Source organism: Triturus cristatus, chromosome 6 (genome assembly GCF_964204655.1).
Source record: "Triturus cristatus chromosome 6, aTriCri1.1, whole genome shotgun sequence".
Classification (NCBI taxonomy): domain Eukaryota; kingdom Metazoa; phylum Chordata; class Amphibia; order Caudata; family Salamandridae; genus Triturus; species Triturus cristatus.
In genome coordinates, this window is record NC_140589.1 from 1,895,846,281 (window position 1) to 1,895,990,459 (window position 144,179).

The 144,179-nt window shown below is 47.7% G+C and overlaps 1 protein-coding gene across 1 annotated transcript; it reads left to right on the forward strand.

Annotated features, from left to right (window-relative positions):
- The first annotated feature begins 15,823 nt into the window (after nucleotides 1–15,823).
- LOC146822344 (uncharacterized) lies at nucleotides 15,824–116,290 on the forward strand. The gene is made up of 2 exons (XM_085613423.1): nucleotides 15,824–15,952; nucleotides 112,086–116,290. The coding sequence occupies exon 2, from the start codon at nucleotides 112,496–112,498 to the stop codon at nucleotides 114,353–114,355; it is 1,860 nt and encodes a 619-aa protein (XP_085469549.1). The 5' UTR covers nucleotides 15,824–15,952; nucleotides 112,086–112,495; the 3' UTR covers nucleotides 114,356–116,290.
- The last annotated feature ends 27,889 nt before the right edge of the window (nucleotides 116,291–144,179 follow it).

The window sequence follows — 144,179 nt, forward strand, 5'->3', positions numbered from 1 at the left end:
TCACTGTAGGAAACATTAGTATATTAAGACATTGGAGAACACCACAATGCCCTACACATGATGAATGGCTTATTGAAATGTATAAAATAGCATTCTATGGAAAACTCATAATTAGATTGCCGGACCATGTTGGAACTTTCATCCAAATTTGGAACCCCTTTCTAGCTAATAAATTTTCTATTTCAGGTAATATTTCAGATGTTCCTTCTAATTAGAAACTACAATAAGGGAATCACTTCTTTTTTAATTTCCTTATTAATTCATTACCATCATTATTTATATTTCTGCTGTTGATTTTATCATTAGGACTGTTGATGCTTTAGCCAGTAACAATGTCATTTGAATTAGGACTTACTGTTCACCTATTTGAAATTGTTGAGTTATTTGGAATATCTTCACTTTAAATATTATATTTGTATGATATTATCGCTAATATCTTCCAACTATCTATAATACATGGTTTGCTACATACTTTACACTATCTTTATCATCTCCTCCCTAGTCCACCTTTCCTATTTCTTCCTTTCCAGGTTTTATGAGTACCTCAACTATTGTATCCTTTGATATCTTTTGAAAACTGTATTTTCTTTTTTATATTTAAAAATCTGAGAAGGTAACATTTCATAATAATTTACTGTGTGGCCATAATTTGATTTGTTTATACTCCTTTTTTTAATGTATTGTTTATAAACTGACATGTACTTCTCAATAAACATATACCCAAAAAAAAAGAAACCTAGGGACAGCACTGCAGGTGTCTGATGTAGATGTGTAAGTATATTAGAACCATAAGGAAAACACTGCATGTGTCTGACTTAGAGATGTAGGTATATCAGAACGCTATGGTCAGCACTGTGGGTGCCTGATGGAGATATGTAAGAATATCAGAACCCTATGGAAAGCACTGTGGTTGTCTGACGTAGACATGTAAGTATATCAAAACCAAGATGCAAATCTCCTGTGGGGGGTTTTTAGGTTGTTAAACTCAACCATAGATTATACTCCCCTGCAATGAGGTTTGTCCAAAAAATTCAAAAACCATAAGTCAATGTGTTTGATCATTATTTCTGCATCATACAAAGATAGCGCCTGTTTGAAAGACATTAGGTACAGCAGGACGCAAACCATGTGGTATACGCTTTTGCGGAACGTAGTACAACCTAACATTAAAAACGGGTTGGCGGTCGACAAAAGTTCACTTTAATAAACCGGACAACTGCGTACATGTGTGAGGATATCCAAGAGAAGAGCCGCTTCCCCTTGCCGACGGTAGGTGTTATGCGCATATACGGAGGGTGCTAACATGATGCCGAAGGACGACATGATTAGTTTAGCAAATATCTTGTTGCTTTCCCTGTAGAATGAAAAGTTCTCATTGAATGCAATACAACCGAGGGAAGTTTTTTTTAACTCCCTATGTGAGGTTACGCTGGTCCACATCGGCAGCAGGTATTAAATGCAGAAATGCAGTACATTAAATAATGACATTATCTTGAAGTAGAACTGCTCGTTCTTGTAGTAATATAAATTCTCACAATGGGCAATATAATATAGTTGTTATATATTTATTTCAGGGTCCTTGATTACAGATAGTTGAGGAGTGTGAGATAAGGGGCAGAATATAGCCAGCCTATCTATGAATCGCATTAAGGATTAGATGCACGTTAGAAATATCGGCATATACTTACTGAACAGGTATGCACATACACAATGAGCAATCTAGGGGAATGGGCCAACATTTACATCCACCTCCACTTCTGTTGATTATGTTATATTGTATTTTTGATATGCAGGTTATCGTTTGCCTCGCTTCTATTTCATTTTTATCAGAAACGGTGCCTCAGTGAGTGTTATTCACCGGTGAGTCAATAATTAATCCTTATTAATTTTGAGTGGGGTGGTTGACTGTTAGTTGATGAAATGAGGATGAGCGAGACGTAATTTTGAGAAATCTGAGTAGATGGTGATTCATTGGATATGTTGGTAGCATGAATGCTGAATTGTTGCCCCTAATTTAGGAAAGCACCTGGACGTATGGCTACAGGAACACTCATAGTTATCATCACGCTATTTCAGATTACATAATGTATTGTCTTGATATATTTATGCTATGTGGACTTTATGAAAAAACAGATTATAGATATTTTTAATCTTAATTAGGTCTTATGAAAAACACGTAGGAGAGAAGATATATGTTTTAGCCCTGAAGAAGGTGGTTCCATTCGTTCTAATCCACCGGACCGCGTCTGCGCCTTGTTTGTTGTTAAATTTGTACTATACAGAACCACACTCTGACAAAGAACTGGTTTCTTGCTGCATGTTGGTTTTATGTACTTTTACGAATTAACATCTCGATGACAAATGTGATTGTCTTTTTAGCGTCCTTTTCGATTTTTACATCATTAAGTGTGTCTGATTTATTTTTTTAGAATCTGTAACACTTAATATGATGTATATGTGATTGAAGGCTTTTATTAAATTGAGTTTATAAGTGTTTCGATATCCTGCGAATTTTGTGCTCCCGTTGGGTTTGGCTCTATGTATGTGAGTGGATGTGGAGTGTTTGTTAGATAAAACGCATCCAAAGGGAAATATACATTTGACAAGTATATCAAAACCCTACTGAAAGCACTGCAGGTGTCTGATGTAGATATGTAAGTATATCAGAACCCTACGTAAAGCACTGCAGGTGTCTGACATAGATATGTCAGTATATAAGAAGCCTACAGAAAGCACCGCAGGTGTCTGACATAGATATGTCAGTGTATCAAGTCAAGTCAAGTCAAAAAATACTTTATTTCGGCTGTACAGCCATAAAAGCACAATTAAATATAACAATCGTTCATAGATTACAAAAATTATAAAACACAGCAATTTATGGAAGTAATAATAATACAGAATATCATTCAAAACCGGCAAGAAATGATGTACCACAATTTCATAAAATGTTTACTGGCGCCACTACTACTCGTCACCCTATAAATTACGGCCTTAGGTATCAATCGCGATCAGGAGATCTATTAACACAATTTAAAAGATTAAAAAACATTCAAAAACAACTAGTACAAATAGGATTAAAAATAAAAATAAAAATGATAAAGTAGCTGAAGGGGGAGATTTCAAGACAGTTTTGATGGCAGGGAGGTGTGCAAATTTAAATTAGCAAGATAATTAACAAATGGGCACAGTTGGTTAATTTCCGAGCTCTTTTTCTTTATAATGCCTCTACGTATATTCCACCTCGCAAATAAAAATCTGGAGGTAGCAAAGACAAAAAAAGGGTGTATCTCGTATTTTAGTAACCTAAAGGCCTCAGTGTGGTCTCTGATTCCCACATTTCTGCAGAGCTGGAGCACCCACTTAGACCTTGACCTTCTGTAGGCAGGGCAGAAGAGAAGAACATGGAATTCTGTTTCTTCGGTCTCAGTACACCCAGGACAGTCTAATTTTGTAGCTCCTTTCCATTTGTTAGTAAGTGCACGGAGTGGAAGCACCCCGTGTCTAAATTGTATAAATAATCTATTTGCGAGAAAGGGTTGAATATTATCCAGAGCCAACTCTAATTTGTATTGCTGTTTGACTTCCTGAAACCTGGAAATCAGACTTGATGAGTTGATGCTCTGCGATAATTGGGCAAATTTATGTTCTTTGTAGGCGAGGAACAAGGACTTATTGGGAATAGAGGGGCAAGTCTCTTCGGGTGTTAACCATATGTTTGCCCTCCCCAATGCTTGGCAAGTATTCCTAATATGGGACAGCCATGGTATATTCCCTGCTCCCAAAATGGTCATAACATCCTTCAGTTCCTCCCTATCATTTACTATCTCAGGCGTGCTCCATAGACGGCGCTAGAACAAAAGTGGTCGGGAGGCAATTATATCAGCAATTGGGCCAACGCCAAGGTCCATCCTTAGTGGTGTAAGAGGTGAGCTTTTGGGAAGACCCAAGAGCTGCCTAAGGAAAGTGTTCTCTATAATGGATAAGGTGTTAGATGGGCAGTGGCCCCAAAGCTCTGCTCCATATAATGACGCTCCCCTTGCCTGAATTTTACATATTTCTACGGGTGGGCGTACCACTTTTTGAGTACTATTTTTATATACTTTTAAAATGCCCCCTATGGACTGTGTCAGTTTTAGATTAGCTTTTTTTACTTGGGTTCCCCAATCCATCTTATCATTAAGAGTGAGACCCAAGTAGTCAAAAAACGACACCCTTTCAAGGGGCCTGCCATCCATTTGACGGTGTGGGCAATTGCTAGTGTTAGCGTGGAAAACCATATACTTTTTTTTCTGGAGGTTTATCTCCAGTTTCCTATTCCTGCAAAATGTGCAGAACTCCTCCAGTACCTGCTGCATACCCATAGGAGTCTTAGACAGTATCGTCCGCAAACATTAAAGCCGGTGAGTCTATATCTTTCACTGCCAATAAGGTTTCAATTAGACCTTTAAAAAGAGGGAGAACAGGGTCGGGGCTAAGACACATCCCTGTCTCACCCCTTTCTCTACAGGGAAAGGAGCTGTCAATTCCCCTTTCTTGCCATATCTTACTCTCGCGTACGTATCCTGGTGTAAGCGCTTCAGCTGGTGGCATAAATAAGTTGGTACTCCCATGTCATGGAGTAAGCCCTATAGCTGATCGCGCTGCACCGTATCGAAAGCGGATTTAAGGTCCACGAAGGTTAGATATAGGCTACCACCCTCCAAAATTACTGTGTTCCAATGGATCAGTTGCAATCTGAAAATCTGGTCAATTGTTGAAATTTTAGCCCTAAAACCAGCTTGTAAAGGTGTTAAGACTTTCTTTTCATCCATCCATGATTGCAATCGGCCCAGGAGAACACGGCCAAATATCTTTTGGGTAACATCAATAAGACTTTTTGGGCGGTAATTCACCGGGTTGAGCGGGGAGCCTTTTTTATAGATGGGAATGATTTCTGCTCCTGCCCAAGTCGGAGGCAGAATCATACCTTGGAGGATAGCGTTAAAACATAACCATGGATAAGGTGCCCACACTAATTGTTCATTCCTAAATAGGTTACAGGAATTCTATCCAGACCCGGTGCCTTTTCTGGAAGCAATTTGCCCAATGCCGCAGTGACCTCTATCATCGTACAGGGGGGTGCACTAGTATTTAAGGAGGTTTTATTTATTGCAGATTCCCTAGCGACTACGTCTCCATCTAAGGACCTTGAATATAACATTTTAAAATGGGATCTCCAAACTTCTTCCCCTAAGTTTGGCTCAATTGCTGAGTTGCCTTCAGTTTTTCCAGTTTTGACTAGATTCCAAAAGCCTCTCATATCTCTATTGTCTAAAGCTTTTTTAATTGCTTCCCATTTATCTATCGCCCACGATGATTTAGCTTCAGCTAGCATTTTTTTATATTGAGCCCTGATTTCTTTAATACGTGGGGTGTCATTATTTTTTATCCCCAGTAATAGGGCGTGTTTAGCTTCCCTGCACGCTTTGTTGCACCAGGGATGTTTGGGTTTAGTGTCTACACCATTATTATTATCACCATTATAGAAAAATTCTGCCAGTTTTGAAAACATGTCCTCATGATTTTTGCCTAATACCAACAGAGATTCAGAACCTTGACTATTTACAGACACTCGAAATGCAGATTCTAAGAAGGGAGTCATTTGTTCGTACAGCGAGGCCACTTTTTCCTTTGACTGTCTAAATGTTCCCCAGCGTACTCTTCTACCACCTTCAGTTGCTATTAAATTTGGGACACGTTGGGTGGGTAAATTCTGGTGGTTGTTGGGCTGTTGGAAAACAATTTCTAGCACCAGCGGGTTATGGTCGCTTTCGCAGCGAGGTTGGACAGAAAAATCACTAATTCTATGCCATAACTCAACGTCTACCAAAACGTAATCAATTATAGATGCATAACCCTGCTTATTAAACTTAAAATTACCCGGACCATCAGAAGAGAACCGACCATTACATGCCCTAAGTGAGTGGCTAAAAGTGAGTGAGCTCATCTGCAGAACTAATGGAGTCCAGCCCCTTACTTGGTAAGCGTTACATTCGGGAATTGACCAAACCGAATCTCCCTCACTAGTGATGGCGGTGGTTAGACCATTTAATGGTTCAAAATGACAATTGAAGTCCCCGCCAATAATTACATATGTGAGCTCGGGCAAAGTATGAAGAAAGGTAGACAGACAATCTACAGTCTGTGAAGTTTGCCCCTGCCTCACTGGACGTGAATATATGTTGATATTAGACATTTTCAAAATATAATGGAAGGTGAGAAGGATACACAAAATATCAGGAGAAGGGGTATCTATCATTTTGATGATAAAACCCAGATGTATACCGACCCAGGTACAAAGACCCCCTGATGGTCTCCCCCTTGGCCCCTGAACAGCTGGAATACAATATGCCACATAACCCACTCTGTGCATATCTAGCCGTGACCAGGCTTCCTGGAAGAGGCATAGCTCATGGGTATCTATATACTCTCCCCAATCTGGGAGATCCATTTATGAGCTAAGATCTGCTATATTCCAGGATAGGATCTTCGTGTTCTGTATAGAACACCCGTCCTGTTGTACACCTTGGTACAAAATTTTAGCCTGATCATGAGTCCCAGACTCATCCCGAGGGTTGCAGTCTGGGTCCCCTGGTATCTTAACATAGACACTAGGAGTACTTGGTGCTGGAATAGCCTCATAGATATTCTCAGAGAGTTGAACACCCTTCTCAGTTCTTCCACAATTTTGGGGCGCGGGTTGCTGATTGTTAGTGGGGATCAAATATTTACAAGTAGGATTTAGTCAATCGACCAGGTCAAGGGAACTAAATCTATTGCTGACAGGTATGTTAAATGTCATAATGTTTTCACAACTCTGGCCCATATTTGACAAATTGCTACTCTGTGCTCTCGATTCCCATTTTTTATACACGTTTCCTACTCTATCTAGCAAGGGACTAGAGGGATAGAAGTAACCCAGGGGAGGTGTCTGGATACCTCCTATCTCCCTGGGGGATCCCCATTCGAGGATGTGATTAACCGCCCTTCTATCCCTAAAGTTGATCAAGACACAATCCCCCAAAATGTCTTTTTGCCTCTACCCCAACCAACTAACCCTACAGGTGAATAGAATTTCACTGTAGATTGAGTGGGGGAGTGGTCTGTTTTTATTTAACCAATGAGTAACTTTGTTTTTGAGTTCAAGATATGTCTCCCCTCGACCTGATGACAACTCTGGTACTCCTGCTAGTAAAACGACATAAGGTATGGAGGCTGGAGGCAAATTTATACAGGGAAGTATAGAATTGGTTTCCTTTTGCTTAGAATAGGGAATATTCCTAATGTCTGCCTCACAAGTTCTTTCTACCTGTTTTTTAGTTGTCAGACCGGGGGTAGTTGCCGTAACCCTAGAATCTTGGTCGTTATTAAAAAGATGAGGCACTCTATGTTCAAGAATATTTGGGCCCTGATTTTGTTGGGCTGAAAAATCAGACCTGGTGGACGAGTTGGTTTGAACAGTCAATGCTTGCTCTTCAGGGAGGGGATGCTGGGAAGGGACAACTGGAGATGCCATTAATTGTTGGGGAGCAGTTAACCAATTTGGGGGTTTACCAGATTCAATGGTATGGACAACAGTATTGATTTTAGTCCCCCATGATTCCATCAGTGTGTTCAACTTATCAATACGTCTCAATGCATCCTCGAATTCAGATTTTATAAACTGTTCGAGATATGCTTTGAGCTCCGTGGCCAAATGCGATTCCCATACTGCAGGCACCGAAGATTTGATACTACTTTCATCAGCAATATAACTCCCTTGCTGTTGGTTTGTCGCCACCCCAGTAATGTGTTTCACATATTTCCCTCCCTTTCGATCATTTTGCTTCCGAGGTGCTACTTTACTTTTTGCCCCCCCACCCGTACCAGTCTTACTAGTGTTACCTGCTGCTATGGTTTCTTGTGTAGACGACAAGTCTAGAATGGTAGGAACAACTATTGGTTGGGGTGAATGGAAAGCTTCTGGATCCGTAGATTGTGAGATACTTGGGATCATTGGTGTTGAGAGACGTCTCTCAGTGCGTTCTATTTCACTGGCGACTGCTTCAATAGCCTGCTGCATTATTCTGTCGATGGCAGTTGGTTGGGCAATGGGTTGAGCAATAGGGGTTCAAATTGGGGCTTTCTGCCTCGTAGTCGGCCTTGTGTGTGGGGGGGAACTTTTTCCCATAATTATTAGATATTAAGGCCTCCTCAAACCCCAACGGAACCAGCTGATGTTAATCAATAAAATAGGGCAAACAGTCTCCCCACAAATCTACAAATAGTTTTGTATCTGGGGTTATACTCTATACAAAAAAAAAACAAGTCTATCCCAAGTTTAACAATGCTCCGTGGGGACTAATACACAGACATTAGGCTCACAAGAGGGAGATAAAAGGGGGGTGTCCCAGCCCAGCATCGATCAGTCTCAGGCCCTTGGCCCGGCACGTCCCGCGCAGTGGGGTGTGTGACAGCGCTTTATATCGCGATGGTGACGCCTCAGCAGCTGTGGGTGGTTTCGTAACTGGCGGAGTTGGTGTGTTGGTGTGTTCCACTCTGGGACACCGAGTTCCACCAGAATGTGGCCGCTGCAGGGACCAGCAAAGGGAGACCGCGGTGATGGTGCCAAGTTCTCCAGAAGATGCGGAGTACTACCGGTCTCTCAGGCGTCCCTACCGACAGCAAACCGGCGTGGCAAGCAAGAACAAACAACCCCCCTGGGGGTATCAGTTCTGATCGCTGCTAGGTGTAGTGACCAATTGCTGGGCTTGTAATGGCACACTTCAGTGACTATCACCCTGCATGCACTACAGGCTTCAGGCGAAATCTGTGCACCTTAGTATGCTCAATTCTTCCCAGCAGGGACACCCAAGTTCGCACTTCGCCAGTAGACGAGGCCAGTAAGCAATACAAAGTCTTATGCAGGGCAACTGTGCGTCCCACGTGCTCAGGGGGGCTCTATCCCGTGATGCTCCAGAGAATACAAAGGCGCTCGCTGCTCACCGTGACTGTAGGCTGGCAATCAGGTCGCCGAATGAACAGAGTGACGCAGGGTGTTCCCCGGTAGCTGCGTCTCTCGCTACTGCTCCAGCCTAGGCCTTGGGTCCTCAGCCACTGTCCTCATCAACACCCTCAATCAGGCCCACTAGGCAGACCGTCGATCTCGGGTGCCAGGGCAGAGCTTCTTCACTAGCTCGGCGGTCGGGCACTTTCCTTTCTTTTGAAGCTCTGCTCGGCCACCAGCCGGCGTCTGCAGCTGTACCCGGGAACTCGTCAGCAAGCAGCACCTGGGTCCCCGGAAAACCTGGTGTGGATTCAACCAGCCCAGCTCTTCCTGGTTCTTCAGAGCGCGGTTCTTGACCCCCGCGACTTTGCTGCCGCTGGTTCAGCTCCCACTGGGGCTCACTGGGGCTCACCGCGACTCGCCGGAGCTTCTTGCAGCCTCCCGCGGTTTCGCGGTTCAACTTCCAATTTGCGGTTCTTGGCTCCCGCGATTCTCGGCTTCAAATGTGCCCATCAGCATATGTTTATCGCTGTAGTAGCGGGCCGCTCAATTGGGCCTGGCCTTCAAGCCCGTCCAGGATGCTTGCTTTATGGACTGTGACTCCCCCGCCTCTCAGCAATTCCTCAGGCGGTCTCTCCGAAGCCGCTCCAGTTCCCAATGCGCCAGCAGCAAAGGCGGGCCTGACAGTCCAGCGCTAAATCCTTCCTTCCCTCAGGTCGACCTCACCGCTGTTGTGTTGCGGTCTAGTCGACGGCACGCTAGGCGTGACGTCACCGGACTTCCGGCGGCGGCCATCTTAGGGCGCATTAGCGCGCCGATTCAAATAGCATAAGGAGCTCCGTGCCGGCGCTCCTGCTGGATTGTGTAATTCATGAATAAACCCCTCAAACCTTGCCAGCTGTCCTAGTCATCTGTGGTGGGGGCATTGTGCAGGAAGAAAGGGGCAACATTACAATGGCGACGAGGAGGTGAAACGGCCCAGCGCTGCCTCCAGGGTGAGTGTTTTGTGGTCTACCATCCATCGACGCCCACAGGCACCACCCCTGACCAGCAGGAGCGCGGCAGTGTCGCGGAGAGGGAAGGCGAGAGTGCTACATTCCTGACGGGCCCTCCTGAGCCGATTCCTGACCGCGGAAACCCCACAGGCACCGCCCCAGGTAGAGTCCACGTGGAGAGGCGGTTGCACGCATCGTGGCGGGGGTCACAGGACGTACCGCGAGCGGCGGCGCCACAGACCGCGACGACGACCCGGACGCAGGGAGCCCCGACAGCACCCAGGGGTCGAGAAGCTCGAGTCCACGACCGCGGCGAACGGAGGCACGGAGGAGGATGAGTGCCACTTCGACGGGACTGCCGAACCCGATACCCTTCCTCACGAAAGCTGGGGTCCCAGATATGCCATGGGAGGATTGGAAGCCGTACTTCTTGAATTTCCTGTTCGCCTTGGAAGAGGAAAGTGGCGCTGAGTTCTCGAGCTCGCGCAGGAAGAGGATGCTGCTACACCATTTGGGCCCTGCAGGCCAGAGGGTTTACGACGATCTAGTGAAGGTGGTCCGGCCCGCGGCGGATGACGATGTGTTTCAACACGCGATCGACGACATGGATGCTCATTACCGCCCGACAGTGTGTGTAGCCGTCGACAGGTACAACTTCTACCACAGGGCGCAACAGAAAGGAGAGACGATTGACCAGTACGTAGCGGCGTTACAGAAGCTGGCCCTAACGTGCAAGTTCGGAGCCTTCCAGGAAGAGTTGATTAGGGACCAAATAGTAATGCACGCAGCGAATACGTCCATTCAAGATAAGCTGTGGGCCAACGGTGACGAACCCCTCAATACGGTGATAGCCATGGTGAAGAAGGCAGAAATGTCCAAGAGATGTGCAGAGACAGCGAAGAAGGACCGCTACCCTGAACAAACTGTGTGCAAGATAGAAGACCGTAAAGGCCACGAGAGACAGACACCGACGGAGCAGCACAGCACGCGACAACACAGGAAGCCCATGACCCGGGGCGCGAAACAGCAGACGCAGGGACAAGGGAGCACCAACGGGTGCTACAGATGCGGCAGCGAAAGGCACGCCGCCAACGACAAAGGGTGCCCAGCGTTCCGGGCCAAATGCACGTACTGCGGGCTGATGGGGCACTATGAGAGAGTATGCCGAAGGAAGACGTCAAGGCAGCAGGTGAAGTATGTGGCGCAGGAGATGACCAAGGAGGAAGAGCAAGAAGGGCAGGAGGACGAAGAAGAGATCCTGATGATAGATGACCAGGTTTTGGGGATCGACGGCGCAGTCGACAAGAAACCGAGGTGCGCCATGACCATAGGGGGTGTAGGAGTCACCATGGTCGCAGATTCAGGGTCCCCCTACACGATCATAAAGAGGAAGATATGGGAGGATGACTTTGCACCTGTCACAACACACCGACTACGCCCCATGGACATCCACCCGGTGACGTTCACAGGGGAACCCATACCCATGGTAGGGTATTGCCCTCTCACGTTCGAGTTCCAGGGCAGGACGTGCGAAGGAAAACTGTACGTGGCAGAAAAGGGACCATCAGTATTGGGATGGAAAGATCAGGGGAAACTGAAAATAAAGCTGAATCCCGGAGGCCGCATACAAGTACTCATGATGGAGGACGACCCCAAAGTGGGAGCAAGGCAGTGGAAGGAAGAGTTCCCCGAAGTCTTCAGAGACGACATAGGGAGGCTAACAAAGTTCACGCACAAAATAAATCTCAAAGAAGGAGCCCGACCTGTGTCCCACAAAGTGCGAAACATCCCGTTCCGCACCAGGGAGGCAGTACAAGAGGAACTGCAGAGGTTGGAGGACAACGGGATCATCGAAGCCATCGATAATGCGGAATGGTTGGCCCCCTTAGTCGTGGCGCAGAAGCCGAACGGGAAGGTGAGACTATGTGTGGACCTCAGGGAACTCAACAAGAACATTGTAGTGGACAAGTTCCCCCTTCCCCGCATCAATGAGATGTTAGCTAGGACCAAGGGTGCCAAGTGGTTCTCCACTGTGGATTTAACATCTGCGTATCACCAGATCGCACTCCACAAATCGTGCAACCACCTCACATCATTCATTACACCTTTCGGGTGCTACAAGTTCCTACGGATGCCGTTCGGGCTCGCCTCGGCAGCGGCGGTCTTCCAAAAATTGATGTACCGTCTGTTCCACAAGATGGAAGGTATTCAGTTCTTCCAGGACGATATCTTGGTGATGGGCGCCTCCACAGAAGAACATGACCGGAGGCTAGCGAATGTATTGACAGTGCTGGAACAAAACGGGCTCACGGCCCAGTGGGACAAGTGCAAGTTCGGACTGGGGAAAGTCACATACCTGGGGCACGAAATCAGTCAGGAAGGCATAAAACCCAAGGCATCCAACGTAGCTGCCATCAGAGATGCACCCACGCCCACTAGCAAGGAGGAGGTACGGACATTCTTAGGGATGGCTGAGTTCTACAGCAAGTTCGTCTCCCACTTTGCATCTAAGACGCACCACCTGAGGTCGGTCCTGAAGGAGAAAACGGCGTTCGCATGGAAGGAGGAACAAGAGAGAGAGTTCGAGGAAGTGAAGAGAGAAATCTGTGGAGCCATACCCATCCAAGGGTTTGACCCGACGGCTCCCACGACCCTGACCACAGACGCTAGCGACCGAGGCCTTGGGGCAGTGCTCACGCAACAGTCGGCGCGAGGAGTGACCGCGACAATCAGCTTCGCGTCCCGCACGCTGGCTGACAATGAACGCAAATTCAGCGTGATTGAAAAGGAAATGCTGGCGGTCGTGTGGGCAGTGGAAAGATTCCGGCAGTTCCTGTGGGGAGGACGGTTCCTCTTACGAACGGACCACAAACCCCTGATTAAAGTGCTCACGTCCAACGGCCACGAACACGCTACCCCAAGAATTGCGAAGATGACACTGCGACTCCTCGACTACGTGTACGACGTAGAGTACATCCCAGGCACCAAGAACCGCGTGGCGGACTACCTGAGCAGGGCGGCGGCAAAGGAACCGGCAGAGGCGCAAGACACAGAGACTTGGGCCGAGTACGCAGTGGCGTTCATGAGCGATCACGAAAGAGCAATCAGCAAGCAGGAGTGGGAAGAAGAGTATGGGTCCGATGAGAAGGTGAAGGCGGTCAAAACGTACGTGACGCAGGGGTGGCCGGAGAAGAGGTTGCTGGGAGAAGAACTAAAACAGTACTGGGAAGTCAGGGAAGAATTGTCGCTGGGGGACAACCCGTGTTTTCTGTTCCGGGGCAACAAGGTAGTACCCCCGACGGCGCTGAGGCCCAGAGTGGTAGCTCTTGCTCACGAAGGACATTTGGGCATCGTGAAAACGAAGGGAAGAGTGAAGGAGGACTATTGGTGGCCAGGGTTGGACCTCGCGGTGGAAAGACACGTCAGAACGTGTGAGCAATGCAACAATGCAGACAAGACGCAAAAAGTGCTGCGCCCACCGCTGGGACGCTTCGACTTCCCGGAAAATCCGTGGGAAGAGATCTCCATTGATGTTCTAGGTCCCATACAAGACGCCAGTGGCAACCAGAAGTACCTCACCGTGGTCGTGGACAGGTACTCGAAGTGGCCAGAAGTCCATGTGGATGACAACGCAGAGACAGATACCATCCTGGGATTCCTCACGGAGGTGTTCATCAGAGAAGGGATCCCCAAGGGAATCCTCAGTGACAACGGCCCACAGTTCACATCCACGAAGTGGGAGGCCTTCATGGACAGGAACGGGATAACTGTCAGGCGCACGCCGGTCTACCACCCTGCTGGGAACGGAGCAGTGGAGAGATTCAACAGGGTAATAATGGGGTCAGTGCAAGCGGCAATCGGCCAGGGAGCAAGCTGGGAGAAAGAACTCAAGCGTATGCTATGGGCGTACCGGATAACTCCCTCGTCCACAGGCTACAGCCCATTCCGCATTCTGAGAGGAAGAGAACCGTTCACCAGAGACAATGTAGCTTGGAAGAGGCTCACGGTGCAGAGTCATTGGTCACCGGCAGTGGTGCGCAGAAACTTGGAGAAAGCACAAGCAGTATACACGAACTACTACGACGCAAGGCACAACACCAAGGAAGCCGCCTTGGAGAGAGGAGAGTGGGTGAGGGTGAAACTGCCTACACAGGGAAGGAAAGGGGACAGCAAGTTCACGCCCCCCTTCCAAGTGGTAGAGCCCTATTCCACATCGGCCTTACTAAGTGACGGGAAGATCTGGGCACAAGATCGGATGGCAAGATGCACCAGAAACAATGAGACTGAACAGAACGTGGAGCTGGATGGCGAGGCAGGTGCTGGGGCCACACTGGCGGGGAAAGGCGAGTGTAGGAGACTAGAGGGGGAAGCAGGCAGCGTTCCCAAGGGATCCTGGAGTCCAAGAGGAGGAGAAGTCGAGACTCTGGGGCTTGGTGACCGAGGGACTGAGTTAGGTGGAGCTGTGCCCCAAGAAGCGTGTGGGGAAGCGGACCCGAGTGGGGGGGGCAATACCCCGACCGCAGGCGCAGGAAGCAGGAGGACACGCTGCGGAAGAAGAATACTGCTCCCACGAAGGTTCGAGGAGTTCAACCTGGACCACAAGTAAGACTGTTCTATTGTGGAGAGGGACATTGCTTATTGGGTTGTAAAAGGGGGAGATGTGGTGTTGCGGTCTAGTCGACGGCACGCTAGGTGTGACGTCACCGGACTTCCGGCGGCGGCCATCTTAGGGCGCATTAGCGCGCCGATTCAAATAGCATAAGGAGCTCCGTGCCGGCGCTCCTGCTGGGTTGTGTAATTCATGAATAAACCCCTCAAACCTTGCCAGCTGTCCTAGTCATCTGTGGTGGGGGCATTGTGCAGGAAGAAAGGGGCAACATTACAACCGCGCTGCGATGTTTCAGCAGCTATGACCTCCACAGGGAGGCCCCCCCCAGTGTTCCCCAGGCAGCTGAAGTTCACGCTGGGGCTTAAAGTAGAAACAACTTGCCGTTTGACCGTGCGGGGGTCCCTTCTTATGAGCAATCCAGCTCGGCAGGGCAACTCCGTTCCCAACTCCACTAATTACCAGGCTTCCTCCTCGGTACTCACCGGGGATGGGGCTGCTGCTGCATGGCTCGGGGACCTAAAGGGGGAGGCAAAGCTGGATGTCTGTCTGGGCTTGGGTGTCCGGCTTCCTCCTTCCCGCGCCCTCGGAGCCTGCTGTCAGTATATCAGAACCCTACGGAAAGCACTGCGGGTGTCTGACGTAGATATGTAAGTATATCTTAACCATATTGACAGCACTGCGGGCGTCTGACGTTGATACGTAAGTATATCAGAAGCCTATGGAAAGCACTGCAGGTGGATGGCTTAGATATGTAAGTATATCAGAGCCCTATGGAAACCACTGCAGGTGGATGGCTTAGATATGTAAGTATATCAGAGCCCTATGGAAACCACTGCAGGTGTCTGATATATAGATATGCAAGCATATCAGAACCCTATGGAAAGCTCTGCAGGTGTCTGACGTAGATATGTCAGTATAGCAGAACCCTATGGACATCACTGGGGGTGTCTGATATAGATCTGTAAGTGTATCAGAGTCCGATGGAAAGCACTGCAGGTGTCTGCTATATAGATATGCAAGCATTTCGGAACCCACATCTGTTTCCTACTGTAGCTAGTTTCAGCTTCGTGTCTTGTAACAGGAAGCAGAGACTGACAAGCAGAGAGTGACACCCCCTCGTGACTTGTAAGAGGAAGCAGAGACTGAGCCCCCCCCCCCCCCTTCCCCTTCGTGTCTTGTAACAGGAAGCAGAGAGTAAGTGGCAGAGTTCTCATTCTCCACTTCAAGAGCAGCCTGGGAGGGACCCGGACACTACAACACACACATCGGAGCAGAAAGGAGCAGGAGACGCCGCAGCAAATGAAGAGGCAGCGTCCCTTGAAGGTCAGTCACTTTTCACTCTTATAATAGGCTCGCGCATTGAATACACGTTGAATTTTGTTTTTAGCAGTTCCCTTTCAAATGACGCACTGCTTTGCTTTCACTGGAAACTGTCACTGTTTCCAGACAGTGTGAAATCTTTATTTTAGATTGAACACTGGGGACATTGCCGTCATCTGTTTTAACTTCTCCGCGCACTGCATGCGTGAAGTTTGCAATACTTTGAAATAGCAGGAAAATGAGCCGAAGAAACAGGACCTCGGACACGGGGTTTATTGCGTACATGGAGGTGACAACGAGGCGGGAAATACACAACCCGTCACATCAAACGCATCTCTTTTGTGCATGTGTGTACAGAAGGCTGCAGGATTCGCCATAAGGGGGATTATCTGAAAGTCTAAATAAATACAAGTGTTTGCGGCAGAATACTATTGTTATAATACGTCACTCCTGCGCCATCTGGGAGATGTGCAGTGTCACAACGTCACTTCCTGTATCTCATGCTAATGCTGTGCGTTCTTCAGAGCGGACCAAGTACCCTGTTTCTCACATACATAATTTATTGATTTGCTAGTGTGTCTTGCTCATTATAGAACACCTGCTAGTGTGGCTTGCTCATTATATGGCACCTGCTAGTGTGGCTTGCTCATTATATGGCACCTGCTAGTGTGGCTTGCGCATTATAGAACACCTGCTAGTGTGGCATTCTCATTATATGGCACCTGCTAGTGTGGCTTGCTCATTATATGGCACCTGCTAGTGTGGCTTGCTCATTATAGAACACCTGCTCGTGTGGCTTGCTCATTATATGACTCCTGCTAGTGTGACTTACTTATGAAATGGCACCTGCTAGTGTGGCTTGCTCATTATATGACACCGCTAGTGTGGCTTGCTCATTATAGAACACCTGCTAGTGTGACTTGCTCATTATATAGCACATGCTAGTGTGGCTTGCTCATTATAGAACACCTGCTAGTGTGGCTTGCTCATTATAGAACACCTGCTAGTGTGGCTTGCTCATTATATGACACCTCGCAGGCGAGGTCAACGCTTCTCTTTTTAAACGTGCTGCTGTTTTAATCTAATCGCCCACGGAGCTGCTGGCTGTTACAACTTGGAGGCGCTGAGGTGCATTTGGGGATCACTGTGCTGCCGGGACTGCGAGGACCAGCGTGCCCTGTCTGACTTTGTGCTTCACGCACCTGGTTCCTCTTCTCGGCCCCTCCCCTATTTCTCCATCTCCTATATTAAGCCTCGCGGCCCCCGCTTCGCGGGTGCCGCTCGCAGGCGAGGTCAACGCTTCTCTTTTTAAACGTGCTGCTGTTTTAATCTAATCGCCCACGGAGCTGCTGGCTGTTACAACTTGGAGGCGCTGAGGTGCATTTGGGGATCACTGTGCTGCCGGGACTGCGAGGACCAGCGTGCCCTGTCTGACTTTGTGCTTCACGCACCTGGTTCCTCTTCTCGGCCCCTCCCCTATTTCTCCATCTCCTATATTAAGCCTCGCGGCCCCCGCTTCGCGGGTGCCGCTCGCAGGCGAGGTCAACGCTTCTCTTTTTAAACGTGCTGCTGTTTTAATCTAATCGCCCACGGAGCTGCTGGCTGTTACAACTTGGAGGCGCTGAGGTGCATTTGGGGATCACTGTGCTGCCGGGACTGCGAGGACCAGCGTGCCCTGTCTGACTTTGTGCTTCACGCACCTGGTTCCTCTTCTCGGCCCCTCCCCTATTTCTCCATCTCCTATATTAAGCCTCGCGGCCCCCGCTTCGCGGGTGCCGCTCGCAGGCGAGGTCAACGCTTCTCTTTTTAAACGTGCTGCTGTTTTAATCTAATCGCCCACGGAGCTGCTGGCTGTTACAACTTGGAGGCGCTGAGGTGCATTTGGGGATCACTGTGCTGCCGGGACTGCGAGGACCAGCGTGCCCTGTCTGACTTTGTGCTTCACGCACCTGGTTCCTCTTCTCGGCCCCTCCCCTATTTCTCCATCTCCTATATTAAGCCTCGCGGCCCCCGCTTCGCGGGTGCCGCTCGCAGGCGAGGTCAACGCTTCTCTTTTTAAACGTGCTGCTGTTTTAATCTAATCGCCCACGGAGCTGCTGGCTGTTACAACTTGGAGGCGCTGAGGTGCATTTGGGGATCACTGTGCTGCCGGGACTGCGAGGACCAGCGTGCCCTGTCTGACTTTGTGCTTCACGCACCTGGTTCCTCTTCTCGGCCCCTCCCCTATTTCTCCATCTCCTATATTAAGCCTGGCGGCCCCCGCTTCGCGGGTGCCGCTCGCAGGCGAGGTCAACGCTTCTCTTTTTAAACGTGCTGCTGTTTTAATCTAATCGCCCACGGAGCTGCTGGCTGTTACAACTTGGAGGCGCTGAGGTGCATTTGGGGATCACTGTGCTGCCGGGACTGCGAGGACCAGCGTGCCCTGTCTGACTTTGTGCTTCACGCACCTGGTTCCTCTTCTCGGCCCCTCCCCTATTTCTCCATCTCCTATATTAAGCCTGGCGGCCCCCGCTTCGCGGGTGCCGCTCGCAGGCGAGGTCAACGCTTCTCTTTTTAAACGTGCTGCTGTTTTAATCTAATCGCCCACGGAGCTGCTGGCTGTTACAACTTGGAGGCGCTGAGGTGCATTTGGGGATCACTGTGCTGCCGGGACTGCGAGGACCAGCGTGCCCTGTCTGACTTTGTGCTTCACGCACCTGGTTCCTCTTCTCGGCCCCTCCCCTCCACTTCAAATAAGACTAGAACTCCTCACGCGTTAGCGGGACGCGAGCGGGGCTAAGGCTGGGGCTAAGCCTGGGCAAAGGGTGGGCCGTCTGAGGCCGTCCGAGGACGATCGTGGACGGGGCGGGCCACCCCTCTAACCTCCTCAGCTTGGTGAGACAATTGCTTACGTATTGCCCAAAGTTTCTTATTTCGACGCCTATTTTCCTCTATAGTTTATAAGATGCCTCTTGATGCTGATAATCCCCGTACCTTAACAGTTAACACCTCTAAAGGCCTAGTGTCAGGAACTATCGATCAGTTCTTCAAACGCGTAACCACTGTTTTGGAGAAAGAAATAGCGGATACTGAAAAGCGCTTATCATTAGATCTCCTAACAGGCAAACGTTCCTCATTGGGTCTGATTGGTACCGCTCTCTCTCCAGATGCGTTAAACGAGGGAGCAGGTACCTCCAAAACCCATCCGATGCACGGAAGGACAAAAAAAGTTCCACATATTGATTCTTTAGGCGCGGTTCCTCTATCTGTTGACATAACTAGCCTAACACTTTCAGGGCTATCAGATTCTCCGAACCTAGTTATCACCCCCTCTCTTATTGTGGAACCAGAGGCTAATAGAAAACTAGCAAGAAAGAGACGACGCACTTCAATGAAGTCATCTGTGGCTAAAAAGAAGAAGGCTAAACCTTCAGCCCAAAACCCGAATGTACTAGGCTCTGTACCGAAAAAAAATTCCCATTCAACTATTAATGCTTTGGGAGTATCTACTAATGACCTACTTACAAAAATAGAGATTCTGTTTAAATCTCTTTTACTTCCTCTTTTGGAAAGGTCTAGATTGATAAATGCACACTTGGAAGATTTAAGCAAACAAGTGGAAAGAAACAATTCAGTTACTACTGAATTGCTCAACACCTACACCAAAAGCAGTTGTAATGATCAGTATCCCTCTACACCTTTTGTGGCAACGCAACCCCCACCTACTGATAATTTGCCAATATCGACTATTGCACGGGGGGAAAACTCTGCGGCAATATCATCTAATAAAACCACAGAGTCTGGTAAATCCCACCATGCAATAAAGGGCAAAGAATTGGATGGGGAGGAAAAGGCAGTTAATAGTTCCAAAATTGGCCTCCCAGAAGTAAGCGATGAGATAAAAAGCAAAAATGTTAATATTTCCCCGGGAACAACTAACGTGAGGAAGAGGCCCATAAGAGAACAAGAGAATAGTGATTGGTTACCCCAGCCCCAATATGTCCCAGCAAGTAGAAGAGTGGACTTACCCCCAGAATCAGCCCCATACACAATTATCCTGACAGGGGTTCCTGAACTACCAGAAGGCGTAAGGGAGGACTTTTATGCGTTAAAAAACAAAACCATTTATTGGTTGACCCATAACAGACCCCTCCCTGCACATATAAATGGAGAAATTCTCATGGTGAGACGCACATGCTGGGTAGGAACAAGACCAAAGGAAAAAAAGGGGGACGTTATCATTATAAACTTTAGAGACCACAGGGCGGTTAGATGTATAGGGGATTGGTACGAAGCTAGAGGGGAGGAAGCAATCTCTACACATCTCGTCAACTACTTCTACCCAAGAGAATTGATTTCCTATCCTAAACCCTACGCTAGAAAAGAACCCTCATCTAATCGGAGGGCAGTAGAGCGCTATTCTTCCTATCAAGCCCCTCGTAATCACTTTTCTAATCCCCAGTTAAATGATGGGTTTCTGAACAGTAACCACCAATTCTGTCAGGATTTAAATCCATCTTCTTGGAATAATTATCCTTACATACATCAGAGGTTCAATATACCTACTGCTAATCCTTATGCAGTTTTGTATAATTTGGAAGATGTAGACTGACTCAATGATGGAGATACCCAACTTTGGAAACCCATAGAATTTTGTCAATCCCCTTCTAATGTTAAGGACCCTGCAGCTGAAAACGTGGAAATTCAAATAACAGAAAACACTGCTTCTCAAATGGTTCAAAATCCTATACAAACGGGTGGCATAGTCACTTCCCCAATGAGGAATAATTGTAGTGACTCTTTTGGACAGTTGGGGCCTGTAGAACTAAGAGCTTCAGAGAACTCCATTGCAGTGGGAGCTACTAATATAAACAAAAGCTGTAACATAACGGAATCTGACATTATACTACAAATTATGTCATGGAACATCGCTGGCATACGCCCCAAAATAATGGATGGGTCCTTAATGGATTTTGTTGAAGACCACCATGTAATCTCTTTACAAGAGACATGGTCCACTGATGAACAACATTTGATGGGCTATAAAACATATTTTTCACCGGCAGTTGCGGGCCCTCATGGTAGGGCAAAGGGGGGCTTGACGATATTTATAAAAAATACCATACCTGGGTTAAAAGTAACCCCCCTTAGACTTCATACTAATTATCAAGTCCTGAAACTCACATTTATAAGGAAGGGGGTAGTATTTCTAGTGAACTTTTATGATAACCTCCCCGAATGTGAGAGATTAGAACTGTTTGGGGCACTTCGTAATAATCTCCTTACTTTGACAAGAAAAACACAAGGGTCAGAAGTCCCTAGCATCGTTTGGGGTGGTGACTTTAATCACCACCCCTGCAGCGTGAAAAACAGTAACATTTGTGGGGTGGGGGACGAAACTGACAATCATGTGACTCACTTCAGTCACACAAAGATAGGAGATTTCCTTAATGAAACGATGGCAGAATTAGGCCTAGTGATCCTAAATAAGTTAAACACTCTTTCAGGACAGTTACAGCCCACCTATCTGGGTAGGGGTTGGGAGACAACAATTGATTATTTCTTGGTCTCAGCTACATTGGAAAACAAAGCCCAGGGTTTTAGAGTAATAAATAACATATTAAGTGATCATGCAGCCCTGGTTTTTTCCTTGACCATCGATGAGGGGAAATTTACCCCTTATACGATGATGAATGCCCTTGCTCAGAATAATATCCATCTTACAAAATTAAATGGCTTCACCATAGGTTGGGGCAAGATAGAACCAGAAGCGCTAACCAAGAAGGTGGTTCAGGCGGTATACCCTGAAATTGGGAAATGTTTAGACAGTCAAACTAATCAATTAGAATTACTGCACAATTTTAAAATAATATTAGAGAAAGTAAAAGATCTCCTAACCCGCACTAACAAAGGGGAGAAGGGCGAGAAAAAAGGGTGGTTTAGTCATGAATGCACCCTAGCTCATAAACTTTTAAAAAAAGCCTTGACCAAACCTGTACGAGACCAAGAGGAAATTAGCGATTTAAGGAGATCCTATCGCCTAGCTTGTAAAAAAAGAAAACAGGAATTAAAAAAATCTTTATGGGACCAATTATACGAGAGTTCTCAGGCAAAAAATGGTGAAATGTTTTAGAAGGTGGTAAAGACCCCCTTCCTGACCGATAGCTGTGATCAACCAAGAGTTGAAGTGGCGATTGATGGCGTAACATGGGTGAACCACTTTTCTAAAGTTTTTAGCAAAACACAAGTAGTGGACCCATTAGAAAATACGAATGTTAGCCCCCAAGAAATCCTATTTCCAATTCCTTTAACCTTTGAACCACACGAAGTTATAAATGCCGTTAAAGCAAGTAAATCAGGTAAAGCCCCCGGACCAGATGGTGTACCCGTCGATTTTTTTAAATTTAAACTTGACCTCTGGGCGCCAATTTTGAAGGGGGTGTTCGATGCGGCAATGAATCACGGGTTAATTGAAACTTAGACTCAATCAATTATGATTCCGATTTTCAAGAAAGGAAATAGAGAGGAGGCCTCCTGTTATCGACCAATATCGTTACTAGATTCTCTTGGTAAAGTTTTAGGTAGGGTGGTACTACAGCGACTACAGGAGTGGGCAGAAGACCATAATATATTATCTGTTTTTCAGTTTGGTTTCCGAGAGGGTTTTGGCACAATTGAACAGGCACTGAATTTAAGCCTATTGATGGGAAAATACGTCACAGCCAAGGAGGGAAGACTATACATGGTCTATGTCGACCTTACTGCGGCATTTGACTGTGTTTCCCATTCAAAGCTCTGGTCCGTCCTCATTGAGATGGGCATAGACCCAGCCCTGGTAAACCTCCTTCGTGCATTGTATTCTAACGCATCATCCAGGGTTCGTTTTGGAACAAAGGGTGAAGTCTCTGAGTCCTTTAGGGTGGAACGCGGCGTGAGGCAGGGCTGCGTCTTGGCCCCCTTTCTCTTCTCACTCTACACTAACGGTTTGGAAGTAGAGATGTTGAAAGGGGCCCTCGACCTCCCCCAAACAAAAGAGCACCTCATTCCAGCACTTCTGTACGCGGATGACGCTGTCATTTTAGCGCGTACTCCGCGAGAATTGCAGAAATCCCTAGATAGGTACTCGAGGTTCATGGGCACCCTGGATCTGAAAATAAATATAAAAAAAACCTATGTGATGGTGGCAGGAAGGGACACAAAAAGAGGAAATTCTATTTTCCTAGATAAAGAGAGGTTGGATTTCACAACCCAATACCCGTATCTTGGAGTTATGATTGATGAAAAACTTAATTGGAAAGCGGCTATTGAAGCTCGCAAACACCACCTTATGCGAGCAATAGCGGCACTCATAAAATTCTCCCAGAAATTAGGAAAGAGACCACCCGTAGAATTGCTTCGCATCTATGTAGCGAAGTGCCATTCCATCGCACTCTACGGGGCAGGCCTGTGGGGGCACAAAAATACGACTGCGCTGCAAGTAGCAGAGAATACCTTTATGAGATATCTTTTGATGACTACCAAAAGCGCATCCACTTTTTCTTGTCATGCTGAACTTGGCATGGCCCACATTGAGGATCTGGCCAAAATTCAACCCCTCCTCTTGTGGCGCCGCATCTGGACATCATCAAAGAACTTTCTTACTAAGGAGATTGCAGCAGACTGCATGTCTCTGGAGAATGCAAGGAAAATTGAGTGGCTGCTTTATGTAAAGAAGTTTTTCATTGATTTGGGCTTGTCTAAATATTATGTTAACCCTGAACTAATGTCTGAGATCTCTAAGAAAGAGCTAAAAACAATAGCCCTCTCTTTTTTGGAAGAGATACGGTTAACCAAAGAGATAAGTAAGCCATCGGTTCAACACTCCATAATAGTCGCAACCACAATGTACATTGAACCATATTTGACCTATGTTGATTCCCAATTTGAGCGTTTCTTGTTAACACGCTTTAGACTGAATGTTTTTCACAGGCTCGTAGCATTCCCTAAATGTAACTCATGGAAAGAAGTTTTAGGGGCGTGTCCCTGTGATGAAACTTCGGTTCAAACAACAATGCACACGGTCCTGTTTTGCAAGTTTTACGCTGAGCACCGTAATACATGGCTAATTCCACTATTAAGAACTCTTGGTTTCAGACGATGTCGTCCTGCTATGTTGCACCTACAATTTTTGAATACTGTACTTATCACAAAAACTGTTGTGACTTTTTTAAAGTGTATCTACCATCACAGAACAAATCTTGGTTAAATTAATTGTTGTTATCCTATATGATGCTATATACTAAGTTTACTGTGAATGTTATGTTCTTTGTATGTACTTTTATGGTTATAATTGATTTTATATAACCGAATAAAGATTTATATATATATATATATATGACACCTGCTAGTGTGGCTTGCTCATTATAGAACACCTGCTAGTGTGGCTTGCTCATTATAGAACACCTGCTAGTGTGGCTTGCTCATTATATGACACCTGCTAGTGTGGCTTGCTCATTATAGAACACCTGCTAGTGTGGCTTGCTCATTATATGACACCTGCTAGTGTGGCTTGCTCATTATAGAACACCTGCTAGTGTGGCTTGCTCATTAGATGACACCTGCTAGTGTGGCTTGCTCATTATATGACTCCTGGTAGGCTCCGCAGGAGTGTTTGGTAGCAGCCCTATGATGAAGTATGTTACACAATTGTGTGAGTGAGGTCAGTATAAAGACTCACAGCACATGCCACCACAAATTTTAGACACTTCTATCACTCCCTACTCCTTCACGTTTTTTAAAGTATTGTCTGGGGCCTGGAGTAGGTGAGTCCGTTACCCTCACCCCTCCTCTTTTCTGTAAATTATGGGTATAAACCATACCTAAAAACAATAAAGACTAAAAGCAAAGGAAAATAACACAGAAACAAAGCACTTATTGTGGATACCATGAGAACGGGCAATGCCACCAATGTTTGGTTGAATCTAGTGATCCATGACACACTTACCACAGAGCCTAAGGGGACATAGTCAGTGTAGACTCATAAGGAGAGCAGCAGCAGGATCCCTAAAGCTGCAGGCTGAGATCATAACAGTACTCAAGAAACGACTTGGAACGTCAATCGGCTAGGGAGCCAGGTAAAGCAGGGTCTGGTGGCACAATACACGCGTAGCCTACGGACTGACATCGCTTGTCTTCGGGAAACCTACTTGAGGGGGGCACGGTGTTGCTTCCGGGGTAGGGGAGCATAGGGTTCATAGGGGAGCATACACCACCCTGGCACATGCGGGGTTCACCTTTGGCTCCAGGGGAGTGGCCATACTGATAAAAAATAACCCTCCCTTTCGGGTGACTCTGACTTGGGTGGACCAGAGTGGGAGGTATGGTGGAGTTCAGGGGATATAGGGAAGAACATCACCATGGTAAGTATATATATATATGCCCCCCCTGGCTACAGGTGCCCACACTTGAGGAAGTAGCCGGTATACTCATTGAATCTGACTCCTCTTTCCACATCATAGTTGGGGACTTCAATGACGTTATGGCCCCTTACTGGGACCACCCTGGGACCACCCTGGGTCTGCAACGGTTCCTATGAGAGACACTCCCCTGGCACAGTTTGCTGAGACAATGGGTCATTCGGGCCTCCAGAGGCGCTCCCTCTTAAAGGGTAGGGGTTTCGCCTACTTTTCAGGAATACATTGAGTTTTCTCTAGGATTGATTATGACTTTTCCCCAGCGGGTGAGACAGCAGTGATAGAGAGATAAGAATATCTGGCGAGGGGACTGTCGGATCTCCCCCACTCTGGAGCTCAGTTGGCGAGAGGTGGCCACCAGGAAGCACAGGATGGAAACTCATTGCCTGTGACCTACGGGACATGGAAGTGGCCGGGGAGCTCCAGATAGATTCAGAACTTTACTTTACTGAAAACAAGGACCCAGTGGACTCAGTAATTGTACTCTCGGAGGCGTATAAAGTGGTTCCTAGAGACAGGGCACAATATGTAGTTGCAGGAAAATATGGCACAAGACAGAGGAGATAGAGTGCCGGCTCCTAGAACTGGAGGGGTCACCCGGGGCTGTTGCGGACCCGCAGGTCCTTAGAAGGGTTGAGGTTCTACACACAGAATATCACAACCTGGCAGCAATAGAGGCCCAAAACCACGTTAGCCATACACCACTGCCTCTATGACTCTGGGGATACAGCGTGCACGTTGCTGGCATGGCTAAGCAGGAGAGAAGTGGAGGCTTGCTGGGTGAGGTGCATCATTGATCAATCTGGGATGACACATACCACAGATAGGAACATAGCAGTGGAATTTGCCCTGTATCATGGGGTGTTCTATAAGACGCACCCATTGTCTGATGCCCAGCGCATCCTGAAGTACCTGGATACTGTGGCTGAGCGACACTGGAGTAAGACATCACCCTTCTGTGGTTCAGGCGAAAATAGTCAAATGAAAGTCAGCTATGGTCTCCCGGATGAGTTCTTTAAGCACTACGCTGTAATTCTGGGGCCACATTTATTGACCCTATTCCGAAAGGTCTGCAATGTGCTACGATTGTAGTGATACATAAAAAAGGCAAGCCTGAGACCAACTTTCCATCTTCTCATCTGATCTAACTATTGAACATTGAGACCCAGATAGTGTCCCCAATACTAGCCACGAGACTACTTACGGTTGTGACGCCATTGATGCTAACATTTTTCTGGCTTGGCCCATATTTTGTTATCAGATGTAAGAGCTGCAGTGCGGTTATCATTGTACTTGTGAGCACTGGCACTCATGAGCTTGGGCACTTGTGACCAGTAACATTTGTGAGCAGTTGCGCCTGTCAATGCCGTCTGCAGTAGTTTTACGCTTTGTGAGTTGAATGTTCTATTGTATTACAACATTTACATAGCACTTATTATCCTTGTGTGGGGCGCTGAAGCGCTTTCCTACATGCGTAGCATGCTACCCCAGGTAGGGTTTGTTCTCAGAAGTGTTTTGTGTTTGTTTTGATCCTATGTGCGTAGAGTTTCCATGTTGTGCATGATGACCACTGAGGTGCGGTTATCGTTTTATAGGACGCAGCACTTAGCAGTGTGATGGATGAAGAAGAGTGAGGGAAAGGCGCACAGTTTATGGTTTTCATTCAGCTGGAAGCTTTGAGCAGCTCTGCAGGTCCCTTTAATGTGTTCCTTCTGATCGTTGTTGACTTAGATGGTTACTTCTGGGTTCTACATTGTGAACTATTGTGTTTAACGTTTATGGTCCAGAGCAGGCTTAAGTTGGAAAGAGAAATAATGGGATAATCTTTGTTAATATAAACCCAATATCTGATTGTCATTGTGAGATGTCATGAAGTGGTCGTATTATGTAGCTGGTCCGGACCTGCAGCGTTGAACTAAATTAAACTCTTCCCTTGGTCAGCGGCAGGTGAAAGATCTCTATCAGTTACTCCATGCCTGTTCGGATGGTCATGGGTGGACATGACCTGTAGCAGTTTTGTCTTGTGGGTGTAAGAGTGTCAAGCAGTACATGGGAATTATTATGCAGCCTGTATGGCCTACCATCAACTACCCACCCGCTGCATGTAATGCTATTAGTATTAGTGTGGAAGAAGAGGGCTATTGTATTGTCATTACATTTATATAGCAGTTACTAACCTTGACAAGGCGTTACAGCACTTTACGCCAGGCAGCATGCTGCTCTGGAATCCTAGGTTAGTGGACGGTTTTCCCTGTGGTTATTTGGATTTGTCTTGTGCTCTTAAGGAAAACATTGCATGTATTTAGTCTGGTTTCCATGTGGTAGATTAAAGTAATAGAAGTCAGGTGTGATCTTTAGTGGGAAGGGGGTATGTCAACTCATGCACATGGCTGAAGGTTGTTAGACCTGCTACCTTTTGCGTAGTTTCCCCTTAAACTTTCTGCCGATGCTCCAGCTGGTTTGCTGAATTATTGTTTGTTGGCCATAGGACCCTGTAGACTTTACCACTGCTAACCACTAGTAACATGTTTATGCTGTCTCCCATAAACATGGTAAAATTGGTTTACATCCAATTGTCACATTTAATTTACTTGTAAGTCCCTAATATAGTGTACCACAGGTATCCAGGGTCTGTAATTTAAATGTTACTTTTGGGCCTACAGCACTTATCGTGCCCTCCACTGAAGTAGCACTCTAAACATGTCCCATGCCTGCCACTGTAGCCTATAGTGCAATTTCAAACTGCCCTCTGAACCGCTCAAAATAAACATTTTGCCTGGCCAAAACCTGACTTTTCAGAACATGTAAATTACCCCTAGTGTAGACCCTAAACAGCCCAAGGGGGAGGGTGCATTGTAGGACATGTGGTTGTACATTATATATGTCCTGGTAGTGACAAGCTCCTAATTTCATTTTTGACTACAGTAAAGCCTATCTCTCACATTCAATAACATTAAGTAACCTTAATAAATGTAATTGGCGAGAACCTTTGATTTAGAACAGGTAAGACTGTCATGTTTACACTTTGGAGAATTGTAATTAAAACCCCTCCATCTCCTATGCTTGTGACCTTATATTATGCCCCTGTTCCCCCATCGCCTGTCCTAGTGTCCCCATCTCAGGTTCTTGTGAATCCATCTCCAAACCCTGTGCTCCCATCTCCTGGCCCTCGGCCTCCATATATTTGACTTTGAAATCTTGGCTGCAGCAGACAGAGCCACTTGTTCCTGTGCCCACATCTACTGCCTCTGTGGCCCTATCTTATGTCCCTGTTAACCAGTCTTTTGTCCCTGTGTCCCCATCTCCAGTCCCTGTTTCCCCATCTACTATCCTGTGTCCCCATCTTTTGCCACCTACGCCTTGTCCCTGCGTCCCCATCTCCTATCCCTGTGTCCACGTCACATGCCACTGTGTCCTTATCTACTTTCTCTGTGCTACCATCTCCTGTCCATGTGCCCCATCACCTGCCTCCAGGACCTAGTTCATGTCCCCATCACCTGTTTCTGTGTCCCCATTTCCTGTCCCAGTGCTCTCATCACCTGTTTCTGTGTCTCCACATCTCTGTCTTTGCATTAATGGGTGCAGTAGACAGAGCCATGTGTTCCTCTGTTCCAATCTCCTGTCTCTTGTCATTGTCTCATTTGTCCGTAATCTCCTAACTCCTGCTCCTGTGCACACTTTCATGCCCCATTATACCTGTTGCTTCCATTCTCCATCACAGCTTTCTCCATTACCTGCTCCTGTGTCCACTGCCTCCTGTGTCCCTGTTATCATGTGCCCCTGTGCCCATGTTTCCCATGCTCTTACTCCTGTGTCCACATCTCTTGTCCCTCTGCCCTCTTTTCCTGTCCCCCCACTCTTCCTTCCTTTTGCCGTTCCCTTGCCTTATCTGTCCCTGCCATCTATGTCCCTCTCTGGTGCCCCCTTCTCCTATGCCCCCTCTCATGTGCAACTGTGCCCTGCCTCCTGAATCCTCCTCCTGTGTGCTTGTCTGTAGTATCATCCCTGCTATGCCCTTGCCTCCTCTGTCTGCCTCCTCCGCCCTCTTCTCCTGTCTCCATTGCCCATCCCATCTGTGCCCTCCTCATGTACCCTCTTCTGTAATGCACCCCCTGTGTATTTGAGTTCTATCTCCTACACCTTTGTCCAGTATGCATCTCATGGGCCCTCTATTGCTGGGTCCTATGCCCATGAATCCAGTCTGTTCCCATCCTCATGTTCCAGCAATGCCACGTACCAAGTATCAGGTGTTAAAGTTACACATTTTAGTGCTGGTGTCCGCACACCACAATAAAATGCTAATGTCACACATTTAGTACCGATTTGGTTAGTCGAGTATAGTAAACAAAGAAGCCAAAGTGCTTTGTGTTGCTACCTCAGGCAATTTAGTCAATATGAACCAGGCCAGGTCGCAGAGAGGTCACTGATTGGTGAGTGATATCTGACTATGTGGTTTACTTTGCAATTACTTGTTTCACTTTCATATTGAAGGTGCACCCTCCATGCTCAGCCCTGACTTCCCACTTGGATCCAGTTCCACATAAAAATATTAATAAAAGAAGCTCTGGGCCCAATCCTCAGCAACATGCACAGAGGAAGGTAAACTCTCTCATGAGAGCAGCACTGTGATAAGCAGAGTGGTGTTGTGGCTCAGGCCCTGGAGCTCTGCACAGAACACATGTAGACTCGGTATATGCTGTAACTGGCTCTGCCCATGTGCAGGACTACAGTGCACTTTTATTAATTAAGTGGTGTCCCTGTGAAGAGTACTATCACTCCACCCTGTGGGTTCATCCTCACGAAACACTCTTCACTCCACGTGTGGAAAACGTTCACCACCACATTCATCCTCAAATAAGAAAAACTATATGAACCAACAAAAACTCCAAAACTCAAAACAGAACTGTTACTAAATCAAAAAAGTCTTTGGTCTTTGTGCTTCTTGGATGGGATTGGATAAGTTCTCAAATTATATTGATGGGTTCCCTCTCTCAAATTCAGAGATCCCATTGCAATGGTGAAGTTATGGGGTTTGGACTTATTCACCCCTCTACAACACTATCAGTTGGGCAACCTGCCTGAATTCCGTCCTGCTGTCCTGCCAGCGATGATCCTTTTCCAGCCGTCATGCTTCTATCGACCTCTTCCGCAAAGCTATCATCCATCAAATTATCTTCTATCTAGGTTCTTGATGGATTTTTGGGATCCAATACTTCATGAAGAAGCAGATCTTTTGGCTGACAGTTTTCGTTCCCCTTTCGGCAAATATCATAGTACCACTTGTTCTGGTGATTCTCTACATTATAGGCTTAAAAGGGAGCTGGAATTTGCTCCTTGGGTACCTATCTTTTATCAGAATCAAATCTCCTACTGTAGTTCTTTGTGCCAAGCCTTTCGCCATTCGCTGACTTGCACATTTTGATCCTGGCGACATTCTAACCATCCATCCTCAGTCGGGACTGTCGCTGCCCACAAGGTGCTGAATCATGTTAGCCATATTGCAGTCTAGATTCTCACAGTGGGAGTTGTAGCTGTGACCACATGAGGGGTTAGTCTATAGTTCCTCAGAAAGTGAGAGATCCCACTGTACACTTTGGCCAGTAGCTTGAGCAATTTGGATTGCTTTCACCAGGGTTCCCATTAAGCATTTACTTTCCCATTTGCTTGCAGGCATAGGGTGTAATCTTGCATTGTTTGATGTCCCGGAATTGCAGGTACTTAGCCCCCTCTTTCCCATTGAGTGGGGGAACGTTGTCTTCCCATAACCTTTCCCAGCTTTAGTACTATTTTGCTAGCCACTGTTGACATTACCACCTCTAAATCTGGGAATTTTGAATGGACTTTAGTGACGACCAACATGTACCATCCATCAGGCTGACAGATCATATCCGTACTAGCTCAATGCCAGGGAGTCTGCGGGATCTCTTCTGTTCTGATTGGTGCCGGTGGTTTAGAGCTTCTAGCACTTGACATAATTCACATCTCTGGACTGTATGTTCAACAAGTTCATCATGCCGTGGGAACCAGACCTTGCCCCCAATTTGGCTTTTGCTCTTGACCATCCACTGGTGTGACTTCTGAGCCATGCTACCCACCCATTGGATCAAACTGGGCAATGACCAGGCTTGAGCCTCTCAGGGGGCAGCCCTCTGCTGATACAGCCAGGTAGTGTCTTGCGTTGTGGAGCGAGGTCAGCCGTGTAGGTTATTCCAGGGAATCTTCATGTCCCCTGACTTGGCAGCTTCCACTGTCACCTTTCTGCAAGCATCTGTTTTGGTGGGTTCAATTATTTCCCCTGCTGACATTGGTAGTGGTCTGGATTGTTACACCATAAACCCACATATTCTTCACCGTGCAAAGTGATCTCTTCTTCTTCCGCTGTAGCGGCCTGACATAGCACGAAAGAAAAACCACCGAATTCTGAGTTTTCGGCTTGTACTTGAAAGTGAATTGGTACTCTTGGAGTTGCAGAATCTATTTCTGTATCCAAGGTCAACTTTTGGGATCAAGTGGTGTTCTGACTTGATGGGCTAGGTTCAGAATTTACTTGTCCATGCATTTCCTTATGGCACCTGGCTGCTTCGGCTTCCTGGTTACCACAATTGGGGATACCCAAGTGGTAGGGCCTTTCACTGTTTCAATGATGTCTGCTACCTCCAACATCTTCAACTGTTTCTCCACTTCAGACTAAAGAGGAAAAGCTGCCGACTGTGGTGCCATGCAACTGGCAGATTGGATTGGTTGATGTTGAGCTGCACCATTTTCTGCTTCAAGCACCCTATTAAAGGGACTAGGGTCAGGAATTCTTCCAGCAACTAATCCAAAGTGTTGAAGTCTTTCAGGAGTCTGACAGCAGAGCAGCATGCCATTGGCATCTCTAGTGATATATTTCTTGACGTGAGTGGAACGCCCTTCATAGCTTCTATGGGTTGCAAACATTCTGGCCAGCAGGAGGTATTTGGCACTGCTGTATGCGTTTTATTTTACACAGATGACTGTAGTTTGGGCTTCTTGTATACAGTCTCATAAACTTGATGTTTATAGACACCCCAGTGTCAATGATGGCCCTCAGGCTCTGTCCCTCTTCTAGCGCTGTGCAATTTGGATTGGTCCTCGCCTGAGCATAGAGTGGCTTCACCATCCGAACGACATTTAGAGCAGCTTCCTTCTCATTATCGCCCATGTCTTCATCTTTCAGAGCGCTCGGGGAGGCCCTATGGTTGATTTTTGGCACTGGGGTTGACCAGCACACCTTGACGTAGTCATTCAATTTGCCACATGTTGAGCGCATCTCGCCCATGGCGGGCATTCTCCTGTGGGCGGGAATGGGCCACCACACCATTGGCTTCCCGGGTCTTATAGGATTTGCTCTTTCAGTTTCACCAATGCACAGCCTTGTATCAACTGGGTGCTGGTTTCGTCCATCTCATCTGAGAGAGTAGAAGTGCTGGCCAACTCATGGAGTTTTGTGCAAAAAGCATCTACCGACTCATTCAATTCTTGCTTGGCTTGGCACGTTAAGAATCCTTCATAATGAGGATTGGCCATTGCAGGAAAGTAGTTGCTGAGTGCAGTCTTTAGCAATGCATACGCAAAGGGTGGTCCGACCTCAACAACGTTGCTAGAAATTTTGTAGATTTCTTCCCCTACCAGGTGGAGGAACAAGGGCCCTTTCCAGTCATTCACGAGTGCCATGGTAGCATGGTACATCTCTAATCGCTCGACCCACAGCTTCCATTTTAGGGTCTGTTGTGGGTGGAGGCCAGGTTTTGACAAAGGGCTCAGTTGCTGGGAGCAATGTCAAGGTGACTGGAGAGCTCAGCCCTGGGTGTGGGGCGTGCTAAGTCGCCACCACAAAGACAGTCAGTATTGGACTAGAGTATTAGGTACCATCCCCTATTCTGGAGCTGCACCAGCCGACTGGAGATGAGAACGTGAACTGATAGAGTGACGCTTGCGGTGGCAGGGAAAATGTGACACGGCAGAGTGTATATCGTGAGAGTATCTCCCCCACGCATCCACAAAGCAGCATTGGCGAGCGCGAGCTGCCCTCCTCATCGGTATTCTCTTTTCTCTGGTGTCATGGCGCAGTTCTTGAAGCATTGCAAACAACACATGCTGACTTGGTAGATGCTGTAACCGGCTCCACTCCCGCACTGGACAACAGCGCCCTTTTATTATTTAAGTTACGTCATCGCAGAGCGCACTATCCCTCTTCGCTCCACGGGAGCGTTCCCATTAAACACCCTTCACTCCACGTGTGTTGGCAGCGTCCGGCACCTCAAGCAGCACTAGAAGCTGCAGCCCTAAAAGCGCCGTCTGAGGCCGGTCCTGGCAGGCCCCTCCTGTATCAACAGTCAATGATGTTGTTTGCAAGCTAATGTAGTGCATGCTTGTAATTCACTGGCCCCCAAAGCAAAAGCAGGATCCTCTTTCAACAAGAGGCAGGAGTCCTCCAGTTCGGGAACATCAAGCCTGTGTCAGGAGATTTGGCAAGTATGCAGCTGCAGTCTAAGGGGTAGATTTACAATCATTTTGTGCTGGGTTAGAGTCACAAAAGTGACATTAACCAGCACAAAATGTTTTTTTTACTATTTACTTTCACTGGAAAGCACCCTCAAAGTAGCGCAAAGCACTTCTTTGCGTTACTTAGCGCCAAGGGGGCGTTACATGGGCTTTTCCATGCAACCACCCATGCCTTTTGATGCAAAACCATATTTACAGAGATTTGTAGACATGGTTTTGTGCCTAAAGTTAACGCCCTTTCTGAGGAGGCGCTAACAGGAGAAATGCTTTCATTTTTCCGTGCTTTTCCGGCTTTGCATGCGTGCTGCACTGTGCAGCACACATACAAAGTGGGCAAAGCTTTGCATCGTGTCTAGGCATAGTATTTTGTTTAGGAAGGCTACACTTCTTGTACAAAACCTATTCTACACTCATGCACACAGGCTAGCGTTCTAGTGCTAAGGTGTGGGCGACACGCACAGCAGCTGAAATCAGCGCCGGCGCAAAGGAAAGGGGAGGACAGAGCCATATCTGAAGATATGGCACTCTCCTGCACCCTCTCTGTCGCCCAACGCAACGCAGCCTCGTTGGGGCTGCTCTGCATTGCATGGATTTTTTTTAAAATCTCCCCCTGAGTCTCATGTTTAATGATTTTTTTACAAAGAGAAATTGAATCTGTGTCATCCCAGCACAGTGTCCTAAACCACAGAACCCCTAGAGTTGGATTAGTAACTTAAGAAGGACCGGGGACCCCCCAAAAAGTTACCCACTTATGGATCGCATCTTTGCTTGGTTAGTATCGGGGTAATTTTGAGAGAACATTGTGGTATATAAAGCCTGTTATAGCATCAAAGGCCATTAACGTTGGATAGGAATTGAAATTCAATTTTTAAAATGCATCTTATCCACTGGTCAACTGAAGCTCATCTTTCGGTCCATGGACCTCCCTTCGCCCTTGCTAAACCTCATATTACAATAAAAATGAAAACCGTAGATCCTTCCAGGGTGCTTCATTCAATAATAAGAAATACTGGCATAGCTCGAGGATAGACTATTTTTTATCCGAGTGGAGCCTTAGAGAGGAAAATCTGGATACTGGATATATGATGGCCCATCTGTCAGACCATTCAGCAGTAACTATAACAGTCAGGACCACTAGCCGGCTTACAGGAAGGAGGTGGACACTAGAACGGGGTTTGAAACTCTCATATGAGAGTGGGCTCTGGTCTTTTGCAGTTTATGAACACCCATTGAAAGATGGGGGTCAGCAATTTCACTTTAATTCGATCATGGTGCTTGTACTTTGATTAGTAACGATACAGCAGTATTCACCCCACCCTTGTGAAACAAGCGCGCGCCTCGTGCTAAAAGTGGGAGGGTTGAGAGGAGTGCGGCCGAGAGCACACAAAGCGTTTCCCTTTGGAGAGCGAGCCAGGGGCACCATGTGTTTGCAAGTTAATTACAAACATATGGTGTCTAAGCTCGCTCCCGCAAGGGAATCGCCAGACGTGAACGCGTTGCCATTGAAAGCGATGCAACGCGTGCAAGTTTTTGGGACACAAACTGAATCGATGGCTAAAGGTCTTTTTCCTTATCAACGCATGCGTGCTGCGTAGGTGAGACCTAATAAAAATCACATCTGTATAAAATGTTGTATTGAATGTTTATACAAACGACAAATTCGTTTGAGGTCTTTAAATAAAGACAAAATGTACAATTATGACTACGTCTCCCGGAGATTGCATTTAAATGCAATACATGCCTGAAATACATCAAACAGCTGCTAATAATGTTGAAACTCTGTTTAAAAAAACTATTTAAGACTATTTTGTTTGAAAGCCTTTGGCCAGTGCAGTTCGATACGCCTGGCGGCAACATTAAGCCCTCTTTGCTGTCATTAATTAGTTTATGTAACTATACACTCTGACCCGCCCTGTGTTATAAATATCGTGCTTGCATACAAGACTATTGTGTATGTACAAAAAACAAAGATGCATGTGCAAATAAAGGAAAAGGCTGTATTACTGCCAAGTACAATTCAAGCCTGACTTCATGCACTCGCAAAATACGCCTAATGTTTAAAAAACGGCAAATAAAATCGGAGAGCATGTGAAGTGTGAACCCAGTTTAAAACCCATGAAGTTTGTCCTCAATGGAACCCGTCTTTCATTGTGCACAAACGTGCTGCTAGTTTAACTCATCAGTAGTCGCAACAAAACAATAGATGTCTTCTGTAAAGAATCCCAGCTCCCAGTGGGCACACAACCGTGATTGTCAACAAGTCAACACGCGTTAAACAAACAGTTCATGTGTTTGTCTTAAAAAAACACAAAAGACGCATTCTGAAAGATTGGAGAAGTCCGTGTACAATGTGACGGAAGGGATATCGTGCGAAAAAGCCACAGCTGCAGAGTGGAGGGACAGGCTTGATTAGTAGCAACTGCCAACAAGCATTGGCAGGGAAACGGCCACTACAACGCGGCCGTTTCCACGCATAACAGTAACCACGCATGCATTACAACGCATGCGTGGTTACCACGATTGCCTTTACCATGCATTCCTTTACTACGAGATACGTAGTAAAGGCATGTGTGCTAAAGGTAATGTTAAACAAGCATTTGCAATGCAATAGGTCTCGCATTTACTAGAGTTTGAGCTATTGGCATTCTAAATCACAAAGTCTTTTATTTATGTGTTTTGAAAACGTACAAGCAGTGCGTAAACACCCACTTTGTACTCCTAGTACTTGCTTACGAAAAGCAAGGCTGGCAGCAACTGCGCCTCTTTTGCTGCCAGCCTTGCTTCTCGTAAGCAAGGACTAGAAGTACAAAGTGGGTGTTTACACACCGCTTGAAGGTTTTTTTAACACAAATAAAAGGCATTGTCATTTAGAATACCAATAGCTCAAACTCTCGCAAATGCGAGAATCTGGGAGCGAGAGGCTATACTTCACCAAGGAAGAGGTGAGAGAAAGATGGATGAATTGAGAAAGCACTAGATGGCCTTTCAGCGCTAGAGGAAGCTAGATGGTTGGAATGGTGCTGGTGATTTGAGCTACAAGGCTGAACCGTCAGGTTAAACAATAATCGGAAAGTGTGAGAGACAGAGGCAGGGAGGCGTCAATTATTGGGCCCCTGAGCAGCGACTGGTCCCCGTTCCCCCATTTCAAGGCTTGCAGTGAGAGGAGAAGTGTCATTCTACAGCTTTATCAAGAGACATGAAGTAGATTATAGAAGATTAGAGGGTGCTGGAAAGCTTTTGAGGGCGGTGGAGAGAGCAAACCTCCAGCCGGGGAGACAGTGCGAAGGAAGAGAAGACACGCAAGGACCTGGAATCTGGGGAAGAGAACCAAAGGGAAGAGAAATTGAAAAATGACAGAAAAAAGACGACATTCTCAGCAAGTGTGTTTTTTCGGATCCATTTCACAAGGGAACGAATGAAATAAAGGAGAGGAAAGAGAGGGTAAGAACCGTGTCTAGCAGTCAAGGTTTTCAGCAAGTTAGGAGGAGCAAGACAGACCGAAGGAACAAGAGAAATAAAGAAAGAGGGAGGAGGAGGGGGAGGCTGACAGAGGCAGAGCAGGAGAAATAAACACTGTCCTTGTCTGGCTAGGCAAGAAGGAAGAGACCGAGTACTTTTGCTTCTCTGTCCTCCCCGCCGCCCGCCGAGCCTTATCTATAGGCACTGGCTATTTCTGACACTCTGGGATGCATGTTTGAAAATGTAACAGTAGGAGAATGGTTTCTATTAAATTAAAGTAGGCGCACGCTGTGCCCTGCCGATCTCACCCAGTTCATTCTATTTAAATAATAATGTTAGAACAGATAGGTGGTATGGAGTCGGTTTCTGGACAAAGAAAATAAATAAATATGCCGCAAGCAATCTTCAGACAGAAATGCCTACTGGCACGTAGTATGTAACATACAGCCAAAAAAACATTTTGTACAGAGAGCAGTGGAGTCGAACCATTCCTCTCTTCCACGCACTTCTCAGACACACACTCCTACTGCGCAATCGCAGGGGAATAAATGCCACATGGAAAGTAAATAAAACTCACCAGATGACATCTCCTGCTCTGCTCACCTGTGCATTGCAAACAGCATTGGCTTAACTCATTCAATGCTGGGGCCAGCATGGGCTGCCTAGTTGTAAACGCGCCTATTTCAATGCGGAGCGCGGGTTGGGAAGTGTTGTGGGAAGCTAGAGAGATTCATTAAAGTGCAGCCTGCTGTGACGAGAGGCCAGAAAGGAACTGGGGCGTGGCGCGCTGACCCTTTGTCAAAGGGGAAAGAAATGATCTGATTAGGCGCACAGGCGCATTGTTAAACTGAATTCAGAGCACATTGTTAAAGTGAATACAGGGTGCATTGCTAAAGTGAATGCACAGCGTGGCGCACAATTGACCAACAGAAATAATGCCCGGATTACTTACCGGTAATCTTCATTACTCCGAGTCCTAGTCTTCCTCGCCACAGTATTTACCAATGAGCCTCCGGCTCCACACAGAACTCCAAGTAACTTAAAAGAGCAGCGCTCTAGTCTCCCCTCCCTCCTCCAACATGGCCCCCAGTGGCTTCAGCCAATCCCATAAAGGGATACAAACCAGCCAGCCCGATCTGATAATCAAAGCCGCAGACATGAAGCCACCACCAGGGCCGGGAGGGAAGGGAAACTATACTGTGGCGAGGAAGACTAGGACTCGGAGTAATGAAGATTACCGGTAAGTAATCCGGGCATTACCTCCTCTTCCAGTCTTCCTCGCCACAGTATTCACCAATGAGCCGATACCAAAGCAATCAGCTTCATGTAAGGAAAAGACCACAGCAACGTGCAGTGAAACTAGATTTAATATACAGAGGTACAGCAATCAAATACAACCCCTCAAGGCATCCCCGCAGTCAACACAGAAGATGCAAATGAAACAGAACCCCCACCCCCAACCTGGAGGCGGTAATGGGACATGAATGTATGAGGTGAAGACCAAGTAGCAGCCCGGCAAACATCCTCCATGGACACCCCTTTGAAGGAGGCCCAAGACACAGCAACAGAGCGGGTGGAACGCCCCTGAACAGGAAGGGAGGGAACTTCAGCAACCGAAGCATACGCCAACAAAATGGCCTCCTTAATCCAGCGACTGATCGTCGAGAGGGAGGGTTTCAGACCCTGACGTGACAAACCATAATTGACAAACAAGTTGTCCACTTTGCAAAACGAAGACGTGCGCGATAAATATATCAATAAAGCACGCCGAACATCCAAGAGGTGCAACAGGGATTCCTCATCCGAGGAAGGATCAGGACAAAGACATGGAAGCACCACCTCAGAAGACCTATGAAAATAAGAACCCACTTTAGGAATGAACGTAGGATGAGGGCGCAACACCACCCTGTCCGGCAAAACCAACAAAAAGGGAGCAGAACGAAGGAATGCACCCAGCTCCCCCATACGTCTGGCAGAAGCAATCGCCACAAGAAACACCACCTTGAGTGTCAAAAACTTCAACTCCACCGACTCCAAAGGCTCGAACGGAGCCAACTGCAAGGAGCGCAAAACCAAAGGCAGGTCCCAAGGTGGAGGACACATAATAGGACGGGGGCGTTGGAAAGATAGAGACTTAAAAAGTCTAGCAACCAAAGGTGAAACAGAAATCAAAGGAAGGACGTGGAACGCCTGAATCGCAGCCCACTGAGCCCTAAGAGTCGAAATGGCCAAGCCTAGCACAAACCCATCATTCAAAAAATCCAAAATGCGAGCCGGATCCAAAGAAGCCACCGACAGATCGCGACCCAGACACCAAGAAACAAAATTATCCCAGTGTTTAGCATAGGACTTAAGGGTAGAAGGTCTCCTGGACAGCTGAATGACCCCAGCTACAGCCAAGGAACAGCCAGTTCGCATCAACGAATCCCTCTCAAGAGCCAGGCCCGCAGACCCAAGGACCGGAACACAGGCAGAGGAAGAGGAGGGCCCAACAGAGGGTAAGGACTGAATGGCAAGGCCCACCCCGGAGACACAGCCAATTCCAACATCAGGGGATACCAAGGGCGACGCACCCAACCCGGAGCAATGAGAAGCACAAAGGATCCCTCCCTCTTGATCTTCTGCAAGACCGCCGGAATCAGGGGAACAGGAGGAAAGGCATACAAGAGACCCTTCGGCCAAGGGAACGACAGGGCATCCACCCTCCAAGCATCCCGGCAAGGCATAATTGTGCAATAGCAACGGATCTTGAAATTGTCCCGGGAAGCAAAGAGGTCGACAATCGGACAACCAAACATCCGTCGCAACCTCCTGAAAATCACAGGCGTCAGGGACAAAGAGCCCATGGAGGGAAACACCCGGCTCAGACAATCCGCCACAGTGTTCTCCGTGCCAGGAAGATAAATGGCAGACAGGGACTCCAGATTCAACTCCGCCCAACCACAAATCTGACGGCCGAGGCAACTGAGGGATCGAACTCTGCACCCTCCCTGATGGTTTATATAGGACATCACAACCTGATTGTCCGTTCGAACCTGCACATGGTGACCCTGAACCAGACTCGAGAAATCCAACAAACCCAGAAGGACGGCTTTCAGCTCCTTGTAGTTGGAGGAACATGACACCACCGACTGAGGCCAAACCCCCTGAGTCGTTGAATCCCCCAGAGTAGCACCCCACCCCAGCAGGCTGGCATCGGTAGTGACCACGCGGGTGGGAACAATCAGAAAAGGGCGGCCCCTGGACAGATGACCGTCGACCAACCACCAACCCAGGACCACCCGAACCTCTTCCGACATAGGAATCAAAACAGTCATATCTAGGGAACAGGGGTCCCAATGCGACAAAATGTGCGATACCACCGGGTACATGTGAAGGCGAGCCCACGGCACCGTCAACAATGACGCCGACATCAGACCCTGAACCCTCAGCCATAGGCTCACAGGATGAGACAGTCCCACCAACAGGGCATGAACAGCAGACATCAGGGACAGAATCCTGGGAGGAGGAAGGAACACCATACCCAACTGAGTCCTGAACAGAGCCCCAATGAAAGTCAATTCCTGTGCAGGAACCAGGGAGGACTTCGGTACATTCACGAGGAACCCATGACGTTCCAGGACATGGCACACCCTCTTGACATGCAACTCCGCCTTGGGAAGAGAAGAAGCAGAAATTAAAATGTCGTCCAGATAAGGAAACACACTAATGCCCTCCCCATGCAATAGGCCAATAAGAGGAGCCAGAACCTTAGTAAAGACCCTGGGAGCAGAGCAGAGTCCAAATGGCAGTACCTGGAATTGGTAATGCCGACCCATCACGCAAAATCGGAGAAACTTCTGGGAATCCGGATGAACCGGGACATGGAGATAAGCATCCCTCAAGTCTATCGATGCAAGGAAGTCGCCCCGAGAAATCAGAGGAAGGATCAACGGAAGGGAAACCATCTTGAACTTCTCGTGAGGGATGTAAGTATTCACCCACTTCAGGTCCATCACAGGGCGAAGATCTCCAGTGCGCTTCGACACCAGGAACAGGATGGAATACACGCCCAGCCCCAACTGATCGATGGGAACAGGAACCACCGCACCCTTGACCACCAGTGAGTCGACGCCGTCCAAAAGCGCCAATCTCCTTACAGGATCTCTGGGACAAGGAGTAGCCCTGAAACAGTCTGGGGGAGTCAGGATAAACCCAATCCGCAAACCCTCTGAAACCACCTGCAGCACCCATTTGTCCGAAACAGACCGTCTCCAAGACTCCAGGAAGAAACGGAGGCGACCCCCAACCGGACCCATACCAGGAGCGATCCAGTCACGACTTAGGTGCAGGAGTGGAGGAGGAAGAGGAACCGGAGAACCGGGTCTTACCAAAGGAAGGAGCACCCCGGCCACGCCCCCTCCCACGAAAGGGCTGACCAGCACGACCCCTCCGAGAAGGGCCAAAAGCTCTCTGAGAACCAAAGGAACGGAAGTGACCCGCTCGCTCAGGAGCCAGTAGCTTACGGTCCTCCGCCGTTTTCTTAACCATGTCATCCATCAGTGACCCAAAAAGTTTAACCCCAGAAAAAGGAATCTTCATCAGGAGATTTTTCTGCGCAGCATCAGCCTTCCACGAACGAAGCCACAACTGACGCCTCGCAGCCACCGAAGACCCAGCTGCGGAAGCCGCAGCCCCTAAAGAGTCAAAGGAGACATCCGAAAGCAACCGAACCTGTTGCTCCATCATCGCCAGGGTAGAAGAAACATCCTCCCCTTGGTCCATCAATTCAGACAGGGACTGAAAATCCTTCAGCAAGGATTGTATAGTGTAAGATGCATAGGCAGCCGCCCTGATAGAGAAATTAGCAGCCGCAAAAGTGCGTTTCACCGCACCATCCACTTTACGGTCAACCGGGTCAGCAGGAGAAGAATCCTCAGACACCACAGTACCATGAGACACCATGCTGGCCAACAATGAATCAACCTTCACCGAAGAAGGGAATTTCACATCAAAGTCCTGCAGCGGGTATCGCTTACTCAAAAAGCGTGGAAAGGAGCCTCTGTCCACATCTTTCCATTCATTCTCCAGGACCTTCAAGACCGAAGAGTGTAAAGGCAAAGAATCAGGCGCAGGACGCTGGTATTGCGCAAAGAGATCGTCATCCAGAGGAACCACAGAAGTAGGAAACACCAAGTTCTCTCTAATGTGACCCAGCACCTCCTTCAGGTCGGCACCCTGCACAAAACGACCTCTGACATCAACATCCTCCTCAACGTCAGAATCAGCAGCCGCAGCTACCTCCACCTTAGCCCGCTTAGCAGGAGGAACAGGCGTCTGACTTTGCAGAGCAGCAGCAACAGCAGAATTGATCAGCTGCTGTAACACAGCCATAGACGGTATCTGGACACCAGAACCAGAAGCCTCAGGAGCAGAATCAGGAACATCACCACACTCCATGACAGCAACACACCAGTGAACGCACGAAGAGAACACAGGCAGAGGAGAAGACAACACGCCTGGCTTAAAAGGCCCCGGGGTTGCTAGGTAACCAAACCAGCCAGAACCCGTAACCAGACCAACCAACCATAAAGGGAGGAGAAACAGCCTCGCGCATGGACACATACCCAGCCAGCGAGGACCGAGGCAGAGGTGAACAAGGAACACACCACGAAGAAGCCGTGAAAGAAACGCCCACGGGAGCCACCCGCCCCCACAGCACGCACACGCTCCAGGAACAGCAGGTAAGCAATGAGACCGGGAGCCTCGGGCCCCCAGATCAAAGGCATCCGGCCGCGCTACGTCCGCTGAGCAGGACGCGCGGCCGGGAAATGAAGCAGACCACGAGGGATCGTCAGTTTCACCGAACGACACAGGCCAACAAACAAACAAGACGAACGCCGCTGAAAGTCCGCTAGAGCAGGACCAGCGGCGTCAAAGGCAGTAGCAGGAGGTACAACACAACCATTTAATCGAACTACTACCCCCAAACTAAATACCCAAGGGCATAACGGGACCGCTGAAGCAGGAACCCAGCCCCACTCACCTGAGGACACCACCGGTCAACACAGGCAACGCAGCACTCGGAGAAGTGCAGAAAAAAAGAACAGATCGGGCTGGCTGGTTTGTATCCCTTTATGGGATTGGCTGAAGCCACTGGGGGCCATGTTGGAGGAGGGAGGGGAGACTAGAGCGCTGCTCTTTTAAGTTACTTGGAGTTCTGTGTGGAGCCGGAGGCTCATTGGTGAATACTGTGGCGAGGAAGACTGGAAGAGGAGGTAATGTGCAGAGTAAGTGCACGGGCGCCATTGCCGGTGGAAGCTACTTTTCGGTGCAGGGTTCATAGGTAGGTGAGCATTGCAATGATAACACTTTTCCTTCCTGCAGCGTGTCCCGACTCCCGTCCAGACTGGTTGGGAGAGGATGTGGTCCGTCGGCTGCGCTGCCTCCTCTGGTGTAGGAAACCAGGGTTCGAGCTTCGAGGTCGCGTCCACATCCTGTGATTCTGGGCAAATCACTTAATCTCCCCGTGCCTGAATGTGTATTGTAAATACGGTGCTATGTACAGCGCTCCAATACCTTCGGGTCGAGTTCGCGCTATATAAATATGCTACAAAAAAAATAAAAGAGGACTCGGATCAAGCCATGCCTGCGGATCCAGTACCAGATGCAGACGAACTAGCCATTCTTAAAGAAAGGGGCGTGGCCACCGTTTTCAAAGTGAAAGCGCTCATGAGGCGCTGGAAATAACAAGTAACAGCAACTGGGTGCCATGCCAGAGCCCGGGACCAACCCTGATTGGAGGCTCACAATAAACGGTGTGGTGCCAAAAAAACACATAAAAAAGTCTTGATTACGGGAGAAAGAAGCGGCGCCGGCAGTGCTGCTTACAATGTGTGTGTGCGCACAATGTGCTGGGAGAACTGGAGCGCAAAATAAAATAAGACTGGGAACTGCAACGTGGTGCTGGCGCCAAGAGAGAGAGCGGGCAGCCTACCAGAGCGGTGTGTGCACATCCCTCCTGTTTTTCTTAGTGGGATACTTTTGGCGCATGCATACAACCTACGTTAGCGCGTGCATTTTAATGCGGACTATTTCTTTTAAAAAAACTATTTGTGTAACGAGATTGTAGTTAGACGATGCTGCTTCCGTTTTTAAACGGAAGTTACGTATCGGATCAAGACCCAATAGTAAGCACGCTAACAAAAAAAAGGAAAAGTTAACTAATGGCAAGCAGGGAGAAATTGTCCGGCAATAGGCGGAGTTTCACCCCTCGCTATACTGATTACTAGAAGTCTCAGAGAGCAGCGCATGCGCGCTGCTACGCGAGACCTAAAAAGGGGGGTTGGGAGGGTCTCCCCCCCACAAAAAAAATCCTGAATCCATCGATGTGGAGGCAATCGGCGTCGTACCGTCGTTAGAGGAAACGGAAAGACAGTTCCGCTTCCTCTACGACGTGTGACGCAGATCGGAAGAGCTTCCAGAGGAGAGGACCTACCGAGGTAAGGGGGAATTTAGTTTAATGAATTTATTAGAAGAAAAAAGGGCGGGGGGGGTCGCACAGGGGTATTATTAAAAAAAAAAGAACATTTACCACGAAAATGCATTTACCGATATGCGTGGTAAATGCATTTTCGTGGAAAATGTTATTCGTGGTAACGGCATTCGCGTTGTAACGCATGCGTAGTAAAGGCATGCGTTGTAACAGAATGCGTTGTAATAACATACAACCGCATTGGCATAGCCAATAGGTCTCGCTTTTGGACCTTATAGGTGTATAGCCATGCAGCACATTATGCTGGGGGTGCTGTGCCGTCAGGGATTGAAAGGTTGGCACTAGCGAACCAGCATATATTTTGTTTCTGCATACAAATGTGTATTAACTATTAAACTTTTGAAGAAAATATACCATTTTGGTATCTAAGGGTTCTGCTGCCATTCAAATGCCACAAAATCACTAGGAGCTTAAAAGGTGAAGCTGTTGGAACACAGGCTTGAATTTTATACCTACTGAGCTCCTCAGCCAGTGAAAGATGATTACTTTTCCATGACAGAAGCCCCTTTGCATCATGACTGGCAGAGCCAGGGGGACGCAATCATTACTTTAGGAAAACAGTTCAAAGAGGCTGCAACAACTCATAAACTGCAGCTTTTACATGTTGACATCCTGGTAGACATATAATACTACTGCTTCCCTCAGTATGGTGAGAGAGAACTACCGTTGGAGGTACAGACCCACCACTGTAGAAACCCATTATATGCACGCCAAGCATAGGAGGTACAGACCCACCACTGTAGAAACCCATTATATGCGCGCCAACCATTGGAGGTACAGAGCCACCACTGTAGAAACCCATTATATGCACGCCAACCATAGGAGGTACAGACCCACCACTGTAGAAACCCATTATATGCACGCCAACCATAGGAGGTACAGACCCACCACTGTAGAAACCCGTTATATGCACACCAACCATTGGAGGTACAGACCCACCACTGTAGAAACCCATTATATGCGCGTCAACCATTGGAGGTACAGACCCACCACTGTAGAAATCCATTATATGCACGCCAAGCATAGGAGGTACAGACCCACCACTGTAGAAACCCATTATATGCACGCCAACCATAGGAGGTACAGACCCACCACTGTAGAAACCCGTTATATGCACGCCAACCATTGGAGGTACAGACCCACCACTGTAGAAACCCGTTATATGCACGCCAACCATTGGAGGTACAGACTCACCACTGTAGAAACCCATTATATGCACGCCAAGCATAGGAGGTACAGACCCACCACTGTAGAAACCCATTATATGCGCGCCAACCATTGGAGGTACAGAGCCACCACTGTAGAAACCCATTATATGCACGCCAACCATAGGAGGTACAGACCCACCACTGTAGAAACCCATTATATGCACGCCAACCATAGGAGGTACAGACCCACCACTGTAGAAACCCGTTATATGCACGCCAACCATTGGAGGTACAGACCCACCACTGTAGAAACCCATTATATGCGCGCCAACCATTGGAGGTACAGACCCACCACTGTAGAAATCCATTATATGCACGCCAACCATAGGAGGTACAGACCCACCACTGTAGAAACCCATTATATGCACGCCAACCATAGGAGGTACAGACCCACCACTGTAGAAACCCGTTATATGCACGCCAACCATTGGAGGTACAGACCCACCACTGTAGAAACCCGTTATATGCACGCCAACCATTGGAGGTACAGACCCACCACTGTAGAAACCTGTTATATGCACGCCAAGCATAGGAGGTACAGACCCACCACTGTAGAAACCCGTTATATGCACGCCAAGCATAGGAGGAACAGACCCACCACTGTAGAAACCCATTATATGCGTGCCAACCATTGGAGGTACAGACCCACCACTGTAGAAATCCATTATAGGCACGCCAACCATAGGAGGTACAGACCCACCACTGTAGAAACCCATTATATGCACGCCAACCATAGGAGGTACAGACCCACCACTGTAGAAACCCGTTATATGCACGCCAACCATTGGAGGTACAGACCCACCACTGTAGAAACCCGTTATATGCACGCCAACCATTGGAGGTACAGACCCACCACTGTAGAAACCCGTTATATGCACGTCAAGCATAGGAGGTACAGACCCACCACTGTAGAAACCCGTTATACGCACGCCAACCATTGGAGGTACAGACCCACCACTGTAGAAACCCGTTATATGCACGCCAACCATTGGAGGTACAGACCCACCACTGTAGAAACCCGTTATATGGATGCTAACCATAGAAGGTACAGACCCACCACTGTAGAAACCCGTTATATGCACGCCAACCATAGGAGGTACAGACCCACCACTGTAGAAACCCGTTATATGCACGCCAATCATTGGAGGTACAGACCCACCACTGTAGAAACCCGTTAAATGCACGCCAAGCATAGGAGGTACAGACCCACCACTGTAGAAACCCATGATATGCACGCCAACCATTGGAGGTACAGACCCACCACTGTATAGGAGGTACAGACCCACCACTGTAGAAACCCATTATATGCACGCCAAGCATAGGAGGTACAGACCCACCACTGTAGAAACCCATTATATGCACGCCAACCATTGGAGGTACAGACCCACCACTGTAGAAACTCATTATATGCATGCCAACCATAGGAGGTACAGACCCACCACTGTAGAACCCATTATATGCACGCCAAGCATAGGAGGTACAGACCCACCACTGTAGAAACCCATTATATGCACGCCAACCATAGGAGGTACAGACCCACCACTGTAGAAACCCGTTATATGCACGCCAACCATTGGAGGTACAGACCCACCACTGTAGAAACCCGTTATATGCACGCCAACCATTGGAGGTACAGACCCACCACTGTAGAAACCCGTTATATGCACGCCAAGCATAGGAGGTACAGACCCACCACTGTAGAAACCCATTATATGCACGCCAACCATTGGAGGTACAGACCCACCACTGTAGAAACCTGTTATATGCACACCAACCATAGGAGGTACAGACCCACCACTGTAGAACCCATTATATGCACGCCAAGCATAGGAGGTACAGACCCACCACTGTAGAAACCCATTATATGCACGCCAACCATTGGAGGTACAGACCCACCACTGTAGAAACCCATTATATGCACGCCAACCATAGGAGGTACAGACCCACCACTGTAGAAACCCATTATATGCACGCCAACCATTGGAGGTACAGACCCACCACTGTAGAAACCCATTATATGCACGCCAAGCATAGGAGGTACAGACCCACCACTGTAGAAACCCATTATATGCACGCCAACCATAGGAGGTACAGACCCACCACTGTAGAAACCCATTATATGCACACCAACCATTGGAGGTACAGACCCACCACTGTAGAAACCCATTATATGCACGCCAACCATAGGAGGTACAGACCCACCACTGTAGAAACCCATTATATGCATGCGAAGCATAGGAGGTACAGACCCACCACTGTAGAACCCATTATATGCACGCCAAGCATAGGAGGTACAGACCCACCACTGTAGAAACCCATTATATGCACGCCAAGCATAGGAGGTACAGACCCACCACTGTAGAAACCCATTATATGCACGCCAACCATAGGAGGTACAGACCCACCACTGTAGAAACCCGTTATATGCACGCCAACCATTGGAGGTACAGACCCACCACTGTAGAAACCCGTTATATGCACGCTAACCATTGGAGGTACAGACCCACCACTGTAGAAACCCATTATATGCACGCCAAGCATAGGAGGTACAGACCCACCACTGTAGAAACCCATTATATGCACGCCAACCATTGGAGGTACAGACCCACCACTGTAGAAACCCGTGATATGCACGCCAACCATAGGAGGTACAGACCCACCACTGTAGAACCCATTATATGCACGCCAAGCATAGGAGGTACAGACCCACCACTGTAGAAACCCATTATATGCACGCCAACCATTGGAGGTACAGAGCCACCACTGTAGAAACCCATTATATGCACGCCAACCATTGGAGGTACAGACCCACCACTGTAGAAACCCATTTTATGCACGCCAACCATTGGAGGTACTGACCCACCACTGTAGAAACCCATTATATGCATGCCAACCATAGGAGGTACAGACCCACCACTGTAGAAACCCATTATATGCTCGCCAACCATAGGAGGTACAGACCCACCACTGTAGAAACCCATTATATGCACGCCAACCATTGGAGGTACAGACCCACCACTGTAGAAACCCATTATATGCACGCCAACCATTGGAGGTACAGACCCACCACTGTAGAAACCCATTATATGCTCGCCAACCATAGGAGGTACAGACCCACCACTGTAGAAACCCATTATATGCACACCAACCATTGGAGGTACAGACCCACCACTGTAGAAACCCATTATATGCACGCCAACCATAGGAGGTACAGACCCACCACTGTAGAAACCCATTATATGCATGCGAAGCATAGGAGGTACAGACCCACCACTGTAGAACCCATTATATGCACGCCAAGCATAGGAGGTACAGACCCACCACTGTAGAAACCCATTATATGCACGCCAAGCATAGGAGGTACAGACCCACCACTGTAGAAACCCATTATATGCACGCCAACCATAGGAGGTACAGACCCACCACTGTAGAAACCCGTTATATGCACGCCAACCATTGGAGGTACAGACCCACCACTGTAGAAACCTGTTATATGCACGCTAACCATTGGAGGTACAGACCCACCACTGTAGAAACCCATTATATGCACGCCAACCATTGGAGGTACAGACCCACCACTGTAGAAACCCGTGATATGCACGCCAACCATAGGAGGTACAGACCCACCACTGTAGAACCCATTATATGCACGCCAAGCATAGGAGGTACAGACCCACCACTGTAGAAACCCATTATATGCACGCCAACCATTGGAGGTACAGAGCCACCACTGTAGAAACCCATTATATGCACGCCAACCATTGGAGGTACAGACCCACCACTGTAGAAACCCATTTTATGCACGCCAACCATTGGAGGTACTGACCCACCACTGTAGAAACCCATTATATGCATGCCAACCATAGGAGGTACAGACCCACCACTGTAGAAACCCATTATATGCTCGCCAACCATAGGAGGTACAGACCCACCACTGTAGAAACCCATTATATGCACGCCAACCATTGGAGGTGCAGACCCACCACTGTAGAAACCCATTATATGCACGCCAACCATTGGAGGTACAGACCCACCACTGTAGAAACCCATTATATGCTCGCCAACCATAGGAGGTACAGACCCACCGCTGTAGAAACCCATTATATGCACGCCAACCATAGGAGGTATAATGCAGTCCCATGAGGCAAGCAGCCAGCCCCCCAGAGAGCAGCCCCTGAAGCGCAGACCCTATGCTACTCTGAGCAGTGAGACGAGGCACAATGCAGTTAGGAGATGGTGACCCCCTATCTACAAAGGCCAGTCACAGGAGGTACGTAGAGTTCTGTGACAGATGATCCTTCAAGTACGAAAAAGGAGAGTGCTTTTTCAAGGCCTGAGTGATGTACAGTTTCCCCCATTGTCTCCAGTGAGAGTCTGGCTGCTTGGAAAAACATGCTGAATGCAATAGAATTTCTGGTTAAAAAATGCACAGGGCACGTTGTTCCAAGAAACCAACCAGAATTGCTAAAGAAGAAGAAACAAGGGCGTATTTCTCAATATAAAAATGGTACAAAAAAGTAAAATGAACTGCTGGAAAGCAGTAATGTGCGTGTGTGAAAGGGAGCTCTGAGGCGCTTGTTCGACATCCCTTCATTCAGCTCTAGCCGCGAGCTGGGCTGGCGCGTGCAGCTCCTGGTCCTTTATGACACTGGCCATGCAGATATAGATCTGGGCAGCACGTGCAGTGAGCCCCTTGCCTCCTGGTTCCAGTGGTGAGGGAGGGCTACCAGTGGCTGGGGAATAGGGCAATTCACTAGGCAGTGACTGGAGCCCGCCGCCCCCTTTTAAAACAGTTGCAAAAACAAAATGGTTTTAAAGTGTGTGCACTCACAGTGCCTTCCCATAGGCAGTTCTATACCTCAATCACATTTAAATGCGGTGGGATGCACTGACACTGTCAGAAACAACTCCAACACAAAAGCAACGTGGGTAGCTTTTCAAAGACACGCATGGGAGCAAGCACACACAAAACAACAAAAAAGGTGAATTAAAGAAAAAAAATGAGCACAACAGCAGGCAATTGCCAGAATTAGACTTAGAGGGCCATATTTTCAAGGAGCTATCGCTGAGTTAACGGCGCCTTATCGCAGCCAAAGTCGCAATAAACTTATCACCCCATTCACAAGTTGTTGCTAACAGCCCATAACACTGCTGGTGTATGGAGTGTTGTGGACATTGGACGCAACCATGTCACCCCAGCCGGTGGGGGAGTTCGCGCAAATGCTGCCTGTCACGTCCACCCCGTAAGCGTAGTGAGATGCCCCGGCGTACGCCAGGCCAGCGTAGGGGTGTGAATAAAAAGCGCGTAGTCCTGGCCGTGGTCCTCTTCTGCAATGCCCTACGTCTCTGCCAGGGTGGAGCCTCTCACCCCGCCACAAGGCCGACGCCGTCCTCATGAGCGGAGTTGCCTGCGATCCTGTGCACCTGCCGTATCCCGGCCTGCTGGACCCCAAAGCCATTAGGCCCGCCCCTGCGCTGCCAGGCCACACTGATCACCTGCTGACACCGGCGTGTGTCATGAAGGGCCCACCAAATGCTGGCACAAGCTCCAAGCCCCGCGACCTTGGCAGCCTCCTCAGACCATCACGGCCTCCACGACACAGGCCCACTTTACTCCTTTCTCGTAGACGTACTCTACTGCTGCATCCGGCCTACACTACGGTCTAGTAGGTCACACATTTGGACCTGAGTCTTGATTACATCATGGCAGTGAACATTATTTAAGGCAGAGTTTATGTCACTATATTCCCTTCGATGTGGTGCCACCAAGTCTGTGCATAGCATTACAACCACATGTGTCTGTGGGCCTACGCGGACTACTGCCCTCGGCCTACGCTGTGCACGACTAGGTCACATAATTGGAACTGACCATTGATTATTCAAAGGCAGAATATATATCATTGCACGCAAGGAGTGGCGTAAGAGGATGACGCGTTGCAGTCCGGAGGGAATAGGGTAATCGTTACGGAGGTGATCGAACACTACCGACAACTGCATCGCGAGCCAACGACACTTGGCTGTGGGCCACTGCTGACCGCTGCCTCCGGCCTACACTGCGGTCCAGTAGATCACAGAGTCTTGATTTAGCAATGGCGGAGTTCATATCAGTGTACCGGCAATCGCAGACTGCACCCCCTCCCAGCCCCGGTGCAACTAAGTCTGTTCCCTGACATTCATGGACACTCTCTTGTCGTACATTGGTGCAGTCTGAGTCTATGGGCTTGGGGGTCATTTTCAGCCTCACGTGGCTGTCACCGAATTGGTGGTGGCAATGAGGCTGTCGCTTTCCACTCCTCCATTTGCTGCTTCCGGATAACACCAGACCTCTCCATCATGCCCTGGAGGACACCTTCCACTGTCCCCCGCAACCCTCTGCCACATTCACCTCGGACATCGATGAGGACCCGCCCAGTCCGCGTGGCCCTACCTCTGTGCACCGCAGGTCACCGTCCCTTGGCGGAGTGCCTGTGCCGACAGCTGTGCATTTGGGGCCACTAACACTGTGCAGCTCACGTCAGGGACCCTGTCTGAATGCATATTGGATGACCTCTGTGACGGTGGTCCTGGGGTCATTGATGCCATGTGCATGTGGCCCTGCACTTTCCGCTGCCTCCGGCCTCAACTGCGGACCACCAGGGCTCACACATCAAATTGAGTCCTGACCGGCCTGGACGTCTCATCACCGCAGGAGGCACACGTCACCATCACAAGGGCCAACTCCAGCCACCATCTGCCAGAGTCAAAACAGTGGTACTGGCATGCTGACGGAGTTGCTCAGACCTGTCATGGAAGCCATCGTCTGCCTGATCCCCTGCTCAGCACTGCAGGTGCCGCTGACTCAGTGCCCCACAACCCATGGACTGTTACTGATTGAGTTTTGTGCTGTGCAGATGTTGCGCAGCAATGTCACCTCAGGTAGAGTGGGAGACCTGGGCTGTTGATGAGGAAGTTGATGCAGGTGTAACACACCCCACTGCATCTGCATCAAGACTAGCAGTTTCTTCACATGAGCGTGCTCATCTCTGGTGCCCCAACCTCAGAGCACTACAACTCACGGACACTTCTGTTTGAATGTTGGGTGACCGCTGTCCTTGCTCCGGCTCCCTCCATGTTGCTCAGCAGTTGACTCTGTAATGCTGGTGTTTTCTGTTTCCATTGCACTGGTGTCCACTGATCAAGTTGTTGCCAGCACCAAGCACTCCGTGCGGGCTGGCTTATACTCACCCCACACCCATTCAGCACAGGCATCAATGTCCATGTGGCCCTGCCAATACAGGGGCCGGGCGCACGTGCCTGTAGCCAGTTTGACATGATATATGCGTGTGTCCCTTTGGTCTTGTTATATGCATGAGGGCCCTGGGCCCTAGGACATTACATTGTGCTGTGTACAGTGGATGCAGACATGTCACCGCAGGCAGCGGGTACGACCTTGGACATGTAGCTTTGCCGTCAGCCACTCAATATGTAAGAGGAGTGGACTGGGCCGTTGTACTGAGGACCAGCGTTGGGGTGTGAATGATGATTCCATGGCTCTGGGCGTGGTTCATTGCAGGACATTTGCACATGCATGTGTATCTGTCGCGGTGTGGGACTCCTTTGTGGGGTGTAGGTGGTCCCTGATGTGACTTGAACACCCACGTATGTTATCTAGTTTGGCTTCCATGAGCTCTGACCCCACACGCACCTGTTTGGCCACCTCCTTTTGGCATTCTGACACCTGGCATTGGAATGCGATGTGTGCCTCGGTGAAGTGTTGGGAGCCAGCCGTGGTGGCGGGTGCTTCCTGCTGTGTGGTCTGTGCAGGGGCTGGGGACTTCTCTATGTGGCTTGGCTGCCCTGCTCCTGGGGGTGGGTTGTCTGAGAAGTCCATGAGCTGTTGTAGGGCGTCGGTGTCAGAGGTGTGGTGGTCGTCTCCGGCATCACTGATAGTTTGTCTGGTCTGACCTGCTGGAGGTGTTTTTTGTCCCTCTGCAATGTGAAGGGGAGATGCATGTTGACATTCTGTTGACATTTATGTTTGAGCATTGTTCTTGTTTACATGCAGACTGTGTGACAATGTACTTTGTAACTGTTTGGGCAGTGCTGGCAATTTGGGGGGGAGATTGGACATTGGGACTACATGACGGATGTGAAGTTGTACCCGTGCATATGCATGTCACAGTTCCCTGCTCTGTCCAATGTGATTGACCTGTTTCTGCACATGAGCGGACCCAGTTGTGTCCCTTGTTCTGCAGTTTGGGTGTTGCACTTTGTGCCACATTGTCATGGGATGTGCTGTGATTCCTATGTGTGTGTGCTGCAGTGTGCCACGGGGACAAGGGACATGATCCTGGGTCATTGTGGGTGTGCAGTGTGCTATACTTGATTGTGCATGTGTGCCAGTGTGCCCATCGCCCCCCGTCCCCCATCCCCCAAGTCCCTGGTAGTTACTCACCCTGTTGTTGTTGTGTCAGGTCAATCAATCAATCAATCAATTTGTAAAGCGCACAACATACCTGTGAGGGTTTCAAGGCGCTGGGGGGTGGAGGTGGGGTTCTGCTGCTATTGGTCGAAGAGCCAGGTCTTGAGTTGTCTCCTGAAGGTCAGCAGGTCTTCGGTTTGTCGTAGGTAGAGGGGGAGTGTGTTCCAAGTTCTGGCGGCGCGGTGGGAGAAGGATCTGCCTCCGGAAGTTGTTCTACGGATGCGCGGGACCGTGGCCAGGGCGTGGTCAGCGGAGCGGAGTTTCCTGTTGGGTGCGTAGAAGGAGAGTCGATTGTTGAGATAGGCTGGTCCTGTCTTGTGGAGTGCCTTGTGTGCGTGGATCAGGAGCTTGAAGGAGATTCTCCTGTCGACGGGGAGCCAGTGCAGGTTCCTCAGGTGGGGGGCGATGTGGTCGCGGCGCGGGACGTCAAGGATCAGGCGTGCAGAGGCGTTCTGGATTCTCTGCAGTCTGTTGATGAGTTTGGACGGTGCTCCGGCGTAGAGGGCGTTTCCGTAGTCGAGTCTGCTGCTGACTAGGGCCTGGGTGACTGTTTTCCTTGTGTTTGTCGGGATCCATCTGTAGATCTTGCGGCGCATGCGGAGGGTGTTAAAGCAGGTGGAGGAGACTGCGTTGACTTGTTTGGTCATGGTGAGTTTCGAGTCGAGGATGACTCCCAGGTTGCGTGCGTGGTCGGGGGGGGGGCGGGAGGTTCCCCAGTGATGTGGGCCACCAGGAGTCGTCCCATGCAGAGGGGTTGGGCCCGAGGATGAGGATCTCCATCTTGTCTGTGTTCAGTTTAAGGCGGCTATCCTCCATCCAGTTGGCAACGGCCTTCATTCCCTGGTGGAGGTTGGATTTGGCGGTGAGAGGGTCCTTGGTGAGGGAGAGGATCAGCTGAGTATCGTCGGCGTAGGAGATTATGTTGAGGTTGTGCTGTCTGGCGATGCGTGCTAGTGGTGCCATGTAGACGTTGAACAGCGTCGGGCTGAGGGAGGATCCTTAAGGGACGCCGCAGATGATCTTGGAGGCATCGGACCGGAACGGGAGGAGATGGACTCTCTGAGTTCTGCCGGAGAAAAGGAGGTGGTCCAGTCCAAGGCTTTCTCCCATATCCCTGCATCTTGGAGTCGCGTGCGAAGTGTGCGGTGCCAGACGGTGTCGAAGGCGGCGGAGAGATCCAGGAGGATGAGGGCCGCCGTCTCGCTGTTGTCTAGTAGGATCCTGATGTCGTCTGTGGCGGCGATGAGGGCGGTCTCGGTGCTGTGGTTGCTGCGGAATCCTGATTGGGACGGGTCCAGTATGTTGTCTTCGAGGTGACGGGTGAGCTGGGTGTTAACTATCTTCTCGATGACCTTTGCTGGGAACGGAAGCAGGGAGATGGGTCGGAAGTTCTTGAGGTCGCTCGGGTCCGCCTTGGGTTTCTTCAGTAGTGCGTTAATCTTGGCGTGCTTCCAGTTCTCAGGGAAGGTGGCGGTCTCGAAGGAGAGGTTGATGATTTTGTGCAGGTGGGGTGCAATGGAGTTGCTGGCTTTGTTGAAGATGTGGTGTGGGAGAGGGTCGGACGGGGATCCAAAGTGGATTGTGCCCATGGTCTTGATTGTGTCCTCGATGCTCACGTTGGCCCAGGTTGTCAGGGTGTCGTGGGCGGTGGGGTGCGGTGGGTCCGGTGCGGTGAGTCCGGTGCGGTGAGGTCTGCAGGACCTTGAGCTGTGTCCGTACTCCCCCTTCCTTGCACCATCTACACACTGATGACTAGCCTCCATTTCCTCCTGCTTCTCCTGTGGCGCAGGACTCCCACCTTCTGTCACCGTTGCTGCCTTCCTGTTGGCAGCGAGTTTGTGCCTGGTTTAGGTTTCCAGGTCATGCCAGTGCCTCTTGGCCTCATCCATTGACCTCCTCGACACTCAGGCTGCATTCCAGGTAGTCTGATTGTAGGACAGTTGCTGGTAGTGTTCTGTAACCTCCGTGACGCTGGTCTTGTGTTGCTGCGGACTGCACCCCGTCTTCCTCTCCCTCTTCTCCCTGGCCTTCCCTGACCCCGTTGTACCTTGCTGGTGGTCTGTGGGGCTTGTGGAGTTTGCGTTGACCTCTGTGCTTGGTCAGGTTGCATCCACGGTCCTGCGCACTATGGATTGTTTCTAGTGTGTTTTTCTTGTTCTGCTTTTATAGTGAATTTTCCCGCCAGACGCGTGGGATTTGCAGGCCTGTGGCTGACAGGGGTGTGGAATTGTTTCAAAAATCTACTTGTCTAAGGGACAAAATTTTACAGAAATCTGCTTTTCCTGCAAAGAAATCTACTTGCCTTACCTCTCCACTAATCAATGAGATGAACAGGCAAGAGTGTATATTAGGTTTTAGACAATGCATTTTAGACATGTAAGCACTTGATACATTGAAGCTGCCATTTGGGAGAACAGTTTCAACAAAGAGCTTGCATTTTCGAATTAGAAATTATGAGTATGATGTTCACTGTGGTAATGTGTAAGTCAGTATTACATATTTACCGAATAACATTTTTGCATAAGGTATTTACAAAGAATTTAAAACGCAGTCACATATCGGCTAGAACCAAGCTGCTTCCCGCAAAGCATTTGAGATTTAGGCAATAGTCAGGGGTGGATATGAATGCGATCTGTGATTGTGTCTAGATTGGAGTGTCCTGCGCAGGAAAGCATGACTTTTCTAGCTGTCCTGGGAAGGGTAGGAGACAATTCCTGTTTTACTAAGGGACGGGTCTTCAGATTTCAGTCCCACTTGGATCAAAGCATCATCTCTGAAAGTGTGTAAGGTTTTCATTTGGAAGACTCAATCTGTGACATTGTGATACACAACGGCAAGATTGAGGTGGGTGGGTGGGGGGGGGGTCACACTTAGACCTATCCTGTAGAAGTCTTGCCAACATTACACAGGCAGTCCTAGAAGCGTTATTAGGGAATGAAGTGCCCTTCGGAGCCTGTGGAAAACTCAATAATCCTGAATCCTTACTGCACCAGAGACTTCTATCTAAACATCCTACAGAAATAGTCTGCGGCAGCTTGAAAGGAACACCCTGTAGTCGGCATTTTGTGATTTCCAATATAAAGCACACAGCATAAGAACAATTTCACTTGTTCTGCTGCATCTCCGGAGAGGTTTGTAACATTAGCTCTTTCTGAGTTTCTTAGCTTCTATAGGACTTTCTACATTTAGTGTATTCACTTGCTTTACACAGGATTACTTATTTTTTTTCTGCAGAGTTTTATATAGCGCGAACTTGACCCGAATCCAATCAGGTATCAGAGCGCTTTACATAGCACCAGTTAAGTTACATGAGGACACACATTCAATTTTTGTTGTTGTTGTTAGGCACGGGGAGATTAAGTGATTTGCCCAGAATCACAGGATGTTCAGCGTCGTTACCGAGACTCAAAACCAGTTCCCCAGGTCCGGGGCACAGACCATATCTCTGTAGTGCCATTTCAAGCACCGCTCCCTTGCAAGATGTAGCTGTAATATAGAATCCAGGGCACAGGGTAGAGAAGACCAGCACAAGACAAAGGACAGACTTCTAGGCCCAGAGAGGAATTTACAGCCTGACAGCCACAAGTCCTGCTGTTGTGAAGCAACAGAGGGCCTCACCAACCTATCTACTCTAAGCAGGATTTATTTGGACACATTTACATTACTATGATTGCTTAACTCTGTGCACTTTTAAAAAGCCCATTTCAATGCACCGCATAAACACACTCTCCAGCCATACCTGCACCTTTATTTATTTACCCCTTCCGGTACATTTGAGGTAACCATTCCACAAACCTGCCTTATCTTAGTGTGCAGTGCACCAGGCTCTTGTAGGAATGTGGCTTATCAGCTTCAAATGAGGGCACTGAGCCTCTAACCCAGACTCACCACCACTTAGCCACATTGTGTGATCCTGGCAAGAGTTTTATTTTTCTGGTCCTCCATTTCCTAATCTTGCAAGATTAGTAGTGCTGACTTAAAGGTTAACTCATTTTAATAAGAGCTACCTAAAACAACAGTAAGTTTCTAAACAGCACAGGAGCACTGTTAGTAACTCTAACTTTAATAGTGTTTACAGGGGGTAGTAGGGACAAGAAAAGCTTTCAGAGACTTCCCTGTTATTGTTGTAAATTAGGTAAAATGTGGGATATTGAAATGGCTGCAGGCACGCCTGTTGTCAGTCACACCAGAGCTATAGCCAGGGTCACTGGAATTATGTGGCAAGAGAGGACAAAATGATGTGGCAAGGTTGAGTAAATTATGCAGCAAGAAAAAGCAAATATAATGCAGCACGTTTTGTAATAGTATTAGTTCATTATTTCATCATTTTTAAGCTTGGTAACACCCTGTGGGCATTGGTTGCAACACATTAGTATAGGTTGAACACCCAAATACAGCAATAAGCAACAGAAAGGTGACCAGTCCAGCTTTGCAAAGAGGCTTCCACTGCGCAGCAAAACGCATCGTCGCATTTTTAGTAACTTTTTTAACCATTTGAGCTAGAAACAAATGTTGTTTTTGTTAAAATCTGGGTATTATGAAGCAGATGATGAATTATGTGGCAGATGCGGCAAATATATAATTATGTGAAAATCGCCGCAGATGTTCAATCACATAATTCCAGTGGCCCTGGCTATTGTCTCTGTGACGGCGTGAGGTCGCATCACGTAGCAGATGTTAATGGATGGCTTTTGTCCTGACTTAAAGAAACACCCTCAGTCTAGCGCCCCAGTGCTGCTTTTAATTCATGCTTGGCGCTTCACAGAACAGTATATAAAGCCTCTCATAGTTTTATTTTTTTTTTATTAATTAATTTTTATTGTTTGCAGTTTGAATACATCAATAGAAAAGGCATCAGCATATATACGTGAAAAAAAATACATGAAGGAATCAGCACAGAGTACAAAAGGATAAAATACCAACCAGTAAGACTTATAAAAACAGATTTTTTTTTTATTTTTTTTTTTTATGAGTCTAATTCGAAGAGCTACCCGTCACCTCCCTCCATGTTGTAATCGGGGCCCACAATTTCCTACCAAAATCTCTCTTTCTCTTGCCTTTCTGCTCATATAAACGACTCTCTATATTATGGATACTCAGCAGTCTAGCGAGCCACATTTGGAAGGAGGGGGCCAGAGTATCTTTCCAGCCTGACGAAATTAAAATCCGTAAGACCGCCACCGACATAAAAACCAGCGCTTCCTCACTTTGAACCAATTTCTGCTTGTGATCACAGCCCAATAACATCAAGGTAGGAGATAGATCGATCTTATGACCTAGCAGCCCCTCCCAAAATTTACAGATTTCTCTCTGTATTAGAGACAGTGAGCTGCAATAGAAAAACATATGCAGAAGGTCAGCTTGCCCAGCATTACATCTGGGGCATCTGTCGTCCCCCCTAACCCCCCATGCGAATAGTTTTGCAGGGGAATAATAAAGATTGAATACTGTTTTATAATGTTGGGCCCTCAAATTGGTGGATCTAAAAACTTCTTTATTCAGGGATAAGGCTAAGTCTAGATCAACATCCGGATCTCCCAATTTCCGAGCTAAGCTTACCTCCATTTTTTCTAGATCGTCTTGTAGTTCCAATACGAATTGCTTATAAACCCCTTTAATTTTTTTACACCCGACCAATAGCAGTTCTAATAATGGGGCCTCCTCCATTAACAAAGGCTTTGGTCTCAATGCCTTTAAGCACCGAGCAACTTGGCCATACAAAAACCAATGCGTGACCGGGATGCCAAACCTTTGTCGGATTTCTTCAAAACTCAATGGTTCTTGAACACCCCATATATCCCCGAGGGTCCTAATGCCATAATTCTTCCAGAGCAATAAATTCCTATCGGCTCCGACATACGGGAGTAAACTTGAGTTATACAGGTGGAGATAACGGTTGACTTTTGGAATTTTGCAAAATTTGGAGGCAGCCTTCCAGACCTCCCAGACCCCTTCCAGAATCTTCAAGCGGGGCCTTTTATAATACCTACGGTCCACTTCCCGCCACATCAACCCCCTTGCCTTTTCCCCAATTAACACCTCAAAAATGGACGGTAAATCCTGAGCTGGTGAAGTGATGACGCCAGAATCACTCTCTTGTTGAAACAAAATAGACATTTGTGTCATGAGACATGACCAATGATATAATCTCAAATTAGGGAGAGCCAAACCTCCCCTTTCCCTAGGCAGTGACATAAGGTTAGTAGATCGTCTAATCCTACCATATTGCCAGATAAATTTTATAAAGATAGATTCCAATCCTTTAATTGTAGATTCATCCAAGAATAATGGTATAGCTCTAAACAGGTAAAGGACTCGAGGAAAAAAAGACATTTTTAAAACGTTTACCCTCCCAATCAAGGAGAGGTGCAGGACATCTATCCTTTTTAACTCTTTCACTATAGATTTCAAAAGGGGAGGGTAATTTTCGACTATTATTTCCTTAACTGATGCATTGATCTTGATCCCCAGATAAATTGCGGAATCAACGTATCTCGAGTCACTTTTAACTATATTCCTAGTACAAATTATTTGAGTTTTGGACTCATTTAAAAGATAGCCCGACCGCTTACCACATTCTTCTGCTATTTCGATCAGGACCATGAGTGCTTGCTGGGGATTAACTGTAATAATTGCCAGATCATCGGCATAGGCCAAAATTTTACTGGTATGGCCATTACAAACCACTGGACTGATCCTGGAAGACCCCAAAATTTTTTGGATTAGAGGGTCGATGTATAAGGCAAAGAGAATCGGGGAGCAGGGGCAGCCTTGCCGAGTACCTCTCCTGATATCTATCCTCTCCGAGCTCTCACCCATAACTACCACCCTTGCAACCGGATTCACATACATTGCTTTGAGAGCTCTAATAACTATCTCCCCAAATCCTCTACCTTCCAAAAGACCCCAAAGGAAGTTCCATACAACCCTATCAAAGGCTTTTTCCGCATCTAGCAGGATCATGGCCATCTCCCCTCCCCCTGCAACCTGAGCGTCAAATAACGCTATAGCTCTTCTAATATGATCGGTAGTACTACGACCCGGAATAAATCCATGTTGCCAGGGGGAGACGAGACCGCCAATGATCCTGCCGAGCCTCTTAGCCCAAACCTTCGAATAGAGCTTGGCGTCCGCGTTGATAAGCGATATTGGGCGATAGGAGCCAAGTTTCTCCAGGGGTTTCCCCTTCTTATGAAAAACCACAATATTGGTTTCCTGCCATGAGGCTGGGACCACTCCAGTAAGCATTATTCCATTGAACAAATCGACTAATAATGGTATAACCACTGATTCCAGACATTTATAAGCCTCCAGGGGGATCCCATCAGGGCCAGCGGCTTTACCGGAGGCTAGCTCATGCAAAGCCTCTATAATCTCTCCCCCACTGATATCTCTGTCCAGTTCCTCCTTTTCTAGGGAATTAAGACGAGGGCCAATATCAACAACCTCACCCCTCTGATTACCATCCCGTGTTTCCTCATCATACAGGTGTTGGTAAAAATTTTTAAAAGCCTGTAGGATCTCCTCCGTCTGCGTGAGTTCCTGACCATTTACTTCAATCCTAGAGATGATATTCCTAGCCCTCCCCTGCCTTATTTGTAGGGCCAGAACTCTGCCAGCTAGCTCACCTGTCTCATAGCGCTTGGCCTTGGTAGTCAAGTACTCTCCTGAGGCTTTCTGGGAGATCAGCTTGTGTATTTCTGCTCTATTTTTTAACAGTTCACACTGGCTCTTCCTACTGTCCCCTCCCCCAGCTATCTCTCTCATATGCTGTTCTTCTGTGTCAAACAAAATACCCACTAATCTTTCTTCTTCCTTCTTATCCTCCTTCCTTATCCTTGCTCCAAAACTTATAGTTTCCCCCCTTAGGGCCGCTTTAAATGACTCCCAGACAATATTCCTGGATGCGCTAAATCTATTGGCAGCGAAAAACCCATCTGCCCAATTCAAAATGTGCTCTGTATATCTCAAGTCACCCAGTAATTGTCTCTCAAAGGTCCACCTGGTCCTGACCCGTTCAAAGCCGGGCATTTCATATGACAGTATCAGCGGGTTATGATCTGACAATATTTTCGGTAATTTTATTATTCCAACCCTACTAATTTCACTAGCTGAGATGAAGAAATAATCTAACTTGGTGTACTTCTGATAAGGATTTGAAAAGTAGGTGTAGCCCGGGTTTAGAGGTTCCTTTGTATCCCAGACATCTATCAAGCCATGGGAATTAATAAGGGCTTTTATTGACCTATAAACTTTTGGTTTTCGACCCTGGTACAACCCCGAATCACTCCAATCAGCTGATATATTAAAATCACCACACATGATTATGGGGGTAGGCCAGGAGGCTAGTTCTAATTCCATTGAGTCAAAGAGATCCGGATCATCTTCATTTGGCCCATAGACTACACAGAAGGTTGGACCACATACTAATTCGACCAAAACCCATCTACCACAGCCATCCGACTTGGCCCTTCTAACCCCTCCCAAATGTCTTTTGGTTAAGATCGCGACCCCCCTATTATTTGATGTTTGAGAAGAGCAGGCTGCTAACTCGAATCCACTGAGAAACAGCAAGTTCCTCTTTGACCATGGAAGGTGGGTCTCCTGGAGACAGAGGATATCAATTCTATTACTCTTTACAAAATGAGCCAGCCTTGTACGCTTCCTCCAGTCATTCAGCCCACCTATATTTAGAGAGCAAACTCTAACGCAAACCATCTTGACCCAATATTAGAACAACATAATTATCCTGCCTTTCATACTGCTTGTGCTTCCAAATCGTTGATGCCAGAATCTGTCCACAAAAAAAAACATGATGAAACAAACTGCATTTTAAACCCTTATTCTCCCCCTCATTACCCACCGTACCCCCAACACCCTTCAACCCTCCCAAATCTCCCTCCCTTCCAAAGAAGATCCCACCCCTTCTGCCGACCCTCCCCAGAACCCTCCTAAGTGAAGCGCTCAGAATAAGTCTGAGCATGTGATGGTGCTGCAGTATGGGTATGTGAGGACGTTCACTTAAGAAACAAAATCAATAAGCCCCTTTTATGTCCTTACTTTGATAGTAACTTCCCATTTTGTTAAATCAAGATACACTATAACCCAAGCCTCCGCCTAAGTATTTCTCCGACATGCTCAGTCCAGCACCTAATCGACTTTCTTATCCAAGGAGAGCAGAAACTCCTTTGCTTTAACTTCTGATGAGAAGAAGAAGGTTCTCCCATCAGATATCACCTTTAACTGAGCCGGATTGATAAGATAGGCTTGAATCTTCTTCTCCTGAAATGGTTTAATCATTTCCCTCAAGCGCCACCGCCTTTCCACAGTCGAGTGGCAATAATCAGGGCGAACAAAGAAGGAGAATCCATTGCCACTCCGTCTAGCATCCGGTCTGGCTTTTTCTGCAATAGATTGCCTCAATATAAAGTTTCCGAAAAAAATCAATACTGCTCTGGGTTTGTCGCCTTCTTTAGCATTAGTCCGGGGCTTGAAAGGGGTACGATGAACCCTTTGAATCTCGTTAGCCCAGTTCCAGCTTGAAAGTTCTGGGAATGCTTGTTCAAAGAGTTTGATGATAAAAGTCTTTATATCCGACCCTTCCAAACCCTCAGGAACCCCCAGGACCCTCAGGTTATTCCTACGGAGCCTGTTCTCCATCTCCTCGACTTTCCACTGCAGATCCGTTACCTGAGAACATTGGGCATTGACTTTACACGTTGCCTCAGCTGCCTCGGCCTCCGTAGATACCACCCTCTCCTCCAGATTCGAGACTCTGTCCGCCGTATTTGTACATGTCTTTGATAGTTTCCTTACTACACCCTGAATTTTCCTCATGGCGGCCTGTGCCTTACGATTATCCTGGCGTGTTTCCTCCCTGTGAGCAAGAATCTCCTGGTGGATAGTTTCCAAGAGAGAGCGTTCAGAGCTATTCCCGGCAGGTCCTCCCTGTAAGGCTAAGTCAGGCGTATGATCCCAGGTCAATTCTCTAGAAGAGTGACCTATTTTCAAGGGCTGGCCCTTAGCCAAAGGTGGCCGCACACTGGTTGACGGGATGCCGCCCTCGAGTTCAGATTCTGATTCTGAGCCTAAATAAGAGCTGGGTTCTTCTTCTTCTTCGGACCACTCGGCCCCATCTGAGACAGAGAAATAATATTCGCTTGGCACTTTTTCTCTATCAGAGGAGGAACCAATTGGCGGGGGCGGAGGCTCGGTGCTATCCGTTATTCCTGAACCTGGTTGACTATGGATAACACCAGTGCATTCTCCCCCTAAATCCGGGGGGGCTGAGGTGGCCTCCAGAGATGCAGAGGCCTCGAGAGTAACTTCGATATCAAGAGGAGGTTTGCTTAAAGTGTTTACTTCCGGTGGACCAGTAGAGGTGGGGGGGGTAGAATGCTCCTCTGAGATGGGACCATGAGGCGTATCAGCCAATGGGCTTACACCTACCCCCGCTGCCTTAGGCCCCCTCTCCTTTTCCTTCCCCACCTTAGGAAAAATATCTGCAATTGATGCTGCTGCAAGCCTGGTCCTTCCTGCCACTTGTTGTTTCTTTTTCCCCTGACCGGTAGAAACTTGGGATCCTTGTATATCATCGCCCACCTCTGGCTCCTCTCTTTGTGATTTTTTCCCTTGAGGCACTGATTTAGCACCAGCCGCTTTAGGCATGATCCTACTGTGTGTGTCCCACCACTGACTCGCCTGACAGCTACCGTAGGATCTCTCCGGCCAAAAGCTGCACGCCGGCGTGATCCTGCTGCGTGCGTCCCGCCACTGACAGCTGCCGTGGAATCTCTCTGACCAGAAGCTGCGCGCTGTCTCTCCTCGGAGCCCCAGCAGCCTCGGCAGCCGACTCCGCCCCCTCACAACACCGCGGAGCCGGTGGATCCCGCAGGCGGAGGAGAAGGCAGCGAGCGCGGCCAGAGCAAAGCGAAGGACTCGCCCAGAGAGCCGACAACCGGTGAGTGCAGTCGGCATTTACAAAAATCGGTGAATACTGCACTGATGAAACCGGGCCGCCGCCACCACCACCGCAGGTTTAAACTCCTCGGGGCCAGAACATAGCCCTCACTACCCTGCTGCGTCGGCCTCCGTTACGGGGCCGCCATCTTGCTCCCAGCACAACCTCTCATAGTTTTAAGTGCAATATTTTGGTGATATCGTATCGCAGACAGTAAGGCTCAGGTTTTTAGTTTGTGGTAAATATATCCCTGCAATCCTGCCTTCTAGCAAACTCTGCCTCGCCCCTTCTGTTTTCTTTTTCTGGCCTTCGATTCCTGGGTGCTGGTGAAGGAATAAATGCAGAGCCAGGGGGGGGTGGGGGGGGGGGGGGGAGAAAAGAGAGTAGTGCAGGCACTGGTTTAGAAATTAGAGGCGCGTGAAAATGAAAGCAATAGGGGTGGGCCTGTGGGATGCACGACAGCCCCACAGGGAAAGTAAGGGCTTTGATGTAGACTTGGTTGAGACAGTAGAGATGGAGCCATCAAGCACAGACGGCAAGCAGTGTGTGAAGGGAGGGGCCCAAGAATTGCATGACAAGAAATCCGAGTACTTTACTGCAAGGGTGGGGGAGGGGAGGAGAGCGACCTGGGTTCAGCACGAGAGGCCCATGGGTGGAGGGCAGGATCAGAGGGGTGAATAGAGTTAAAGTCTGATAAAAGCAAGAAGGAGAGAAGCCAGTCTCCTACCTGCCATTGCTGGGAGTGTTCAAAGGTCCATTTCCGCCCCGTGATCTAAGGGAATACTACAGACCATTCGCTCTTGAATGTGCTGGTTTTGAAAATTCCGAGCTGCTCAAACTTCAAGCTGTGCTTTCACATTGTGAACACACTGCACTTAATTGAAAAAGGTCTCAGATCTTTTGTGTAGTTACGTGGTTTACCCCGCACGCACTAGAGACGGAGCTCGAATTTTTAAACTTCATGTGCACTCTCGTCACTGTGATTTCCTGAGTATTAGACCCACAAGCTGTGTCCAATGTACTATAAGCGGTAAAGAATCCCCGCCTGCATCACACCTCACAATTTACTACAGTCGGTACCTGTGGTGAGCAGAGACATTTATCACTCATTTCACCTGATTTCGCTCGATAGCCCAGGCGGGCTCCATAATCGAAAACAGGCTCTCTGCACCCCGCTGTAAATTGTGTCATGTGTGCGTGGGTTACATGATTACAATCAATCAATCAATCAATGCACTTATATAGCGCACTACTCACCCGGAGGGTCTCAAGGTGCTTGGGGAGGGGGGGGGGGGGTCCGCTACTGCTCGAACAGCCAGGTCTTGAGCTGCTTCCTGAAGGCGAGGTGGTCTTGGGTCAGGCGGAGGTGGGTTGGGAGGGAGTTCCAAGTCTTGGCGGCCAGGTAGGAGAAGGACCTTCCTCCTGTGGTGGCTCTTCGGATGCGGGGGACGGCGGCGAGGGCGTGGCTGGTTGATTGGAGCTGGCGTGTGGGAGGGCGACCGGGGGAAGGGGGCGGGGCCGCAGGGGGGCAGCGGCGGGGAGCGGGGACGTGGCGGGAATGCGGCAGGGGCTGGCACAACAAGGGGCACAGAGGGAGAAAAACAATTAAGGCAGAGCAAGACCGGGAAATTACACACACAGTACAGCTAAGGCAGAGCACAAAACGGGAAAAAATACACACACAGTGCAACAGGGCAAGTCCAGCAGCAGCGCAGGACCAGGAGCACAGCTGCAGGCAGCGGCGGCACTCGGCGGGAAAGGGGCAGCCTGGACTCACACACGGAGGAGTGAGCGAGGTGCGTGGGGTGACCGGCCCAGAGGGTTACACTGTGGACGACACACACTGCCAATTTGAAGAGGTCTCAGTTGAGCATAATTTACTGCCTACTTGTCCTTCGGACAAAACAGTAATTAAAACTTCTTGCCCTTGCAATAAATCTTAATATCTCGGCGTCGGGCGATACGAATAACCCACCCCTGCACCTGCTAGTGTTGCATGCTCATTATAGAACACCTGCTAGTGTGGCTTGCTCATTATTTGACACCTGCTAGTGTGGCTTTCTCATTATAAGACACCTGCTAGTGTGGCTTGCTCATTATATGGCACCTGCTTGTGTGCCTTGCTCATTATAAGACACCTGCTAGTGTGGCTTGCTCATTGTATGACACCTGCTAGTGTGGCTCGCTCATTATATGGCACCTGCTAGTGTGGCTTGCTCATTATAAGACACCTGCTAGTGTGGCTCGCTCATTGTATGACACCTGCTAGTGTGGCTCGCTTATTATATGGCACCTGCTAGGGTGGCTTGCTCATCATATGATACCTGCTAGTGTGGCTTGCTCATTATGACACCTGCTAGTGTGGCTTGCTCATTATATGGCACCTGCTAGTGTGACTTGCTCTTTATATGACACCTGCTTGTGTGGCTTGCTCATTATAAGACACCTGCTAGTGTGGCTTGCTCATTATATGACACCTGCTAGTGTGGCTCGCTCATTATATGGCACCTGCTAGTGTGGCTTGCTCATTATAAGACACCTGCTAGTGTGGCTTGCTCATTATAGAACACCTGCTAGTGTGGCTCGCTCATTATATGGCACCTGCTAGTGCGGCTCGCTCATTGTATGACACCTGCTAGTGTGGCTCGCTCATTGTATGACACCTGCTAGTGTGGCTCGCTTTTTATATGGCACCTGCTAGTGTGGCTTGCTCATTATATGATACCGGGTGATTCCGGTTGCGAGAGTGCAAGAGAGAGAGCAAGCAGGCTGATGGCGTAGCGGGTTGCGGAGCCGCAGGACCTACAGACCTACAGAGCAAGCTGAATGGGGCGAACGGGACAGAACTGAACAGTGAGAGGCGGAGAGAGGCTGAAGTGCCCTGGTGGGCGCAAGCGAGGAAAACCTGCAGAGCATGCTGCCCCTCCCCCTCTCCTTGCGGCCAGACTCTGCTCCACTCCGCCAAGCCCCCACCTAACCCCACCAAACCACAACTGTCCAGCTTGGTGAGAGAAAGACCCTGTTGCGAGTCTACTGGAGACAGAGGGTGCTTGCAGTGAATGTTGGAGACAAGCGCGGCTGCCCTTTAGCGAGCAGCCGCAGCAAGTGTGTGCCCTTGGTGTCTTGCAGAGGCGGCCTGACCAGCTCAGGTGCAGCCTGCAACAAAGACTTGTGAGCCGCGCTTGTCCAAGTCCTTGCTCCTGCTCCAGCCCCTCACCGTCTCACCATAATCATCGCCATTCATCATTAGCCCAGCTGTATTTCCATACTGCCACTGCCACTGACCTACTTCAGTTTCAACCCCGCTGTCCTACAGCCCACAGCCTAGGATCGCCAGCACTAATTCATCTTGAGCCACGCTGCTCGAGCCTGTGAGCCTGCGAGCGGAGCGGAGTTGTGCGTTGGAGCTGTGCGTTGGCGCGTGGGAGCTCGGCGCTCGGTGTTGCATTAGCAGCGCAACGGCGCATTGGAGCTGGGCCTCTCTGGTTGTGTCGGCCGGCCGGCTAAGGGATTCTCCGCCTAAGTGTCCTCACTCCCTCCCCAAGTCTATTTCCAGTTGGGAGGTGTGCTTTGCGCCGACTGGCATCCTGCCACCAACTACCTGGGGACAGAGAGTCCAGTCCAGGTTTTCAGTCGCACCTGAACACAAAGTTTGTCAGTCCACCGGAGCAGCAGTGGCGGGACGCGATTGGCAGCGGCGGCAGCAGGAGGGGGTCCCGCACTACATTGTATCACCCATGTGAGCTGCGAGCCGGGAGTAGGAACCAGAGCTGTGGGGCTGCAGAGCAGCTAGGCAGTAGCTGAGGAGCTAAGGAGTTCCGAAGGAGTCTGCCTGGCCCTCATCACGGTCCAGCAGCTCCCGCGGCTCCGGCGGTCCACCTCAAGAGCATCCAGTCACCCTGCTAGGACCCAGGGCATCGATATTTGCCTTGCTCAAACTCCAAGGAGGAAGGTCAAGCCTACCGTGGCACCATATAGCCACTGGCAACCGGGCACCCCAATCGAGCGATGACAAAATAAAAAGAAAAAGCATCCCAGCGCCAAGCAAACGCCCTCATAAAGACTATCCCCCGATTCAAGTATCGCCTAGAATCCTAAGCAGTGCACGGAATGCAGTCCCTGACAAAATGTCCTTTCTAAAGACTCCAACAGCAGATCTTATATCTCAATTTTTATACAAACATCTCCCAAATGACGAGAGCTCCCCCACCTTGATAGACCCATCAGGAATGGCGAAGGCCAGTAATGGAACGATCCACCTGCTAGGGAGCCCTTCCAACACCAATCTCCTTGTAACACAAGAACAAAGTATAAACATCGGGCGGCGCCGGTCTCAATCTTGCCCCTGCCCGTGTCGCCCCCTAGGAAACAAACATAGAAATGCAAGTGATCCACCCGCTGACACCACTGCTCCAACCCTAGGAAACCACAAGCAGGTTGTCACAGCCCAAACACACTGCTATCAACAACTCACTCTGCAGACTATTCAGCCACCTCCCATAGAGCCCACAGGACCTGGACCAACTAAGACAGAAGTGTCAGAGTGGCAACAAAACTTTGGATACTTATCACCGATATTTCGTCAAAACTTGGAATCAAAGATTCAAAGAACTCTGGAGCTCACCCCAAAGCTCTTCCGAATGGCTAATGTAACCCGATTCCCCCCCCCCCCATCCAGAGTTCTCAAAGCCAAAGTCCTCTTAACAGCAGTTTCATCAACAACTCAGGGCCAACTTCAACCAGTGAAATAGACCACTCTACGGCAAGGGCATTTCTCTGGCAATCCAATAAAATGGAGTTGCAAATTGACCTCCTATCCACCATTGCACAACATCTAGTGGAACTGAGCAACAAGGTGGACTTTATAGAGAACAAGCTTAGTGATAAACAGAATAACTAGTGCTAGTGTGGCTTGCTCATTATATGACACCTGCTTGTGTGGCTTGCTCATTATAAGACACCTGCTAGTGTGGCTTGCTCATTGTATGACACCTGCTAGTGTGGCTCGCTCATTATATGGCACCTGCTAGTGTGGCTTGCTCATTATAAGACACCTGCTAGTGTGGCTAGCTCATTGTATGACACCTGCTAGTGTGGCTCGCTTATTATATGGCACCTGCTAGGGTGGCTTGCTCATTATATGATACCTGCTAGTGTGGCTTGCTCATTATGACACCTGCTAGTGTGGCTTGCTCATTATAAGGCACCTGCTAGTGTGGCTTGCTCATTGTATGACACCTGCTAGCGTGGCTTGCGCATTACATGACACCTGCTAGTGTGGCTTGCTTATTATAACACACCTGCTGATGTGGATTGCTCCTTATATGTCACCTGCTATTGTGGCTTGCTCATTACATGACACCTGCTAGTGAAGCTTCCTCATTATATGGCACCTGTTAGTGTGGCTTGCTCATTATATGAAACCTGCTAGTGTGGCTTGTTCATCATATGGCACCTGCTAGTATGGTTTTCTCATTACATGACGCCTACTAGTGTGGCTTGCTCGCTATATGACACCTACTAGTTTGGCTTGCTTATTATAAAACACCTGCTGATGTGGCTTGCTCATTATATGGGACCTACTAGTGTGGCTTGCTCATTAAATGACACCTGCTAGTGTGGCTTGCTCATTATGACACCTGCTAGTGTGGCTTGCTCATTATATGACACCTGCTAGTGTGGCTTGCTCATTATATGGCACCCGCTATTGTGGCTTGCTCATTAAATCACACCTGCTAGTGTGGCTCATTCATTATATGGCACCTGCTAGTGTGGCTTGCTCCTTATATGGCACCTGCTAGTGTGGCTTGCTCATTGTAGAACACCTGCTACCGTGGTTTGCTCATTATATGACACCTGCTACTGTGGCTTGCTTATTAAATGGAACCTGCTAGTGTGTCTTGCTCATTATATGACATCTATTAGTGTGGCTTGCTCATTATAAGACACCTGCAAGTTTGTCTAGCTCATTATATGACACCTGCTAATGTGTCTTGCTCATTATAAAACACCTGCTAGTGTGGCATACTCATTATATGGCACCTGCTAATGTGGCTTGGTTACTATAGAACACCTGCTAGTGTTGCTTGGTCATTATAGAACACCTGCTAGTGTGGCTTGCTCATTATATGGCACCTCCTAGTGTGGATTGCTTATTATATGGCACATGCTAGTGTGGCTTGCTCATCATATAACACCTGCTAGTGTGGCTTGCGCATTATAGAACACCTGCTAGTGTGGATTCCTCATTATAGAACACCTGCTAGTGTGGCTTGCTCATTATATGACACTTGCTAGTGTGTCTTGTTCATTATATGGCACCTGCTAGTGTGGCCTGCTCATTATATCGCAATTGCTAGTGTGGCTTGCTCATTATATAACACCTGCTAGTGTGGCTTGCTATTTATATTGCACTTGCTAGTGTGGCGTGCTCATTATTTATCACTTTCTAGTGTGGTTTGCTCAATATATGGCACCTGCTAGTGTGGCTTCTTCATTATATGGCACCTGCTAGTGTGGCTTTCTCATTATATGGCACCTGCAAGTGTGGCTTGCTCGTTATAAAACACCTGCTAGTGTGGCTCGCTCATTATATGACTCCTGCTAGTGTGACTTACTCATTATGTGGCACCTGCTAGTGTAACTTGCTCATTATATGGCACCTGCTAGTGTGGCTTGCTCATTATATGACACCTGCTAGTGTGGCTCGCTCATTATATGGCACCTGATAGTGTGGCTTGCTCATTATAAGACACCTGCTGGTGTGGCATGCTCATTTTATGGCACCTGCTAGAATGGCTTGCTCACTACGGAACACCTGCTAATGTGGTTTGCTCATTATCTGGCACTTGCTAGTGTGGCTTGCTCATTATATGGCACCTGCTAGTGTGGCTTGCTCATTATATGGCACCTGCTAGTGTGGCTTGCTCATTATAGAACACCTGCTAGTGTGGCTCGCTCATTATATGGCACCTGATAGTGTGGCTTGCTCATTATAAGACACCTGCTGGTGTGGCATGCTCATTTTATGGCACCTGCTAGAATGGCTTGCTCACTACGGAACACCTGCTAATGTGGCTTGCTCATTATCTGGCACCTGCTAGTGTGGCTCGCTCATTATATGGCACCTGATAGTGTGGCTTGCTCATTATATGGCACCTGCTAGTGTGGCCTGCTCATTTTATGGCACCTGCTAGTGTGGCTTGCTCATTATATGGCACCTGCTAGTGTCTTGCTCACTGTATGCATCCAGGGCCATTGCATGGTATGTTGTCACCCTGCCAGACTCTGAACCAGCCAGTTGGACCCACTGGGGCATACACACATGGAGCACTGCTCAACTTCATACCTGCTTTTAGTGACAGCATGTATAGTAACGTGGATTATAGTAAGACCTGTCACGGAAAATAAATAACACGCACTGCTGCTTTTCAATGAAGCTGGCCTCAGTGAGACATCCTAGGAAAGTTTGTTTTAGAAACATGTGCATTCGTAGTGACTCCTTGTTTCAACGTAGAAAGAAAACTGGGTCCTGGGAGAGACGCCGCCATCAGTAACACATGTAGGCTGCAGGTCACACATTTAGGGAGAGGACTCTTTGAAACTAGGTTCTTGAAAACAACAACTTTCTGGGTTGCTGATGCTTCGGGTACCAGCGGCTTATTTATTATGCAAGCTGTGCCCTTGCTGGAAAGAGTTGTGCGAGATATCTGCAAAGTAGGCACCCCTTCCCACAAATGTTTCAGAAGTAGCTGACAGAAAGGGAAAGGCTTGCATAAATCACAGTGTTTACAAACTATCAGTTGAAGCAGGGGAACATAAAAGATACTCTTATAGTGGTTAACAGACAATTTTTTCCTCGGTCAGGTTTAGACTTTTACAAAGCCAGTTGACATCCCCATAATTAATTTGTTAAACTTATAGACCTGGCTATGTAAGCTGGCCATCACTTTTTAAATTAATATATTTGTGCAACCATGCGAATGCAAGGAACTTTGGCACAAATATAAGAAATATTAAAATAAATGAGTGGTCAAGCGCTACAGGCACACGATCCTTGGATCTTCGTACATGTGTAAGTGCTAGGCTTAGGTCCAAAGATGTGCTCTGACAGTGGTGCCCTCTGCTAAAAGCAACTCAAAGTAGCAGACACATATATTGGTATACACTGGGTAGGTCTGTGGTAACCCAGTGGTGGTTCACACCTCCAAAAATTCCAAACCACACCACATAATTCAGCACAAACCACATAATTCAACTCAACAACAAAATTACACAACACACCACATACATCCAATCCACACCACACAATTCCACATCATGCCACAAAAGTGAGCAGCACAACACAAAATTTAACTCCACTACATACCACTCCACAACACAAAATACATTCCACATAATTATCCTCTATAACTCACAATCCCACTCCACATAATTCCAGAGCACACAATGCCACATAAATTCACTGCACACCATTTCACATAATTCCACTACACAAATACACTCAACACAATTCCACAACTAACAATTCAAATCCAACCCACATAATTCCACTACACACCATATACATACACTCCATAACATGTGGGTAAAAGACATTGGGCTCGATTCACAGAACTAACTTAAGACAAAATCCTAAACTTACTACTTTTGGTATTCACAGAAGTTAGGATTTTGTCTTAAGTTTGTCTTAAGACAAACTTAGGACAGACTTAAGACAGACTTAAGACAGACTTAAGACAAACTTAAGACAGACTTAAGACAGACTTAAGACAGATTTAAGACAGACTTAATACAGTTTTAAGTTAGGATTTTGTCTCAAGTTTGTCTTAAGTCTGTCTTAAGTCTGTCTTAAGTCTGTCTTAAGTCTGTCTTAAGTCTGTCTTAAGTTTGTCTTAAGTTTGTCTTAAGTCTGTCTTAACTCAGTCTTAAGTCTGTCATAAGTTTGTCTTAAGACAAACTTAAGACAAAATCCTAACTTCTGTGAATACCAAAAGTAGTAAGTTTAGGATTTTGTCTTAAGTTAGATCTGTGAATCGGCCCCATTGTCATTTACAACACCAATAACTCTAACTCAAATAATTGTGAGACCTATTGCATTTTTAATGGAGGGGGCTTGGGGTGGGGTGGGGGCAAAAGTGCCTGTTAGTTACTTCTCAGCACGAGGCCCCGCCCCCTCATCAAGCCACGCCTCCTCTCACAGTGAGATTTTGGCTCCGGTTCGCAGGTCTGTAACTGGCGCTCATGAAAACCGCTCCAATACCTTCGGGCTGAGTTCACGCTGGATAAAACAAATTAAAACAGGGGATTTTAAATGTGGCGGGTGCACGTTTTTAAACGGTGTCTCATAAGCGGTGCAAAGTCTGCTGGAACAAAAGACTGAATAAGTTTATCCCGGTATTTATAGGTGCACCCTGTTGTATTCTTCCCCTCATTGGTAGTGGGTGGGGGCCTGCAGCGCCTACCAGCACATGTCTAGGGCCTAGCGCGCGCCGCGCGATAAACAGACACCCACACCGGTATTATAGTTGGGCGCGAACTGCCGATCTGTTCGCCCGCCCCTTTATTATATATTGACGCGCTCACGTCTGCCGACGTGAGCGCAACTTGCGTGTCCCCCCTCGCGCTCTAACTGTAACATCCCTCTCCAACTTTAGTCCTTGACGGCAGTTCAGCTTCTAATTCGCGGCGTCACTTACTTGGCACGCAAAGTCTCTCAACCGGTTGCTGGGCCTGGGGTTCTCTCTCAGTTCATACCTTGAGGCCCCCCGAGGGGCGGGGCTTGGGTTGCTGGTGCAGCCTCTTGTCCTGGTTCGGCGCCTGGGTGCTCGGTGTTGTCCAGATCAGTCCCTGGGCTGCCCCGTGGGACGGAGCTGGGTACACTTGCTGGGAGGGCCCCGGAGTCATGGTCTTCGTCGACTCCCATAGCCTCCCGGTCGTCAGCGGGCCTCCTCACCACCTTGAACCATGATATGTGTAACGCCCTGAACGTCTCAGGATCGTTTAACAGACACGACAATGAGGACGCAACCACTTGTGAAGGGTTAGTTCTTTTAATGAAGGCAAATAAAATACAAAGAACAAACAAAAGTTATAGTCACTGGAATCCTCCAGGCTAAGTACGTTACCAGCCCACAGCACGGATGGTCCTAACCGTCCTCTGCATATACGCCGATCCCGGCGTATGCCAACAGAGGGCAGAAATGAAATGGCCGACAATGCCAATCGGTAGGCTGTGAGGGGCACGAAGAGTGTTGGGGAGAATCGAGGAGTCAGGGAAACACCCAGCCGGGGTCTCTACCTGAAGGGAGCAGCCGCTCAACCTCTTCCTCAGACTGCACCGGGACGCGGAGTCACCTCCTGGTGATGCGTCACCGATACCCCAATCACAAGCAAGAAGATTGAACCGAGAGCAGCCGCTCGATCGATCCTGTGGACTTCCGAGTCTGTAACGCGGTAAACACCTCCTGGTGTGCGTTACAGCTGGCAGTCCCTGTGTCTCTGGTCGGGCTGGGAGTTACGACTCCAACCAGCAAAAGCGCCACTGCGCTTGGACTCAGCCGAGTCAAAAAGCGAAGCTCAATGGTTGACCGGTAGAGCTTCCGGGTCCTTCACAGGTGACGATGGGGCAAGACACGGCCCAGGGAGTAACGACTCGACCTACCTCCGTTCTTGCCTTACTGGAGCACCACTCCGGAACACTGCTCTTCACGAAGCAGGTACGTCGGTGTAAACACAATATCCGACAGCCTTGTACCTCCCGGTTCCTCCCTTTATAGGGCGTGTTTTCCTTGAGTTATGTAACAGCTCTCCTGTTTACATAAGGGCGTGTTTCCCTTGAGTTATGTAACAGCTCTCCTGTTTACATAAGGGCGTGTTTCCCTTGAGTTATGTAACAGCTCTCCTGTTTACATAAGGGCGTGTTTCCCTTGAGTTATGTAACAGCTCTCCTGTTTACATAAGGGCGTGTTTCCCTTGTATGACAGGAATTCTTGACAGTACATCCTCCCTCTCAGCGGCTCCCCAAGGGTCCAGCGCTGGCAGGAAAACGCCGATGGAACAAGGAGACTAAGCGCGGAGCATGAACCCCTTCAGCCGGTTCCCATGAATGCTCCTCCGGGCCATAGCCTTTCCACGCAACCAGGTACCACAGCTTCCCCCTGCGCCATTTGGACGCCCGTATGCCCGACACTTCATACTCCACCTCCGACTCCACGCATACCGGCCTAGGTGTCCCAGACGGCTTGGAGGGTGCTGGTTTGAGCAATGATACATGAAAGACAGGGTGTATCCGCAATGACTGGGGCAAGCACACCTTCACGTTCACGGGACCCATACACTTGGTAATTCGATAGGGGCCCATGTACTTGGGATGGAACACACTGTTCTTTCGAAACCTCATGTTTCTTGTGGATATCCAGACGTAGTCTCCAGTGCGGTACAGTGGCCCGGGCCTTCTCTTCCTATCTGCCGCAGCCTTGTATCTTCTCTTGGCCTCTATTAGGACAGCCCTTGAGCGCATCAACGTGTCTTTTATGTGTGCCACCCTGTCCGCTGTGGCGGGAATCCTGTCCTCTCTGAACGGATGTAGAAATGGCAAGAACCTGGGATGTTGGCCATAGTTGCTATAGAACGGAGATGACTGTGTGGAGCTGTGAGTGGCGTTGTTATAGGCTATCTCTGCAACCCATAGCAAGTCGACCCATTCTTCCCTGCCCTGGTCCACAAAACATCGCAGATACTGTTTGAGCGTTTGGTTCAGGCGCTCGGTTTGGCCGTCCGTTTGAGGGTGGTAGCTGGTGGACAGGGCGGTCTTAACATGCAGCGCAGTGCACCAAGTCTTCCAGAATTGCGCAGTAAACTGCGACCCCCGGTCCGACACGATCACCCCAGGTAATCCATGCAGTCGTACCACATTCTTTAGGAGTAGTGACGCCAATTCCCCGGCCGTAGGGACTCTCTTGCAGGGGATGAAGTGCCCCATTTTCGTCAAGTAATCCACCACCACCAGTATTGCCGTCATCCCCTGGTCTACCGGTAGGCCCACCACGAAGTCCAGTGATATGCTATCCCATGGTCTATCCGGGGTCGGAAGTGGATGTAAGAGCCCTTGGGTTCGGCCATGGTCGGCCTTCATGGTAGCACATGTAGGACACTCCTGTCCCCACCTCCTGACATCCACTCTCATGGTTGGCCACCAGAAATGCCGTCCCATGCTAGCCACCGTTTTTTCAAAGCCCAAATGACCTGCGCATGGAGAATCATGGCACCAGATGAATGCTTGTTTCCTTAGCCTAGGCGTGGGTATCAATAGGCACCTGCCCTTCAGGGGTATCCCGTCCTTCAGCTGCCATTCTCTGTGACTGAGGAGCCACCTCCGCCATGCGAATGACCTGATCCCTCTCTTTATTCCCCTCAGGAAAGTATCCGGTTGGATAACCCCCAATACCATCCTCGGGGAAATGATGGAACGCTCGGTTGCAGGCAATGGTTCCTTAACTGCAGATTGACGGGACAGGGCGTCCGCCTTCCGGTTTTCCGTCCCCGGCCGATATGTGATGCGGAAGTTGAACCCCGCAAAGAAGATCATCCACCGCAGCTGCCTGGGAGAAAGGTGTCTAGTGGCCGTCATGAACTGTAGGTTCCGATGGTCCGTGTACACCGATACCACATGTCTTGCCCCCATCAACCAATGCCTCCATTCGGTGAAGGCGTCCTTGATTGCGAGAAGCTCCTTCTCCGCAATATGGTAGTTGCGTTCGGCGTCGTTGAGTTTGCGGGACATGTACGCAACGGGATGAAGCACCCCTGTGTCGTGGTTGCGTTGGGACAAGATAGCCCCCAGCGCCACATCCGACGCGTCCGCTTCCACCACGTAGGGGAGATCCGGATCGGGGTGAGCCAACACCGGCGCCTTACCAAAGGCGCTTTTCAGGGCCTCAAAGGCTTTGTTCGCTTCAGGGGACCAGACAAACTCCTTGGACTTCCTCAGTAGCTGTGTGATTGGGGCCACCACTCCTGAAAATCCATCTATAAACCGCCTGTAAAAGTTGGCGAAGCCAATGAAACTTTGGACGTCCTTCACGCTTTGGGGCACCGGCCATTCTTTCACCGCCTTGATCTTTCGTTCTGCCATCTCCTGTCCCTCTGGACTCAGCATCACTCCGAGGAATTCCACGGATGTGACGTGGAAATCACACTTGCTGAGTTTACAAAACAGCATGTTTTCCCTCAGCTTTTGGAGCACAGCTTTGACGTGGTGTACGTGCTCCTCCACACTGGACGAATAGATGAGGATGTCGTCGATATATACGACCACGTAGATATCCAACTCCTCTCTGAATACCTCATTCAAAAAGTACTGAAAGGCTGCCGGGGCGTTGCACAGACCGAACGGCATGACGAGGTACTCAAAAAGGCCGAACCTGGTCTTAAAGGCGGTCTTCCACTCGTCTCCGTCCCTCATGCGCACCAGATGGTATGCCCCTTTCAAATCCAACTTGGTGTAGATACGAGCTTTCTTGACCTGTTCCAGAAGTACACTGATGAGAGGCAAGGGGTACCGATTTTTTATGGTTATCGCATTCAATGCCCTAAAGTCCACACAGGCTCTCAGCTCCCCATTAGCCTTCGGGATGAAGAAGAGTGGCGAGGCGGCCGGAGACTTGGACGGGCGGATGAATCCTAGCTTGAGGAGTTTATCCAGGTACCCCCGGAGATGCACGTTTTCAGGCTCCGTCAGGGCATACAGCCTGCCGCTGGGAACGCTGGCCCCTGGCACCAGGTCGATCTGGCAGTCAAACTGTCTATGTGGTGGTAGCACTTCCGCCTTCACCTCATCAAATACATCCTCAAAACTGTGATAAGCCTGGGGGAGAGCCACATCTTTTTCTGCCGCTGTAGCCACCGTCTGACTCCCGCTCTCATCTGCGTCAAGGGATTCCTTTCTTATTCCACAATGCAGGATGCAATACGGTGACGTCATATCGATGCGATGTGTTGGCCAATCCACAAAGGGGTTGTGTTTCTGTAGCCACGGCAATCCCAATATGACGCCATATTGGGGCGCTCGGATGATGTTAAAATCGATTTGTTCCAAATGGTTCCTCCCATATTTCATCGGAAGGACCCCCGTGTGCTGTCCGATGGGCCCCGTCACCAATCGCCTTCCGTCTACCGCATAGACGTCTTCGGGTACTGCTTTGGGAAGAAGCACTAGCCCTAGCCTGCATGCCTCGTTGTGGTCCATAAACATGCCAGTGGCCCCTGAATCCACCATGGCCACAACGGGTATCCACTGGTCATGCACTCCCACGTGCACCGTGATAAACAGGTGTCGTTGTCCCTTAGTGACCGAGTTGGAAAGTGAAGGGATGGATGAGTGACTCCGAGATGCCCCTTCTCTGGTCTTGGAGTCCTCTAGTTTTCCGCCGGTATGTCCACCACGGCTGTTACCGACCGGTTGGCCCGATAACGTGACGTCTTCGGTTTGGCAGGGCATTCACGTACGTAGTGGCCTTTTTTGCCACAATATAGGCACAATCCTTGTTTACGGCGTGACTCTTTCTCCGTGGCTGTGAGGCTCGCTCGTATTGCGCTGATGTCCATGGGTTCTCCCTTGGATGCGGTGGAAGTTTCAGGACTTCCCACCGTCACATGGGATGGAAGGGATTTTCCTTTTCTCCCATGATCCCCCTTTCTTTCACTTAGCCTATGTTCCAGCCGTAATACCAGGTTGATAAGGCCCTCACATGTCTTGGGTTGAGGGTCAATATGAGCCACGGCGTCCTTGAGCTCATCGCACAGCCCTTGATGGAAGAGCGCCGTCTGTTTAGCAACAGGCCACTTGGTTTCCGCAACCAGCCTTCGGAACGCGTTGAGATACTGCACCAGGTCGTTGGATCCCTGTCTCAACTCAAGCATTTCACGGTCCGCCGTGTACGAGTCAGCCCTTCTGTTGAATACCTTCAGGAATTCCTCGCGAAAAGCACCCCAATCACATAAGAGGGGGTCGTCCCTGCTCACCAGAGGTACGGCCCATTGTGCCGCGTTTCCAGCCAAATAGGATATAAGGAAAGCCACACGAGCCTGACTCGTGGGGAACGCCTTTGGTTTGCACGATAAATGTAGCGCCACTTGTGTGAGGAATACCTGCACTGTGTTAGGATCCCCACTGTACCTCTCTGGTGTTGCCAAGGGGATGGCTACCGGCATTTCCACTACTACCGCAGGGGTCTGGTTCGTGAGGGAGGTGCTGGGCGTGAGCGGGTCCAATTGGATAGCATCCAGTCTGGCTTTTACATCGGCTGTTTCTTGCCTAGAGGCAGCCACTTCAACTTGCATGGCCGCTAAAGCAGCCAGCACATCATCAAGTGTTGCCATGTCTGTTATCGACCGGGAGACAGTTAGTGTTATTAAGGTCGGATATTTTGTAACGCCCTGAACGTCTCAGGATCGTTTAACAGACACGACAATGAGGACGCAACCACTTGTGAAGGGTTAGTTCTTTTAATGAAGGCAAATAAAATACAAAGAACAAACAAAAGTTATAGTCACTGGAATCCTCCAGGCTAAGTACGTTACCAGCCCACAGCACGGATGGTCCTAACCGTCCTCTGCATATACGCCGATCCCGGCGTATGCCAACAGAGGGCAGAAATGAAATGGCCGACAATGCCAATCGGTAGGCTGTGAGGGGCACGAAGAGTGTTGGGGAGAATCGAGGAGTCAGGGAAACACCCAGCCGGGGTCTCTACCTGAAGGGAGCAGCCGCTCAACCTCTTCCTCAGACTGCACCGGGACGCGGAGTCACCTCCTGGTGATGCGTCACCGATACCCCAATCACAAGCAAGAAGACTGAACCGAGAGCAGCCGCTCGATCGATCCTGTGGACTTCCGAGTCTGTAACGCGGCAAACACCTCCTGGTGTGCGTTACAGCTGGCAGTCCCTGTGTCTCTGGTCGGGCTGGGAGTTACGACTCCAACCAGCAAAAGCGCCACTGCGCTTGGACTCAGCCGAGTCAAAAAGCGAAGCTCAATGGTTGACCGGTAGAGCTTCCGGGTCCTTCACAGGTGATGATGGGGCAAGACACGGCCCAGGGAGTAACGACTCGACCTACCTCCGTTCTTGCCTTACTGGAGCACCACTCCGGAACACTGCTCTTCACGAAGCAGGTACGTCGGTGTAAACACAATATCCGACAGCCTTGTACCTCCCGGTTCCTCCCTTTATAGGGCGTGTTTTCCTTGAGTTATGTAACAGCTCTCCTGTTTACATAAGGGCGTGTTTCCCTTGAGTTATGTAACAGCTCTCCTGTTTACATAAGGGCGTGTTTCCCTTGAGTTATGTAACAGCTCTCCTGTTTACATAAGGGCGTGTTTCCCTTGAGTTATGTAACAGCTCTCCTGTTTACATAAGGGCGTGTTTCCCTTGTATGACAGGAATTCTTGACAATATGTTCCGGGTGACCAGATCTCTGCTCCAAGCACTCTGAACATGCAGGAAATGGGAGAATAGCCGAGGACGCGGAAGCAACGACGCAGTCTCCAACAAGTCCAGAAAAAATCAACACTAACAAAGAGAGAAACCAGTCGGACTTAAAATACAAGCTAACCTCGTGAGCCGGCAGCCCACAAACAGAACGGCAAGAAAAAGAAGAAAAGTCTCCATACCCGTTAATGAGCAGATAGACGTCCGATCCCAACCACACACCAGCCCTGAAGACGACCTTACAAATATGATATAGGTCCAATGTCAAAGGTCGAAACGCGTTGGCAAACAAGCAGAGATCATTAATATTGGTGGGGGAGACGAATGCAAAACAACGCCCACCCAAGCACACACATTAAAACAACTAAGTTTGCTCGTTTAAAATCACAAAGCTTTGAACTTGACTCTGCCTAGGACCGTAATTACAGCAAGAACTATAGGAGCCAACCAGCTAAAGTTCTTAAAGATAACCCAATATCGGACAAATGATTTAATTGATTTTTTGATTGTTTGACACTAAAAATTGACTTTTCGATTATTTTCAAATTCATTGCAATGTTATGTTTGATATGCCAAAAAGTCACTGTACAAATGTAAATATCTATCACTGTATTTTGTATTTATAATGTGCAACTTGAGATGAAGTAGTGTTCGTCCAGTACAAATTGATGAAGTAAGTAAAAAAATTGTTTCTAATCGCAGTCATTAAATAGACTAGCAGATAAAACAACGTGTGATCAATGGTGTCAGAGGTAAACCGATTGTCGTAAAATTTATTCCAGATTCCAGCCTCTGTTACACCTTATTGAAACTTCCCCTTCTTTTCATATCTACAGATCTCTGCCCCGGCGCGCCGTCACCATGGTCCCATGCCGGTCGACTACTCTCCAGTAGCCTCTTTGGTACCGTGTCTTGAACTTTCCTCCGGGCCGTCGCTCTCTTAGAACCACTGTCTCTCCTATGTAGATCTCTCGCGGCATTGCTCTTCGCGCTTTGCTGACTCGGTCATTGCGTTCTTGGCGCCTCCGGAACGCACTCTCCTCACTGAATGGTGGTGCTGTCCAGCCTGGGGCGATTGGTAGTCCATCCCTGCGAGTTCCGTTGAACATTAGGGCCCAGGGCACCTGGCGGGTGGAACAATGGGGAGTGCTGCGGTATTCCCCCCAAGAATCGCTGCAGTTCTTGTTCCGGGTCTACCTGTTCGGACACGGCGATGCGCAGTATTTTGTTAATGGTACGCATGAACCGCTCTACCTCCCCATTGGCCTGGGGCCACTGCGGGGTGATGCGTCGATGTCGGATGCCATGCGATCTTAGGAACTCTTCAAACTCGTGTCCTTGATATGGGGGCCCATTGTCACTCCGCAGCTCTTCGGGGCATCCGAACATCCCAAACACCTTTTCCAGGTCTGGTCCCACGTGCACGAAAGCGGTGGCCGGCAACGCCTCCGCTATCGGGTACTTCGAGTAGCTGTCGATGATTACTAACGTGACTCGCCCGTTGGGCAGGCTCCCGAAGTCCACACTGATTTTCTCCCACGGGCTTTGTCCATGCTCTTCGGTTATGATGGGAGCCGGTGGTTGGGCTCCACTGGTTAACTGGCATGATTGGCAGTTGCGAACGGTGTCGTCTACATACTCGTCCATGCTCGGGAACCAGACTTTCCCTCTCATCCGGGCCTTCATTCTCTCCGTCCCCTAGTGTCCTTTGTGGGCTAGCTGTGTAGCTCTTGTCCTGAGTGCAGCTGGGACGACAATTCTGGAGCCTCTTAGGATGAGTCCTCCTCTGGTAATGCTCAGCTCGTGGCGCACTCTCCACATGTGTTGGAGGTCGTCCCTGTTCTCGTTGGACCATGAATTTGCTGTCTGTAGGAAGTGCTGCCATGAGCCTTCGAGGATGGTGCTTTTGACTTTGACCATTACTGGGTCTTGGGTGGCCGCCTCTTGAATCTCCTCTAGAGTTAAGGCACGGGGAAACGTCAGCGCAGCCACCATGTCGAGGTGACCTTCCGCCTCCTCTTCACTGTCCATTGGCGTGGGCCTGCTACAGCTCTCCGGGTGTCGGGACAGGAAGTCAGCTGGGTTCTTAGCCCCTGGCCGATAGACTACGCTTAGGTGATACTGTTGAAGGCCAATGGCCCATCGCTCTATCCGTGGGGGCGGGTGCGGCGCTGTCCCTCGGAATAGTGGCACTAGCGGCTGATGGTCTGTCACCACTGTGAACGGGTGTCCGCATACGTACAAATGGAAATGACGGCAGCTCCATCGGATCGCCAGAGCTTCACGCTCGATTTGGGAGTATCGTTTTTCTGTGTCCGTGAGGGCCTTGCTAGCATATGCTAGAGCTGCCCACTGGCCTGGTTCTTGTTCTTGTGTCAGGACTGCCCCTAGCCCCACAGGACTCGCATCCACCAGGATTTCGGTCTTTTTGCTCGGGTCAAAGTAGACCAGTGTGGTTTGGTCCAGTGGTGCCCCCTTGATCGCCTCAAACGCTGTCTCCTCGGTGTTTGTCCACTGCCACATTACGTCTGTCTTGGTGAGGTGCCTGAGAGGTTCGGCCAGGGTGGCCAGATTTGGGATGAACCTCGCACAATAAGTGGCCATCCCCAGGAAGCTGCGGACTTCTGCCACTGACGCAGGGGCGGCCGCTACCTTGATGGCGTGTGACTTCCGGGGATCCACTTGGATGCCTTCTTTAGTAAACACGTACCCGAAGAATTCGATCGTTTGTTGAAACAATTGGCACTTGTCCCGGTGTAAGGTGACACCGTGCTCCTGTAGACATGCTAGGGTGGCACGGACATGTCTGTAGTGCTCTTCCACTGTCTTGGAGTAGATGAGGATATCATCGCTCACGTTTAGGACGCCAGGTAGGCCGATCAAGATGTCTTTAATGGTATTTTGGAAAATTTCGGCGGCCGACGAGATCCCAAAGTTTAGGCGTTTGTACCGTCTCAGTCCTAGGTGCGTGCTGAATGTGGTAATGTACCGGCTCTCTTTCGCTAAGGTGAGTTGGAGGTAGTTTCGAGAACCATCGGGCACCGTTTAGATCCGACACGATGTCATCCATGATCGGAGTGATATGCCTCTCCCGTTTGATGGCTTTGTTAGGGAGGCGCATATCGATGCACAGCCGGATCTTCTCAGGTTGTCGTGGTTTCTCAGCTATCACCATTGGGGATACCCACGGTGTGGGTCCTGTGACTTTCTCAATCACTCCTTGTTCCTCCAGCCTTTGGAGCTCCTCCTCTACCAGCGGGCGTAAGTGGAATGGAATTCGCCTGTGCCTGAGGGCTGTCGGTTGTACCGCGGGGTCGATGTGGAGGCGTATCGGTGGCCTCTTGATCTTCCCTAGTCCTGAGAATAGGCCTTGGAATGTCTCCAACAGGTCTTCGACTTGCCTGTCCTGGACCATCCAGAGGAACGTGATGAGCCCTAGATCCTCCGCGGCGTGCCCGCTGAGCAATGTGTCCACTTCTTGATCGATTACGTGAATGTCAATGACAATTTCTGATTGTCCCGACTGCACCGCTACCGTCATCTTGCCTTTTAGCGGAAGCGGCGTGTCACTACCGTAGGCGTATATCTTGGCTTTGGATCGTCGGAGCTCAGGCCTTGGTCTGAGGCGGTTATACTGTTGTATACCCATCACTGTTACGGACACGCCTGTGTCGATCACTTTATTCACTTCTGATCTGGCTATGAGTATGTCGCACCGTGGCTGCGGTCGTCTGGTATTCTTTAGGGCCTTGGTGAACGACACGAGGTACGTTTCGTCTTCATCGTCGGACTCAGTGCTTGAGTCTTGATAGCCCTTGGTCTGCTCCCTCCTAGGCTTCAGCTGTGATGACAGCGACGTGTTTGATAGCTGTCTCACCAGTTTCCTCAGCGGCCTGTCCCGCTTGAGTCCGCTTCTCTGCGCTTTCCTCCGGCAGACCGACGCAAAATGGTTGTCGATGCCACAGTTGGTGCACGTTTTGGGCATGCTTTGAGTGGGTGGTCGTCATACCCGCAGTATCCACACTGCCGGGCTTGAGCCGGGGGCCGCCGGTCCCAGGGCTTCTGTGGCCTTTCTTTCGCTTGCACCGCGTCCGTCTTTTCTACCTTCACTTCTACGCCTTTGTCTGCACCCTTGACTAAGGCTTGGTCCATCTCCTCCGCTCGCGCCGCTGACAAATCATGTGTTCTGGCCAGGACCAGGATCTCGTTCATTGTGATGTTGGGTTGGCGAAGTATCAGCCATCGAAGCGTCTTACTCCTGATTCCTAGTATCAGTTGCGCCCGGATCGCTTCTTTGGCCCTGTCCCCTACGAGGTGCGTGTCTGCAAGGGCTCTCAGCCTTGTGTGGAAAGCATCCACAGATTCCCCTTTGCGCTGCTTTGCTTGGCGTAGTTTAAAATGCTCATAATCTGGGTTGACCTGGGGGTCGAAGTGCGCATTCAGAGCCGCCACTGCTGCCGGGTAGTCATCTGGGTTCCCCGTGTTAGGCAGGTGTTTAAACAGGAGGTACACCTCTTCCCCCGCGTAGTGTAAAAGGAGGGATCGTTTCACCGCTCCATCCGTCTCCCTTGACCCAATAAAATAGTTCTCCAGCCTGCCCAGCCAGTTTGACCCAATAAAATAGTTCTCCAGCCTGCCCAGCCAGGTCTGCCATCGCGGGGCAGCTGTTGTGGGGCCAGCGGCTTCGCTGAAATGAGGCAAGACCCCTGACGCGGGGTGATGGGGCAGCGCCCTTGCAGGGCCGGCTTGTTCAGTGTCGCTCATTATGGCGTCAAAAAACCACCCACGTCCTTGGTGTGACTACAGTGTCCTCCACTCACTTGATTCGACGGCGGCTCTTCACAGGCAGGGTCAGTGTGCTGCACTGCCAGGCGAGGCCTTCCCAGGCTCGAGGGGTGTGTCTGCTGCTCAGAGGCCGGTGGCGTGGGTTAACAAGGCTGCTCAGATCCCTGAAATGGATGCAGGGGCCCACCTCTTCGCCAGTGTTGTATTCTTCCCCTCATTGGTAGTGGGTGGGGGCCTGCAGCGCCTACCAGCACATGTCTAGGGCCTAGCGCGTGCCGCGCGATAAACAGACACCCACACCGGTATTATAGTTGGGCGCGAACTGCCGATCTGTTCGCCCGCCCCTTTATTATATATTGACGCGCTCACGTCCGCCGACGTGAGCGAACTTGCATGTTCCCCCTCGCGCTCTAGCCGGAGGCTAGAGCGCTAACTGTAACACACCCGATGTGTGTGGATTGGTAAAATGATTATGTATTTGTAAGGTTAAGTCGCGCTCGAATTTCTCTTCCTGGTCCGGTAAAGCCTACAACTTCGGCTTTACTGAGTGTATTATAATACTTTAAGAACGTGCACCCGCCACATTTAAAATTCTGTAAGTTTGTTTGACATTTTTATTGTTTTTACCACCTGTTTCCACTAGCCGTTCTCACAAACCAGTGACAGGCATGCATCTATTCACAACGTTGTTATACACAAAGCTATTTCTTCGATATTCACCTATTTTTGCGGCACTCATGAAAGGCACCGCATGTTTTTAAATGCCTGCATCACTTAAAGGCCACCTTCAAGAAGTTTTACAAGAGCGAATGTATAAGATCAACGCCCCGTTTTCTGTATGAGCCTCACACGTTCCCAACACCCTGCACTTTGCGCATTCTTGCAGGTCACTGCTACTGTTCATTTACACGATGTCGTTCACTACATGATCACCACGCAACGACTTCTGTTGTTAACCATTAACCACCTAAAAAAAAAAAATGGGAACACCTTCTGTCTGTATAGTCACCCGTTTAGGGCATTATATGAAGCATGGTAATATTTCACAGTATACTCAAAAATCACCGAATTCTATTTTGTGACTATTATATACCTGTTATTTTAGGCTGGATGTTAACTTTGTGTTTTCAGAAAAAGTCCCCTGATGAAGGACAAAGCCTGAAATGCATTGGGCAGAATATAAGAATCGTGCATAAAACATGGATATTACTGAAGGAAGTAGTAATTCATGAACAAGTTTAAAAAAAAGTATCAGTACAAAGAAGCATAAAAACACTTGAAGAATCTTTTGAGTCAAAATGTATTGAATTCTACAGTGAGTGCGACTTAGAGACGCTCCCCTATTCAGGGACAGCGCTAGCTAATTAATTGACCTTATCCTCATACTCAGGAGGATTCACCAACCAGCACCAAACGAACATATCAAATTCAGGTTTACTTGTGTGACACACTTAACAGCCTAGGAGTGCGAGGGTCCTTTTTCCATTTGGATGAGACATCTTTATCTTTGCCATAAATATTGCACCTAAAAGGGGCCCCTCAGGATCAGGCCCTCAGCCTTAGAACACAGCAGGGCTGTCTCAGCCTTTCATCCTTGTGAAGTGGATGTTAGTAGCTGTCATGAAGAGGTATTGGGTGCAATGTCATCTTACAGTGAATTTGATGTAATGTGATGTTTGATTAACACATTTTTAACAATTATGTGTTGTCTTCGTGCTCTGGTATTAGCTTGTATGCGGTTGTGGGTTCGCCCATGTGGCAAAGTGTTAGAAATCGGGTCTCTAGTTGGCCGAGGTATGCACTCTGTCCAAGTAGGGACCACAATCATAGTCAGGGTAAGTCACAATACAATCCCAAATTATCCTGTGCTCACCCCCCCTTTCCGCTCCCCCGGTAGCTTGGCATAGAGTGGGCAGGCTTAACTTAGAATGCAATGTGTAAAGTGTTTCTGTAATAGCTCATACAACACACAGTAAATACACCACAAAAAGACTACACAACAGCTTAGAAAAATAGAGAATATTCATCTGAGCAAAACAAGACCAAAACGTTCAAACTCCATCAAAGTCGAGATACTGAATGTTGAAGAAATAAATTCAATAAAGTGCTTGGAAGCAGGTAGCACTAAAAAGTTTACTGCAGCTCGCAAGGTAACTGCAAACCCAAAGTACAGGCTGACCGCGATGGAGTGTGGGCCTGCTACAGGGCCCACCTTGGGCCCGTTGAACACAGTACCTTGGATCTTGGGAGGTAGTCTGCGGGGTGAGGCTTTGCGTCGTCGGTTCCGAGAGGCCGCGCAGCGAGGCTTTGCGAGCTTCTGTGTTGTTCGGCATGCCATTGGCATTTTTCTCAAAATCTGTTCTGATCCAACCTTGTTGTTCTGCCTCTGAAACATTTTCTTGTACCCCTTCAACTCTTCCCAAGTGTACGCTATTGACATCAACATTGCATAGACAGTGTCCTTTCCAGATTCAAATGTGAAATGTCCCTTAAATGTGTAGGATAGCAGGACACAAATTTGGGAAACCACATTACCATCTATCTTTTTTTTTTTTTTTTTAAAGTTCCAAAACCTTTATTATAGTATTGCACAGTCGTACAATCTCGCGCCTACAACCTCATGGGCCGGCTATAAATGATACATCCCCAAAGGCACCATCCACCCAGTACACAGCCAAATAACCGACAACCCGGAGGTCTGGTGGCAACTACCAGCATGCCCCACGTGATAACAATCCCACTGAATGCTCTACAATTCAGGACTACGAGCTGATTATCCCGTACCAGAGGCCCATCAGTCCCGGGCGCCAGCGTCAGCCATGGGGTGCAGATGTCCAGGAACACCCCGTCACACCACAGTCCATAAGTTCCACACTCCCCACATCCCAACCAGAATATCTCAGCGCCTCACAATCCATTACCACCCACCTTGTCCGCACCATCGCCTGCCTCCATTACGTCACCTCTAGGCGGATACTGTGTCCGGCTGTACCGTTCCCGCAAGGACCTGTCCCTCCCCGTCAGCGGAGCCGGGCTGTGCCGCCAAGTACGCCCTGAATGGGTCCCATATGTCCTTAGCCCTACTATTCAACGGTTGTGTGTCAGCGTAGATGGCATTCTGCTCCTGGCAGTACAGTAAGTCCTCTATCCATTCCTTAAATTTCGGTGCTCGACCCCTACCCCACCGACAAGCAACTCGCCGCTTCGCCATCAAGATTGCTATATTCCCAAACTTCCGATGCACTTTAGGTATCGACTCAGTATAGCCTAGCAACATCATGAACGGATCCCTCTCAACCGCGTCGCCCACCATAGATGCTAGCGCCGTGTGTACCTGCGACCAGTAATCAGCCACCCCGGGGCAAAGCCAAGCCAAGTGCAAAAAATCAGCTTCCTCCACGTGGCACCTCTCACATTTATCATTGTCCGATAGTCGGAATCTGAACTTTCTAGCGGGCGTGTAATACATTCTCTGCAGGAATTTATAATGAATAATACGCAATCTGCAACTGGACGATATCTGGGATGTTAGTTCACAACAATATGTCCATTGCGCCTCAGTTATGTCCCTGCCCAATTCGGCACTCCACCGCTTGAGCGCTGCACACTCCACTCCCCCACTGTGCTCCCGAATACTGCTGTATAGTTGGGAGATCAAATGCCTGCCATCCGTAGATGTAAGCAGAGCTTGTAGGAGCCTAACTATCTCAGGTTCCTGTGGAAAGTGCGGTAAGACCGCCCACAGCCCCTGACGCAGTCGAACATAGTAGAAAACATCCAGCGGAGTTGGCTGATATCCACGGAACAGCTGCTCTCGTGTTTTAAACCGTCCGTTAGCAAAGAGATCACCCCAGTGAGGGATCTTTATCCTAGCACAAAGCCCCTGGAACCCTCCTTCCTGCAACAGTGACAGTTCTGGATGATACACTAGCGGCAACGTAGGAGCGTACAGAAAGCTGAGTGCCACCCTGCGCAGCACTCACCGCCACGCATCTACCGTGCATGTCACTGTATTGAGTGGCGCATCAATCACCCGTATGGGGCCATGTATAATGCCCTTCAGCGGCAGGGGTCGAGCTATCCAGTCCTCCACCGCTAGCTGTGGTAAAAATGGCTCAGGTGAAAACCAGTGATAAGCAAAGTGGGCCTGCACACTCAAGTAATACACTAGGAAGTCTGGAACATCAAATCCACCTCTATCATACGGCTGGGTAATGATCGACCACGCCAGCCTAGGCTGCTTACCCGCCCAGAACAATCGCAATAGCTCGGAACGCAACGTCCGAAAGAAAAACGCACCTGGATAGTACGGGATATTCTGGAAGAAGTATAGAACACGAGGTAACACCACCATTTTGATCAGTGAGGCCCTACCCGCCATCGTAAATGGCAGGGATATCCAGCGAGTAAAAACTTCCTCCAACTTAGTCATAGCAGTACCATAGTTCAACCGCAACGTCTCCTCACGGGCCTTCGAAACCTGCACTCCCAAATATCTAAGATCCGAATCGCACCATTCGAGCGGATAGTCTAAGGAGAATCGGCCCACCGCAGGGGTCAGGGGGAAAAACTGTGACTTCTTCCAGTTTATTTGGATGCCAGATAGCCGCCCAAACACCAAAAATTCTCGAAGCAGTGGGTTAAGATTAGTCTGCGGGTCCACCACATACAGCGTTAAATCATCAGCGTATAGGGACACATCAATCTGACGCTGATAACATTTAAAGGCGCTACGCTTATGTAGCTGGCGGATGCGGCATGCCAGCGGTTCTATCGCTATAGTAAACAGCAATGGGGACAGCGGACAACCCTGTCTAGTACCCCTGGTTAGTGGGACAGGCTCGGACACCTCACCATTACATTACCATCTATCTTTCACATGACAATAGTCACTCCCATTTGAGCAGTTGGACTGTATGCTATGGTAAGGGCATCCAATTTTGTATCTTGTGCTGAGGTAACCTCTTGAGGCCATGAAGCTTCGGCAACACAATTCATGGTGCCCACTGCACATTCTGCTCCTAATGTGCCATTGTTACCTCTTAGACATTGGCCATCTACAAAATGGACATGATCAGGCTCAATCAGGAGTTCATCCTTAGTGCCTAACCTTGGCTTCATGCATAGATCCATGACACCTAGACATTCACATTCGGTTTCATCACAAACATTTTCCTTTACTGGCAGTAGACTCAATACATTTGACTTTAGACATGCCTTAATCATAAGATTTTTCAGTAGCAACTCCACAAAATAGGAGACCATTTCAGTCACTGGACATTCCGCCATTATATTCTCACTCTTATTGTGACTGACATTTACCGCAGCTACGAATTTAAGGCAGTTGGGCATTTCTGTGACAATAGGGTCAAGGGTTGTTGGGAACCACATCGTAGACTTTGGAACATCTTCATGTTTTTGAACAGGCACTGAGAGAGCACAGCCCTCCCTCTCACTGCAGAATGGTGTATATTCTATTAAATAAACTTGTAATCCTAGTGTCGGGGTACGACACACTTTCTCTTTCGACTCTAGGTATGCTTTTGTGCAATCGTTGTCCAATGGAAGCAGATCAGACACATCCTTGTGTGTCAGCCTCAGGAAAGACTTAGCCGCTGGGGAAAGGTTTGGTGTTGACAGTCAGCAGTAGCCAACCATTCCAAAAAGCATCCTGACTTCTCTCTGAGTTTGAGGTGGATTCATCTGGTGAATTGCTTCCACTCTGTCTGGTGACACCTTTCTAGCTCCTTTATCAATTATGTGTGCCAGATTTTGATCTCCTTTTTGGCAGTACTCCTGCCTATCCTCACGCTATGGCACTTTGATATAAAACTCAAAAAAATCAATAACACTAAGCCATTCTTCAGTACTTGCAACTTGAAAAAGTGTTTTGGCTGGATCCGGTACCATAGGACAACACAGAACAACTATGCTGCTAATCTCCTGCACTATTCTGTACTTCTCATTGGGTTTCTGTAAACCTGTAATCAGAGAGTTACATGAACCTCCAATCAATTCCTCCAAAAGTCCCTCACTCAGTTTATCTTCAAATACGGGTGAAATTCCTGCAACTGTCTCTTGTGTCAAATTGTTTGATGGTGTTGCTAAATACATGGCATCTGATTTTAATTTGACTAATACTGGTCCTGCACTTTTTATTAATCCAACATCTTTCGTTGTGAACTCCCATACAGCTGGGTTCACCGTTTCTTCCAAATCAGAGGGAAGTTTTTCAACTGTTATTTCTGAAACCAATCCTACAGATGCCTCTTGTTGAGCCATTTTAAACTGTACATCCTCATCAGGCGTCTAATACTCAGTATCATCCGGTGTGCAGTAAATTGAGCAGTTTAACTTGCACCACTAATGTTCTCCTGTCAGGCCTACAGTGCTTGAGTCACAAACATCAAATTGGTAACTTTCCTTAAATGAACCTAATTCTGCTACAACCTTCTCTGAAACTGAGCTTGCAATCTGTCTGTTTCGAACTCCTACAACTTGTGTCTTTTTCCCTAAGTAAGGTAGGTCTGAAACTTCCGCTGCTCTCACAATGGATCAGGTGATATCAGAATTGATGGGGCTAAAACTGTCATTTTCAAACACAGCAGACTTTTGAAATGTGTTCTGATTTTGATTCTGAAAAAAGTTTAAATTTGCTTTAGACAACTGATTCAAGTTAATTTTAGGGTTTCCCATAGTTTGTGGGACCATCTGGGCTTAGATAACTTCTATCATTGGTGCCTGTTTCTGAATTGACATTTGCATTAACTGTACTGGCTAATTTTGCATCTGCATTTCTTTCCGAATTTACGCCTTTCTATTTACTGCATCAGGTTTAAGTCTATACTGCCTCTTCCAATGCTCAAATCTGTCACAAAGATAGCAAAAGGTAATTTTCGTCAGCATTGTGACATCCATACCAGAATTTGGACCAACCAAAACTCCTCTATCTCTATCCTGTCCTGTAGAACACCAAATCCTCCTTGAGCACCTTGTACTCCTGCTTGTGGAACCACACCTTGTATCTCACCTTCATTCTTCGCAATCCCATCTACCAACTCTCTTTGCCAACCAACTACTCTTTGCACACCGATCTGACCAAAGATCATTAATTTAATAAACAATTGAGACACACAGAATCTCATGACACTGATATCAGTGCACTCTCTCCTGCTGTCTTGTTGAAACTCCTGACACACTCCTTCAAAAAATTCATGAACCAATTCTTGTAGTTCTTGTGACGGTCTTTTAATCTGTACCCAATCAAGATCTTTTGGTGGCACTCGGCCCTTTAGAAAAGTAATCACTGCTTCATTTTTCTCCATAACAACAGAAGATGGTGCATTAGTGCAAGACTCTCTCATTGTCTCCTCACTTGGCCCTTGCACAGCAACTTTACATCCAGACCACAATTCAATTGGCTTTTCAGTGTCAAAGAACATTTTGTAATTAATCCACAACACATTTGAGATTACAATAAATCCATCAACTTTTGTGGTACCCACAGGCTTGTCTCTTAACTTTTGGAATGTATTCACAAATGCTGCAAGTTCACCTTCGTCCCATGGTATATGAACATGCACTTCTCCCACTATTTCTCTCGTTGGATAAGCTGAAGTTTCTCCCTCATCTTGTTCATTGTTATCCTCAACTAGGTCTGGTGGTTTCTTTTTCTTCTCCGATTTCCTTGCTATGTCTGGTGGTTTCTTTTTCTTCTCCAACTTCCTTACTAGGTCTGGTGGTTTCTTTTTCTTTTAATATTTCCTTGACCATTTGTCTCCTAATTTCTCAAAACCCTTTCATTTACAAATGTATTTCACCAATTCTGTAATGTGTAATTGCATTTGCGAAGAACGTCCTCTCTCAATTGCTTCATCATCCATCTGTACCCTGAAATTTTTCCAAAATGGAAAACTTCCTAAAACATTAATTTCATATTCTCGGGCCAAATCAGTCAGTCTGTCACGTATAGTTTCTGCACATTTTGTAATTTCCTTACTGAGGTAAATTAAGTCTTTTTCCTGATACCTGTCAAATTCTCAGGATCAAAAACCTTCCCTGATAATTTCTCCAAGTTCAACTTTTATATTTGAACCATTAAGTGGTCTCTTTTTTTGGGGTTCTGGGTCAATTTGTTCTACCATGTTGTCTGTCCTTTTAATCCCTGCTGCTTCCTCAAACCATGGTCCAAAAATCCCATCTTCAAATAAATTTGTTTCTCCCTTGGCTATTGGTGTTGTAAAGACAATCCCTCCTCTATCTTTCAATTCTTGAACCGTCTGGGGTAGTTTCTGTTCTATAATCTGTGAATTCTGAGATGTCGAGGTAAACGCTGATGTAATTACTCCTTCTATTGTTCTTTGAGCTTCTTGAGTTAGGACCATATAGATTTGGACAGTCAAAATGTGTCTATGCATTGTTTGTGCAGCTACAGTTTGTAGTATTTGTACAGAATCAGTCACAATTGAAGCATTAACACCTGGAGGTATCACTGTCGGTATCGAATCAACAGGTGGTGGGGCATTCTGAAATATCTATAAAGTTCTCTCAATCTGTATTTCTCTCGGTTCAACAGAAGCAGTAGGCACTGAGGTACTTGCTGGTACACAATTTTCAGAATTTGTAGTGGGCACCACTTAAGGTGGGGGACACTCAGTTAACAATGCATCCAATATTTCATCCCCTAAATCACTATCGGTTTGAGGCTTTTTGTCATCTATAATTTCCTTCTCCTGTATCTGATCCTTTACCCTTTCATCCTCTCTTTCCTTGTCTCTTGCTGTCTTTTCCCACAAGCATAAGGCTTCAAATTGTGTGGCTCTAGATGGTGACTTTATTTCAGATAACATTTCTCTTAATCTGTCAATACTTTGCAGTTCAAAAGTACCATATTTTGGAAAACTCAAAGGACCCTCTTCCTCAGTAACCTTTCACCATTGGCAAACCCACAAACATGAACATAATCCCAAAATTGTTAACATAAAATGTGCAGACGTTCCATCAGGTGGGGTCTCGTCACCAACCCAAATCAAATTTTCCAATTTACCTCTCAGAGTGTCTTAAACAATTTCATTTCTGCAATAATTCAATCCAATGTTTTGATTCAATTCCGTATATGTCAATTCTTTTCCATCCAATCTAGTTACAGTTTAGATTTTTGAAGACTTTCAACCAATCTCAATACGGTAATGACACAACGGACCTATCACAGCGCGGCACACTCCAATGTAAATTTTGCCCTCACAGCGGTTCACCCTCCTTCACAATTTCATCTTACGCATTCACACACTTCACTCATAGAATCTAGTAACTGTCTGTCCACGAAATGACCGGACAGTCTCAAGTAATTGTCTGCCTTTCTTCTAGTAACAGTCTGTCCGCGAAACGACCGGACAGTTACATAAATCAGAATGTCTGTCCAGGAAACGACCGAACAGTCACATAAATTGAATTGATAGGATCCAATCTCTCAAGACCGTTCATACCATGACCCATGACCTGCGCTGGCCACTCGATCGCTGTGGTCCACCCTTGTGCACCAAGCTTCCCACACGATTGTAACAAGCTCACTCACACACGTTCCCATACTCCAAGCGGGTCATCGATAGCACTTCACGACTCCCACAATCACTGGTCAGACAATTACATCAACACGGTGTCTTCCACACCTCAAATATATCCCGGAATCTTAGGGTACTCCTTGAGCCTGACATAAAAAATCTAATCATATCTCATGGGCCGCACGCGTTCAGCCCGAAACCACATTCACTTGACTCTCATCCCAACTCTGCTAGACATAACACAATCAAATCATCGCCAGTAATCTAACACATTCCATGCAATTACCGCAACCGCAATTACCACAACAGGAATTATCGCATACCACAAGCTAATCCAATGCAATTACCGCAAATGTCATTGCCACATACCATGATCTAATCCAACGCAATTACTGCAAATGCAATTACCGCAATCAAAATTTACCAAAATCAGAAATGACCGCAAATGTGTTGCTCCCTATTAAAACTCACACCTTCCTCAGCAACCGCCTTCTTGGATCACCTTCTAATAGCGCTTTGCCAATCTTCAAGTTCTGGGCATTGGAATCAGGAATCAGTAGTTTTTGGGGCTTGGGCCATTTTCTAACTTGGTCAAATTTTTGGGGAGCTCCATTCAGGGCGTTACCTAAACTCTGCTCCTTCTGGTCAAGGTGTATAACCTTACCTTGGCTACCATCCAGTTGGAGCTGAAATCCCACTGTAATCTCCCATTGGAAAATCTAGGAAGTGTGGCACCATCACCTTGGATTACCATTACTCTTGTTTCCGCTCAAGGGCGTTAGATCTTGCCCACCGTTTATGACCAGGGAGCTCCTTCATAAACATGAGCAATTAATCAAATGCAAATAAACATTTAAGTCAATAATGAGAGTTGTGAGTAGTTTAAAGGGGTTTATTTTCCAAACAAAATGTATGATTTTCTGACTCTTCACTCATTAGTCAGGTATCAATGAGGTTACTGAATTGATAATAGAAAAATTAAGTTAGTACAAAGCATCATGAATTGCAAACCGCGCCTTCCATAAAGGCAAAAATAATTCCTTTTCTAGGACAATGAGGCACAAATTATGTCAGTCAGAACTCATGAAGAGTTCTAGAATAGAAGCAAGAGTGAGCTTGGCATGAATCAAAAATCAATCATTAATAATTGCAGAATCTCCCATGAAGTGAAATAATGCATAGAGCAAATAAGCCTTGGCAAAGCCAGTTAGTCAAAGCGTAAAGCTTGGGGATTTTAATAATAGTCAGAATGGAACTAAACCTACATCTAATCTGCCTATGTCTGCCTCCGTTCTGCTCTACATGAAGGTCTACCCTCTCCTTCCCTGAATCTGCAAATCACATCTGCTCTCCTTCCTTCATTTCTGCATTGGAGTCTGAAACTCCTCTGCAGCCTCCCGTCTCTAAATCTGTCTGTCTCTCTCAAATGGCTCCGAAAGTGTTCCTGCAAGTGTTCTGAAACTCCTAACAAGGAACGCGTTTATCAAAGAATAATGTTACAAAACATGTAGTGTGACTTTGTCTTCCTCCAACTGGAATCCAGCATTCTCCAAAAGGATGCCTCCGCCTCCCGGCAGATTGCATACGTCATCTTATCAGACAGGCGAAGATCCTTCCCACGGCATATTCTGCATCTTATTTAATACAACTTCATCTCCTAACCTTCCTTTAAAAAGGACATTTTATTTCTAACTAAACATATAACATGAGCTGCAAAAGAACCTTTTAATTAAACAAGAAATATCAAACACAACAAGGTAATGCACTTTTAAAATAATATGTGTTTTCTATTCTCACTAAAGCAAAGCACTAAGGGCCATATGTAGGTAGCATACAAGTTACCACTTCTTAAATACCGAACTTTACCGATTCGGTAAATATTACCGAATCGGAGAAATTCGGTAATTACCGAATCGGTATTTACCTATTCGGTAATGAGGCATACCTTCCCATTGATTGAATCAATGGGAAGGTATGCCTCATTACCAAATCGGTAAATACCGATTCGTTAATGGGGGGAGCACATTCAAGGGTGGTCACATTGACACCCTGTTGCACCCCTGATTCCTGCATGTGTGCACATGTGGCGCACATACATGCCCTAAGGGCATGTATGTCTGCCACATGGCACTGGTAGTCCAGCAAAATATTGCTTTTTGCAATGAATTCGGTATTTAGCACCAACATATATTTGGTGCTAAATTCCGAATTATTTTCCCTACACATCACTCATTTGAGTGTCACCTACATCTCATTTCAGGATTCGGTATTTACCGAATCGGTAAAATTACCGATTCGGTAATTTTACCGATTCGGTAAATTACCGAATCCTGAAATGTTCCCCCTACATAGCAAAAGCCTAAATACCGGTCGGTAACGGTATATTTACCGAAAATCGGCCGTTACCGACCGGTATTAGGCTACCTACATATGGCCCTAAATGAGGTTTTGTTTAAACCTTCCAGCAACTACAGAGATACAGCTCCGAGGTCACAGCTGCAAATTTGCCACTGTTCTTCGCACGGAGAGAAAAATTCCTTTGCTTATCTTGAATCAACAGAATCTAACAGAGCAAGAGCTAAATCAAGAGCTGGTTCTGTTTTCTACATTATAAAGTGTTAAGCTAATTCTAATACAGGTTATATTCTTGTTATGCACATTTAACATTTTTCCAAGTTAAAATCACCTTTTCATAGTAAGAACAAAATCTAACTAAACACATTTAAATCAAGCTATGAATTAATTGTGCAATGTTTTACATGAATTGCTAAATGGAAAGCGTCTGACCAAGCATGTGAATTTCAAAGCCTAATGTTTCACTTTGCAGCACAAAATGCCTGTGTGTCACTTTTTAAATGCAGTTTCAGTTCCGAAGCCCTGCAGTTTTCATTTAGTGAAGCTAGATTTTAAAGCACATGTTTAGGCTCTTTCAATTACATAGCACCCTGCCCTGCTGGGTTGCCAAGGGCCGTCCTCAGTGGTGACTTGTAAGTAATAAATGGGGAGTTCAGGGCTTTACAAGTATTTTTACCTGCCATGTCACATGACCATGAACTGCACGCACAGGCCCTGCTATGGCACGCCTGAGACATGGTTAGGGTGCTGCTTACGTGGGTGACACAATCAGTGCTGCGGGCCCACTAGTCACATTTAATTTACAGGCCCTGGGCACCTCTAGTGTACGTTACTTGGGTACGATCCAATTTCTTCAATTGCTTCTGCACAGGTGCTGCAGATAGAGGACTGATTCCTTTGTATTTCAACATGAGTACTCATCATGAAATCATAAGTACATTCCCTTCATTGTTTCATGATTTAGGAAATCTTAAGACTATGAAATTGAAATTGCTTATTTATGAATATGTCCGACCTGTTGCTGAGAGACACAGACAAATTGCTTTCCACTTACAGGAAGCTGTTTTAAAATAACTTGAATTGTTACTTCGGCATTACATTCTTGAGCGTTCTACTGGTTCTACACCATGGGTATCTCTCATAGTGGTAGTGCCTAAATACGACGGTGAAGGACCTGTACGCATACGTGTTGATATGCATCAGGCAACTGAAAGAGAAAGACATCCAGGCCCATATATTGCTGACATGATAACAGTTTAACGTGCAAAAGTGTTCTCTTACCTTGATTCAAATAAAGGTTATCATCAGTTGGAACTCGAAGAAAATTGCAGGTACATTACAACCTTTTCTACACATGTTGGTCTATTTCGATGCAAAAGACTCAGTTTTGGGATGTCGTCGGCTGCAGAACGTTTTCAAGACGTCATTCGATGTATCATACAGCCTGTTGTAAATGCATTCAATTATAGCGATGACATATTGGTTTTCAGAACTACACAGAAGGAGCATGATAATGCTCTCATACAAGTATGCTTTTTACTTACTGATGCAGGTTTGACATTAAACGCAGACAATTTTGACTTCCATAAAAAGAAGCTAAAGTTCTTTCGCCATATCTTTGACACCTGATCCTGCCAAAGCACAAGCACTGTCAAATGCTGATTCCCCTCAAGATGTTTCTGTGCTACGTTCATTTCTTGACATGCCCTATTACTGTTCACGATACATACAAGACTTTGTGACTCGAAGTGCTCCATTATGAGAGTTGACAAATATAAATGTTTAATATTGGTGGTCACACGAATGCGAGAAAAGTTCTGAGAAAATCAAACAAGCCATTGAAAATGCTTCTGAAATGGCCGACCTTAATCCAACGTGTTATAAAGGTTGTTGTTGATGCTAGCCCTATTGGGTTAGGCGCCATTCTTGCACAGTATAGTGTACAGGTAAATGCACGAAGGCACATTGTGGCATATCCCAGCAGATGTGTCCTAAACCGAGCGTGCTTATTTACAACCTGAGAAAGAAAGCTTAGCGGTGGTATGGGCTTGTGAATATATTTCCATGTGTCCCTATATGGAATGCCTTTTTCTTTCACGCTGGTAACTGATTATCAAGCTTTACTGACTACCTTTGGGAATCCAAAAGCCAAGATGCCTCTTCGCATTGGAAGATGTGGATTACAATTGCAGGAGTACAACTACGCCATTGTGCATAATCCAGTAAAGGACCAAAATCCAGTGATTTATTTTTTCAGAGTGCCTATACAAGGTCAAGGTACTCCATCGAAGACGGCTGAAGCCTACATCAAATTTATTGTCAAATTGAAAACATCAGCTGCCATATCATTAGCCCAGATCATTACTGCCACAAGTCATTATAGTGACATTCTGAAGTTGAAAGATATAATTACACATCAGTCATAGAACCAACATACTTGACCTTTCACCAACAATAGTGAATATCAAAAATACAAACATGTCAAAGATGGTCTATCACTAACTATAGAAGGAGGCATGTAGCAGGGTCGAGAATGCAAATTCCAGAGTGTCTGCAACAAAGAATGATTGAAATAGTTCACGAAGGGCATCGTGGTATTGTTGCCATAAAGAGAATTCTTCGAGATAGAGTTTGGTTCCCAGAACCATATCAGTAATGCCACTAAAGGAGCGAACTACCAGATGAGCATCCTAAGGAAAATAGAACACTTCCGCCCCAGGATGACTTTGAATCTGCGGTCCAAGCCCTAGTCACCCCCAGGCTTGATTATGGAAGTGCTACGCTCAGTGGCCTGCCCAGATACCATCTGGCCCCTTTGCGGGCCTCTCTTAACGCTGCAGCTGGACTCTTCACCGGAAGAAAAAGAAACAAACATCTCCCCTGATCCGAAATCCCTAAACTGGCTCTGTTATGAAGCACAAATTCAACTAAACATCCCATGCATAAATCATAAAGCCCTACATTTCAATGCTCCCAGGTATTTGGCATAAAAGCTGAAATTATGTGGCGGATGTAGATCATCTCGAAGTACCACCTTTCTGCTGCTGAAACCACAGATTTTCCACAAAAAGAAAACATGGAATAAAGCCTTTTCGGGCATCGCACTGGAAACTTGGAATTCTTTGCCGAAGGAAATCCATCTGATTCCTTCTATCTCTTCCTTCAAAATTGAAGAGAAAACATTTCTGATGGACAAATGGTTGGCCTTAAATCAAAATCAGACCCTGTATCGATTGATCTTACCTTATATATTTTCATTTGCTGATCATGACTACTTTGCTACTGATCTCCTAGGGAGGTCCTGTCCCTCAATTTGATATTCTTCTATAATTGTATTTATATTGTATCTGCGTTTTATTGCTGTCTCTTTCCTATCTTTTCACTCCTCCCCTCTCTAAAGCAATCTGATACCCTCACGGGTCATGTTTGCGCTATATAACATTTTATAACTAAATACTTCGCTGAGAGAGTTGAAAAGGAACTCAAGGCCTGTCATCTATGCAACTGACTTTACACAAATGTGACAAGATATGTTGAACATGTCAGAACTCCCTAAGCATGCCTGAGAGAATAGCCATCGATTTCTTTGTTCCACTCGATAGCGGACATCATTTGCAAGTAATTGTGGATGAATACTCCCGCTTCCCACTCAAAGAACATCTTTCATCCATAACACATGAACAGGTCTGAACAGGTCATTGAGAGACTGGATAACATCTTTGTGACATGGGTCATTCCAGCCATTGTGATGTCTGATAATGGACCACCCTTTAACAGTCGAGAATTTAAGGATTTTCTGCAGCATCTGAACATAAAGCATTGAAAGAGTTGGTTTTAATGCGATGATTAATTTGATAACTTACATGACCCGGTTATTTAGTCCAATGAAGGAGTTAGGCGGGTTGGGGTACAACCACTAACCCTGTGTTAGCCAATGGGGCAACTAACTTTATGCACAGCAAAATGACAATTTTGAAGTGTTACTATTAAAATATAAAAAATACATCTTACTTCAAAAAAATACAGCTCCATTCCTTAGGGCTCTATAGGCCTTCCTTAGGTGACACTTATATATAGTGTTAAGGGATAGGCTGGCTTTGCCTTTGGAGTGAATAGGAAAGTCAAACTCATAGTGAAAGCGCTTTCATGGCAGTCTCCAGTGGCAGGCTGGGAGCCATTTTGTACCTTGTCACACACAGGGTAGCACAATCAGTACTGCAGCCCTGATTGGACACTCTGCCTTGCATGCCCTGGGTACTATATACTAGGCATTTATAAATATGTGATTCCTTGCCAATTGGGGGTATCCAGTTCAACATTCAGTTTGTAAACGGGTCAGAACACTGGCACTGGGGTCTATTTAGCAGGCTTCATTGCACTCTCAAATTTGAAAAATCAGCAGCATCAGTCCAAAAATGTTGCAGTGAAATTGCAAAAAGAGGCATTTGCTTTCAGACACTTGCTGCAAGTAATGGCAACAGCGATGTAGTAACTGAATGTAAGGGACAGGCAGTGAACAGACCCCTGGGTGCAAGCGATGGGGACATGAGAGAGGTATGGGTGCAAGAGATGTGGACACGAGAGAGGCGCTAGACAGATTTCATGGGCACCTCTGATGGTCCCTTGTACACTGCTGTGACTACCCCTAGCAGACCTAGCGTCACTCCAGCTTCTGAAGCACATAGGACACACGTCTTGTACACAGCATCTAACAAATAATTAACTACTGTAAAGCCACAGATATAAAGAGTCCAGTTCTCACACTTTTGTGCTAAGTATTTGTTGTGCTCACAGGGACAATAATTGAGACACATACTCAAGGATAAATCCAAGACTAATTTATAGAAATAAACACCAATTTTTATGTAATATTTTGGACCAAGAAATTTGTTCTATAGTAAGTACTTTTTAGGATATGAATTTTCAAAGTTTGCAAAAAGAATTACTTTTGTGCGCAAATATGCACCATTGTAGTCAATGGGAAGAAACAAAAAAAAGCACCTACAATCATACAGTTAGATTTGAAGGTTCACCTTCTGTATTTAAGTAAGTAGCAAGGTCTGGCCCAATGTTTAACTAGCAGATTCTCTAGAGCGTCCCAATTCCGTTGGGAGGAGGGTGCTGAGTTCATTGGTAGCTGGTGCTCTAAGAAGAAGGGACAAAGGAAAAGGACAGGTGTAAACCTGTCAACCCAGTTGAAACCTGGGCGGAAATGTTTTACAAAATAACAATGTCTCAGCAGGGAATTATTAAGTAAGACAAGTAAAGAAAACAATTAAATGTTGCCGAGAAGGTAATGAGGGAGACCACAAAGGTTTGGAGAGTAAAATAGGGTCTATTTTAGAATGAAAGTATTTATATCAGCACTACATTGCATTATATGCAAACGTAACCTAATAGTACAATGTGCACATATGTGCTCGTGAGAAACGTGAACGGCGCAAGTGACACGTGACAAAAAGGTGAGGTAACAGCGGGACGGAGCACAGAAACAATTTGATAAATGGTCACGGAAACAATCAATAAGCAATTGACAAAAAGATTTCATCTGTTTAAGGACATCACAATAGCGCCCAAAATTGCGCTGGATGGTCGACGGCGTTTCAACCTGAACGATTCCATGTCATCTTCAGGACCAGCTTACATGGATTACAAGAGTGCTGTATAGGGGGTGAAACAAGAGGAAAGATAAGACCCAGTAGGTACCTATAGATGGCAAGAAGGAGAAAAAGGAAGAACATGGAGAGCTACCTTTCGAAGTAGCAAGGTACCCGCATGAAGCAGAGCCAATTGATTCAATGGGAGAGCTTCTTAGGACGGTCTAGGGGAAGGGAAAAAGAAGGTCATGAAATTAGGGAGGGCAAGGGGGCATGAAAGGTAAAGGAAATCTAGAAAAAAATGCACCTGAAAGCTTACTGCCTATAATTAGAAATGTCCTCATGGAGCAAGAGGCTTTTATTTGAAAGTGAGACCAGAGGTCATAAATCAACGTCTTACGGGGGATGGGACATTCACGGGAAGAACCCGAGCTTGAATGTGGGTAAACGAGAATCCGTGTACCAGCTGGGGAGGGAAAGTAGAAGTGAGGGCGTAAGTAATGGAGAGTCTACATCGGTGTATAGGACTGGGCAATGTGGCAGGGTGTCAGATACTAGGAGGAGGTTACCTGATTAGTGGGGGATCCAGGAAGGTGACTGCGAGATTGCAGGATCGACGATGGAAGTAAGCTAAATTAATCTGGGGTCGGAAAACCAGCGAGCGTCTGGTGCCAAACGGTGAGTAAATCCAGCCGTGTGCCGTGGAAAAGGGGGGGAGTGAGCGAGCGTCCTTATGGTGTGGTCGCAGTGGGAGCTAGGGGACGGGGTCAAGGTGGCGAAAAGACTAGGCCGGCCCGGTCGGGCAGGGGAAAGCAAATGGTACCCCCAGGGGGAATGAAAGAGTAAAAAGAATGAGAAAGAGAGCATAGAAGGCATATCTTCTAAGTGGACAGAGCATATTTGAGAAAACTAATCATGTTAACAGTATCTATACAAAGTCCTAAATAAGGATGTGAAATAAAACTGAAAAATCTAACATTTGTGCACCGAATCCAGTAACCATAGGAAGCATATTTACAATTATGGTAGGAGTAAGGTCATAAATGGCAGTATACATTTGTCATTGTGGTATTGGCCACAGCGTGAGCAAGTACCCGAGCGAGTAACAAGGTCTAAACATATATACATAAATATCAGAGTCACAAACGTAGTATAAATTAACGGTTTACATCTGTAGTGCTATGGAAGGAAAACAATCACATGTAAGGATAAGAGACATACATACAAGTTTACAAGAGTCATGTACAGTATGTGCAGCGGTCATACACAGAATGAACCATGGTCATGACACACGAGGTAACATCTGAATTATGTTAAGCTGAGGGGCAAGCGATATGTTGTGAGGATAAACTAATGGGCATCAATGGTGGTGTTCCATTTATCTAAAGTGTTTAAACCGTTATTAACAGAGTCGTAGCGTGCAATCCAATGGCATTAGCTTTTTTTAAAATGTAGTTATAGGTTGTCGCCCCTTATGGGCAAGGTAGGTTGGTCGATGACTTGCCAAACCAAATCAGTTTCTGAATGTTTTTTCTCCATATAGTGTGTTACCAGGGGGGCAGTCTCGATCTTGCATTTGATGCGACTCTTGTATTGTATTATGTGCTGTTTGACCATTTTTGTAGTTTGACCAATGTATAACAGGTCACAGGGGCAACGGATGGCATAGATGGCATTGGTGGTATGACAATTGGACAATTGCCTAAGTTGGTATGTGCAGTTATAAACCGTGAATTCCTTGGTGTTGGTGGTGAGTGCGCAGACTGCACAGTTTTGACACTTGTAATGTCCAAGTATGGGTGGTAAACCGCAGAAAGAGGTAATGGGCATGGTGTTTTTATTGCTGTCAGGCCAAGCAACTGCCCTGACAAGTTGGTCAGATAGGTTGTTACCCCTTTTGTTGGAGAATAATGGTGGTTCCTGAAAAATTGGATGTGTGTGAAGTACTGCCCAGTTCTTTTGAAATATTTTGCTGACTTTGTTGCTGGATGGGCAGTCGGTGGAGACAAAGGGAATGCATGTGTTGGCACGTTTGGTGCTAGGTGATAAGAGGAGGTCCCTGTGGGGGAGACAGGTAGTAGCCAATAGGCTACCTACCTTTACGGTGTCCACACCCTCTAAGTGACCACTTCTTGTGGGAATGGGCACTACCCTCACCCTAACTGGCAAATTTTCTCCCAAACCAAGATGGAGGGAAATGAAAAGTTGGGTCCACATTTTCTGCCCCACCTTTGGGGTGGTGCTGGCTGAATGGAGAACAACCTTCTAATTTACCTAATTTTTTCACCTGTTCTCCCACCAAATGTGGAGCAGGAAAGGGGGTTTGATATCTTCCACTAGCTGGAGCTGCCTGGGACGCATTTCAAAGGCACCATCGACTGTGGAGCTTCCCGCCTTGGAAGGCCATTCTATCCTGGGGGAGGTTTAAAGCAACTACGCCCAGCGCAGGCTTTGTTCCTAGCCTCTAAAGAGCACTGGCCTTCACCCCATGAGGTCAGAAACATGTCTGGTGGTGGCCGGCTGGCTAAGACTAGTCAGACACAACACCACTGCTTGGTAGGTTTTCAGACAACCCTCTAAAGGGTCTCCTGGGTAGATTTTGTATTAAATTCGGCACTGGCATCAGTGAGTATTTATTAAGACAAGGCACCATACATCTTGAGGTACAGTGAAGCCATCATGGAGCTAGTAAACTCATAATGACAAGTATCCAGCCCATGTATTCTCCATGGCTTCCCAGCGCACTTACATTATCCTAGAATGGACTTGATATTGTAGGGTCATATCCAGTCATGCAGATATGTCCACACATGGAATATAGGGCACCCTGCCTTAGGGCTATAAGGCTTTCAGTAAGGGTGACTTCCCTAACCCTCATGTAGTGTGTGGGGTATGGCACACAGGGATGTGTGCCATGTTGAATGTTCAGTTCTCCCTGCACCAAGACATACAGCCTGCAATGGCAGTGTGCATGGTCTTGGTGAGAGGTCTGTGGGGTGGCACAATTTGTGCTGCAGCCCTAGTGAACCCTCTTTGGTTCCAATGCCCTAGGTGCCAGGGGTACCATTTACTAGGGACTTATAGGGGTTGCTGTAGTTGTTCCAATTGTGGTACAGTTTTAGGGAAGGAACACTGGTACTAGGAGCCTGAATTAAGGGACCCAGTATACATACCTCTGTCGAAATTGCATCGAAAACCAGGCAAAAAGTGGGAGTTACTGCAACAAGAACCCAGTTTCTTTCAGTAGCAAAATAGCAAATTATATGACATGGCACCTCACGCTTAGTGTCACTAAATAAAAGCGCAACACAAACCCTGACTCTGATATCATCTCTGAAATGACAAAATAAGGCCTGTAATTTGCAGTTAGAGGAAATAATTTAGCTTGGTCGCTCAGAATTTTGGATACAGCACCCGTTAGCATAAAGGCAATCAATTTACTGATCAGGACCACTTTACACTGAGATTCGCAAATCTATGTTAGTGGACTGCCATGGGCCCAGAGTTTAAAAGAATAACTCAATCCTATTGGATGAGGGACCTATTTTGTGTTATCCATATCTGGAAATTGTCTGTAAATCTGATTGACTGGCTGCAACAAGAGAAACATGGTGCAGCTGTCATTATAGGAATCAGTCACTTGCTCCCCAAGTCCTGAACATACAAAAAGAAGTGGGTAGACCCTGACCCCCAGGCCATGTTGGGGGCCCCAATATGTTCTCCTTGAAAGAACTATCTTTTTTACAGGTATATTTTGTTGTGAAATTTGCAGACCCCACTACAGGAATAGCACTCTTCAGCATGACTCCCACGGCATGCAAACGTGCAGCAGAATTCATAGTTCTTTTTTGGACCTTCTGCAGTTTTGTGAATCCCATGGAAGGTTGGGCAAGGGGCCAGCACCCAGCAAGAGTTTGCAAATGCTTGACTAGAGTTCACAAACCTCAGAAACATTTTTAAAGAGCCCCAGAAATTCACTGAAAAAGAAATAGTTTAAAGTGAAAACATGATTTGCTTTTGGTTATAAGATCTCAATATTTGTTAAAAAAAATTAGAGGTTTACTCTTAGACTATCGAGGACGGGCTACCTTGTGTCACGATGGTGGAGGACTTAACGTTTGCCATCCTAACAGGCAGTAGTTCATCCTATATAGAGATGACAGTTGACCGGCAGTCAGCTCTGTGTGTTGAAAGAACCACCATCACAGCGGTTCCCGTCACCATACAAAATGTTTCTTAGCCGCCGCCCTAACGGCTGTTCCTTTGCTGTACAAAAGGTTTCTTAGCCAGCTGTTGTTAGTTTTGATGTCCATCCACCACACATATAATATTGTTTTTCAAACACAAACTCCAGCTCTAGTTATTGAATAAACTAGTGGTGTCCGTGCGGACCGGTCGTGGCAACCGTTGCAGTGAGAAGCGTAGAGGTGCGGCGTGCGGTGCCCTCAAGTCACGGTGCAGGCAACGGCCCTGAGACGGTTATCCAGCAGCGTCGGTGAGACCAGGGCTGCAGTGCAGAGTGAGGCGGTGCTCGTGGGGGTGCTGACAGGTCATGGTGCAAAACACAGTGCCGGTTGATGGGAGCTGGTGTCGGTCGACCCAGACTGCGGTGTGGGACAGGGCAGTGCATCGTGTAACTTACCAACGGTGCCCCCAAACCACGGTGCGGTCACGGGTGTCGCGGGCAGTGACATCGGTAAGACCAAAGTGGCAGAGTGAAGCAAGGCGGTCAATAGTACGGTGCCCACAGGTCGCAGTGCAAGCAGCGGCTCGGTGGCGGCAGCGGTAGTCATCGGCGGTGACACCAGGGTGGTGGTGCAAAGTGCGGCTGTGCCCTCTGCAGTGCCTTCAGGACACTGAGTTCGCAGCGGTGTCAGTGATGTTGTCAGCTGCATTCCCCTCTGTGGCAACTGTTCCAGAGGCGGTACCCAGAGGTAAGTAAAGTCTTTGCTGTCCATGAGACTTCGTGAACAGGAGGCAGGCTCTATTTCAATCCCTTGGAGATACTCAGCAACAAGTAAAGAAAGTTCAGTCCAGTCCTTTCACTGCCCAAGGCAGAAACAGCAACTACAGGCCAACCCAACAAAGCAACAACACAACAACGGGGTAATACTCCTCCTAGCAGTTCTCCCAGCTCATCTTCTTGGCAGGTTCCTTGATCCAAGCGAGTTCTAAAGTTCTGGGCCCCAATATTTGTACTGCATTTCTCTTTGTTCTCTTGGGCAGAGAGTGTCTGTGCTTAGTCCAAACCAGTTCCGTCCTCTTTGTTCCAGCTTCCCAGCAGGAGGTGGAAACAGCATTGTCCAAGGCAGACCAGGCCCATTCAGGTGCAAGGAAATCACCTCCCACTACTGTAAATGCGGCCCAGGTGTATTCAGCACAGCCCTGACTCATCCAGGAAAGGCAGAACACACCTCGATTTCACCCCCACCCCAACCAGTGTCTGTCTGAAGAGAATGCACACCCCCAGGTCCCTGTCACTCCAAAGCCGGACAGTCAGTCCACAATCCATCAGAGGCATGCAGGATGGCTAAGCAAGCAAATACCCACTTTCTAAAAGTGGTATTTTCAAACACAGAACATAAAAATCATCTTCACTAAAAGATGCATTTCTACATTCTCAGTTCAGGCATACTAAACTCCATTTCTTATATTGTCCCAATGGGAAGATATACTTGTAAAATGTTGCACAGTATTCCCCATTCTGTCCTATGGGACAGATAGCCTTTTTACAGTAAAAACTGATTTACACTGTAGTTCACTAGCAGGACATGTCACACACACCAGTACATGTGCTACCTTTCAAATACACTGCACCCTGCTCATGGGGTACCTTGGACCTACCTTAGAGGTGACTTATATATAATAATAAGACGGATGGTTAGGGCTTGACAAGTGGGTGTACTTGCCAAGTTGACATGGCAGTAAAAACTGCGTGCAGACAGTGTAGTGGCAGGTCTGAGAACCCTTTGTAAGACTTCTCGTGTGGATGGCACAATCAGTGCAGCAGGCCCACTAGCTGCATTTGATTTACAGGCCCTGGCCCTCTGAGTGCACTTTAAGAGGGACTTAGCAGTAAATCATATATGGCAATCATAGAAACACCAATCCATAATACAATTTACAATAGGAGCACTTGTACTTTAACACTGAACAGCAGTGAGACAGAGACACTAAGCCATCAAAACCGGGAGGTCAGAAAGTAAAAAAAACTGGGGAAACATGACAAAAGATGTCAGGTCTAACAACCCCCACCCTCAAACACCCTGGGATTTCTTTCTGATCCAGGGTGTGGGGTTCTATATATGTGTGTGTCCATGTTTTTTTTGTCATGTTCTTTTCCATTGTCCCTCCCAACCAGGCTAAAGTGAGAAAGTGGTGCATACCTACTGAATGATACAACAGAAGCTGTCTCATTGCATCTTTTGATTTTCTTTCTGTTTTTTCTGATGATGTGCAGCATTAGAAAAGCCTATATGTTTAAAAGGTGAGAATTATTGACTTTGCCAGTGTGTGTTTAAAATGGTTGTAAACGTCCTGTTCCTTGTGTCGCTCTGGTCAGAGCCTCAGATCTCTGGAGTTACACTAAATGGAAGATGCTCAGATTACCTGTCCAGGTCCTATCCTAGGGTCTCTGATAGTATAAAGGACTCCCTTGCAGCAGATGCTAATGTTTCCGACTATTATTGTGATGCTCCGTGTTGCATGGTCCATTTACTGGAAAAGGCTCCATCTTGTATTATTTGTTAGGCTATGTGATAATAGGAAGCATTCCCTAGATAAGAAGGGAGGACTCTTGTCATTATGGATTTAACATTGTAGTGTGTCGTGGGGAGAGGGTCTGACTCACTGAACAGGATCCTTCTCTGGTGTCTTGGTTACTCTTTGAGTCTACACTCTTCGATAGAAGGGGCTCACAGAAGGATCGTCTGCCCTTACTCTGCTGATTGCATCTTTACATTGAAAGTGTAACAGCAAGTAACAGCGGCCTGTTTCAGCAAGCTGAGACACCTGCGGAAATTTCCACATCTGTTGCCAGAAGACTCCCACCGGGTCATATTCCATGCCATGGTGACATCTAGGCTGGACTATGCCAATGGCCTACACCTGGGTCTGCCAGCGTATCTAATAAAAAAACTACAGATGATACAGAACGCGGCTGCAAGATTGAGTAGAAGCGTTTCATTTTGTCACCATATCTCTCCGCACATTAAAGAGTTGCTACGGCTACCGGTGAAAAAAAGAATAGAATGCAAAGCCCTTACGCTAGCTTTTTGGGAAGTTCATGGGAGGTGTCCCAGATATCTGAACGTGTATGTCTCTACAGACAGAATCGTACTCTGAGGTCCAACTCCCAAAATTTGCTTTGTGATCCGCGAGTTAAGAAAGCCCGACTCGGCGGCAGATCACTTACAGTAGGGGCGTCCAAGCTCTGGAATTCTTTGCCCAACAGCATACGTTTGATTAAGTCTGGATCACTATTTAGGAAAACTTTAAAAACATGACTTTTCAGTTCAGTATAAATTGTTCTCTGGACCCGACATGACTTTGCCTGGCCACTCGCTGCTGACTGCCTCTATAGCGCCGAGACACCTCTGCTGGAGGTAACTATTCGCGCTCTACAAATAGCTTTATTATTAAAGTGTAATCTAGAATTTCTTCAGCGCACTTGTCTATATGGATAGTTAAAAGTCTTATTAAATGGCAATATATTTTTCTGATGGGCTTTGCATTTCAGCTTATTCAGTGTTTCTTTATCTTAATCCAACAGGTGAAACAAATGCAGTGATAAAAGAGGTAAAGGCATTAAACATCACTTGTGTAGGAAGTGATGTAAAAACAGTATGCCTCGAAATCTCTTCCCTTGAAGGCTAATGACTCACCAAAGTCTACAGCAGAAATCTCACTCTGCCCAACGAGGTCTGAACTTGGCTCTTAGGCATCAGCTGATAAACATTGAAGACATGACGCACTGACATACTAAAGCAAGTCTGTTGAGGTGCTCATTACGAAGGAAGAGCCAACCTGGTTCCAGAAAGAGCACGCAGCAGAGAAGTCGTATGGATATCTAGAATGTGACAAAACATTTATTAGACAGAGAAAGAGTAACTGCAACATCAGAAATTTCATACTGGAGAAAAAGCATATCGATAGACTGACTGTGGAAACGCGTTCTTTGCAATGAAAGACCTAATGCAGCATCAGAATGTCCACATAGAGGTGGAACCATATAAATGTACAGAATGTAATAAAGTGTTCAGATGGAAGACAAATCTAAAGGAGCATCAACAAATCCACACTGGGGAGAGACCATATCAATTCACAGAATGTAATAAAGTGTTCCGAAGGAAGAAGATTCTAAAGCAACATCAAAAAGTCCACACTGGAGAGAGATCATATCAATGTACAGAATGTGACAAGGCATTTATAAGAAATGAAGTTCTGAAGCGACATCAGAAAATCCACACTGGAGAGAGGCCATTTAACTGCACTGAATGTGAGAAGGCATTTATAACAAAAGGAGAGCTGAAGCAACATCAGATAATCCACACTGGAGAGAGACCATTTAACTGCACTGAATGTGAAAAGACATTTATTAGAAAGCCACATCTAATGCAGCATCAGAAATTCCACACCAGGCAGAAACCCTATGAATGTAGAGAATGTGACAAGGCATTTAAAGCAAAAGGTGAGCTGAAGCATCATCAGAAAACCCACACTAGAGAGAGACCATATCAATGTACAGAATGTGACAAGGCATATATAACAAATGGAGCTCTGAAGCAACATCAACAAGTCCACACTGGAGAGAGACCATATCAATGTACAGAATGTGACAAGGCATTTATAACAAATGGAAAGCTAAAACGACATCAGAAAATCCACACTGGTGAGAGACCATATCAATGTACAGATTGTGACAAGGCATTTATTGCCAGTGAAGCCCTAATGCAACATCAGAAAGTCCACACTGGGGAGAGAGCATATGAATGCACTGAATGTGACAAAGCATTTGTTACAAATGGAAATCTAAAACAACATCAGAAAATCCACATTGGGGAGAGACCGTATAAATGTACAGAGTGTGAAAAAGCATTTATTACAAGTGGGTCCCTAATGGAACATCAGAAAGTCCACACTGGGGAGAGACCGTATGAATGCACTGAATGTGACAAAGCATTTATAACAAATTCAAAGCTAAAACGACATCAGAAAATCCACACTGGGGAGAAACCATATCAATGTACAGAGTGCGACAAAGCATTTATAACAAATGGAATGCTAAAACAACATCAGAAAATCCACACTGGGGAGAAACCACATCAATGTACAGAATGCGACAGATCATTTATTACAAGTAGAACCCTGATGCAACATCAGAAAGTCCACACTGGGGAGAAACCATATCAATGTACAGAGTGTGACAAAGCATTTATAACAAATGGAATTCTAAAACAACATCAGAAAATCCACACTGGGGAGAAACCACATCAATGTACAGAATGCGACAAATCATTTATTACCAGTAAAACCCTAATGCAACATCAGAGAGCCCACACTGGGGAGAGACCGTATGAATGCACTGAATGTGACAAAGCATTTAAAACAAAGGGAGAGCTAAAACAACATCAGATAATCCACACTGGGGAGAAACCATATCAATGTACAGAGTGTGACAAATCATTTATTACAAATGGAAAGCTGAAGCAACATCAGAAAATCCACACTGGAGAGAGACCATTCAACTGCACTGAATGTGAGAAGGCATTTACTGGAAAGTCATATCTAATGCAACATCAAAAAGTCCACACCGGGCAGAAACCCTATGAATGTAAACAATGTGACAAAGCATTTATACCAAAGGGAGAGCTGAAGCAACATCAGAAAAAACACACTAGTGGGAGACCATATCAATGTACAGAATGTGACAAGGCGTTTATAACAAATGGTGCACTGAATCAACATCGGATAATCCCCACGGGGAGAAACTTTATTAATGTACAGAATGTCAAAATGGATTTATTACTCAGCAAAATTTAATACGACATTGGAAAGTTCACACAGGAGAGAAACCATGTCAATGTATTGAAAGTGGCAATGCATTCATAAGAAGTGGAGAGCTAACACAACCTCAAAAGTCCACACTGAAGACTACACTGAATGTTGCAAGCCAATCATTAGAAAGGGAGTGTTAAAACAATATCCAAAAGTCCCCATTGGGAAAAATCTGAATGAATGTACAGAATGTGACAGTGTTCTTAATGAAGCAACAGCATGAGTGTACAGAATGTGACAAGGCATTTATTGGATGGGCACAGCACATCCAAAGTACCATCAGAAAGTTCACACATGAGAGATACCATGTCAGTGCACGTACCCTGACAAGGCATTTTTTTTTTTAAACTATCACTATATCAGAAAGTTCACATGGAAAAGAAATGGTATTTATTAGAAAGGCACAGCTAATGTACCATCAAAGTCCAGACAGGGAGGAAAGTTATGACACGAAGAATGCATATCATAACAAATGGGTCCAGGTATTTGTCAAAAAAGAAAGACCTAACACAACATCAAAAAGTCCAACCTGGGGAGAAACCATATAAATGTACTGAATGTGATAATTCATTTATTGGCAGGGTACAGCTTCTATAAAAACAGTAAATCACCACAGAGGAGAAAGTAACGATGGTGGAGAATGCATATCACTGCACTCAATGTGGCAAGGCATCCTTTACAAAGGCAAAGCTAATGCAACATCATAAAGTCTAGTGGGACACCTGTCCTCCACACAGGAGCCACACCATAGGAATATATTGAATGTGACAAGCAATCATTGCAAAGGGACTATTAATGCACATCTTCAAATCCACACTGGGAAGTAACTAAAGCAATAAAGGTGACCAGGTGCTGATCCGATAGTCCATAACGGCAGAAACAACTTTTTCTTACACAGTGTTTTATCACAGGGGAATTCTAACGTGTCAACATGCATTCCAGTGAGAAACTGTATCTCTCTTCAGGCTGCCAAGACATTCATTACAAAGGAATAGCTAATGCTTGATCAGAAATTATACACTGGGGAGAAACCATTTGAATATTATTAACATGAAGAGCATTTCCTTCAAGCGCTCCCTGATAAGGCATCAAAAAGTCCACCTGGGTGTAAGATGTGCTGATTGTGAAATCTTTCATTTGAAACAGTCATCAGTTGCTACAACAATAAATCCACACCTGCACACAGATACAGTGGATGAAATACCTGAACAAAATGTGGAACAAAGGAACAGAAATAGTGGCAGTCATCGCAGGTGCCGAAGGATTGGTCAAGAAAAGGTCCCAGGGCAACTTGCCAGTCGCTCACAGAGGTGACAATATGTAAACTCCAGTGAGCATCAAACTGCCTCATAATTCAACTGTTACAGACATTAATAGCTAGATTTCTTTCCCTGTTCCCAGCCGACTCTGGTATAAGGACTATTTGGCCACCTAGTGATAAAATGTTGCTCTGCCTATTTACTCAGTTATGGGAGATGTGTTTTGCAAGGGATTCTAGGGCTCGTATCCAAGTTTTGGGGACATTTGTGATAATACAATTCAGAGTTGGTTACATAGGATCTTATGTTCATGCTGTTTATCGTTGATGTTTTGTTTCTTTCATTAACAATACTGCCCGGGAGAGGACAGGTGGAGTTTGAGGGTCAGTTGGAAGTCAGATGCTACTGTCCTTAGGGGTTTGCAGCCCCTGAAGTGTGTGTGCATCAGGTTTATGGTTTTATGTGGGACAGGAGCTGGCACCATTTGTACAGACATTGCACGACAGTTTGCTGGCCAACCTGTGAATAAGAGACCTCTACTTACAGCAGTGATTACAATTTCCCATCTCACATGTAGGCAGCAATTGTATTCTTTCTACTTCTGTACAGTGTCATTTTTTAACATGCTGATCTGTAATTAAATGAACCACTGATCAAAGTACCAATTGCAATCCTGGATGTTTGAACACTGTAAACTTTCACATACCGTACTATGTATATGGTTATTTACTTTTCTAAAGCGTTCTAATGTCTTTAACTTAGGATTTATGTTTAGAGGCCATGCAAAGGGACAAGCGATGTCAGAAATGTGTACCCCACCCATTCGTCTCATAAAATGTGAGTACCTGGTCGGTAGATTAGATTGTTTTATAATGCGCAAAATGACCCAAAAGAATCAGAGCACTGTACATAGGAAACATTGTTTTGGTTTCATATGTATGCGTAATACAACTTTTAACCCCCTCAGTGCTCCTGACGGAATGGTTCCGTCATGAGCACCGGTGCTCCAGTGCTCATGATGGAACCATTCCGTCGTGAGGACAGGGGCACGAAATCCCTCTGCTGCAAGCAGCAGAGGGATGTCCTTTTTTTTTTAGACCTTGGGAGGTAGGGAAGAGCTTCACCAACCTCCAACCTATCTCAGCCCACCGAGCACCGAAACACTTGGGAGAGGTATCGTTGGAAAGGGGAGAATCTCTCCTTTCCAATGATACCCTTCCCTATTGGATCCCTGCTTGGGGATCGGGGATCCACCCACTAGGCACCAGGGAGGGGGGAGCGGCCCCTTTGCTCCCCCCATAATTTGTAAGGTAAATTCAGTCTTTCTGCCCATGTGGGAGGCAGATGGGGGCAGTAGCACCTAATCTGCCCCCCCGATGCGGAAAGCCCACTAGAAACCAGGGATTCTTTTTTTATTGACGTTGGGTTGGGGGCTGCCCAAAAAAAGTGTGGCAATGCCCCCCCAGTAATGTCAGTCATTCTGCCTCCCCTGGAGGAAGACAGGAGCAGTAGCCCCCAATCTGCCCCCCGGGGGGCAGAAAGCCCACTATACACCAGGGACAAGTCACCCCATCCTAGATTTCCCTTGGTGTCTAGTTTTCAAAAATGTATATGTTTACTAGGTTTCCCTAGGTGCCAGCATAGCTAGGGTTCAAAATCTACAGCTAGGCCCTTTGCAAAAAAAGGGTCAGTTTTCACTGTGAAAATGTGTTGTGTCCACGTTGCATTTTGGGCCATTTCCTGTCGCCGGCACTAGGCCTACCCACACAAGTAAGGTCACATTTTTCTCAGAAGTAATTGGGAAATGCGGGTGGGTAGAATTTTGTGGATCCACGCAGATTCCAGAACTTTCCACCACAAAATCTGAGGAAAATGTGTTTTTTTTTACAGATTTTGAGGTTTGTAAGGGATTCTGAGTAACATAATCTAGTGAGAGCCAGACAAGTCACCCCATCCTGGATTCCCCTGGGTGTCTAGTTTTCAAATATGTATAGGTTTGCTAGTTTTCCTAGGTGCCAGCAGAGTTAGGGTTCAAAATCTACAGCTAGGCACTTTGCAAAAAAAGGGTCAATTTTCACTGTGAAAATGTGGTGTGTCCACGTTGCATTTTGGGCTGTTTCCTGTCGTGGGCACTAGTTTTGCCCACACAAGAGAGGTACCATTTTTCTCAGAAGACTTTGGGGAACGCATGGTTGGTGGAATTTTGTGGATCCACGCAGATTCCAGAACTTTCCACTACAAAAATATGGGGAAAATGTGTGGGTTTTTTTACAAATTTTTAGGTTTGCAAAGGATTCTGGGTAACAGAACCTTTTGAGAGCCAGTCAAGTCACCGCATCCTGGATTCCCCTGGGTTTCTAGTTTTCAAAAATGTATAGGTTTTCTAGGTATCCCTAGGTGCTGGCAGAGTTAGGGTTCAAAATCTAGAGCTTGGCACTTTGCAAAAAAAGTGTCTGTTTTCACTGTGAAAATGTGGTGGGTCCACGTTGCGTTGTGGGCCGTTTCGTGTTGCGGGCACTAGGTCTACCCACACATGTGAGGTACCATTTTTCGCAGATGACTTTGGGGAACGCGAGGTGGGTGGAGTTTTGTGGATCCACGCAGATTACAGAACTTTGCATCACAGAAATGTGAGGAAAATGTGTTTTTTTTTTACACATTTTTAGGTTTGCAAGGAATTCTGGGTAACAGAACCTGGAGAGAGCCAGTCAAGTCACCCCATCCTGGATTCCCCTGGGTGTCTAGTTTTCATAAATGTATAGGTTTTCTAGGTTTCCCTAGGTGCCGGCTGAGCTAAGATTCAAAATCTGCAGCTCGGCACTTTGCAAAAAAAGGGTCCCTTTTCACTGTGAAAATGTGGTGTGTCAACGTTGGGTTTTGGGCCGTTTCCTGTCGCGGGCCCACACAAACAAGTGAGGTACCATTTTTTTAAGAAGACTTTGTGGAACACAGGGTGGGTGGAATTGTGTGAATCTATACAGATTCCAGAACTTTCCACCACAGAAATATGAGGAAAATGTGTTTTTTTGACATATTTTTAGGGTTGCAAGGGATTCTGGGTAACAGAACCTGGTGAGAGCCAGTCAAGTCACCCCATCCTGGATTCCCCTGGGTGTCTAGTTTTAAAAAATGTATAGGTTTGCTATGTTTCCCTAGGTGCCGGTAGAGCTAGGGTTCAAAATCTACAGCTAGGCACTGTACACAAAAGGGTCCTTTTTGCCGGTTGAAAATGTGGTATGTCCACATTGCATTCTGGCCCGTTTCCTGTTGTGGGCACAAGGCCTACCCACACAAGTGAGGTACCATTTTTCTTGGAAGACTTTGGGGAACGTGAGGTGGGTGGAGTTTTGTGGATCCACAATCAATCAATCAATCAATTAAGGAATTTGTAAAGCGCACTACTTACCCTTGAGGGTCTCAAGGCGCTGAAGGGAGGGGGGAACCGCTACTGCTCGAAGAGCCAGGTCTTGAGATGTCTTCTGAAGGTGAGCAGGTCCTGGGTCTGCCGTAGGTGGGTGGGAAGGGTGTTCCAGGTCTTGGCGGCAAGGTAGGAGAATGATCTGCCACCGGTGGTCTTTTGTTGGATGCGGGGGACAGCCGCGAGGGCGAGGTTTGCTGAGCGGAGCTGGTGGGTGGGGGTGTAGAAGTTGAGTCTGTCGTTCAGGTAGGCTGGTCCGGTGTTGTGGAGTGCTTTGTGTGCGTGGGTGAGGAGTTTGAAGGTGATCCTCTTGTCGACGGGGAGGTAGTGCAGGTCTTTCAGGTGGGGGTGATGTGGCTGCGTCGGGGTACGTCGAGGATCAGACGTGCGGAGGCGTTTTGGATGCGTTGTAGTCGATGCAGGTGCTTGGCTGGGATTCCTGCGTAGAGTGTGTTGCCGTAGTCCAGCCTGCTGCTGACGAGGGCCTGTGTAACAGTTCTCCTTGTTTCAGACGGGATCCACTTGTAAATCCTGCGGAGCATGCGGAGGGTGTTGTAGCAGGAGGAGGAGACGGGTTGATCTGCTTCGACATGGAGAGGGAGGAGTCGAGGATGAAACCGAGGTTGCGTGCGTGGTCATTAGGTGTGGGTGCCATTCCCAGCGTTGTAGGCCACCATGAGTCGTCCCAGGCCGAGGGGGTGGATCCGAGGATGAGGAGCTCCGTCTTGTCCGAGTTCAGTTTCAGACGGCTGCTCTGCATCCATTCGGCGACAGCCTTCATTCCCTCGTAGAGGTTCGTTTTGGCGGTGTGCGGGTCTTTGGTGAGGGAGAGGATGAGCTGGGTGTCGTCGGCGTAGGAGATGATGTTGAGGTTGTGCTGACGGGCTACTTGTGTGAGGGGGGCCATGTAGATGTTGAACAGTGTCGGGCTGAGTGATGATCCCTGGGGTACGCCGCAGATGATGTCGGTGGCTTCGGATAGGAAGGGTGGGAGACGGACTCTCTGGGTTCTGCCAGAGATGAAGAATGTGGTCCAGCTGAGGGCTTTCTCATGGATCCCGGCTTCTTGAAGGCGTGTTTTTAGGGTGCGATGGCAGACCGTGTCGAAGGCGGCCGAAAGGTCCAGGAGGATGAGGGCTGAGGTTTCACTGTTGTCGAGTTGTCACCTGATGTCATCTGTGGCGACGATGAGGGCTGTTTCAGTGCTGTGGTTTTGTCTGAACCCGGACTGGAACGGGTCCAGGATGTTATTGTCTTCGAGGTGGCGGGTTAGTTGCGCGTTGACGATTTTCTCGATGCCCTTCGTCGGGAACGGGAGGAGGGAGATGGGTCGGAAGTTCTTGAGGTCCTTGGGGTCCACCTTGGGCTTCTTGAAGAGGGCGTTGATTTTGGCATGCTTCCAGCTGTCCGGGAATGTGGCTGTCTCGAAGGAGGCGTTGATGACCTTCCTTAGTTGGGGTGCGATGGTTGCGTTGTCTTTGTTGAAAACGTGGTGAGGGCAAGGGTCTGACGGTGATCCAGAGTGGATGGAGTTCATGACCTTGCGTGTTTCTTCGTCATTGACGTTGGTCCAGCAGGTCAGGTGGTTGGTACAGGTGGTGTTCGCGGGGGAGGAGTCTGGCGCTGTCGGGTTGACCGGGATGTTGAAGCTGTTGTGGATGTCTGCTATCTTCTGGTGGAAGAAAGTTGCCAGAGCATTGCACAGTTCTTGTGAAGGCGGGACGTCGTTGGCGTTGAAGAGTTCCTTCACGATGCTGAAGAGCTCTTTGCTGTCGTGTGCGTTGTTGTCCAGTCTGTTTTTGAAGGAGGATCTTTTGGCCATTCTGATGAGGTGGTGGTGTCTACGAGTGGTGTCCTTGTGGGCTGCGTGACTGTCAGGTGTGCGATCGTGGAGCCATTTCTTCTCCAGTTTCCGGCAGGCGCGTTTGGAGGTCTGTAGCTCGTCAGTGAACCAGGTGGCTTTCTTGCTGGCGTGGTTGATGGAGGGTTTCCTGAGTGGTGCGAGGGTGTTGGCGCAGTCTTCAATCCACTGTCTGAGGTTGCGGGCTGCTGTGTCAGGGTCGGTGGAGGCTGCAGGTGGGTTCTGGGCGAGGATGAAGGTCAGTTGGTCGTCGGTGACTTTGCTCCTGCAGTGACGTGGAAGTTGTTGGGTGCGATGGTGCGTGGTTGGCTTCTTGAAGGTGAAGTGGATGCAGCAGTGGTCGGTCCAATGGAGTTCGGTGGTGTGGTCGAAGGTGACGTGGGTGCCTGTGGAGAAGATGGGGTCCAGCGTGTGGCCGGCGGCGTGGGTGGGTGTGGTGACGAGCTGTCTGAGGCCGAGGTTTGCCAGGTTGTCGATCAGGGTGGCAGAGTTGGCATCGTTGTTGTTCTCGAGTTGGAAGTTCAGGAACCCGAGGAAGATGTAGTTCGTGGAGGCGAGTGCATGGGTGCTGGCGAGGTCGGCGATGGAGTCGCTGAACGGCGCCCTGGGTCCCGGGGGTCTGTAGATAAGCGTTCCTCTGAGGGTGGTGATGGGGTCAGTATGGATTTGGAAGTGCAGGTGTTCGGCGGCTTTGAGGGTGTCCTCTGCGTGGGTGGAGACCTTGAGGGTGGACTTGTGGACGATGGCTATTACTCCTCCGATTCCGTTGGTGCGGTCTCTGCGGGTGATCTTGTAGCCATCAGGGATGGCTATGGCAATGTCGGGCGCCGAGGAGTCGTGCCACCAGGTCTCGTCAGGAAGGCCACGTCGGGGGCAGCGGTGTCGAGCAGGTCCCAGAGGTCGACGGCGTGTCTGCATGCGGAACGGGTGTTGAGGAGTATGCAGCGGAGGTAGTTGGGTCTGGTCTTTGGAGGTTTGCTGGCTCTGTCGCAGGTGAAGCTGCAGCTGCGGCAGGGGAAAGGTCCGTGTGTGCGCTTCGGGGTGGCCTAGAAGCAGCTGTGGTTTCGGCCGGTATTGAGTGCGTGGAGGGCGGCGGCGTCGTAGCGGTGTCTGGCGTAGTGGCGTTCGTGGGGACCAGGGGTTCTGGCGCTGGGCGCGGGCCAGGTACGGACGGACGCAGATGGGCTCGACTCTGGCGCGCCAGCGGCGCGGCCTTGCAGCGGCCTGCATTATGAGGGGGACAAGGGAGGGAGGAGCAGCTGGGAGGGGGAGCGGGATGAATCGGGACACGGGGGGCGGGTCCGCAGGGGAGGCAGCGGCGGGAAACGCGGGGCGGCGGGAGGGGGGTCAGGGTAAAACAAGCAGACGGGGCACAGGCTAACACGGAGAAAGGGGGCACAGGGGGCAACAGTACAAAATAACCAGAATAAACAGGCGAAACAGAAAACAGAATAAAAACGAGACCAAGTGACGAAATGTAAAAACGCATGCAGCGCAGTCAGACAAGCAATCAGAAACTTACAAGCCCACCACTGGGCCACCAGGGATGAGGCGCAGGCGGGAGCCTGCGGGTGGAGGAGGGCCTCGAACACTCGGCAGTAGCGAGGCTGATGGACACGGCGCTAGCAGGGTGAGCTAGCGCGGTGGGGGAGTGGCCCGACCTGAAATCAGGGTCTTGGGTCGCTTCTTCACTGCGCAGCGGCCTGCATTATGAGGGGGGACGAGGGAGGGAGGAGCAGCTGGGAGGGGGGAGCAAGACGAATCGGGACACAGGGGGGGGCGGGCCGCAGGGGAGGCAGCGGCGGGAAACGCGGGGCGCCGGGAGGGGTGGTCAGGGAAAAACAAGCAGATGGGGCACAGGCTAACACTGAGAAAGGGGGCACAGGGGGCAACAGTACAAAATAACCAGAATAAACAGGCTAAACAGGTGAAACAGAAAACAGAATAAAAACGAGACCAAGTGACGAAACGTAAAAACGCACGCAGCGCAGTCAGACAAGCAATCAGAAACTTACTAGCCCACCACTGGGCCACCAGGGATGAGGTGCAGGCGGAAGCCTGCAGGTGGAGGAGGGCCTCGAACACTCGGCACTAGCGTGGTTGATGGACATGGAGCTATCAGGGTGAGCTAGTGCGGTGGGGGAGTGGCCCGACCTGAAATCAGGGTCTTGGGTCGCTCCTTCACCGCGCAGCGGCCTGCATTATGAGGGGGACGAGGGAGGGAGGAGCAGCTGGGAGGGGGGAGCGGGATGAATCGGGACACAGGGGGGTGGGGCCACAGGGGAGGCAGCAGCGGGAAACGCGGGGCGGCGGGAATGGGGGTCAGGGAAAAGCAAGCAGATGGGGCACAGGCTAACACGGAGAAAGGGGGCACATGGGGGCAACAGTAAAAAACAAAAAGGAATAACCAGAATAAACAGAATAAACAGGCTAAACAGGCGAAACAGAAAACAGAATAAAAACGAGACCAAGTGACGAAACGTAAAAACTCACACAGCGTAATCAGACAAGCAATCAGAAACTTTCAAGCCCACCACTGGGCCACCAGGGATGATCCACGCAGATTACAGAACTTTCCACCACAGAAATGTGAGGAAAATGTGTTTTTTTTGGACACATTTTTAGGTTTGCAAGGGATTCTGGGTAACAGAACCTGGAGAGAGCCAGTCAAGTTACGCCATCCTGGATTCCCCTGGGTGTCTAGTTTTCATAAATGTATAGGTTTTCTAAGTTTCCCTAGGTGCAGGCAGAGTTAGGGTTCAAAATCTACAGCTAGGCACTTTGCAAAAATAGGGTCAGTTTTCACTGTGAAAATGTAGTGTGTCCACGTTGCGTTTTGGGCCTCTTCCTGTTGAGGGCCCTAGGCCTACACACACAAGTGAGGTAACATTTTTTTGGGAAGACTTTGGGGAACGCATGATGGGTGGAATTTTGTGGATCCACGCAGATTCCAGAACTTTCCACCACAAAAATATGAGGAAAATGGGTTTTTTTTCACAAATCTTTAGGTTTGCAAGGGATTCTGGGTAACAGAATCTGGTGTGAGGCAGTCAAGTCACCCCATCCTGGATTCCCCTGGGGTCTAGTTTTCAAAAATGTATAGGTTTGCTATGTTTCCCTAAGTGCTGGCAGAGTTAGGGTTCAAAATCTAGAGCTAGGCACTTTACAAAAAAATGGGCCTTTCTCACTGTGAAAATGTGGTGTGTCCACGTTGCGTTTTGGGCCGTTTCTTGTCGCAGACACTAGGTCTACCCACACAAGTGAGGTACCATTTATTGCGGACGACTGGGGGGAACACGAGGTGGGTGGAGTTTTGTGGATCCACGCAGATTACAGAACTTTCCACCACAGAAATTTCAGGAAAATTTGGTTTTATTTTGACATACTTTTAGGTTTGCAAGGGATTCTGGGTAACAGAATCTGGAGAGAGCCAGTCAAGTCACCCCATCCTGGATTCCCCTGGGTGTCTAGTTTTAAAAAATGTAGAGGTTTTCTAGGTTTCCCTAGGTGCAGGCACAGCTAGGATTTAAAATCTGCAGCTAGGCACTTTGCAAAAAAAGGGTCCCTTTTCGCTGTAAAAATGTGGTGTGTCCACGTTGCGTTTTGGGCCGTTTCCTGTCACGGGCACTAGGCCTACCCACACAAGTGAGGTACTAGTTTTCTTGGAAGACATTGGGGAATGCAGAGTGGGTGGAATTTTGTGGATCTACGCAGATTCCAGAACTTTCCACCACAGAAATATGGGGAAAATTAGTTTTTTTGACATATTTTTAGGTTTGCAAGGGATTTTGAGTAACAGAACCTTATGAGAGCTAGTCATGTCACCCCATCTGGATTCCCCTGGGTGTCTAGTTTTCAAAAATGTATAGGTTTGCTAGCTTTCCCTAGGTGCAGGCAGATTTAGGGTTCAAAATATACAGCTAGGCAATTTGAAAAAAAAGGGTCAGTTTTCACTGTGAAAATGTGGTGTGTCCACATTGCGTTTTGGGCTGTTTCCTGTCGCGGGCCCTAGGCCTACACACACAAGTGAGGTACCATTTTTCTCGGAAGACTTTTGGAAACGCAGGGTGGGTGGAATTTTGTGGATCCACTTAGATTCCAGAGCTTCCCACCACAGAAATGTGAGGAAAATGGGGTTTTTTTGGACAAATTTTAGGTCTCGATCCCTGCGTTGGACTGCGCAGCAGGGCTCGCGCAGGTCGTGAGACCTTTAGTAAGTGAAAAACGCTGAAATCAAGCTGACCTAGGAATCGCACACGCTCGTGCGTGTGCGTTTCCTTTTCAGCTCTCCCATTGGCCTTTGCGTGCGTCTTATTCTAAAAGACTGTACGCATTTGGCCCGAGACGCGCGCATAGCTCCTACCAAGCACGTAATAGACACCAATAGGCCATGGCAGGAGCTATGATCGTGCCCAGACACAGGCGGGCCACTTGTTTTTCTTTACGTTTGGTATAAGCGCAGCACCCGCACTTTACTTTTAATGTTATAAGTAAAGCTCGGGTGCCGCGATTATACCAAAGGTAAAGAAATAGAAAAAAACATCTATTCCTTTACTTTTGGTATAATCGCGGCTCCTGCGCTTTACTTATAACATTAAAACTAAAGCGCGGGTGCCTCGATTATACCAAAGGTAAAGAAATAGATCTTTTTTTCTATTTCTTTACTTTTGGTATAATCGCGGCACCCGCGCTTTACTTTTAATGTTATAAGTAAAGCGCGGGTGCCGCGATTATACCAAAAGTAAAGGAATAGAAAAAAACATATATTTCTTTACATTTGGTATAATCGCGGCACCCGCGCTTTACTTATAACATTAAAAGTAAAGCCCGGGTGCCACGATTATACCAAAGGTAAAGCATTTGCAATGAATAAGTCTCGCATGACTGAAAGTTTGAGCTATTGGCTTTGCAAATAATTATGCAACACCAATAACTCAAACTTTTAGTAATGCGAGACCTATTGCATTGCAAATGCTTGTTAGGTTTGCAAGGGATTCTGGGTAACAGAACCTGGAGAGAGCCAGTCAAGTCACCCCATCCTGGATTCCCCTGGGTTTCTAGTTTTCAAAAATGTATAGGTTTGCTATGTTTCCCTAGGTGCCGGCAGAGCTAGGGTACAAAATCTACAGCTAGGCACTTTGCACAAAAAGGGTCAGTTTTGCCTGTGAAAATGTGGTATGTCTACGTTGCATTCAGGACCGTTTCCTGTTGTGGGCACTAGGCCTACCCACACAAGTGAGGTACCACTTTTCTTGGCAGACTTTGGGGAACGCGGGGTAGGGAGAATTTTGGGAATCCACGCAGATTCCAGAACTTTCCACCACAGAAATGTGAGTAAATTGTGTTTTTTTTTTACAATTTTTTAGGTTAAGTCACCCCATCCTGGATTCCCCTGGGTGTCTAGTTTTCAAAAATGTATAGGTTTGCTAGGTTTCCCTTTGTGCCGGCAGAGCTAGAGTTCAAAATCTACAGCTAGGCACTTTACAAAAAAAGTGTCAGTTTTCACTGTAAAACTAAAGTGTGTCCACGTTGAGTTTTGAGCCATTTCCTGTCGCGGGCACTAGACCAAGTGAGGTACCATTTTTATCGGGAGACTTAGGGTAATACAGAATTGTAGAGCAAAGGTGAAATGAAATGAGAGATAATGTGTAAAAAAGAAGTCATTTTGAAAAATGACCTATAATTCTAATGCTAGTATGGGTACTCATAATTTCGGAAATGTGCAAATATCTACTGATTCTAAACTCTATATCTTGTTTCAATTTCCAAAAAACATAGGTGTCTTTCATACCGATTTTTCCATGTATATATTATTCCAAATTAATTGCTATAGAGTAGACCCTGTACATAATGAAAAACCATTGCAAGACGCTGCTTAGTTAGTGGCTCTGGGTTTGTCGGGTTCTTGGTGAACCTACAAGTCCTATATAGTCCCATAACCAGAAGAGTCCAGCGAATGTAACGGTATATTGCTTTCAAACAGCTGTCATAGTTAGAAGAAGTCACAGGTGAAAACTTTGACACAAATGGCTGTTTTTTTTCAACTATTTTTCAATTTGTCCTATATTCAACGGTTAGTTTCTATATAAAAACCTTGAAAGATCTACATAAATGACTCCTTCCAGAATTTAGAATTTTGTCTCCTTTTCTAAAATGTATAGCTTTCCAGGATCCATTATTGCTTTCATACCCATTTCTACCATTAACTGGAAAGAGGTTGAAAGCACAAAAAATAGCAAAAATAGGCTATGTCCCAGAAAAATTTAAAAACTGTGTAAAACATTTTGATTTTCTGACAAAAGTCTGCTTGTCCCTGAAACCTGGGAAGATGGTGTATTCAGCACCTCAACCCCTTTTTTGATACCATTTGCAGGGAAAAACCAGACGCTTTCATCTGTAGCCCTTTTTTCCCATTTTTCCCAAACAAAACAAAATTTAGCTGCATATTGGCTCATTTCTGGGTCCTCTCCAGGGAAATCCACAAACCCTGGGTACCTTTAGAATCCCCATGATGATGGAAAAAAAGGACTCAGATTTGGCGTGGATACCTTATGTGGCCAAAAAGTTACAAGGGCCTAAGCGCAAACTACCCCAAATAGCCCAAAAAAGGCTTAGCACAGGGGGGGGGAAATGCCTTGCAGCGAAGGGGTTAAACCACCAACACAGCGCGATAGAGACACTGCATCAATGATATCATCTCTATGCCCGCATTGAGGGGTTCTATGATGTCACTGCTGGTTGTGGTGACGGGATAACAAGTCCAGTGATGTGTCCTGTTTACAAAGCCGACTCATGGTCACTAAGCAACTTGACAATCCCTTTTCCTGTTTCCTGTTCCAGAGCCTACTATAACAAACTTTCATGACAAACGCAACAGCGCTGTACTACACTCCTGTCCAACCTGGTCTACGACTGGACTCCCACCTAGTAGCAATGATAAAAACGTAATAATATTGAACTGTATGGGCCCATTTGGTGACCGAAGATCCAAAGTGGGAAGAATAAGGAAATTAATCCTCAGTCTTTGAATGGACAAAAAGGGGCAATTGATAAGTTGTTGTTTCACCATGCTGAAGACATTGATACTTGGATAGAGATTATTAAAAACTGGAAGCTTCTCTTCACTTATTTATGGCGAACTGTTGTTAATTCCACAGTGAGCAAGGCTTTGCTCTCGTGCTAGTTAGAGGGAGGCACTCAGTGTGTCAGCTAGAAAAGGTCTCCCCCTCTCACAATTCAACAGCTACTAATCCTTGAATAACCTCCCACAGTCTCAAGACAAGTTACATCTCTAATCGATATGGAAGAAGGTTGGGATTCTAACACTACTGTTCTATCTAACACTGTGGAGCATCACATCAGCCTGGACAATAACGTGATTGATGCCCGTTTAGCCACCCGAGGCTAGACTGTAAAGCTCTGCTAAGTTTACTCATGCAATGTGGGTAGACGCATGTTGGGATGGCTGTTTGGGTGACTATTACTAGAACACAGGTGACAAAGGGTTTTGATGATAGAAATACTTGCGATCTGACCAAAACGCTTAGTGGAAAGAGGAGGGTCAAACTGCAGACACAACACATATGACTGGGGTAAGCCCGGGATGTAAGATTAGGCTTCTCACTAAGAATGTGAGAGGGGTGAATGACCACCACAAGACCCGAATAGTGACTGTATACCTCAATAGCCCTAAGGTGGATGTTGCATAAATTAAGGAGACACAGGCTGCTTCTGTGGGGGTTAATAATTTTCCAAAATTTGGAGCCTTTATTTAGGAGAGTGGGATCTGCTTCACATAGGTACCCCCACTTTTTGCTGGTGTTTCACTGTTTTTCGACCTTAGTCTGGCTGTGGCCCTGCTAATCAGGACCACGGCCTAGCTGCTTCCTCTCTAAAATGGTTTCCATGTACATTAGGTACATATCTAATTGGATTTTGGAGTGCCTTATAAGCCCCTAGTATATGGTATACTATGTACCTAGGGCATAGGTACCTCAGAGGCCTACCAGGGGCTGCAGCATGTATTATGCCACACCTGGGAAGCACTCCAAAATGACACCACAGGTCTGCTACTGCAGCCTGAGTAAGTGTGTGCTTGCACCCCTTACTGTGGTATATATAAGCCACTCCTATGTTAGGCTTTGACAATCCTGAAGGCAGAGTGCTTGGTTTTATGTGAGAGGGTGCCCAAGCATGAGCTGAGCCCCTCTGCAGCTTTCGGAAATACTTCCTTATGGCTGTTCTGTGATACAGCCATACCATATACTCTTAAGTACATTATAACCTCGTGGTAAATGCTAACTTTGGGATGACTGCATCAAAACATGTCGTGTTTGGTGTCAAATGCTTTGGAATACTACCCCCTCCCCCCCTGCCAGTCCTGGCGGCGGGGGTAGCATTCCACCCTTCTAGAGGGAGAGACATGTTCACACTGGCTAAATCCGGTTAAATCTTTCCAAAGCCCTGGCCCTGGCATCATAAAATGGCTGCCACAGACACGAGTCTGGCCTCCTGCTGCTGAGGGAAACTCCGGCAGGGGAGTCCTGGACAATAGGTTTCCTGTCACAGGGAGGTGTAACCACCTCCCCAGACAGGCAGATGTGTATTGGGGCAGGGTGGGTGCAATCAGAGAATGCTTTTGAGACACTGCCTGGGGCACATAAGGTGTCCCTGTGCATAGCCCATTTCAAACCGGTTGCAGGGGCACTCAGCCCCTGCGCTGGCGCAAAACTGGACAAAGGGGAAGGGGTGTAACCACCCCCACCCCAGGTCCACCCATCGGTGGGGCCTTAGAGTTAGTCCATCCCCTAAACTTAGTATAAGTATAGGAATCCAGTCCCTAGGAATTTAGATTACCCTGGATGAACCTCTGCAACATATAGCCTGGACCTTCGACTTTCTATCACGGCTAGAAGACGGAAGAAATCTCCCTTGGGGTCAAGGAGTGACTTCCCTGCTTGGCAGGCACCAAAGAAGCAACTGACTGGTCTGCAATTCTGAAGCTCCCGCCAGACGCCGAAGTCTCTGCATCCCCAGAAGTTGATTTTCAGACTTCTCCGAGGATTCCCTGAGTCCCCAGCAAAGCTGAGACCCGTGGCTATCGTGGGTGATGTGGAACCATGACCCCTGGACACCGTGAACTTTTGCAGCAACACTATCTTCCTGGTCCTCCTCGAAGTTGTGCTTTGGGCTCCGCGTAGCCCCAGCCTCCTGCACCGAAGATTGTTGGCCTCCACTCCACGAGTGACCCATGGGCCAGCTCCAAGTGCGACCGCTTGAGGCTCCTTGATGATCACTAGCCCGTTGGCTAGCAGGTCCCCACAAAGGCAACTCCTTTTCTGATTGGGTGTTCCTGGTTGCTCCAGACGTGCCCTGACCTACCCTCGCTGGGTGAGTCCCTCAGACCTTGCTGGTCTGCACCGCAGTCCTTTCTCTGCATTCCTATGACTTGCAGTTGCCAAGGCTTGTTGGGTCTTTTCTGGTCGCCGACACCGCAGCACTCAACAGACTTCGTGGGGCAGCTCGAATCCGGCTCATGGACTTCATCAACATCTCCTGGTCCTCGTGGCAGAAGAGTCAAGACACCCATCAACTCACCTGAAGTACCCGACATCTGTGGGCATTGGGCAATCATGCCCTAGGTCACTGGCAAGTGACCCAGACTCTGTCCCCTCTGCTCTCAGGTTCCTTACATCCTAGATCCAGGCTTGGATCTCCCTGGACACTTCTCCTCTTCACGACAGCAGCAGTTCCTTGCAGGCTTCCATTGAAATCGACGACGCGACCCAACACCAAAAGACACCTTTGCAACTGGCTTCCATGGGTGAGGTAACTCGAGTACTCCGGTACTCTCGTGGGTGCTAGCCCTAGAACTACCTAAGTCCAATAGGGTTTGGTCCTGACTCGATTAGAAGTGTCCCTAATCTTTAAAATTCCAACCGCTACATTCCCCTTGGAAGATAATAGGAACCCGCGGTTGTGTTTCCAGAGTGCATACAGTTCCCGTGGGTCCCCTGTGTCACTACCTTTGGTGGTTCCTTGGGGTCCCAGTGATTCTAGAGGCAATAGGCCTAGTGCCTATTCCAGTCGTGGTTCTTATACCACTTTTTTAGTATATGGTTTGGTACGCCCCTAGGGCTCAAACGTGTATTTGTGCTTTTACTGATGCTTCATTACTTGTAACTAAAGTACTTCGAACTCCAGTCTCATAAAGAGACTAGAGGGGTGTGTTTAACCTTAAATACATATATTTTGAATATATACCTGGTGTGGTTGTCTTTTCATTTGATCATTCAAGAGATTATAGACTGGTAAAACAAGCTGCTTTACATTCCTTCAAGACTTAGCCTGAAGGCTGCTCTCCATAGCTACCACTAGGATAGCTTTCACATAAGGTTGTCTTTAACCATTTACCATAAGGGGTTATTTGGACTGATACAAGGTGCCCACTAGAACTAGTGGACAGCATATATCAGGCCACCTTCTCACATTGGTGTGCAGCGTGTGGGATTCTAGCTTGCTATTGTTTTACCAGATAATCTCAATTGAATTGATCAACTGAAAACCACTAAAGGTACCTGAGGTACATATAATATCAGGTTTAGCTACAGTAAGTTCTACTGAACTTAGAGTTGTGTGTTAAGGGATAGCACACCCTTTCTACAACTCAAGAGAGTTTAGTAGGCCACACTAGTGTAGGTAATGCGATACACCACACCACATTAGTAATGTCTAACCAGCCAGGAACCACTGAGTCCCTACCTGGAACCAGTGAGCTCCTTCCCTATAAGTATGAGGATCTCACCTTTGTTCAGCTTAGGTCCCTATGTACACTTAGGAAGCTGAAGACAGGCAAAAGCCCATCTACCCAGCATCTCATAAAGGGCCATATGTAGGTAGCCTAATACCGGTCGGTAACGGCCGATTTTCGGTAAATATCCCGTTACCGACCGGTATTTAGGCTTTTGCTATGTAGGGGGAACATTTCAGGATTCGGTAATTTACCGAATCGGTAAAATTACCGAATCGGTAATTTTACCTATTCGGTAAATACCGAATCCTGAAATGAGATGTAGTCGACACTCAAATGAGTGATGTGTAGGGAAAATAATTCGGTATTTAGCACCAAATATATGTTGGTGCTAAATACCGAATTCATTGCAAAAAGCAATATTTTGCTGAACTAACAGTGCCATGTGGCAGACATACATGTCCTTAGGGCATGTATGTGCGCCACATGTGCACACATGCAGGAATCAGGGGTGCAACAGGGTGTCAATGTGACACCCTGCCACCCTTGAATGTGCTCCCCCCATTACCGAATCGGTATTTACCGATTCGGTAATGAGGCATACCTTCCCATTGATTCCTATGGGCCTTCAGGCCCATAGGAATCAATGGGAAGGTATGCCTCATTACCGAATCGGTAAATACCGATTCGGTAATTACCGAATTTCTCCGATTCGGTAATATTTACCGAATGATTACCTACATACGAGTTACCACTTCTTAAATACCGAATCGGTAAAGTTCGGTATTTAAGAAGTGGTAACTTGTATGCTACCTACATATGGCCCAAAGATACTGAAAATGGATGATATCACAAGTCCTAATGGGCGTGTAGATGGAGACAGTGTGGGTGGGGCAGCACCTGAGGGTGAGTCCAGGGGTGGAAACTCCCCTGACCCTAACTCGAATGCTGAACAGACTGGTGACAATGACCAGACTCTGGTGGACACAGACCATCAGGATGAGGATGAGGATGATGACAATAATGCCACTTCCTTCATTCCTCCTGGTAGGCCTGAACACAGGGCTAGAAGGGATAGATCTCTGTCAAGGGGGTCTATTCAGTCTAACTCCTCTATTGGAACCTCGGTTGCTTCTCACAGAGGAAGGGATACCTCCCAGGAGAGGATAGAGACTACTGAAGTATGAGCAAGACAAGTTCAACCTCAGAAAGCAGCAGATGGCCTTAGATAGGGAAGCCCTGGAGCTCTACAGAGCTAGTAAAAAGGAGGGACTAGAGTCCGTTGGTGGCAGCAATTTCCCTAGAGATAGGGAGAGGTCTTATGACCATAGAAACCTAAGTAAGATTGTCCCTCCCTACCAGAGTGGGGATGACATCCACAAATGGATAACTGCCGTGGAGAGGGCCTGTAAAGTACAGAAGGTCCCTCAAGGTCAGTGGGCAGCAATCTTATGGCTCTCCTTTGCAGACAAAGGTAGAGACAAGCTCCTCGCTGTAAGAGAAGAGGATGCTGATGGATTACAAAGTCTTGAAAAGTGCTCTGATAGATGGGTTTGGCCTAACCACTGAACAATACAGGTTAAAGTTCAGAGATACCCAAAAGGCACAGAATCAGGACTGGGTTGACTTTGTTGACTGTGCAGCTAAGGCTCTGGAAGTTTGGTTATTGGGCAGTAAAGTGTGTGACTTCATAGGATTGTACAATCTGATAATGAGGGAGCAGATTCTTAATAACTGTCAAAATCAGCTGTTGCACCAGTACCTGGTAGACTCTGATCTGACCTCTCCCCAAGAATTGGGAAAGAAGGCAGACAAATGGGTCAGAACCAGGGTGAGGCAGAAAGTACAGAACCAAGGTGGTGACCCTAAGAAGCAAGATTCTAAAAACTCTGATAAGGGTGGGGACAAGGGTAAAGACCAGAAGTCTTCACAAGGGCCCCAAAAACCTTCTTCAGGGGGGGAATTCCCAGTCAGGAAAGGGAAAAGGCCAAAAGAAGCCCTGGTGCAAAATCTGTAAGCAGAAAACTCACTGGACTAGTGACTGCACCAAGGATAAAGAAAATACTCCAACCACCGCCAATGCCCCTAAGGCACCTGTTCCCCCTAGTACAGTTATAATTGGTGGTGGAAATGCACAGAATAAGGGTATAGTAGGGTTGACCCTGGTTTCTGAGATGGACTCTGGCCTAGTCAGAGTACCAACTCAGGCTGTGCTTGTCAGTGATGGGGGCATGGATATGTCCCCCTTTGTGAGCCCCAGTAACCTGGGCAAATACAGACAGCAGCATTTAATTTATGGAGTAGAAGCTTGGGCATTCAGGGACACAGGAGCAAGTTTCACAATGGTGACAAAAGATCTTGTGGATCCTGGGCAGATTATACTTGGTGAAATGTACCAAGTGACCAATGCTAGCAATGTCAGAACAGACCATTCTCTTGCAGTTGTTAACTTCTCCTGGGGAGGGGTAACTGACCTTAAGAAGGTTGTGATTAGTGCGGACCGACCACTACAGTGCTTGCTTGGCAATGATCTTGAAACTTCAGCTTGGGCTGAAGTGGAGCTCAGGACACATGCAGAAATGTTAGGGATCCCTGCACATGTCTTTGCTGTGACTAGGTCACAGGCAAAAATGTCAAAAGCTGGACAGACCCTGGATTCTGGAATAATGGACCAGGTGCCTCACAAGAGGAGGTGCAGTATGGTTAAGGCAGAGCCTTCCCACCTGTCTCAGGAAACTGATCAGTCTCCTCAGGGAGATGATCTTGACCCTGAAGAAGGAACTGTCCCAGAGGAGCTTGAACCTGACCAGGTTGAGTTCTTGGGGACAGGGGACCCTTCCCGGTCTGACCTGAGCCAGGAGCAGAAAACCTGCCCCTCTCTTGAAACCCTCAGACAGCAAGCTGCTGATGAGGCTGCTGGGAATGCTAGTGGCACCCATAAAGTTTATTGGGATGATGGACTCCTATACTCAGAGAGTACAGACCCCAAGCCTGGTGCATCCAGGAGGTTGGTTACACCTCTGAAGTTTAGGGGTTTCCTATTGACACTAGCCCATGATATTCCCCTAGCAGGACACTTAGGCCAGAACAAGACATGGGACAGAATTGTTCCACACTTTCACTGGCCACACATGTCTGAAGACACAAAGGAGTTTTGTCGCTCCTGTGTAACCTGCCTAGCCAGTGGCAAAGCAGGTGGCACAACAAAGGCCCCCCTGATACCACTACCTGTGGTGGGGGTTCCCTTTGAGAGGGTTGGGATTGACATTGTTGGTCCCATGGATCCTCAAACAGCATCTGAGCACAGGTTTATACTGGTGGTAGTGGATCATGCCACCAGGTATCCAGAAGCTATACCCCTAAGGACCACTACATCACCTGTAGTGGCAAGAGCTCTATTGAGTGTGTTCTCAAGAGTAGGTTTTCCAAAGGAGGTAGTATCTGACAGAGATGCACACTTTATGTCAAGTTACTTCACAGATTGATAGTGCCCACTAGGAGTGTGGAGTGAATTACAAATTCACCACACCCTATCACCCACAATGCAATGGTGTAGTTGAAAGGTTCAACAAAACCTTAAAGGGCATGATCAAAGGACTCCCAGAAAAGCTTAGGCGAAAATGGGACCTTCTCTTGCCCTGCCTTTTATTTGCATACAGGGAGGTGCCTCAGAAGGGGGTTGGCTACAGCCCTTTTGAACTTCTGTTTCGTCACCCTGTCAGGGGTCCAATGTGTTTGGTGAAGGAAGGATGGGAGTTACCTCTCAAGCCCCCAAAGCAAGACATAGTGGACTATGTACTTGGTCTCCGCTCCCGGATGGCTAAGTACATGAAAAAGGCAAACAAAAACCTTGAGACTAGCCAGGAACTGCAAAAAGCCTGGCATGACCAAAAGGATGTACTGACTGTTTATCAGCCAGGACAGAAAGTGTGGGTGTTGGAGCCTGTGGCCCCAGCAGCTCTCAAGGACAAGTGGAGTGGACCCCACACTATTGTTGAACAGAAAGGGGAGGTTAACTACTTGGTAGACCTTGGAACCCCTAGGAGTCCCCATAGGGTTCTCCATGTCAACAGGCTAAAGCCATATGTGGACAGGGCTGACATGGGCGTGCTCATTGCAACTGATGAGGGACAGGAGGAAGAGAGTGACCCACTCCCTGACCTCCTCTCACAGAACCCTGATGATGGGTCAGTTGATGGTGTAGCCTTGGCAGGCAGCCTCACTGCCCAGCAACACGCCGATTGCAGACAAGTGCTCAATCAGTTCAGACACATGTTTTCACTGACTCCAAGTCAGACTACCTGGTGCACTCATGAAGTGGAAACTGGGGACAGTCTACCTATCAAAAATAAGATTTATAGGCAACCTGACCATGTCAGGGACTGTATCAGGAATGAAGTCCAGAAAATGTTGGATCTGGGTGTGATTGAGCCCTCAGATAGCCCTTGGGCTAGTCCAGTGATCCTTGTGCCAAAACCTCACACCAGTGGTGGAAAAAGAGAGATGAGATTGTGTGTGGACTACAGGGGTCTCAATGCAGTCAGTAGGACTGATGCCAATCCAATACCAAGTTCAGATGAGCTTATAGATACATTGGCCTCAGCCAAGTACCTTAGCACATTTGACTTGACAGCTGGCTACTGGCAGATCAGACTAGCTGATGATGCAAAGCAGAAAACAGCATTTTCTACCCCTAGTGGGCACTATCAATCTGTGATAATGCCCTTTGGTTTGAAGAATGCTCCTGCCACTTTCCAAAGGTTGGTGAATATAGTTCTCACAGGCCTGGAAGCCTTTAGTGCAGCATATCTAGATGATATTGCTGTCTTTAGCTCCACCTGGGAGGATCACCTGATCCACCTAAGGAATGTTTTGGAGGCCCTGTAAAAAGCAGGCCTAACTATCAAGGCTACTAAGTGCCAGATAGGGCAGAGTCAGGTTGTGTACCTGGGCCACCTTGTAGGTGGAGGTCAGGTTCAAGCATTGCAGAGCAAGATCCAGACCATAATGGAATGGACTGCTCCTACTACCCAGACTCAGGTGAGAGCCTTCTTAGGCCTGACTGGGTACTATAGGAGATTTGTCAAAGGGTATGGATCAATAGTGACACCCCTGAATGACTTAACTTCCAAGAAAATGCCCAAAAAGGTTTAGTGGACAGCTAGCTGTCAAAAGGCATTTGATGACCTGAAGCAGGCCATGTGTACTGCTCTCATTCCGCAGAGTTCTGCTACTCCAAAAAGTTCATTGTTCAAACTGATGCATCTGAATTGGGGGTAGGGGCTGTACTGTCACAATTGAATGAAGAAGGTCAGGATCAGCCAGTAGCTTTCATAAGCAGAAGGCTGACCCCTAGAGAGAAATGTTGGTCAGCCATTCAGAGGGAGGCCTTTGCTGTGGTTTGGGCTCTGAAGAAGTTGAGGCCATACTTGTTTGGTACTCACTTCCTTGTTCAGACAGACCATAAGCCCCTCTTATGGCTAAAACAAATGAAGGGTGAAAAAAAACTGCTTAGGTGGTCCATTTCCCTACAGGGGATGGACTTTACAGTGGAACATATACCTGGGAGTAACTATGCCAATGCAGATGGACTCTCTAGGTATTTCCACTTAGAACATTAGAACATGAAGACTCAACTGCTCAAGGTTAGTTTAATGTCCCTGCATTGGGGGGGGGGGGGGAGGGGTATAATCTGCTTCACATGGGTACCCCCACTTTTTGCTGGTGTTTCACTGTTTTTCGACCTTATCAAATCAGTCTTGACCCTGTGCCTCATGGCAACAGTCCAACCTGAACTGCCAAGCCCTGTCTTCCCAGGACCGGAATCAAGCATCCTGGGACCGGTTTCAGACTAACAACCCTCTTCAGCCAGGCTATCTTGAATCCAGTGGCAAAGTGAGCAAGGGACCGACGTCTGGGTGTACCCTGCCAACTTAGGGCGAAAAAAGCAAACAAAAGCAGATGATGGATGAAGTGCTGAAACTTTTCAAACACTCATCCACAGTCACAGATCTGGGTTGAATTCCTCATCATTCTTTAGCTCACTTTGCCACCCTAGTACAGACACAGCTATATGCAAATCAGTCTTGACCCTGTGCCTCATGGGAACAGTCCAGCCCGAACTGCCAAGCAATGCCTTCCCTGGTCCAGAAAAAAGCATCCTGGGACTCGTTTCTGGCTAATCAGCTGTCATCAGCCAGGCTAGCTTGAATCCAGTGGCAAAGTGAGCAAGGGACCCACATCTGGGCATACCCTGCCAACTTAGGGCGAATAAAGCAAAACCAAAGGGGAGGATGGTTGGAGTGTTGAACACTGAGACACTTCAGATCGAGTCAGGACCAAACCCCTTTCGACTTAAGAAGTTCTAGGGCTAGCACCTATGGGAGCACCGGAGTACTCGAGTTACCTCACCCAGGGAAGGCGGGTGCATTGGTGTTTTTTGGTGTCAGTTCGCATCGTCGATTGCAATGGAAGTTGGCAAAGAACTGCTGCTGCCGTGAAGACGAGAAGTGTCCGAAGAGATCCAAGCCTGGATCTAGGATGGAAGGAACCTGAAAGCAGAGGGGACAGAGTCTGGGTCACTAGCCAGTGACCGGGGGCAGGATGGACCAATGCCCACAAATGTTGGGTGCTTCAGGTTAGTTGATGGGTGTCTTGACTCTTCAGCCACGAGGTCCAGGAGGCGTCGGCGAAGTCCACGAGCTGGATCCGAGCTGTCCCACAAAGTCTGTCGAGTGCTGCGGTGTCAGCAACCAGAATGGACCCAAAAAGCCTTGGCAATGGCAAGTCACTGGATTTCATAGAAAGGACTACGGTGCAGACCATCAAGGTCTGAGGGACTCACCCAGCGAGGGTAAGTCAGGGCACATCTGGAGTAACCAGGAAAGCCCAAGTATAAGAGGAGTTGCCTTCGTGGGGACCTGCTAGCCAACGGGCTAGTGAACGCAAAGGAGCCTCAAGCGGTCGCACTTGAAACTGGCCCACGGGTCACTCTTGGAGTGGAGGCCAACAATCTTCGGTGCAGGAGGTGCTCAAGGCTGGGGCTACTCGGGGCCCAAAGCACACCTTCCAGGAGGCGCAGGAAGATAGTGTTGCTGCAAACGTTCACGGTGTCCAGGGGTCACGGTTCCACATCACCCACGATAGCCACGGGCCTCAGCTTTGCTGTGGACTCAGGGTAGCCTGGGGGAAGTCTGGAAATCCACCTCTGGTGATGCAAAGACTTCGGCATCCGGCGGGAGCTTAAGCGATGCAGACTGGTCAGTTGCTTCTTTGATGCCTGCCAAGCAGGGGAATCACTCCTTGACCCCAAGGGAGATTTCTTCAGTCTTCTAGTCAGGATAGAACGTTGAAGGTCCAGGATATATATTGCAGAGTTTCGTCCAGGGTAATCTAAAGTCACAAGGACTGGGTTCCCATACTTATACTAAGTTTGGGGGTTGGACATACTCTAGGGACCCACCTATGGGAGGGTTTGGAAAGAGGAGTGGTTACACCCATTTCCTTTGTCCAGTTTTGAGCCAGAGCAGGGGCGGGTAGCCCCTGCAACCGGTTTGAACTGGACTATGCACAGGGACACCAAGTGTGCCCCCAGTGCTGTACTTCAAAGCACCATAGAGTTCTCCTGCCCAGCCCCAATACACATCTGCCTGTCTGGGGAGGTGGTTTTTAAAAATTCCATGAATCCAAATGGTTACACCTCCCTGGGACAGGAAACCTATTGTCCAGGCCTCCCCAGCCGGGGTTTTGGTCAGCAGCAAGATGCTAGACCCGTGTCTGTGGCAGAGGCATCCATTTTGTGATGCCAGAGCTCTAGAAAGTCCTACCGGGTTAGACCAGTTTGAACATGTCTCTCCCACATGAAGGGTGGAATGCTACCCCCGCCGCCAGAACTGGTGGGGGGAGGGTAGTATTCCAAAGTATTTGACACCAAACACAACATGCTCCTGTGCAGCCAGTCCAAAGTTAGCATTTACTGTGAGGTTATAATGCACTTAAGAGTATATGGTTAGGCTGCTCCACAAACAGCATCAGAGGAGTTACTCCGAATGCTGCAGATGGGCTCTGCTCATGCAGGTGCACCCACTCACATAAAAACCAAGCACTCTGCCTTCAGGATTGTTAAAGCCTGCCATAGGAGTGACTTATAGGTTTTCTATGTGTTTGCAATGGTAGTGATATAGGTAGCCTATACCTCTGTAAGGGGTAGAAGCATGCCCTTACTCAGGCTGCAGTAGCAAACTTGTGGTGCCTTTTTGGAGTGCTTCCCAGGGGTGGCATAATCAGTCGCCCGTGATTATGCCACCCGCCCTAACAGCCCTTTTCAGCCAGGCTAGCTTGAATCCAGTGACGAAGTGAGCAAGGGACCCACGTCTGGGCATACCCTTATAACTTAGGGCAAAAAAGGCAAACACAAGGAGATGATGTATGGAGTGCTGAAACTTTTCAAACACTCACCCCAGTCACAGATCTGGGTTGAATCCATCATCATTATTTAGCTCACTTTGCCACTCCAGTTCAGACACAGCTATATGTAAATCAGTCCTGACCCTGTGCCTCATGGGAACAGTCCAGCCCGAACTGCCAAGCCATGTCTTCCCTGGACCAGAAACAAGCATCCTAGAACTGGTTTCGGCTAAAAGCCCTCTTCAGCCAGGCTAGCTTGAATCCAGTTGCAAAGTGAGCAAGAGAACCACGTCGGGGCATACTCTGCCAACTTAGGGCGAAAAAAGCAAACACAATGAGATGATGGATGGAGTGCTGAAACTTTTCAAACACTCACCCCCAGTCACAGATCTGGGTTGAATCGATCATCATTCTTTAGCTCACTTTGCCACCCCAGTTCAGACACAGCTATATGTAAATCAGTCTTGACCCTGTGCCTCATGTGAACAGTCCAGCCCGAACTGCCAAACCATGTCTTCCCTGGACCGGAAACAAGCATCATGGGACCGGTTTCAGACTAACAGCCTCTTCAGCCAGGCTAGTTCGAATCTAGTGGCAAAGTGAGCAGGGGACCCCTGTCCGGGTGTACCCTGCCATCTTAGGGCGAAAAAAGCAAACACAAGCATTTGATGGACATTGTGCTGAAACTTTTCAAACACTCACCACCAGTCACAGATCTGGGTTGAATCCATCATCATTCTTTAGCTCACTTTGACACGCCAGTTCAGACACAGCTATATATAAATCAGTCTTGACCCTGTGCCTCATGTGAACAGTCCAACCCGATCTGCCAAACCATGTCTTCCCTGGACCGGACTCAAGCATCCTGGGACTGGTTTCAGACTAACAGCCCTCTTCAGCCAGGCTATCTTGAATCCAGTGGCAAAGTGAGCAAGGGACCTACGTCTGGGCGTACCCTGCCAACTTAGGGCGAAAAAAGCAAACACAAGCGGATGATGGATGATGTGCTGAAACTTTTCAAACACTCACCCCCAGTCACAGATCTGGGTTGAATCCATCATCATTATTTACCTCACTTTGCCACCCCAGTTCAGACACAGCTATCTATAAATCAGTCTTGGCCCTGTGCCTCATGGGAACAGTCCAGCCTGAACTTCCAAGCCATGTCTTCACTGGTCCGGAAACAAGCATCCTGGTACCAATTTCGGGCCAACAGCCCTCTTCCACCAGGCTGGCTTGAATCCAGTGGCAAAGTGAGCAAGAGGTCAACGTTGGGACATACCCTGCCAACTTAGGGCGAAAAAAGCAAACACAAGGAGATGATGGACGGAGTGCTGAAACTTTTCAAACACTCACTCCCAGTCACAGATCTGGGTTGAATCCATTGTCATTCTTTAGATCACTCTGCCACCCCAGTTCAGACACAGCTATATTCAAATCAGTCTTGACCCTATGCCTCATGTGAACAGACCAGCCCGAACAGCCAAACCATGTCTTTCCCGGACCAGAAACAAGCATCCTGGGACCAGTTTCAGACTAATAGCCCTCTTCAGCCAGGCTAGCTTGAATCCAGTGACAAAGTGAGCAAGGGACCCACTTCTGGGCGTACCCTGCCAGCGTGGGGCGAAAAAAAGCAAACATCAAGCAGATGATGGACGGAGTGCTGAAACTTTTCAAACACTCACCCACAGTCACAGATCTGGGTTGAATCCATCATCATTCTTTAGCTCACTTTGCCACCCCAGTTCAGATACAGCTATATGGAAATCAGTCTTGACCCTGTGCCTCATGTGAACAGTCCAACCCGAACTGCCAAACCATGTCTTCCCTGGACTGGAAACAAGCATCCTGGGACCGGTTTCAGACTAACAGCCTCTTCAGCCAGGCTAGTTTGAATCCAGTGGGAAAGTGAGCAAGGGACCCACGTCTGGACATACCCTGCCAAATTAGGGCGAAAAAAGCAAGCACAAGATGATGGACGGAGTGGTGAAACTTTTGAAACACTCACACTCACCCCCAGTCACAGGTCTGGGTTGAATCCATCATCATTATTTACCTCACTTTGCCACCCCAGTTCAGACACAGCTATCTATAAATCAGTCTTGGCCCTGTGCCTCATGGGAACAGTCCAGCCTGAACTGCCAAGCCATGTCTTCACTGGTCCGGAAACAAGCATCCTGGGACCAATTTCGGGCCAACAGCCCTCTTCCACCAGGCTGGCTTGAATCCAGTGGCAAAGTGAGCAAGAGATCAACGTTGGGACATACCCTGCCAACTTAGGGCGAAAAAAGCAAACACAAGGAGATGATGGACGGAGTGCTGAAACTTTTCAAACACTCACTCCCAGTCACAGATCTGGGTTGAATCCATTATCATTCTTTAGATCACTCTGCCACTCCAGTTCAGACACAGCTATATTCAAATCAGTCTTGACCCTGTGCCTCACGGGAACAGTCCAGCCCGAACAGCCAAACCATGTCTTTCCCGGACCAGAAACAAGCATCCTGGGACCAGTTTCAGACTAATAGCCCTCTTCAGCCAGGCTAGCTTGAATCCAGTGGCAAAGTGAGCAAGGGACCCACTTCTGGGCGTACCCTGCCAGCGTGGGGCGAAAAAAAGCAAACATCAAGCAGATGATGGACGGAGTGCTGAAACTTTTCAAACACTCACCCACAGTCACAGATCTGGGTTGAATCCATCATCATTCTTTAGCTCACTTTGCCACCCCAGTTCAGATACAGCTATATGGAAATCAGTCTTGACCCTGTGCCTCATGTGAACAGTCCAACCCGAACTGCCAAACCATGTCTTCCCGGGACTGGAAACAAGATCCTGGGACCGGTTTCAGACTAACAGCCTCTTCAGCCAGGCTAGTTTGAATCCAGTGGGAAAGTGAGCAAGGGACCCACGTCTGGACATACCCTGCCAACTTAGGGCGAAAAAAGCAAGCACAAGATGATGGACGGAGTGGTGAAACTTTTGAAACACTCACACTCACCCCCAGTCACAGGTCTGGGTTGAATCCATCATCATTCTTTTGCTCACTTTGCCACCCCAATTCAGAAACAGCTATATGCAAACAACTCTTGACCCTGCGCATCATGGGAACAGTCCAGCCCGAACTGCCAAGCCATGCCTTCCCTGAACAAGAAACAAGCATCCTGGGACCCCTTTCGGACTAACAGCCCTTTTCAGCCAGTCTAGCTTGAATCCAGTGGCAAAGTGAGCAAGGGACCCACGTCTGGGTCCCTTCCTACTTAAGGTGAAAAAAGCAAACACAAGGAGATGATGGACGGAGTGCTGAAACTTTTCAAACACTCACCCCCAGTCACAGATTTGGGTTGAATCCATCATCATCCTTTAGCTCTCTTTGCCACCCCAGTTCACACACAGCTATATGCAAATCAGTCTTGACCCTGTGTCTCATGGCAACAGTCCAGTCTGAACTGCCAAGCCATGTCTTCCCTGGACCGGAAACAAGCATCCTGGGACTGGTTTCGGGCTAACAGCCCTTTTCAACCAGGCTAGCTTGAATCCAGTGTCAAAGTGAGCAAGGGACCCACGTCTGAGCATACCCTTCCTACTTAGGGTGTAAAAATCAAACACAAGGAGATAATGGACGGAGTGCTGAAACTTTTCAAACACTCATCCACAGTCACAGATCTGGGTTGAATCTCTCATCATTCTTTAGCTCACTTTGACACTCCAGTTCAGACGTAGATATATGCAAATCAGTCTTGAACCTCTGCCTCATGGGAACAGTCCAGCCCGAACTGCCAAGCCATGTCTTCCCTGGACCGGAAACAAGCATCCTAGAACTGGTTTCGGCTAACAGCCCTCTTCAGCCAGGCTAGCTTGAATCCAGTTGCAAAGTGAGCAAGAGACCCACGTCGGGGCATACTCTGCCAACTTAGGGCGAAAAAAGCAAACACAATGAGATGATGGATGGAGTGCTGAAACTTTTCAAACACTCACCCCCAGTCACAGATCTGGGTTGAATCCATCTTCATTCTTTTGCTCACTTTGCCACCCCAATTCAGACACAGCTATATGCAAACAAGTCTTGACCCTGAGCATCATGGGAACAGTCCAGCCCGAACTGCCAAGCCATGTCT

Coding starts and splice junctions, on each gene's coding strand:
- LOC146822344 (XM_085613423.1), top strand. CDS start 112,496: ATGAAAGACCTAATGCAGCATCAGAATGTCCACATAGAGGTGGAACCA.